The sequence below is a fragment of the Loxodonta africana genome, chromosome 3 (assembly GCF_030014295.1).
Source record: "Loxodonta africana isolate mLoxAfr1 chromosome 3, mLoxAfr1.hap2, whole genome shotgun sequence".
In the NCBI taxonomy this organism is placed as follows: domain Eukaryota; kingdom Metazoa; phylum Chordata; class Mammalia; order Proboscidea; family Elephantidae; genus Loxodonta; species Loxodonta africana.
The window spans coordinates 91,992,293-92,113,454 of record NC_087344.1 but is presented as its reverse complement, the minus strand read 5'-3'; the positions used below and the strand labels follow the sequence as shown (position 1 = coordinate 92,113,454).

The 121,162-nt window shown below is 40.3% G+C and overlaps 2 protein-coding genes across 8 annotated transcripts; both read left to right on the top strand.

Annotated features, from left to right (window-relative positions):
• Positions 1 to 5,864: 5,864 nt before the first annotated feature.
• YIPF1 (Yip1 domain family member 1) lies at positions 5,865 to 50,412 on the top strand. Of its 5 annotated transcripts, XR_002786078.2 has the most exons (12): positions 5,866 to 5,996; positions 6,281 to 6,352; positions 6,741 to 6,819; positions 14,570 to 14,733; positions 18,479 to 18,559; positions 18,806 to 18,893; positions 25,486 to 25,602; positions 29,421 to 29,587; positions 29,966 to 30,148; positions 31,326 to 31,469; positions 35,202 to 35,296; positions 46,448 to 46,578. XR_002786078.2 is itself a non-coding variant. In XM_010591250.3 (11 exons), the coding sequence occupies exons 3-10, from the start codon at positions 6,789 to 6,791 to the stop codon at positions 35,286 to 35,288; spliced, it is 918 nt and encodes a 305-aa protein (XP_010589552.2). In that variant the 5' UTR covers positions 5,866 to 5,996; positions 6,281 to 6,352; positions 6,741 to 6,788; the 3' UTR covers positions 35,289 to 35,296; positions 46,448 to 46,578. The 5 variants fall into 5 exon arrangements, 4 of the variants coding, with proteins under 4 accessions (XP_023405338.2, XP_010589552.2, XP_023405336.2 ...); XM_010591250.3 differs by lacking the exon at positions 31,326 to 31,469; XM_023549568.2 differs by lacking the exons at positions 31,326 to 31,469; positions 35,202 to 35,296 and having other exon boundaries at positions 46,448 to 50,412.
• Positions 50,413 to 54,047: 3,635 nt separating this feature from the next.
• On the top strand, positions 54,048 to 112,647 carry NDC1 (NDC1 transmembrane nucleoporin). 3 transcript variants are annotated; one of them, XM_003411070.4, is made up of 18 exons: positions 54,050 to 57,189; positions 59,282 to 59,402; positions 61,723 to 61,824; positions 63,634 to 63,808; positions 66,746 to 66,884; positions 70,775 to 70,883; positions 72,729 to 72,780; positions 75,254 to 75,386; positions 76,543 to 76,635; positions 78,484 to 78,565; positions 80,400 to 80,558; positions 83,845 to 84,090; positions 84,190 to 84,305; positions 86,845 to 86,895; positions 89,427 to 89,490; positions 91,144 to 91,244; positions 105,756 to 105,916; positions 109,023 to 112,646. In XM_003411070.4, the coding sequence occupies exons 1-18, from the start codon at positions 56,704 to 56,706 to the stop codon at positions 109,084 to 109,086; spliced, it is 2,454 nt and encodes an 817-aa protein (XP_003411118.2). In that variant the 5' UTR covers positions 54,050 to 56,703; the 3' UTR covers positions 109,087 to 112,646. The 3 variants fall into 3 exon arrangements, with proteins under 3 accessions (XP_023405339.1, XP_003411118.2, XP_023405340.1); XM_023549572.2 differs by lacking the exon at positions 54,050 to 57,189 and adding an exon at positions 57,385 to 57,630 and having other exon boundaries at positions 109,023 to 112,647; XM_023549571.2 differs by lacking the exons at positions 91,144 to 91,244; positions 109,023 to 112,646 and having other exon boundaries at positions 54,048 to 57,189; positions 105,756 to 105,866.
• The last annotated feature ends 8,515 nt before the right edge of the window (positions 112,648 to 121,162 follow it).

Sequence of the window (121,162 nt, the reverse complement as noted above, 5' to 3'; positions counted from 1 at the left end):
GGATAAAAAAAAATCTCTTCCCAGTATATTGACAGGGGTATAAGAATGCAACAAAGAAAAGCTGTAAATCTTCACTAGGACCAAGAGATATCAGAACAGGTTGCGGATGAATCAATCTTTGTTCCTGACTGATGATGACCTTTTGAGGTTTTAGTACTTTGAGGTAGGGGCTTTTGTAAACAGCTGGGGTTAATAGCGACAGGGTGGTTCCAGTGTCAATTAAAATTGGCAAGGTTCTCCATTAATAAATAAAGTAGCCTCTCCTCATGGATTAAGAGCAACAACTGGAAAAGTACCTGTTTTGTCCCCGGAGCCTCTTCATTCTCAATCAGATTGTAGGATTTTTTTTAAAGGAGGGGCTATGTCAATCATTTGTTTATTTATTTATTTTTTTAACTTATAGCCCTCTTTTTTCCAATGGCCAGGTTTTTTACAATAGTGACAAACACCTGCCTTTGTGCCATTGGAAAGTTTAGCATTTTTCTTTTGACTGGGAGATTGTAATTGTTGCAAATGAAGGGCCATTAATTTATTAGCCTTGGAAACCCTTTTGGCTTCAAGCATCTGGGAAATTTTGTAAGCTAAGTTGATTAGCTCAACAACAGGAGCTGTCTCCCAGTCTAACTGATATCTCTTTACTAAGGCTGAGCTCTCAGGTTTAAAGCCAGGTATGAAAACAGCACTGAAAGCGCTGGAGGCACAAGGCACAAAGTGAAGACAGAGTGTTCAGAAAACTTCTGGTGTAGCTGAGTCTGATAATCATAAACACTTTCATCATTATTTTGTTTACAGGAGTGAGTTTTAGTCCAGTCAATTACTGGAAGGAAGACCTTTGGGATAACCTCTAGCAATTGTTTACTCATGGCACGAGAGTCTTCCAACAGCTTGGTGGCCATTTTATCAATCTTTAAGGCTAAACTGTCCTTGGGGCCTTTCCTTTCTGCCTGTTCTAGCCGTAGTTGGGCTTCCCCTGGATCAGTAATCATGTGAACAAGCTGATAGAAGTTGGGGAGCCCACGGTGATGGGCTTCAACAAGAATTTAAAATTCTTAGAAAATCTATAGGGGTCCGCATGGAGTTCAGGAAAATCTTTCACGATGCTACAGAATTCTGAGCATGTTCACAGGGCAAAAGTGATATGAGGGGAATCTTTGGCATCACTGCTGAGAAAAATTTTAAAGGGCATTTTGAGTAAGGGTTTATGTTATGAATCAAATTGTGTCCCCCCAAAATGCGTATCAACTTGTCTAGGCCATGATTCCCAGTATTGTGTGGGTTGTCCACCATTTTCTGATCTGATGTGATTATCTTATGTGTTATAAATCCTAACCTTTATGATATTAATGAGGCAGGATTAGAGACAGTTATGTTAATGAGGTAGGATTCAATCTAAAGGATTAGGTTTTATCTTGAGTCAATCCCTTTTGAGATATAAAAGAGAGAATTGAGGAGAGAGAAGAGGGACCTCATTACCAACAAGCAAGGAGAGCCAGGAGCATAGTGTGTCCTTTGGATCCAGGGTCCCTGTGGTGAGAAGCTTCCAGACCAGGAGAAGATTGATGACAAGGACCTTTTCCCCCAGAACCAACAGAGAGAGAAAGTCTTCCCCTAGAGCTGGCACTCTGATATCGAACTTCTAGCCTCCTAAACTGTGAGATAGTAATTTTCTGTTTGCCAAAACCATCCACTTGTGATATTTCTGTTATAGTAGCACTGGATAACTAGAACAGTTTATTTGCTGGTTTTATAGGGGAAAAGGGAAGTTCAGATAAAATGTTATCAGAGGAGTAGGAAGACAAAGAAGGGTATAAAGTGGTAGCAGCTGGCAGGAGAAGAGAAGAGGTAGGAGCTGAAATTTGATATTGTAATTCTTTATTCTGCTTAGTTAATTTGGAGACGATGTCCTATAGGGAAGCAATTTTACTGTCTTGATGTCTTTTAAAGACCTCAATATACCAATCAAATTAGGCATCCCACTGGAACAGTTAATCTGGGGGCCTCAGTTCTCTAACTTACTGCCCAGAAAAGTTAATTTAGAGAGATCAAAAGAACTCCAAAGTGGCCACTGATTTTTCAAACTGCCTTGAGTGGTGTTAAACCAGACAGGCATGAACATGCATGATAAGGAACCATAATGCTTGTTCATGTACTGATCAGAAGTCCCATAAGTTGGCTTCAAGTCTCCTTTAAACACAGCATTCCCCATTTTATAATGACAGAAATAACAAACTTTTACTTGCAAGAACCAAACAAATCCAAAATAAAACTCAAAGAGCTATCACCACAATGGAGTGGAGCTTGAAACTGAGAAGTTTTTTACCTTAAATGATTGTTGAGAATTGGCAGAAATAACCCAAAATGGCTCAGCAGGTACCATCCTCATGTCCAATGCCCCAGGGAATCATCAAAGATAATGCACCTTCAAAATCCTGTTCCTGACACCAGAAATGTCAAAGAAGAAAATCTCATACTCTTTTGGAGTGAAAGAAAAGTTTTATTGAGGAATAATAGCTTGAGCTGGGCAGTGCTAAGTAAAATACAAAGCACTTGCAGTTCAAGTGGAGAGAAGGATCTATATACATAGAGAACGAAGGAAAAATGGAGGGTTAATGCTTTGATTATAGATAAGGTCAGCTTCAGCTTGAAGTCCTTTAGAATGTAAAATTCAGCCACTTGGCTAGGAGGGAGTGAGTTACCACCTACATGAGTGGCACCAGCCAGTTCGGTTATACGTGATTACAGCCATGAACACATTTTTCCCTGGAAAAAATTGTTTACATCTTGACACATTCTTCCCACAAACAAATGGTCTACATCCTAACGTTTTCATTCCTGAGAATGTACGTTGGCCCCCGTCATTCTTACATATGACATGAGTGCCTCCTGTTTGAAACTTTTCCGCTTATACCACTAAGCATTAACTCCCCATTTTCCCTTCCCTCCTGCCCATAGTAACTACTAATCTACTCTCTGTCTCTATGCATTTTCCTATTCTAGACATTTCATATAAGTGGGATCATGCAATATTTGTCCTTTTGTGTCTGATTTATTTCATTCAGCATAATGTCTTTAATGTTCATCCATGTCATAACATGTATCAGGATTTCATTTCTATTTATGGCTGAATAATACTCCTTTGGTATGTATGTACCACATCTTGTTTATCCATTCATCTGTTGATGGACACTTGGGCTTTTCCACCTTTTGGCTGTTGTGAATAATGCTGCAGTGAACATTGGTATATAAGTATTTGTTTGATTCTCTGCTTACAATTCTCTTGCCACATACATAGGAATGAAATTGCTGGATCATATGGTAATTCTGTGTTTAACTTTTTAAGGAATTGCCAAACCACACATTAACTTTTGTATTATAATTTTTAAGTTTTGTATTTATTTCAATTTATAATAATAAAAAAAAAACAACACATAAGAGCAGAGCCAAACTATGATTTTATAGATATGATCACTTAGGATAAGACCACAGTAGACAGGATAATAGTAAGCCATGTATGCAGAAAGAGGAACACAGCAGGCCTGAGACTGTGTTTTTTGAAAGGCTTGCTTGTAATGTTGACCTTTGGCTCGTGTCTGGGAACTTGGATTTCAGCAGGGTGCCCACCACCTTAACTGATAAGAGGGGCTTACTGCTCCTAAACTTTTTGCAGGTATGTACTAGGCAAAGGATGCAAGACCAGAATGGATGTTAGAAGAGCCTCTGAAACTTGCTCTTAAATCCTGAGTAGCTAAATCAAACAGAAGAAATGGTGAAGTAAAAGAACTGAAGAGAAGACTTCAAAGGATGGTTCAAGAAGACAAAGTAAAGTATTGAAATGTGCAAAGATCTGGAGATAGAAAATCAAAAGAGAAGAACACGCTCAGCATTTTTCAAGCTGAAAGAACTGAGGAAAAAATTCAAGCCTTAAGTTGCAACATTGAAGTATTCTGTGGGCAAAATACTGAATGATGCAGGAAGCATCAAAAAAGTCACTGTACCAAAATGAATTGGTCAACATTCAACCATTTCAGGTTGTAGCATATGGTCAAGAACCGATGGTACTGAAGGAAGATGTTCCAGCTTCACTGAAGATACTGGTGAAGGACAAGGCTCCAGGAATTGACAGAATACCAATTAAGATATTTCAACAAACGGATGCAGCACTGGAAGTGTTCACTCGTCATCTATGCCAAGAAATTTGGAAGACAGCTACCTGGCCTACCAACTGGAAGAGATCCATATTTATGCTTATTCCAAAGACAAGGTGATCCAACAGAATGTGGAAATTATTGAACAATATCAGTATCACACACAAGTAAAATTTTGCTGAAGATCTCTCAAGAGGAGTTGCAGCAGTACATCAACAAGGAACTGCCAGAATTTCAAGCCACATTCAGAAAAGGACGTGGGACCAGGGATATCATTGCTGATGTCGGAAGGATCCTGGCTAAAAGCAGAGAATACCAGAAAGATGTTTACCTGTGTTTTATGGATTATGTGAAGGCATTCAACTGTGTGGATCATAACAAATTATGGATAACATTGCGAAGAATGGGAATTTCAAAACACTTAATTGTGCTCGTGAGGAACGTGTACATAGACCAAGAGGCAATTGTTCAAACAGAACATGGGAGTGCTTTGTGGCTTAAAGTCAGAAAACGTGTGTGTTAAGCTCGTATTCTTTCACCATACTTATTCAGTCTGTATGCTGAGCAAATAATTTGATAAGCTAGACTGTATGAAGAAGCACTAGGCATCAGGATTGGAGGAAGACTCATTAACAACCTGTGTTATGCAGATGACACAACCTTGCTTGCTGAAAGTGAAGAGGACTTGAAGCACTTACTAATGAAGATCAAAGACCACAGGCTTCAGTATAGATTACACCTCAACATAAAGAAAACAAAAACCCTCACAACTGGACCAATAAGCAACATCATGATAAGATTGAAGTTGTCAAAGTGACAACAGCAACTGAAAAGATTAGATAGAAACCTTAGGGGGCAGTGAGTGTATGTTAACAGTGGAGGAACAACTCAAATAAGGAGGGTGAGGATGGTTGCACAACTTGAAGAATGTAATTAATGTCACTGAAATTGTACATGTAGAAACGGTTGAACTGGTGTATTTTTGCTGTGTATATTCTCAACAACAACAAAATTAAATTACAAAAACAAAAGAGAAAAGCCTGGAGGGTTGTACTGGTGTTAACCAGGTAAAAAACAGAAGGCACGGGCAAAACGTTTCTCATCAGGTGTACTCAGTGAAACGCCACTCTTGTTTATTGGGTGTCTTTTCTATTCGAAATGGCGGTCAGGTGCCCTGGGGAGGTACGTTGTGTCTATCCCTAAGGCGGACGCTCCCAGGACTGACATGAACTTACGTGCTGGGCCTGTTCTGACTCCTGAGGGTGCTCAGACGAACGGACGTTATCCTGCCCTCAATCATCCATTCACAAACTCGGGAAGTAATTGACTCATTCGCTCCCTCACTGGTTAAATAAATTCTTACGGCCAAAAAGGTGGTGATGACACTGGTGGCTTTTTTGTTTGTTTTGTTTTCACATTCGTCTTTAACTACGCTATTTATAAATTTCCATAAGAGGTATAAACAAACGATAAGAAAACCCAGCACTTTTGGAAAGAATTCTGCGCGCCAACCGGAGCGAAGCCTACAGAGCTGGACCCTCTTGAGAGACCTGCCTCTCCGCCTAAGCTGCTCCTGTCTCTTTAAGAACATGCACTTCCCCCCGGGAGAGGCGAAGGAGCGAGCGGGCTCTGAAGGCCTCTGCTCTCTGAAGCTCCCGAAGCTTCTGCTCTGGGTGCTACTGCCTCTTTAAGGAGGCGTGGCTCTGTCCGGAGGAGGTGGAGAAGCTCCGCTCCCCGGATCTCCGGGTTCCGGCAACTTGGTGGCACCGGAACTGGCGCCGAGCAACCGAGGCCCTAACCTTTCCCGGACCCACAGGACGCTGAGCCCCGCATGACGCTGAGCCCCGCAAGGTAAGGCGGCCGGGCCTGCGGGGCCGGCCTGGTACAGAGAGGACGCGGGAACACCTGGGCCGGGCAGCTGTGGCCCAGCTCGTCTCCCTAAACTATTGCCTTGGCTTCCGGGGGAGCTTTTTCCCAGACCTACCTGGGTTCGTGGTGCCCTAGGCTGCGTGGTCCCCAACACTTAACAGCGCAGACTAATTGCTTAGCTCTTCGCTCAGCGCCTTACATGCACTGTCTCATTTAATAGTCCCAACAGCCGTGTTAGTAGGTACCATTATGAACCCATTTTACAGATGAGAAAACTGAGGCCCCGAGGAGCCCACAGTCACGCAGCGAGAAGCAGCAGAATCGGGAGTCAAACCCAGGTCTGTCTGACCCCAGAGCCTGTGCCCTTAACCACTGGCTAGGCTGAACTGCCTTTGCTCTTTACTGTCGCTTTAGTCACCTTCTCCCAACTTCAGCCTTCCCATTCTTATCCTCCCGTCTCCTGACTGCATTTAGCCCCTGGTTTCTAAACACTCAGGCTGTGAGATTGGATGAAACTTTTAGCTGCCAGGGTTCCTTTTTTTTTTCTTTCTTTTCTAGAGTAGTTTTAATGATACCTGACGCTAAGTGATTGTTTATGTAAACCTGTCAAACCCCACTGAAAAAGGAGGCAAGGGAAAGCAGTACGTTTTCTAATGCTGAAATTAGATTTGTTTGCGGGTATTTTATCTTGTTATTATGTTAAGCTTATCTATTTTTTCTTTTTAGTTCCTACAAAGTTTCTTCTTAATAATTGGTCGAAGACCCACTGGCTAAATGGCAGCTGTAGATGACTTGCAGTTTGAAGGTACATCAGTTGCGTGCTCACCTTTATGTTTATGATTACTATTTCGACAATCATAGCAACAGATTTTCATTGCTATACTGGCTCATACAGTAAAGAAAATTATTTCAAAAATCTTGCTAAAAGAATGTTGGCCCTGCTCAAGTTTTTCTGTGCATGCCAGCTTTTCTTTTTTCAGGTTGGTGGTAGGTATGATCATAAATTTAGTACAGTGATTACATTACCGTTCTTGCTTTAGTTCAAAATTTATTAAGCATCTACTCTGCCCTTGAAATTGTACTAAATACTGGAGATAAAAAGATAAAGGAGAAGCTTATATATTGGTGGAGTAGATTAAAGTGTAAACAGATAAACCAAACCAAACCTGTTGCGCTTGAATCTATTCAGATTCATAGCAACCCTATAGGACATAGTAGAACTGCCCCATAGGATTTCCAAGGCTGTAAATCTTTACAGGAGCAGACTCAGACTGTCCCATCTTTCTTCTGGGGAGTGGCTGGTTGGCTTGAACCATCGATCTTTCCTTAGTAGCCAAGCGCTTAACCACTGCACCACCAGGGCTCCTTGTAAAGAAGTAGTTACAATAAAATATGATTGGGTCATTCTTTCATTGAGTCAACAAGAATCTCATGAATGTGACCATGAACCAGGCAATTGTTTTAGTTTTCAGGGATAGAAGAGAGAACAAAACGGTTTCTGCTCTTATGAAGCTCTTAGTCTAGTGAGGGAGACATTCATTTGTTCAGTGATCATTCAGATATATATCTACAGACTATGAAAGTGCTGGAGGAAGAGTTCAGGGGGATGTTAGAACTTATAACCCAGAACCTGACCTGGGCCAGGGATTGAGAAATGCTTATTTATCTTAAATAAAGATTTACATTTGTTGTTGTTGAGTTGGCTCCCACTTATGGGCAGCCCCATGTACAACAGAACAAAAAGTTGCCTGGTCCTGCTTCATCTTCAAGATCGTTTGTGTGCCTGACTCCACTGTCATGACCACTGTGTATTTTGAGTGCTTTCCAACCTAGGGGGCACATATTCCATCACTAGATCAGACAATACTCTGTTGTGATCCATGGGTTTTCGTTGGCTAATTTTTAGAAGCAGATTGGCAGGCCTTTCTTCCTACTCTGTCTAGTCTGGAAGCTCCACTGAAACCTTTCCATCATGGGTGACCCTGCTGGTATTTTAAATACCAGTGGTATAGCTTCACGCATCATAGCAACGCGCAGGCCGCCACAGGACAACAAAATGACAGGTGATGGAAACGTTTACACAGAACTTAGTGTATGTCGGGTACTGTGCTTTTTTTTTTTTTTAAATTTTTTAAATTTTTATTGTGCTTTAAGTGAAAGTTTACAAACCAAGTCAGTCTCTCATATAAAAACTTACATACACCTTGCTGTGTATTCCTAGTTTCTCTCCCTCTAATGAGACAGCACATTCCTTCCCTCCACTCTCTATTTTTGTGTCCGTTCAGCCAGCTTCTGACCCCCTGCCCTCTTTTCTCCTTTCCAGACAGGAGCTGCCCACATAGTCTCATGTGTCTACTTGATCCAAGAAGCTTACTCTTTACTAGTATCATTTTCTGTGCCATAGTCCAGTCCAATCCCTGTCTGAAGAGTTGGCTTTGGGAATGGTTCCTGTCTTGGGCTAACAGAAGGTCTGGGGACCATGACCTCCGGGGTCCTTCTAGTCTCAAACTAATAAGTCTGGTCTTTTTATGAGAATTTGAGGTCTGCATCCCACTGCTGTCCTGGTCCCTCGGGGATTCTCTGTCGTGTTCCCTATCAGGGCAGTCATCTGTTGTAGCCGGGCACTGTCTAGTTCTTCTGGTCTCAGGCTGATGTAGTCTCTAGTTTATGTGGCCCTTTCTGCCTGTTGGGTTCATAATATCCTTGTGACTTTGGTGTTCTTCATTCTCCTTTGCTCCAGGTGGGTTGAGACCAATCGATGCATTTTGAATGGCTGCTTGCTAGTGTTTAAGACTCCAGACACCACTCTCCAAAGTGGAATGCAGAATGTTTTCTTAATAGATTTTATTACGCCAATTGACCTAGATGTCCCCTGAAACCATGGTCCCCAAACCCACGCCCCTGCTACACTGGCCTTCAAAGTGTTCAGTTTATTCAGGGAACTTCTTTGCTTTTGGTTTAGTCCAGTTGTGCTGACCTCTCCTGTATTGTGTGTTGTCTTTCCTTTCACCTAAAATAGTTCGTATCTACTGTCGAATTAGTGAAAACCCATCTTCCTCCCTCCCTCTCCCCTCTTGTAACCATCAAAGAATATTTTCTTCTCTGTTTAAACCACTTTTCGAGTTCTTATAATAGTGGTCTCATACAATATTTGTCCTTTTGCAACTGACTAGTTTCACTCAGCATAATGCCTTCTAGATTCTTCCATGTTATGAAATGTTTCATAGATTCATCATTTTTCTTTATCTATGTGTAGTATTCCATTGTGTGAATATACCATAATTTATCCATTCATCCGTTGATGGGCACCGTGGTTGCTTCCATCTTTTTGCTATTGTGAACAGTGGTGCAGTGAACATGGGCGTGCATATATCTGTTCGTGTAAAGGCTCTTATTTCTCTAGGATATATTCTAAGGAGTGGGATTGCTGGATTGTATGGGAGTTCTATTTCTAGCTTTTTAAGGAAAAGCCAAATGGATTTCCAAAGTGGTTGTACCATTTTACATTCCCACCAGCAGTGTCTAAGTGTTCCAGTCTCTCCAACATTTATTATTTTGTGTTTTTTGGATTAATGCCAGCCTTGTTGGAGTGAGATAGAATCTCATTGTAGTTTTGATTTGCATTTCTCTAATGGCTAATGATTGTGAGCATTTCCTCATGTATCTGTTAGCTACCTGAATGTCTTCTTTAGTGAAGTGCCTGTTCATATCTTTTGCCCATTTTTTAAATGGGCTATTTGTCTTTTTGTAGTTGAGTTTTTGCAGTATCACGTAGACTTTAGAAATCAGACACTGGTCGGAAATGTCATAGCTAAAAAATTTTTCCTAGTTTGTAGGTAATCTTTTTACTCTTTTGGTGAAGTCTTTGGATAAGCATAGGTGTTTGATTTTTAGGAGCTGTCAGTTAATCTAGTTTCTCTTCTGCATTGTTAGTAATGTTTTGTATACTGTTTATGCCATGTGTTAGGGCTCCTAGCATTGTCCCTATTTTTTTTTCCATGATCTTTATCATTTTATATTTTATATTTAGGTCTTTGATCCATTTTGAGTTTGTTTTTGTGCATGGTGTGAGCTTTGGGTCTTGTTTCATTCTTTTGCAGATGGTTATTCAGTTATGCCAGCACCATTTGTTAAAGAGACTGTCTTTTCCCCATTTAACAGACTTTGGGCCCTTGTCAAATATCAGCTGCTCATATGTGGATGGATTTATGTCTGGATTCTCAATTCTGTTCCAGTGGTCTATGTGTCTGTTGTTGTACCAGGACCAGGCTGCTACTGTGCTTTTTAAGTATTAACTCATTTAATCCTCAGAGCAACTTTATGAAGTAGGTACTTTATTATCCTTGTTACCAACGAGGAAACTGGGACACAGAAAAATTAAGTAATTTTCCTAAAAGTCACTTTTAGTAAGTGGTAAAGCCAGGATTTAAACCCAGGCAGACCAGTTCCTCAGCCTGTGCTGCCCCTCTACTATCTGGAGATAGGAAGTGTAAAGAGAAATCATTGGTAAATGCTGTCAGCTCCATCTTCAAAACACACCTAGTATCTGACCACTTCCCACCGTCTCTACTACCTCCACGCTCAAGGTCACCATCACCTTTTGCCTGAATTATACTCGTATCCAACCTGTTGCCATAGAGTTGATTCTGACTCATAGCGACTCTATAGGGCAGAATAGAACTGCCCCATAGAATTTCCAAATCTTTATAGACGCAGACTGCCACATCTTTCTGCTGTGGAGTGGCTGGTGGATTCACATAGCCAGTCTTTTGGTTAGCAGCTGAGTGCTTTAACCACGGGTCCACCAGGGCTCCTTTTGTGTGAATTATAGCCCTCACCTTACTGGCCACCCTGCTTCCTCCCCTGCCCCACTACAGTCGATACTTTACTCCGCAGCTAGAGTAGTTCTTTTGAAACTAAGTGAGATCATATTATTCTTTCAAAAACTTTTCAGTGATTCCCATCTTGCTTGGAGTGAAAACCCTTTCTGTGACTTACAAGATCATATGTGATCTGGTTATCCATTGGCTGTGATTTCATTACCTCCTGCTCTCACCCTCACTCTTTCTGCCCCAGTCATAAACAGGCTTTGTCACTGTTGTTCCTATATAGCAAGTACACTCACAGCTTAGGGCTTTTATGCCAGCTTTCTGTCTGGAATGTTCTTCCTCCAGATAGCCATGACATGGCCTGCTCCCTTGTTCTATTCAAATCTTATTTCATTAGAGAGGCCTTCCTTGACCACCTTACCTAGGAGTACAGAATAAAAAACAGCACATGCAAAGTCCCGGAGGAAGGAGGAATTGTTTTTTTCCCCAAGAAATTGAAGGAAGGCCAGTCTACCAGGGCACAGATGATGGCGGCGGCTGGCATAAGATAAGGCTTGAGAGGAGGCAGGAGTCAGATCACATAGGACTTTATAAACTGTAAAGGACTTTTGCCTTTAGAAGTGAATGTAGTTGCTATGGTGGTCATGGAAGGCTTCTTCAAGGAGGAATGGTAGTGTTGGTCAGATGAAAAAGTGGAGGTCAGGACCCTTAGGTAGAAGAATGTTAGGGGAAGAACAGAGGCAAAAATGGCACCGGATGGAGAACCAGACTATGTTGATGGCAGAAATAAGAAACACACCAGCCTTGCCTTTAAGGAGCTGAGATGGACAAGAATCACTAATATAAAAAGCAGAATGTGTGGAGAGTCATCACGTTAGAGTTATATACACCCTGCACTCCGACCACCCTATGCCATCTGCTTTCCTTAGACACGAACACACTCACTGTCTTCTGGGACTTGCTCATCCCATTCCCCTTGCCTGAGATGTCATTCCCACCAAGCCAGTTCTTCTCAAATTGCATCTTCTCTGAGAAGCCTTTCTTGATCCTGTCACCTAGATGAGTTATCATCTTCCTTTGAACCCCTTTGGCCTTTGTACCTCTAATGTGGCACTCTCTCCTTTCACCTTGGTAAACTACTGCTTTTTAAATATGTAACTTAAGTATATTTTCTTTGGCCTGATTGCCTCAGGCAAAGTTGTAACCATCTTTTTAAATGTCAGTGCCCTGACTAGTTAATAAATAGTAGGTATAAAAAAATTTTTTTTTTATAACAATATTGGAAACCCTGGTGGTGTAGTGCTTAAGAGTTATAGCTGCTAATGAAAAGGTCGGCAGTTCAAATCCACCAGGTGCTCCTTGTAAACCCCATGGGGCACTTTTACTCTGTACTGTAGAGTCACTATGAGTTGGAATCAACTCAATGGCTATGGGTTTAGTTTTTTTTTTTTTGTAACAATATTACCTCATATTATTCTCAGAATATCTCTGTGTGGTAGGTGTTATCTATATTTTATATTCGAAGAAACAAACTCAGAGATAAGGAGTAATTTGCCCAATGTCACAGAGCTGCTAAGTGTTAGAGCCTCAACTTGAACAAAGGACCATACCACTCCAGAGCCTCATGCTGCTTCAACAGCCCAAACATTGGAGACAGAGGCTTGAGTAGTTGAGTAATTGTTATGTCTCAGCCACCTGATTAATTTCAGTCATTTTGGCTCTTTCTGGAAAGTTACTCATTTAGCTAGGAGGCAATAAGAGTGAGCTTAGTTATCCAAAAGCCCCATTCTAATGCCAGTTGTAGGATTTGTGCTGTGGTTGTAGTGTTATAATGGTGCCCTCCTGGTACCCTTGCTTAGTCCTTCCAAGGTTCAGAGATTCCCTGAATTTTATTCAAGAGCAGCTAAATGACATATATTAGGCTGCCCAGGGACAGCAAATACCAGTCGTTGCTGGTGGGTATAAATAGGTAAGGTTCTTTCGAAAAGCAGTTCAGTAATATGGCTCAATGGTTTGCTCCCTTTGACCTTTGCGTTGATAGGTGTTCATCCATCTCATTAGGAAAGACCAGTCACTAAAAAAGAACATTATGTTGGTAAAAGAGAGGCTCAGCAAAAATGAGAGAATCCCTCAATGAGATTGACACAATAGCCTCAACAATGGCCTCAAACATAGGAATGATGCACCATTTTATTATGTCATATGTGAGGTCACTGTGAGTCAGCTGACTTGACGGCAACTAACAACAACAATAAGGCTTTCACCCAAGAGGCTTTCTCTACCCAGACATTCTTCATGGTGTTATTGTATTAAAAAATTAGAAACAATTCAAATATCCAATAACAGTGGAATAATTGTGTAATTTATGCCCTCCGCCTCTGCCGGTGATCAGATATTATGAAGCCATGTAAATAAGCACTGCAGAGACTTACAATATGAAAGAATCGTTTTTATATAATCGCCAGTACACAATGCAGGATGCAAAGTTATATTACCACATCCTAGTTTAGTACTTGGCACATCGTAGGCATGCAGTGAAGGTTTGTTGAATGACGACCACTGGCATGAGTCTCCCTATGTAGAGAAAAGGAAATATACCGAAATGTTAGTGTTTGCCTTTGTGTGGTGGGACTAAGAGTGATTTTTATTTGTGGTTTGTACTTTCATTTTTGTCTCCATATTTTTTGTAGTGATTACATAAGACTTATTAGAAAAATAACTTTCATTAAAATGTTTTGAACTTGAGTCAAAGAAGAGCTTTAAATTGGGTACTGGCTGGGGACAGGCACTCTGCAGGGGAGTTTACCCAAACCAAACAAAACCCATTGCTGTCGAGTTGATTCCTACTCATAGCGACCCTATAGAGCAGAGCAGAACTGCCCCGTAGGGTTTCCAGGAAGCTGCTGGTGGATTCAAACTGCTGACCTTTTGGTTAGCAGTTGTAGCTCTTAACCACTATGCCACGAAGGCTCTGCAGGGGACTTTATGTAGGTAGTATTTCTAACTCTCCCAAGTCTTTAAATTTTATTCTCCCCATTGTACAGATGAGAAAATGAGGCTGATGGAGGTTAAGTTACTTATTCAGGCTCATAGTTAGTAAGTAGCTGAGCCAGCACTAAAACCCAGGTTTGACTCCAAGTTCTTTTGTTGTCTAATTATTTTTCTATGTCAGCTTGATTTCTAGACGAGACTTTTTTTCAGAGCCATTTGTCATTTATATCAGATAGGGTCTGTAGCAAAGCTGAGGTTGTAACAGCTTGTCTTTAGTTATTTTTTTTCTTCTTTTATTGTTGTAAAAATACCCATAATCCATTTGCCAGTTCAACCTTTTTTTTTACACATACAAGTCAGTGACACCAATTACATCAGTCATGTTGTGCAACCATCATCAATACCTGTTGCCAGTTTTTCCATCACCATGAGCAGAAACCCAGTGCTTCCTAACCAATGACTTGCTCTTTCCCCTCCCCACCCCAGCTCCTGGTTACGACTAACAAACTTTGATCTCTCTTGTATGGTCTGTTCTAGGTATTTCATGTAAGTGAGATCATACAATGTTTGTCCATTTATGGCTGACGTATTTGACTCAGCATGATGTTGTCAAGCTTCATCCATGCTGTGGCATGCATCAGGTCTTGATTTCGAACAGCTTGTCTTTAAATTAAAAGTATAGCATTTCCAGTGTGGGTAGAGTCTCTGATGCCCTTGTGCTCTAACTGATTTCAGAATTTGGTGATGCAGCCAATTCTCTAGCAGCAAACCCAGATGACACCACGATAAGCATTGAGGGTCCTGGTGAAACCCCAAAGCGTCAACCAGGACCACCAAGAGGGTCTGGGAGAGAAGAGGATGATGAGTTACTGGGGAACGATGACTCTGACAAAACTGAGGTTCGATTTGTCTTTCAAGTGTGTTGTTTCTTAATTTTTTTTTAAGTTTATTCATGCATGTATTCACTGTGTATTGTGTGCCAGGTTCAGTGCCAAGCAGTGACAACACAGAGGTAAATCAGACATGGCCTCTGCCTTGGTGGGAGAAACAGACTGCAAATAGACCACTAGTACAAGTTGGAAGTGCAGTGGTAGAGGGAAACACGGGGTTGTGGGAGCAAAAAGGAATTAGGGAAGGCTTCCTGGAGGCAATGACACTGAAATGAGTCCTTTTGCTTTAGGTGAAAGTTCTCAAGCACAAATTAGTTTCTCATTCAAGAATTTAGACAAAAATTGTTTTATGACATTGGTTGCAATCCCTGCAATATGTCAGCACTCTCTCCCTTTCTCTTTACACCCTGGGTTCTCTGTGTCCATTCGTCCAGTTTTCCTGTCCCTTTCTGCCTCCTCATCTTTGTTTTTGCTAAAACGAGTCTTGGTGAAAGAGTAGGAGTTAGCCAGGGGAAGAAGGTGAGGAAGGGTGATCTAGGCAAAAGGAATGGTTTGGGTAACATCACAGAGGCATGAAGGAATATGGTACAGACAGGAAACTAAGAACTTGGATATACTAGGAGCAAAGTATAGGTGAAAACAGGAGATGAGGCCAGATAGGCAAGAACTCAACCCAATGAGTACAAATTGTATTCTAAAAAACAGCAGGAGCTATTGATAGATTTTAAGCAGTATAGCCAGATATAGTTAAGATGTGGTGGGTGTACGGAATATGAATTGGAGAGAGATGGACTGGAGGCCAGAAGACCAGGTAGGAGACTGTTGAAATGGTCCAGACTAGAAGTGATGAAGCCTGAACTAGAGCTAGACACAGTCGTATAGGGGGTGGGCTTAGCAGGACTTGGTGGGAAAAGGGGGAATGGGGAAGAGGGGTCTAAGAAGACTTCTGGGTTTCTGAACTGGTTGCAATATCGGGTGGCTGTGTTTGATCACAGAGGTATATTTTCATGTACTTCTATTAATATTTTATAAATGAAATCATGCTGGCAGTGCATTAAAGGAGTGCTCAGCTTATAGCAGTGGCCCACAGTGTTAAAACAGTGTAGCTCTTGGATGCCAGATACTCTTTGTGAAACTCCATGAAATATCAAAATAATTAAATACTAAATTTTATGCTAAATTAGATACTATCATATACTAGATATTGTGGCAAAAGCTCAGACTTAGGTACCATACAGACCTGAGTTTGAATCCTTGTCCTGCCAGTACTAGTAGCTTTGTGGTCTCGGGTATGGTACTTCCCTAAGCCTGGGCTTCCTCATCTGAAAATATGAGAAAATGATACGTTGAATGTTGTCATCATTATCATCACAATAACTAATATTTATTCAGTGTTTTAATATCTACCAGCCACCATTTAATGTTCTTTACTTGGATTATCTCATTTAATCCTCAGCACAACCCTATGAACCAGGTACTGTTATTATCCTCATTTTACACATGAGAAGCCTGAGGCATAGAGTTTAAACACCTTGCTCCAGGACACACAGTGGGCAGGTAGCGGACTGGGACTTCAAGCTGAGGAGCCTGGAGCCTGTGATCATCACCTCTGTATTCCTTGGAGTTGATGTATGTTAAGTGCTTATTAAGTGCTGGTACCCTCAGGATGCAGGGGTGATTATTAGTATAGTGAGCAACAGCAGACATCAAAAGTTTAAGAAGAAATGTATAGGGGAAAAAGTCTTAAAATTGAAAAATTGTATCGATTATCTTAATTTTGTCTGTTAATTTTTTCTGGGTAATTGGGAAGAAGCTGCCAGTATTGCATGATGGTGATGGAATTCTGTGGCCTGTTATGGGATATGGGTCTCCGGTGCTCAGCATCTGTAATACTAGAGCTGGTAGGAACCTTTAGTGTCCTCTGTTTCATCCTCTTCCCTTCCAAGATAATAATGCTGTCCATGGGATGTCAGAAAGATGGCACTGGAATACTTCCAGGAAATGGTTGCCCACTGCTGTGTAAGGCAGCCCAAGCCATTATCGGGCAACTTTAATTGTAAAGATTTTTCCTTTACAATGAACAAAAAATATCTGCTCATAGCACCTGCACTTGTTCTGCAAAGCTACTCAGAGTCAGTCTGTACCTTTTGCTACATGAATCCTCTTCAGATATCTGAAAATGACAGGATTCCTGGTTCTGGGCCTGTTTTCTACCATTGAAGAGCCATGCTGTTGGGACAAGTGTGGCCCTTCTCATGTGCTTCTTCTAAATTGTAATTTTTGTTTTTATGTCACAGCAGTAATATTTTAAGTTTCTAGTAGTTTAGAGTGAATGAAAATACCAGATTTTTGGGAATTCAGGTGGTAATAGTGTTAAGGATCTTGCAGGGTTGGGGAGGGAAGGACGTTTATGCTGACTGCCTACTGTGTGTGTGTGTACATGATTGTACATAACAAGAAAAAAAAGTTGCTGTAAGTCAGTTCCAACTGACGGCAATTCCAAGTATAGCAGAGTAGAAGTGCTCCAAAGAGCTTCCAAGGCTGTGACCTTTCAGATGCAGATGCCCAGGCCTTTCTTCTGAGGTGCCTGAGCGGACTTGAACCTCCAGCCTTTCAGTCAGCAGCCAAGCACATGAGCTGTTTGCGCCACTCAGGGACCCCTTTGCACATAATACATATTATATAAGATATTTCATCTACCCCTCCCTATAGCCTTATAAGGTAGATCTTGTTCCTCCCTGGCAAATAAATGGTTGATGCCTGACCACACCTGTCTTAGTCATCTAGTGCTGCTGTAACAGAAATACCGCAAGTGGATGGCTTCAACAAAGAGAAATTTGTTCTCTCACAGTCTAGTAGTCTACAGTCCAAATTCAGAGCATCAGCTCCAGGGGAGGGCTTTCTGTCTTTGTTGGCTCTGGAGGAAGGTCCTTGTCATCAATCTTCTCCTGGTCTAGGAGCTTCTCCAAGTAGGAACCCTGAGTCTAAAGGATACGCTGTGCTCCCTCTGCTGCTTTCTTGGTGGTATGAGGTCTGCCAAGTCTATGCTGGCTTCCCTTGCCTTTTATCTATTGTAAAATAAAAGGTGGTGCTGGCACACTCCAGGGAAACTCCCTTTATATTGGATCAGGGATGTGACCTTAGCAAGGGTGTTACAACCCCACCCTAATTCTCTAACATAATCTAATCTTGCCTTGTTAACCACAGGCAGAGATTAGGATTTATAACACATAGGAAAATTACAGTCATAAAATGTAGGACAACCAGATAATGCTGGAAATCATGGCCTAGCCAAATTAACACACATATCTTGGGGGACACAATTGAATCCATGATAAAGCCTGACTACTAGCCAAAAGTTTGGTGGTCCGAACCTACCCAGAGGTACCTCAAAAGACAAGCCTGGCAATCTGCTTTCAAAAGGTCACAACCTTGAAAACCCTATTGAGAAGGTCTGCTCTGCACACATGGGGTCACTGTGAATCGCAATCAACTTGAAGGCAACTAACAACAACAAGGCTGAGAGAAGTCTAGTGATTTGCCAAAGCTGTTAAGTAGAAGAGATTTTTGGTGTGATTTCAGAAATGATACTTGTTTTATATGAAGCGTGATTATTGCACAATTGGTTTATGAAGGAAGAAGTCCTTCGTCTTTCCCACGTCTTGGTTTTCCATTGGATAGGTCAGCCCCCTCTTTCTCTGTGCAGCTGGAATTAGGAAATTGCTTCTGTGTTCGTTATGTTTATCTCCAATAGTTACTTGCTGGACAGAAGAAAAGCTCCCCCTTCTGGACATTTGAATACTATCAAACGTTCTTTGATGTGGACACTTACCAGGTTTGTAAACTGGTTTCACCTTTCCTTTTACATGTGATGGGGACTTGTTTCTTCTGTGTCATATAATAACATGAAAGCCTCTGTATCCTGGAAATGATCTTATAAAAGTAAAGGGCTATTAGCATTTGAAAAATACTATCGTTATGAAAGCGCTAATAACCGAGTTTCAATTTTACAATAATTGAATTTATTAAACTTAAAGAAAAAAAAAACCTTCAGTAGGCTTACTGCTATGTTGTTTTCCAGATCTTTGACAGAATAAAAGGGTCTCTCTTGCCGATACCAGGAAAAAACTTTGTGAGGTTATATATCCGCAGCAATCCAGATCTCTATGGTATGTGTCGTGCCATTTTGACTCTTTGCCATATACCACTAGAACTCAGGTGAGTGTGTGGGTGCCTGGAAAGTTGGAGGAGCACACTGTTAGCGAGGCATGCGAAGTTTTGTTTGATTCTTCTGAGCTTTGGTGATAAACCTTGTAGAGTCTTGGGGAAAATGCAATTACGTGCTATATTAATGCCATGATGAAAAGTAATAGCGTCCCCTTTGAAAGTCTTCGGATGACATTACAAACTTGAGACAAATTAAGTCACTTTGTTTAAGAGGAGATTTTAAAATTTTAATTTATGGAGGATTTGATGGCAGGGGGCAAGTGACAGTGCTGAATTCTGGCTCTGCCCTTAGACGGGCTGGCTCCCCTTGGGATGTGGAGCAGTAGGAACTTAGACATGGAACTGGTACACAAATGGAAACAGTTTGAAGATGCTCATACCCTGTGACTCAGCAGTTCTACTCCTGGGTAAATATTCCTAGCAACTCACGGATGTATGAGGAGATGTACAGAAGAATATTATTCACTGCAGCATTGCTTGTAAGAGCAAGCATTTGGAAACAGCTGAAATATCCATTAGCCGGAGATGGATAAATTGTGGTATATCCGTATGTGGAACTCTGTACGGTTTTTTACGATGAATGACATCTATAGGCATCAACATGGATAAGTCTCAGAACAATGTTAAGTGAAAAAAGGCAAGTTGCAAAAGGCTATGAATGACACCATTAAAAAGATTGGAAAAAGTGGCATGGGTACACCAGTGTTTCTTTTATCATTCTTTGTGCTTTTTTGTATGTTAGAAATATTTTATAATATAAAGATACATAGTATGAAAATTTAATTACAAGTATGAGACTATATGAAGGTTCCCTCCCACCCCCACCCCATAATAAAGGTAGGATTTTGGCAGAGAAGAGATGAGAAGAGGCAGTATGAAGTAGCATGGCAGGTCCTGGGACAAGTGGGTGGTTGTGTCTCTTTGGACTCTAAGCTTCCTGTGGGGGTGGCAAGAGAAGTTACAGAGCCCAGATCATGGTGGGCCTTTTATATCAGCCTGAGGAATTTCAACTTTGCCCTTAAGCACTGGGGAACTATTGAAGGGTTGCAGACAGGTCAGAGAGATGATAAAAGTGAAGGGTACAAGAATGCTGTCTTAGTCATCTAATACTGTTATAACAGAAATACCACAAGTGGATGGCTTTAACAAAGAGAAGATTATTTTCTTACAGTAAAGTAGACTAAAAGTCCAAATTCAGGGTGTTAGCTCCAGGGGAAGGCTTTCTCTCTGTGTCGGCCTTCTCATCCATCTTCCCCCGGACTAGGAGCTCCTTCACACAGGGACCCTGGGTCCAAAGGATGCGCTCTACTCCCAGCACTGCTTTTTTGGTGGCATGAGGTCCCCTTGTCTCTCTGCTCTCTTATTCTTTTATATCTCAAGAGATTGCCTGAAGACACAATCCAATCTTGTAGATTGAGTCCTGCCTCACTAACACAGCTGCCGCCCATCTGTCGGTAACATCATAGAGGCAGGATTTATAGCATATAGGAAAATCACACAATACCAGGAATCATGGCCCAGCCAAACTGGTACACACATTTTTGGGGGGACATAATTCAATCCATGACAAACACTAAGGGCTTGGAATGTTTTCTTGCTGGGAATTGTGGCCCACCCAAGGATGAGTTGTTGGGATTGGGCCAAATAGGGATGGTGGGTAGGCAGGTGGTGGTGACCTTGCAGGCCTCTTGAAAATATCCTCCCTCCAGCTGTTCCTGTGGTAGGGGTGTTAGGTAGCTTAGCATACAGGGGAGCCAGAGAATGCTGGTGGTTGTGTGTGTCGAGTTGATTTTGACTCAGAGCGACCCTACAAGACAGAGTAGAACTGCCACATAGGGATGCTAGACAAGTCTAACTCAGTACAAACACCCTTCCCTACAGGCTTCCTGTTGGCTTCAAAATAAATTCTAAACTTGCCGACAGAACTTCTCATACCCTTCATGATCTGGCCTTGGCCCATCTCTGCAATCTCTGGCTACTCCCAAATTTAAGCTTCCTTAACCTCAAACTGATCTCGCTGGCCTCTGGGTGTCTGCTTACGGTGTTCCTTCTTCGTAGGCTATCTTCTCTTCCCTCTTCACTTGGCAAACTTCTGCTCTTCTTTAGATTCCAGCTTGCATAACACTTCTTTAGGTTTGGTCTCCTCCCTGTGTGCTCCCATGAGCACCATGTGCTTCCCTTTGTCAAAACACTTGAGATTAGATGTTTTATTGTCTGTCTCCCCAGCATGATGGGGCGCACTAGAGGCAGCGACTTTGTGTCTGTTATATATCACTGTGTCCCTAACACCTAGCTCAGGGCCTCGAGGGTAGTGGGTGCTTTGTAAATAGTGGTTGGTAGAAGGATATGGTTTTCTTTGCTTTCTAGTTATGGGGGTACTCTAATATTTGTTCACTTGTGGTCATCTGCTTGGATGCTCTCAACTTATCTACAGCACACGGTCAGTTTTGTTCATTCAACAAAGCTTTTTATTCTTTCTTTTTTGGGGGGAGGTTATTTTGTTTTTTCATCTCTTATGTGCTGTACAGTTAGAATAATTCAGTGAATAAAATTTAATCCTTGGTGGCAGCAGAGAGCTTGCAATTAGTGAGTAAATAGGCAGTTTGTGGAAAGATGATATTGGTGGCTCTTTGGAGTCTCCCAGTTGGTTGGTTGTGTTCACTTTCCCACCCTCAGGAACCAAGGCTTGGCTCTGAAAAGTACTAGTCCATTTCTGCCAGTCATCTCCCCCAGTAAAGTCATTTTCTTAACTTTGTGATATGTCAGGGTGCCTGCAGTTATTCCAAGGAATATTGCAAAATATTAGTGAAACTGAAAAATGAAGTTCATAAAACTTATTACAATCTCTCCCTTTAAAAATTACATTTTTTCTACATAATACTTTCTGTAGAAGCCGTCAAATCGATTCCAACTCATAGAGACCCTATAGGACAGACTAGAACTGCCCCTTAGGGTTTCCCAGATGGGGAGAGCCAAATGAATGATGAAAGGGGTTTGCAAAGCATGTTGTAATCCTTCACTCAGTAGAATATTTTATAACCATTAAGAGAGAATAAACTGATTTTTTTTATTGTGCTTTAGAAGAAGGTTTACGGAGCAAATTGGTTTCTCATTAAACAATACACAATTGTTTTGTGACACTGGTTGCCAACCCTATGATGTGTTAACATTCTCCCCTTCTTGATCTTAGGTTCTCCATTACCAGCTTTCCTGTACCCTCCTGTCTTCTCATCCTTGCCCCTGGGCTGGTGTGCTCCTTTAGTCTCATTTTGTTTTATGGGCCTGCCTAATCATTGGCTGAAGGGTGAACCTCAGGAGTGACTTCAGTACTGAGTTAAAAGGATATTCAGGGGCCATAGTCTTGGGGTTTCTCCACTCTCTGTCAGACCAGTAAGTCTGGTCTTCCTTTGTGAGTTAGAATTTTGTTCTACATTTTTCTCCAACTCTGTCCGGGACCCTCTATTGTGATCCCTGTCAGAGCACCATCTAGTTCTGCTGGACTCAGTCTGGTGGACGCTGTGGTAGTTGTGCTCCATTAGTCCTTTGGACTGATCTTTCCATTGTGTTTTTGGTTTTCTTCATTCTTCCTTGCTCCAGATGGGTTGAGACCAATGGAGTATCTTAGATGGCTGTTCACAGGCTTTTAAGACCCCAGACAGTACTCACCCAAGTAGGATATAGAACATATTCTTTCTAAACTGTGTTATGCCAGTTGAGCTAGATGTCCCCTGAGACCATGGTCCCCAGCCCTCAGCCCAGTAATTCAGCCCCTCAGGAAGTTGCCATGTATCTGTGAAACTTCTGTGACTTTGCCTTGGTCAAGTTGTGTTGATTTCCTCAGTATTGTGCACTGTCTTACCCTTCACCAAAGTTACCACTTACCTATTATCTAGTTAGTGTTTTTCCTTCCCTACCACTCCCCTCCCTAGTAACCAACAAAGATTGTTTCTTTCTGTGTGTAAACCTTTTCATATAGTTTTTGTCCTTTTGTGATTGACTTATTTCACGCCGCATAATGCCCTCTGGATTCATCCATGTTGTGAGATGTTTTGCAGATTCATCATTGTTCTTTATCATTGCATAGTATCCCATTGGGTACGTGTACCCTAGTTTGTTTATCCATTCATTTGTTGGTGGGCACGTAGGTTGTTTACATCTTTTTGCTATTGTAAGTAATGCTGCAGTGAACATGGGTGTGCGTATGTCTTATGTCTCTAGGATATATTCCTAAGAGTGGGATAGCTGGATCAGATGGTATTTCTATTTCCAGCTTTTTAGGGAGACGCCACATTGTTTTCCAAAATGGCTGTACCATTTTGCATTCCAACCATCAGTGCTAAAGAGTTGCAGTCTCTCCACAGCCTTTCCAACATTTGTTATTTTTTGTTTTTTGATTTGTGCTAGTAATGTTGGGGTGAGATGATATCTCATTGTACTTTTGATTTGCATTTTTCTAAGGGCTAGTGATTGGGAACATTTCCTCATGTGTCTGTTAGCCACCTGAATGTCTTCTTCAGTGAAGGGTCTGTTCATATATCCTTTGCCCATTTTTTAATTGGATTATTTGTCTTTTTGTTGCAGAGATGTTGGATTTTCCTATAGATTTCAGAGATTAGACCTTTGTCAGATTTGTAATAGCCAAAATTTTTTTCCCACTCTGTAGGTTTTCCTTTTCCTCTTTTGGTGAAGTCTTTTGATGAGCATAAGTGTTTAATTTTTAGAAGATCCAGTTGTCTAGCTTATCTTCTGATGTTTGTGTATTGTTAGTTATGGTTTCTATCTTATTTATGTCGTGTATTAGGGCCTCTAGTGTTGATCCTGTTTTTTCTTCTATGATCTTTATAGTTTTTGGTTTTATATTTAGGTCTTTGATCCATTTTGAATTAGTTTTTGTGTATGGTGTGAGGTATGAGTTTTGTTTCTTTTTTTTAACAGATGGACAGCCAGTTTTGCCAGCACCATTTGTTAAAAAAAGACTGCCTTTTCCTCATTTAATGGACTTTGGGCCTTTGTCGAAGATCAGGTGACTGTAGGTGGGTGGATTTACATCTGGGTTCTCAATTCTGTTTCATTGGTCCATGTGTCTGTTGCTGTACCAGTACCAGGCTGTTTTGACTACCGTAGCTTGTACAGAAGGTTCTGAGGTCAGTCAGGTAGTGTGAGTCCTCCTACTTTATTCTTTTTCAGTAGTGCTCTGCTTATCCGGGGCCTCTTTCCTTTCCATATAAAGTTAATGATTAGTTTTTCCATCTTGTGAAAGAATGCTGTTGGTATTTGGATCAGAATTGCATTGTATTTGTAGATTGCTTTGAGTAGAATTGACATTTTCACAGTGTTGAGTCTATTCCTGAGCATGGTATGTTTTTTCATTCACATAGGTCTCTTTTGGTTTCCTGCAGTAGTGTTTTGTAGTTTTTTTTTGTAAAGGTCTTTTGCATCCCTGGTTAGATTTATTCCTAAGCATTTTATTTTTTTAGGGACTATTATAAATGGTATTGGTTTCCTGGTTTCCTTTTCATAGTTCTTTTCATTGGTGTATAGGAATCCAGCTGATTTTTGTATGTTTATCTTGTATCCTGCGACTCTGTTGAATCTTTCTATTAGTTCCAGTCGTTTTCTTGTGAAGCCTTTTGGGTTCCCTATGTATAGTATCACATCATTTGCAAATAGGGGCAGTTTTACTTCTTCCTTACCAACTTGGATGCCCTTGTTTCTTTTACTTGCCTGAGAATAAACTGATTTTTATGAACGACTATGGTAACTTCTCCAGGATATATGAAGGTAAAAATGGATAAGTACAGAGTAGGATACATATGTGTGTTATTGTTTATATAAAATACGTACATACACATACACACACACACATGCATTTGCTGTTATATATATAGACTATCTCTGGCAGGCCAGGAACTGGTTATGGCGATGAGCTCTGGGGAGGGGAAATGAATAGTTTGTACTTTTTGAACATTGAACTGTGTACATGTATTACTTTCTCATTAAAAAAAAAGAAGGAAAAAGCCCAAACAGACACCCCCACACACAGAGCCATGGTGAACTCATATATTAAATTAATTCTGCCCCAAAGTGTTCTGCGTGCCCCGGTCTTCATTTCTACTGCAGATGACCTCTGATTTGTTTTCTTCTGGCGTTAACATTTGGCACTTAGATAAGGAAAGTAATGTTTGCTTCCTGTATCCTGATGGTGAAGGGTTAACAAAATGTCCATGGGTTTTTTGATGATCCTCCAATAAAAGTAGCTATAAACAAATCAGTATCTTTATTCACCTAATTGTGGAAGGTGTTTTGGCCTTTGCATTTCAGGCCCTCCCGTCTTGAACTTAAGGCAGCTAATTACCAAATTGTGTTTTAACCTTTTAAAAGAGAAAAGTCCCGTTAAATAAGTGTTGACTGTGTCTAAAATTCATTTTCCCTTGCCTGCATGAATAGGGTGAGGGAGATAAGAAATTATTCTCTAAGAATTTAAAGGCTGGTGCTTCCTCTCCTTGTCTCTGAATTTTCTGGTTTCCGTTGCAGGCCCCTTTTGGATATGTGCCACATTGGTCTTTGCCATAGCAATTAGTGGGAATCTTTCCAACTTCTTAATCCATCTGGGGGAGAAGACTTACCATTATGTGCCCCAATTCCGAAAAGGTGGGTGAATAGTCTGATTCATTTGGAATGCTGTCGGTACAACCATGAATTCCTTTTACCCCCTGTGAATTCTCAGGCCCCTCTTTCTGGGTACTGCCGCCCCGGCTTTCTGTGTTTAAGGTTCCAACATTCCGTCGCAGAGTTTGCCACCCACCGGTATAAGTCCACATAATCTTTTGGAAAGCTTTAAGGCAGGGACCAATAGCAATTGGAATTTATCCTAAGAAAAATGCACAAAATGAGTAAAAAGCAATGTGCGTGAAGTGCTTCATGTAACATTATCAGCATTATCCAAATGTTGGAAACAGTAAGAGCGTTATCGTTTAAGTTGAGACGGCTCACCTAGCTGGGATAGTCTGTAGCCACTAATTATGAAGCATCTAGAGCAGCACTGAAAACTGATAATCCAAAATTATGCCTGTGCTATGGTAGCAACTTTGTTAAAGAGAAGACTGCAAATGACCAAGATCTGGAAGGGAACACGCAGAAACAAATGAATCCTGTTGATGGATGCGTCCTAGTGATGGATGCATGAATGACGTTCTTGTTTTAAAACTTTCTTTCTTGTATTAGCGTTAGGTAGTTAAAAAAACAGCTTTTAGGAACTTTCTGATGACTACCTCCCCAAAATGAGGAAGTTGACTTTGTAGAAAATTGACCTTCTGTGCCACTTTCTCAGCTCTCTCCCTCGCTCCCTCCCTGCCTTCCTATTGAGAGGTCACACAGCAGACTGGATGAGAGCGTGGGCTCTGGGACCAGAATGCTGGCTTCACATTTCAGCTGCATTACTTTTCACTTCAACTGTCTCAGCCTCAGATTCCTCATCAGTGAAATGAGAATAATAATAAACCCATATTATAGGGTTATGTTAAGAATATAAAAAGGGTACAAGAAATATTAACTGTTACTATTTATGGAAACCCTGGTGGTGTAGTGGTTAAGCACTATGGCTGCTAACCAAAAGGTCGGCAGTTTGAGTCCACCAGGCACTCCTTGAAAACTCTATGGGGCAGTTCTGCTCCGTCCTATAGGGTCACTATGAGTTGGAATTGACTCGACAGCAACAGGTTTTTTCCTTTTATTCCTGTTGATGGAGCTCTTGTGGTATAGTGATTAAGAGCTACAGCTGCTAACCAAAAGGTCGGCAGTTCGAATCCACCAGCTGCTCCTTGGAAACCCTATGAGGCAGTTCTACTCTGTCCTATAGGGTCAGCATGAGTCAGAATCGACTCGACAGCAATGAGTTATTGCTATTTATGTGTACATATATATGTATGTGTATGTATATATGTATTTAGTGTGTGTAAATAAGTAAATAAAATGTCTTTCCTTCTTTTTCTCTCCTCTTTTCATTCCGTGCCCACTTTTCTTCTGTTCTCTCCTTCTGCATTGTGGAGTCAGGACAAGTTTAGAAGTCAGACCTGGATTTAGTCCTAACTCCACTTATCAATGACCTTTGGCTTGAGTTTAGCTCAATGTTATTCATGAGATATAGACCCTGCCTTTAAGTAGCTTAATGGTTAAGTAAGGGAAGACAGGGAAATGAGTATTATAAACAATGTGTTTATATTGGAGGTGGTGTGTATTGGTACACCGATGGCGAAGAGTGACTTCTGCTGCCTGGGGGTCTGGGAGCTCAGAAGGATCTTTATCTGTTCTCTTGGTTGGGCATCCCAATATCGGGGAGTGATGAGATGTATGTACCAGTAAGGTAGTCATTGGTCCTGTCAGTAAACATGTTTCCATTTTACATAAAGAGTATGAGTCAATACTGGACTACAAGACATAAAATGATACTGGTGAGGAGTGAGTTTCTTGGCTCAAGTAGACACATGAAACTCTGTGGGCAGCTCCTGTCTGGAGGCAGGATGAGAAGGCAGAGGGGGACAGAAGCTGGCTGAACGGACATGGGAAATACAGGGTGGAGAGAAGGAGTGTGTTGTCACATTGTAGGAAGAGCAACTAGGGTCACGTAACAATGCGTGTATGCTTTTCTTTAAATTTTTATTTTGCTTTAAGTGAAAGTTCACAAATCGCATGTATAAGTTTTTGTATGAGAGACCGACTTGAATTGTAAACTTAAAGCACAATAAAAAAAAGAGTTACAGCTATTAACCACCCCCCACCAAAAAAAAGAGTATGAGTCAGATCTGGGGTCAGATCCTGCGTCTACCACTTATTAATTATGTGACCTTGAACAAACCAATTAACTTCTCTGATGCTGTTTCCTCATCTCTAAAATGGAGATACGGATTATATGAAAAAATATGTCTACATATTAGTAAAGAATATAAAAAACTAATTCTGGTTGAGCATTTATTTATCAGTCACTGTTGTAAGTGTACTTGTCTTTACTCATTTAATTCTCATAATCTTGCGCAGTAGTATACTATTATTCCCATTTTACAGATGAGGGGACTGAGGCAGGAAGGTTAAGTAACTTACCACCCAGAGTTGCACAGCTAATAAGTAGCAGAGCTAGGATGTGAGCCCATAGTCTGGGTAGTCTGTGCCCCTGACTACTAGCTACTTTGCCTCTCAGTAAAGCCCTCAATGCGATGCCTAGGTCCCAATAGCCGTAGTAGTCATTCCATTCCCCTTCTCTCAGTTCTCTGAGAAAAAGGCAATAAATATGTCAGCAAAATTACATTTGGCTAAACGAGGAGTTCCCAAAGTATAAAAACTGCTCTGGGAGCTCAAACTGTTGGGCAATCACATGTCTTGACCAGAGTCTGACTGTAATTGCTCAGTGTGCCTTTGTTCTTGCCAAGAGCATTAAGTGAATTACCTGCTGATTTCCATGTGGGAAAAGCTAGTGCTGTGGGATCAGCCACGTTTTATGATCCTCCACTCCAGAAGAGGAAAAACGAATCCTCTAGAGCGTGCTGCTACTGGAGGAGGAGGAGGACGGAGGGACAGTGATATACTGAACATTGCTGCTCTGAGGAGCCGCTAAATAGCATTTCCACCACAGAGACAGAATTATTTAAAGCAGAAAGCGAAACTGGAGAATATTTCCAGCAATTCATCAATGAGCTGGAACTCCCCATTTTGGAGACAGGAGGAACTCTAAATTGCATGCAGAGCAAGTTAATCTGTACCCAGGGCATTTTAATAAATTTGCTAAAGAAATCAATGTCAGCTCTTGTTATACTAGGAAAGAGGACGTGTTCTTCCTAGGGGATATTTGGCTTTTATTTGATTGAAATGCTCAGTATATTTAAACACTTGCAGTGTGGTCCTCCTCTGAAGCATTTCAGTTACCTAATTCTGTTGTTTAATAATATTAGTTGTTAGTTATTAAATGAATTATAAAAACCATTGGAGAGACTACTGGTCATCACCACAAAGACAAATGTTAAAGATTAATTAATTCAGCAAACATTTATAGGGCACCTTCTAGGCATCAGGCAGGGTACTAGGCTCAGGGACTGTGAAGACCAGTTAGAAACACATGATCCCTACATTCAAGGATCCCATGGTCCAAGGAAGTAGATGGACACATTAGGAAATAAGTACCGTACTGTGTTAGCAGAGGAGCCCTGATAGTGCAATGGCTAAGCACTTGGCTGCTAATTGAAAGATGGGTGATTTGAACCCACCCAGCGCCTCTACGGGAGAAAAGACCTGGTAATCTCTCCGGTAAAGATGACAGCCTTGGAAACCCTGTGGGGCAGTTCTACTCTGTCCTATAGGGTCGCTATGAGTTGGAATCGACCTGACAGCGAACAGCAACAACAACAGTGCAGTATTGGCGGTGCTCTAGTAGTGTATTAAAGGCTTGGTGGGGGTTAAAACTTGTGTCCTCTCCTCCTCAGTGTCCATAGCAGCTACAGTCATCTACGCCTACGCCTGGCTGGTTCCTCTTGCACTCTGGGGTTTTCTTGTGTGGAGAAACAGCAAAGTTATGAACATTGTTTCGTATTCGTTTTTGGAGATTGTGTGCGTCTATGGATATTCACTCTTCATTTATGTCCCCACGGCAGTAAGTACCATCACTTATCGAGCAGGTTCTGAGCGATGCCTTGCTTTTGGTTGAAAATTCAGCTACCATCATTATTTCCACCCTAACACCTAAGTCTCATGTGCTCCTGAAGAATCCCTTTGACTTTAGAGGTTGAGCATGGATGGGGTTGGGGAGCCAAGTGCCTTCACTAAATCTCAGGCCCTTCATTATGAAAGCATTCGTCTCAGTCTGCATGCTGGTGGTGTTTCCAGGCTGCACTGAAAAACCAGAATGGCAGCGGGGCCCAGCCGCTGATTGGCTCAGGGGCCGTTATAAACATATGTGCCTGGAATGAACAAATGCCTTTCTGAAATGCCGCCAAAGAGCCCCTCCTCCCCCCCTTTTCTCTTCTTTCAGATACTGTGGATTATCCCCCAGAAAGCTGTTCGTTGGATTCTAGTCATGGTTGCCCTGGGCATCTCAGGATCCGTCTTGGCAATGACATTTTGGCCAGCTGTTCGTGAAGATAACCGGCGCATTGCATTGGCCACAATTGTGACGATTGTGCTGCTTCATATGCTTCTCTCTGTGGGCTGTTTGGTATGATCCCGTTCCTGTATTCTTTTGGTGTGCTTTATATGCAAAAGCTAAATGACCTCAAACTGTTAGACATGATGCTGCTTTTAAGATGGCTCAGTGAAATAATTATCATTTAAAATAGACTCCCCTGGGTGGGGAGTGGTCGAGTTATGGGAATTTCATTGTAATATCTGGCTTTACCTAATTTCTGAAATTTGGTTAAGATTTGGTATCTGGCCAGAGGGAGGTATGGGTGGATAAGGGTCTAGAAATGGGGTTGGGTGGCAGGAATGGGGGGAGTCCTGCCTTTGGATGTCTTTGCTGGTTTTCTGTACATACGTACAAAGATTTTTGAAATTTAACATTTCATAGAAAGATTGGGAATGAAGTTAAATATAGGAATATGATTAAAGGTGAACATTTAAATCAGTTTTTTATTTCATGTGTTTAGGTGTCTTTAGGGAGAGCATGTGCCTTTTGAGTCAGATAGGTCTAGATTGAAGACCAGCCCTGTTACCCACTGGCTGTGTGAGCTTGGGCATGTTGCCCGACTTCTCTGAATCTTAATTTCTTAACCTGTAACATGGGTATAATACTTCTTGCAACAAAAGATTGTTCCCTTTCCTTTGATCCCAAGGAGACACGGTTTAATATCTTCTGTGTACATTGCTGTTTATGGACTTAGCAAGCCCTGATGCAACTTTTGAATAAAATCAGACCCCAAGAATGTTAAGGTGAAGATGTTAAGATGAAGGAAAGGACATGTCCCTGAGATGTCTTGAAGCACCTAGAACATGTCCACATAGCACATGTCTAGACCTATGGTCAACCTTTGCAGTTGAGGGAGTAGGTGTTTCTTTGATGCCATATGATCTTTCGTGTTTTTGCATAGACAACCATGACTCATTAGTGAGATCCCTGTATTTTATTAAACAAGCCTCATACAAAGTGCAGAGTTCTGAAACGTAGACCTGGTTTATGTGCATCTCACATGTGCCTTAGCATTAAGCTCTGGAGACAAAATTGTTGGTTTGACTCCTGGCAGAGTGACACTACCAGTTTCTGGCGCTTGGAGTCTCTGGGTCAACCCCTTGAAATGCTGCTATGACTCTTCTGCCTTCTGAAGAACATCCTTTTCATTGTAACTAATCGCCTCTCACTGGCATCTTCCCCTCTCTTCTGAATTTTTTCCTTCTAGCTGGCTGAGAAGTTGGGGAAAAGAAGGAGGAAGAAGAAAAGCCATTGCCCTGTTCAGTTCTGTGAGGGATAGAGAGGAGCAGGGCAGATTGGACGATGGAACAGGAAGTGTTACCTTCGCTATTATTGGGAGCCTATTTCAATGGTACCTGTGGCAGGATCTTTTATCTCCTATGCCCCCTACTCTCTTTTAGGGCAAATGGCACTAAAGATAGGATGTACTTGTTTGTCTTGCCTCAGGAACTTTCTGAAAGAGAGCGTTATAATAAGTAGAAAGAGTGCTAGACTGGGAGCTCTTAGTGTTATGAGCCTAGGCAAATGACATAACTCTCAGAGCCTTGGTTTCCTCACCTGTCATAGAGATTCTGTGAGATGTGGCAAGATGGCTGTGATAGCCCTTCTTATGCTGTAAGGAGCACTTTAGATGTAAGGAAGTTATTAAAAGAGCCCCATTTAATCAGAAACTGCCAAGGCTAGTCTGTTCTTTTCTTCTTTAGGGCCCAATAAGAGTTGTCCAAGGCTACACAACTATTGAGTGGACTAAAACTCAAGTCTCCCACTTTAAAGACAGTGCCCGTTTCCATTGTAACTACGTAACTGTCTCTCACTGGCATCTTACCATCTCCTGAACTTTTTTACCCGTTACATATCTGACTGAGAAGCTGGTGGAGAAAAGGAAGCAGGAGAAAAGATATTACCTTGTTCAGCTCTGTAAGGGAATCAGAGGAGCAGGGCAGATTGGATGATGGAGCGCTGCGGTAATTGCATGGTGCAGAGCGCCTACTATGTGTCAGCTACTTCCTGGAGGGAAAAGCGCAGTTTTCTACCCTAGTAAGGGAGCCAACCTGTGGTGACATAATTAGCCAGGGGCCCACCATGCCTGGGTTTTGTTCTCCACACTGGAGATTGCCTCCTTTCTCTTCAGAGGAGATGGACAGTGCAAGAGCGCTGACCCAGAACTTGGAAGGCCTGGGTTTTAATCCCAGCCCCACCACTCCCTGCTTTGGGTCTAATCCCTCTCTGGCTCCTCACTTAGAAAAAGGAGCTGATCAGGCTGTAGTAACATCTTTAGTGTTGTTGTAAAGATTGAGCGATATTGTATGCAACCTGAAAAATATGACAAGCCACATAAACGGAAGACATTATTATTATTGGAAGAGCAGAGAGAGGACTTGGCGGGGGAGTTACTTGAGCTGAGGGACCCCGGCTGAACCAGACAGCTTGGCTTTCTCACTGTCCCCTGGAGAATACAGGTTGGTGTTTTTGCCTTAGTGCAGTGAAGCGTGTGACAGTACCACATCTGCTGAGGGCCGTTGGGCACTCCACATGTAAACAGTCTCTAAGTTTGCTCTAGAACACACCTGGAGGGATGACCAAGGAAGCACCTAGAGCATGTGTCCTTGGCCCGTGTTTGGAGATGCATAAGCCCATGATTGAGGTGGTTACCGCTGATACTAGAGGGTCCTGTGCGCTAGCTTTCCGCTGGTTGGCACTCCTGCCCCAACAGCTAGAGAGCCTGCTCTGGTGTGATTTACCCTCAGGGCCTCCAGTACCTGGATCCACAGTGCCTGTGTCGTGTTATTAGCTGCCGTGGTATCAGCCCCTGACTCATGGCAACCCAGTATTACAGAGTAGACGTGCTCCATAGGATTTTCTTGGCTGTCATCTTTATGGAAGCAGATGGCTGGGCCTTTCTTCTGTGGAGCTGCTGGGTGGGTTTGAACCGCTGATCAGGCTAGTAGCTGATCCCAGACTAATTGTGCCACCCAGGCTCTCTCTGCATAAGTGGCAAATTGCAGGCTGCATTGGAGAATAGAAGAGCATAGACTTTGGAGCTGGACACAGCTGGATTCAAATCATAGCTAAGACACGTATTAGTTGTGTAGCCTTAGGGAAATCTCTATCTCTTTGAACCTCACTTTCTCATCTTTAAAATGAAGATAAGTTGCCTGTTACAGGGTTAAGGAGCAGAATGATAATGAGGTATATACCTGGCATACAATAGGCACTCCCCAAATGATAGCTGTGGTTGTTATTGAGTATTTTGGGGATTAATGAGTAAATGAATCATAGAATTATAGCTTGTTCAAGGACAGGTTCCTGGAGATCATCTTTTCCAATTCTTTCATTTTACAGATAAGCAAATGGAGGCCCAGAGGGTTGGAATGACTTGCCCAAAGTCACAGAGCAAGTTGGTAGCAGAGCCAGATTTAGAACCTGCGCCTCCTAGCTCAGTCAGCCTGATGAGGGTTTCCTCCAGTGGCTTGGAAGAAAGGCATGGTTCCTGCCTATGGGGCTTTGTGGCTCAGTGCACCTGCAAGAGAATGGAGGACCCAACACTGGCGTTACGGGCCCTGTTCCTACCTTGTTAGGACTGTTCTTTCTCTGCCTCAGAAAACAGCTGCAGGAAGGGGACTTTTTAAAAGTAACGGAGTTCCTCTGAGAATGGGGCAGGCTAGACAATCTGCAGAAAAAGGCATCAGAGGGAACCTTTTTGAAAAGGACTGTTGAAGAGTTAATATGGACTATGTTGTGGAAAGCTCTACCGTGTTGTGTTGGTGCCCCCTTGTGGCTAATAGGGAGCAGAGCTGGTGAAATCGTTCTTGACTTGGTGGCGTTCTGTCTTTTACTTTCATTAGGTACTGACTCCAGGGGGGAAGCATGAGTGTGCAGTGGTCCTTGGTATATTAACTGAGTCACTTTCTTGTGAGCAACCAGTATAAAGAGGCTGGTGAGCTAGGTGTTCTCCTGGGCTAAAGTTGGGATTCTCAGACCTTGAAACATAGGTGGAAAGGTTCTCCCTAATGTCTTTTCTCCTCCACCTCCTTCTGATTTGTGACAGTTAAAGTATAGGTGGTGAGTGGAAGCACTTATGAAACCTTTCATTTTCCAGCTGAAGAATTATGAGGTAAGCCATGCCTAGCACTTTGTTTTAAAGGTCTGCAGAGAGCTGACTGGTTTAGTAACAATCTGTCATGGTTCGGTTCATTAAATATTGATCATTTACATAGTGTGCTGTGCCCTGTGCAAGGTGCTGGTGACACAGAGATGAAGAAGGACATAGTCCTTGCCCCAGAGGAAAGTCCATAAAATGTAGTGATTAAGAGTTTTAGAAGGAGCCCTGATGGTGCAATGGTTAAGCCCTCAGCTGCTAACCAAAAGGTTGGCGGTTTGAACCCATCCAGCGGCTCTGCGGGAGGAAGGACCTGGCAATCTGCTCTGATAAAGATTACCACCTGGAAAACCCTATGGGGCAGTTCTGCTGTGTTACATGGGGTCACTATGAGTTGGAATCAACTCATAGTATCTTAACAAGAACAACAGGAGCTTGAGCTTTGGAGTCAGACAGACCTAATTTTGCATCCTGGCTCCACCCCGCATTAGCTATGTGTACTTGATCAAATGACAGTTTCTCTGATCCTCAGTTTCTTCATTTGTCAAATGAGGGTAATAATAACTGCCTCACAGGGTTATGAGGTTTCGGTCAGATGATGTAAATGGTAGCTAAGTTTAAGAAAGAGGAAGACCCTCAATAACACGAATTGACACAGTGGCTGCAACAATGAGCTCAAGCATAACAGTGATTGTGAGGATGGCACAGGACTGGGCAGCATTTTGTTCTGTTGTACCCAGGGTCGCTACGAGTCAGAACCAACTTGACGGCACCTAACGACAACAGCAAAGTTGAAAAAGGCACTCAGATTTGAGTAAGAGAGACAGACATAAACAGACGCTTGTAATTCAGTGTAGTGACAGATGTGGAAGAGGGAAATGGAGGGGCCGTGAGAGCCCAAAAGTGCTGTTGGCATGGAGTCTAGAAGAACACTCACCTGGGCCACTGTTTCTTCCCTGCCCTCGTTGTTTTCCTTTATTCCAGGCATACTTTTTTGATGCACCAGAGATGGATCATTTCCCGACTACAGGGACTCCAAACCAAACAGTTACAGCAGCCAAGTCCAGCTAAAGAGGAAAGTAAGAGATTATATTTTTATTTCTTGTTGTCCAGTACAGTAAAAAATGGGCATGTGCATCAGCGCCGTTACTGTTAACATCCAAACCCTTTATCTTTCTGCACAGTTGAGTGTGGTGTCTGTGTAATGTGTCCCTCTTGTCGAAGATTTCAACTTTGAAATTCCACATGGTGTTGGCCTCACAGGGTTAAGAAGTGTGAGCTTAGATTTTTCTGTAAGAGGTCTTGCCTTTTGGTCCCAGCATCCTCTCTGCTCTCCTTCTTTTACCTTTCCAACAGCACAGTGTAATCTGGGGTTGTTCCATTTGGCCCCATTCCTGGTGGTTTTTTCCAGTTTCTCTGTGACTTCTCAGATTAGATCCTGAGTGTGACCTCTCAAATTACTCGAGGGGTTCTTCTCAATACTTACAAATTTTCATGCCTGGTTTGTTCTTAAGACCTCTTTGATGACTCAACTAACTGTAGTTAGCAAAGTGAATTGGATCACAGGCAAAAGACTCAGCTCTTCTGTGGCCTGATCCTTGCATCCATGCTGAGCTGCTTGCCTTTGCACATGCTGTTCCAGTTGTCTGAAATGCTCTTCCCTTCCAACAGTCATTCCTTACCTTGTGATCCCATTACTGCTTGGATTACACATCAGTGCTTGAAACTGTCTGTGTGTCCATCTGCCCATCCATTTGTTTGTTCACTCATTTATTCATTCATTTGAGTGTATCTCCCCAGTTAGACTCAGCTCCATAAGAGCAAGAATGAATGTTACTCTGTGTCCTCATTGACTGCTATATGGCCAGGTATACAATTGGTCTCGGTATATGTTTACAGAATGAATGAATGAATGAAGCCATACTGATCTCCCTGTGGACCGAGAACCTCCACTGTGTTTTGTAATCATAGGCTGTCCTTCCCACCCAAGTTGCTGTCTCCTAGCAGGATGTGGTGTGAAGACCAGGGCCTTTAAAATCAAATAGAATTAAAATTAAATCCCAGCCCTACCATGTACTAGCAGTGTGTTTTGGGCAAAGGGCTTACTGTCTCTGAGCCTCAGCTTCCTTATCTACAAAATAAAGGTGATAAAATCTGTATTACCAGATTGTGGTGAAGATTAGAGATAATGTTTATAAAAGCTCTTCGCACACAGTTAAGGTGCTCAGCAAAATAATCAAAGCTACTGCTCTCTTCTTAGAGTGAGTCAGTAATTTGTTTTGAAATTTGGTGGTTCTTTGGAGTAAATCTAAGACATCCTATTTTTTCATCCATAAATACTTAGATTACATTTCTATAAAAGATAGCGACTTTAAAAAACATAATCACAGTACCACAATCACACCTAAAAAATTAACTCCTTAATATCAAACATACTTTAGTGTCGAATATCAAATTATACTGTAAGTATCATAACTTTTTTTTTTTTCAGTTTGTTTGAATCAGATTCAGGTAAGGTTCTCACTGACTTTCCCTTGACCCTTTATTTACTTTTTTAAAAACAACTATGGATTTTCCCTGTGAGTTGAGTTGCAGCCCTTGCAAGCTGACAAGTGTGATTGGTCAGAGGCCTCCCCAGTGGCCTTGTTAGTAAGACAATGGAATGACTAAGGAACTGTAAGATGTCACAGCCCACCTTCCCCACTGACTCTTCACATGAGCATGTGGTGTTAGCATCAAAGAAAGAGCCCTTGGAGATGGTATGGGCTTTCCTCTCCTTTTTATAGTTTGGAAGCCAAGGCCATGGGAGGACAGTGCCTTGCTCAAGGCCACCCCAGAGTTCAATGGCAAAGCTGAGCCTAGAGTCTTAACCAAAAAAAGCAAAACAAAACCCAGTGCCGTTGAGTCGATTCCAACTCGTAGAGACCCTATAGGACAGAGTAGAACTGCCCCATAGAGTTTCCAAGTAGCGCCTGGTGGATTCAAACTGCCGACCCTTTGGTTAGCAGCCATAGCACTTAACCACTACGCCACCAGGGTTTCCAGACTCTTAACAAACATGTGTATATCACATTCCATTTTATAAAACATTTTCCAGATCACTCTTTTCATTGGTTGCTTTTGCCAGCCCTGTCAAACCCATTGTATACATGAGAAGGCTGGGTGTAATAGGCCTGAGTTGGCTAAAATCACCTACTTCTTAGAGGCAGAGCTGGAACTAAAACCAAAGTCTGAGATTTTTTCACTTTCCCATTTCTTTGGGTGATTTTGTTTGTTTGTTTAACCACCGAAAGGTACAGGCTTCCATTGCCAGCGTTGCTGGCCTTTGGCTTCCCTCTGGAGTCCACATTTGCAGGTTTAGAAATGCTTTAGTTTTGAGGTCTCCATGTCTCTTTGATTGTACATCCTATCAATTAAAGGTTTGAATACTGTGTTACATACCTATTGCTGCCTAACAATATTGCCACAAACTTAGCAGATTAAAGAACACAAATTTATTACCTTATAGTTTCTGCGGGTTAGGAATCTGGGTGTAGCTTAACTTGGTCCTTTCCTCCAGGTTCTCTCGTAAGGCTGCAATCAAAGCATTGGCCAGGGCTGGGGTCTCATCTAAAAGCTAGAATGGAGAAGAGTTGTCTTCCAAGTTCACATCGTTGTTGGTAGGATTCAGTTCCTTGTGGCCTGTTGGACTGAGGTCCTCAGCTCCTTTTTGGATGTTGGCTGGAGGCCACCCTCAGATCTTTGCCATGTGGGCTTCTCCATATGGCAGTTTACTTCATGAAAGCCATCAAGGGGGGAGTCAATAGAGAGAGTCTGTTAGCAAGATAGAAGTTACAATCATATATAATGTAATTATGGAAGTGACGTCCATCACCTTTTGCTGTATTCTATTGAGTTAAAGCAAGTCACAGCTAGACTTTTCTGGAACCATTGGGGCTGGATGAATTCCCGAGAAACTATTGCCCTGAGATAATATTTAAACCTTAAACCAAAAATATCCCCTGAATTCTTTTTTAAACCAAACAAAGGTTTAGTTTAATTAGTAAAGAATGTCTGCCCTGAGCATCATGCTTAATGTAAAGAATTATCCACCTGGGATCAAACTGACAACAGTAACTCAAAGGTTAGATAAGATGCTTAGGGGGCAGTGAGTTTATGTCAATGGGGGAGGAAGTTTGAAAAGGAGAGTGAGGATGGTTATACAACATGAAGAATGTATTCAGTGTCACTGAATTGTACATTAGAAATTGTTGAATTGGTGTATATTTTCAGGAACAATTAAAAAAAAAAAAAAAGACAGCCACTAACAAAAATAATCAAGTTACAAATCTCACCCATACTCAAGGCAAGGGTTTTACACACAGGCATGAATACGTGAAGGCGTTGAGGCCATTTGAGTCTGTGATATGTGCATATTTGAAGTATTTGCATATACTGTTGACAGTCAAGGAGCTCTGATGGTGCAGCCCTTCAGCTTCTAAACTGAGGGTGGTGGTTCGGAGCTGCTGGAACCCACCCAGCAACTCTGTGGGAAAAAGGCCTGGTGAACTACTACTATAAAGATTACAGCCTAGAAGAAACTAGGGGCAGTTCTACTCTGTCACATGGATTGCTGTGAGTCAAAAATTAACTCAGTGGCACCCAACAACAACTTGTTAATCTGTCTATTAACTATTAAAGCTTAATTTCTTATTTTTTAATAGAAAATAAATATAGAGGTCCTAATATTTCCCTCCCACTACCCCAGTGGATTTTTTTGGTGGCTGTCTTAGTCATCTAGTGCTGCTATAACAGAAATAGCACAAGTGGATGGCTTTAACAAAGAGAAATTTACTCTTTCACAGTTCAGTAAGCTAGAAGTCCGAATTCAGGGCTCCAGCTCCAGGGAAGGCTTTCTGTCTCTGTTGGCTCTGGAGGAAGGTCCTTGTGATGCATCAGTCTTCCCTTGGTCTGGGAGCATCTCAGCACAGGAACCTCAGGTCCAAAGGTTGCGCTCTGCTCCCAGCACTGCTTTCTTGGCGGTATGAGGTCCCCCTGTCTCTCTACTCGCTTCTCTCTCTTATATCTCAAAAGAAATTGGCTTAAGATACCATCCAATCTTGTAGACCTCATCAATATAGCTGCTGTTAATCCATTCTATAACATCGTAGTGATAGGGTGTACAACATACAGGAAAATCACATAAAATGATGGGCAGTCACATAAAATGGTTGGACAGTCACACAATACTGGGCATCATGGCCCAGCCAAGTTGACAGATATTTTGGGGGGACACAGTTCATGACAGTGGCTACCACCTTAGGTTGAGCTTGTGGTAGCTTATTTGCATTACAGTGTGTCTACACACTTGTTCAGTTCATCCTGCAGATGGGCTCCATTAGCAGAGAAGGTCCTGGGGCATGGTGGATCTCTTCTTCAGACTGAGGCGCGTGGGGAAGGGACCGGGTCTAATTTGTCTCAGACTTCCTGGTACCTAGCCAGTGCCAGGCTGGCACAGACGGAGCAAGAATTCAGTTAATATTGGGTGAGCGCTTGTGACTCTTTGCAAGATTAAGGCAAGAGTTATAGGATATGAGCTTTTATCAGAGGTGCTGCAGCTCACTGCGTCCCAGAGAATGCCAGCCTTTATCAGTCACTCTCTTACTCACATGTTGAGGATAGTGTGTGGCCACTATGGACCAGAAAATCAAATACAGCCTCTGTCCTCAAGGAGCCTCAGTCTGAGGGGTAAAACAGCTAAACAAATAATGACCATGTTGTGTGAGATGTGCCATGGCCAAAGTTGTGAACTGTGCATTGTGGGAGCACAGAAAGGAGTGACCATTTGGCCTTAGGGGAGGCTTCACAGAGGGCCTTGTTTGAACTGGGTCCTGAAGGTGAACAGAAGCAATCAGCCATTTTTCTGAGAAGAGTGGTCAGCTTCCCCAGGCTTTTGTGAGGGTGAAGACATGGGTTATTCTGTGGGACACGATGACGTGATATGGGCTCGCTCCACTGAACCTAAGGACATCTGAGCCCAGTTGAAGAAGGACAGAGGTAGAGACCCCAGTGGTAGCAGTTGCCTAGGTCTTCCTTGTTCCAGAGTGCCCAACATCACTCTGATGAGACCTGGTAAGGAACTCTCATTACCTGTTCCTGAGCTGGGACTTCAGCTTGTTACTTCCATTGGTTGTGAAGGCTGCAGATGAAGTGCCCCAGATGCTATAACCCTTCGGAGAGTCAGAGGCTGGCATCTGAGGAGAGCCTAGCCCTCATAGCCCTTGCAGACCTTATGGTCTGATTTATATAGATTTGATACTTTTGGACTTTGCTCAGATCTGTAAACTTGGGTGTCAGTACCTCCATTTGGGTGTCAAGCCTCCAGATGAGATAGTGATGAACAGCTTCTTTGGAGCCTCCTTGGCAGAAGCATCAATTGCTTTGCCAGTGAGGGGGGCTGTCTAGAGCCTCGGGTACTGCAGATGTATGAGCTGGCTGTGCCTTCTACTGTAATCTCTGGACTCCCAGCTTTCACCGAAAAAGAATGGTTTCTAATCTCACTGATAACCTTCCCCATGTAAATCTGTGCATCTGGGGGCTTAGCCTGGAACAGATTACTGGGAGAGCATTAACCCTTCTCTCCTTGGAATCTCAGGGTCATAGGGAAGCCTCCAATTACTTGTAATCAGGGAAGCCATCCCTACATAAGTCATTGAAATATCATTATAAAGAACATCTGGTTTCTTTCTTCCTCTCTCCTGTCTTTATTAATTTATCACCTGAGGGCCAGGGCCATTTCTTCTGTGAGCCAAGACCCTGCTAAGGCCTGGAAACTGTCCCTAGCTTTAGCTTGAGGGATGCAGTATCTGAAGGGCTGCATCCAGATTAGAGCTGGCTTCCCAGGGGCGTTGACAAGTGGGCCTGTCCAGAGGAGGGCAGCCAACAGATAATTATATTGCAGTGTGATAAGGGCTTTAATAAGAGATGAACAAAGGGCTTCTAGAGGCTCTTTTGTAATTAAAACCCTCCTGATTTGATACACAGGGTTTATATGCAATTATTCTTTCACTTATGTCAAGAGCATTCATTTCATAAGCCAAAGTTACAAACCTTTTTACTAGGCTTATACACATCAGTTCTTTTATTCTGAAATCAACTTTAATTCAATGCTATGATCACTTATCATGTAGTATAATTCCTTTTAACACAGAGCACCCAAACAGCATAATTTCATGCCACTGCTAACTCTATTTTCTACCAGGACCCTTATTTCTTTCCACACCATGTCTGAAATGTCCCTGCCCAGAGATGTCATTTTCAGTTCCTGGGCTGTTTCTTTGTTCTTCCTTCTTTGAGGTAGGTCTTCAGGACAATAGAAGATAAGGGAACCTTTTTAAGCCTTTTTTAGTGGAAAATTTTAAACAGACAAAAGTAGGATGAATAATATAATGAATCCCCAGGTACCCATCATCTAGTTTCAATAAGTGCCAACTCTTGGTCAGTCTTACTTTAACCATACAGCTGTCAATTCCCCATCTCTTCTCCCATTTTATTTTGAAGTAAATCTAAGACATCCCATTAAAAACATTACCACAGTATCATAGTGACACCCTTAAGTGTTTGAATAGCAAATTGTGTTATAAATATCATAACTTTTTTTTTTTTCAGTTTGTTTGAATCAAATTCAAGTAAGATTCACTTACTGCAATTGGTTGATGTCTCTTAAGGGTCTTTTAAATTATAGATTACTACTTTATCTCCCTCCCTGTCTTTTTTTCCTTGCTGATTATTTTTTGAAGAATCATTATCCTATAGTTTCTCGCTGTCTGGATTTTGCTGATTGTATCTCCATGGTGTCATTAACATGTTGCCCTGCCCTCTGTTTTCCATGAATTGGTGGTTGGATCCAAAGGTTTGGTCGGATTCATGTTTGATTTTTTTTTTTTTTTGGCAATATATGTGGTGTTAAATTCTTCCATCCAGAAACTCATATTGTTTCTTTTTGACGTTAGTGACTGTTGATGATCAGTGCTGAGATTCATTCGTTCACTAGGGGTTTCAAGTGGTGATATTCTGTCCTTCTTTCTTTGTTTACTAACTAGAATGCTTCTTTAATGAGAATACTTCCTTCAACTATTATTTGGTTACCTAGTGGTACAGTTTGTTTAAGGAAGTCAGGATAAGTGATTCTTTCCCATTATTTGCCTGCTTTCAAAATAGTTGGGTTACTAGTATTCCCCAACAGTGTCCGTCCATTACAAGTATTATCCTTATCGATGCTCAAATTGCACTATCTTTGCCCAGTGGGAGCCTTCAAGTTGGCTCCTGACACAACCCTGGTACTCTCTGGTAGTTCCCTTGCTATCTATTAAGAGAGAATATTCTGGGCTCATTTTGAACATTTCCAATCCCAGACCCAGACTTAAGCCACTGCTCTAAGGAGTCCTGGTTCCTTTCAGTGAGGAAATAGTATTTCAAGATCACAGTGGATACACTAGTGGTGATTACTGCAACTGGTGTGGTCATTGTGTTCAGGCCTTTTCAGTGTTTATAGTCAGGAAATATGTTTTTGTTTGTTTGTTTTTTAAAGATAAGATACATCATGAGTTCATACTGCTACTTCCAATTCCTATTTAGTACTACAGGATTTTTACTAAATTTCCTTTATATCTATATGTCCTTTCTCCCACACTGAGGCTCTTTCTTCTCAGCAACACCAGGAAAACAGAGGGCAGGATTGGAATATCACATAAGTACTATTTGTTTTATCCCACCGTACACTCATGGCAGTCTAAGAGTAACAGTACCAACACTACCACTGACTATAGGAAATACTATCTTAAAATCTTTTAAGATTTTTTTTCCAGTCCTTTTAGTCCTTAGGGTATATCTTTCTAGGGATGTTTAGTCAAATTACTGTGTTTTTAAGTCAGTTGTCATAGTTTCTCTTACTAACTGGACTATACAGTTAGGTATGATTATAACTTATAAAAGTTTCTAGCAGCATTTACCTGTGATGTAACACTTCGGAGACACTATTGGAATGTCTTCATTTGAGAATAATGGCAAAACTTCTTGTTTTTAGGTGCTATTGAGTTGATTCCAACTCACAGCAACCTTATGTACAATAGAATGAACACTGCCCAGTCCTGTGCCATCCTCACATTTGTTGCTATGTTTGAGCCCGTTGTTACAGCCACTACCGTCCTAAAAACATATTCTCATGGTGTCACTTTTCTGCTTTAAAACGTCTTTGCTGCTCCCCACTGGCTGAGATCCAAGGCCCATGGCCTGGCACTCAAGGTTTTTTATAATCTGGCCTCCGCCAACCATTGCAGCCTCATGTTCTGACCTGTGCCACAGTCTCACTGAATTTCTCTTTGTTCTCTCAATTTTCTGCAGTCTGGAATGCCCTTCCCTGCCTTGTCTACTTAGTGACTCCTATTTTTTCTTCAGCACCCATTTCAGATACCCTCTCCTTGCTGAAGTTTTTGTTGAATTCTCCAGGTAGAACTACATCCTTCTTTCTCTCTACTCTCTCACGGCCCCTGTATGCTCCTCTGCTACTGCGATTATCTTGTTTACTGTTACTTCCTAGGCTGGGAGGTACTTGAGGGCAGAGATCTCTTTACCAGGATAGTCCTAGTACCCAGCAGGCACCCAGGGAAAGCTTGATTTGAATGCATGACAGTTAGTATACAGACCATGTGGCATCCAAAACTTTCCTGGGTTTATTTGCCAAATTGCTTGGGAACTTTTTACTTGTTCATTTATTAAAGGCCTACTGTGCACTATGTACCAGGGCTACTGAGGTGAATAGTAAAGATAGGTTCTTATCCTCTCAGATTTTACAGCCTAATTTTTTTTCTCATGCATTATACAGACTAGAAGGCCCTTCTAAATTAAAGAGAGAATCATGACACTGAGGTCTGTTAATTTGGAATACCCCAGATCAGGCAATGGTGACATTGGCCAGGCCTGGGGCAAGGACGGGAGCAGGGCATGCCTGTGCCACAGTGGGGTCACCCAAGGTGGGGAACCAAAAGTGGTCAGGAGTCAGGTCCTAGTCCAGGAAGAAGCAGAGGCAAACCCTGAGAGGCAAGGAAGTGTTGGCTGTTGGTGACATTATGGATCAAGGTTGGCACAAAGAGCAGTATTGCTTTACCTGCTACCCTGTGGCCTAAGTGCCAGGAATTCCCTACCTCTGTCCTCCAGGCCACCCATTAAAAGCTGGCAGCAGAAGGGAATTTTCTGTCTTCAAATCCTCCTGTAGTCTTGACATTAATTTGGAACAGACAGCTAGAAAGACAAGAGAAAAACAGAGTGTATGGTTATGAAAATAAAATATTTAGTGCCTGCCCTGCGGGCTGGTTTGTCTCTGCCTTTATTTAGCATTTCAGAAACCAGAGCTGATGTTTACTAGGAGATTGACTAGGGTTTAGGCTCTTTACCTCCAGCAAATTACATCTTCTACCCTTCTTTAGCCACTTTCACAGATACTTTGTTGGTAACTTTTCCCTTTTCTTGGGCCTTCTTAAAAAGTTTTTATTTTTGCCTCCTGTCATTTAAAGAACAAAATCCAAGCTCCTGGCTTACTGTGATCTATCCCTAATCTGTTTGTCCTGCCTCATATCCTGCCATTGTCCCTAGTATAACCTTATGTTTCAACTATCACAAACAGCTTTTGCATTTCCCAAATCTTTTTATGTCCCTCTGTATCCACTTTTGGATCCCTGGTGGTACAGTGGTTAAGAGTTTGGCAGCTAACCAAAAGGTCAGCAGTTCGAATCCACCAGCCACTCCTTGGAAACTCTATGGGGCTGTTCTGTTCTGTCCTATAGGGTCACTATAAGTCAGAATCGACTAGAAGGCAACAGGTTTGGTTTGATTTTTTGGTATATCCACTTTGGGAGGGCACTGGTGGTTCAGTGGTAGAATTCTAGCCTTCCATGTGGGAGACCCAGATTCGATTCCCACCCAGTGCGCCTCATGCGCAGCCATCACCTGTCTGTCACTGACGCTTGTGTGTTGCCATGATGCTGAACAGGTTTCAGCAGAACTTCTAGACTAAAATGGACTAGGAAGAAAGGTCTGGTGATCTGCTTCTGAAAATCAGCCAGTGAAAATCCTATGAATCACAACAGTCCAGTCTGCAACCATCATGGGGGCAGTCCAGGACTGGGCAGTGTTTCCACTGTACATGGGCTCATCATGAGTCAAGGGTCAGCTGGCCCACAGCTAACAACAACATATTCACTTTGTCTTTCCTCCTCTAGTACCTAAAATAATGCAATCATGGAGAAGAGAGAGAGAGAGAGAGAAGGATGGATGAGTGAGGGTAGTTTTGGGATCTTGGTAAGAGAAGGTCATGGGATTTCCAGGGAAATAGGAAAACTTTTTTTTTTTTTTTAATTTTTATTGTGCTTTAAGTGAAAGTTTACAAATCAAGTCAGTATCTGACACAAAAACTTATATACACCTTGCTACTTACTCCCAATTGCTCTACCCCTAATCAGACAGCCCGCTCCCTCCCTCCACTCTCTCTTTTCATGTCTATTTTATCAGCTTCTAGCCCCCTCTACCCTCTCATCTCCTCTCCAGGCAGGAGATGCCAACATAGTCTCAAGTGTCCACCTGATCCAAGAAGCTCACTCCTCACCAGCATCCCTCTCCAACCCATTGTCCAGTCCAATCCCTGTCTGAAGAGTTGGCTTTGGGAATGGTTTCTCTCCTGGGCCAACAGAAGGAATGGGAATCATGATCACCGGGGTCCTTCTAGTCTCAGTCAGACCGTTAAGTCTGGTCTTTGTCCAAGAATTTGGGGTCTGCATCCTACTGCTCTCCTGCTCCCTCAGGGGTTCTCTGTTGTGTTCCCTGTCGGGGCAGTCATGGGTTATAGCTGGGCACCATCTTGTTCTTCTGGTCTCAGGCTGATGTAGTCTCTGGTTCATGTGTCCCTTTCTGTCTCTTGGGCTTGTAATTACCTTGTGTCCTTGGTGTTCTTCATTCTCCTTTGATCCAGGTGGGTTGAGACCAAGGAAGACTTTTAAAAATGTCTTACTGCCCTCCAACAGTAAGTCTTCCTTTGAGCACATAAATTGGGGCTCACCATTCAAGATTTTAGGAGTTGGTAGCAAGGGCCTGGCCTGGTGCTAGAGTTAGACCTCTAAATATAAATACCTTTTTCTACAATTTAGCTCCTTTTTGTAGGAGAAATCTTAATCTTGAAAGCCGCTCTTTTTGTTTTTCAGTTTTCTGTTATGTTTTTTGGAATGTGGTTCTTTGGGACATGGCGTCCACCACAGGAATGCAGAATGACCAAAGCCAGCAAGAAAACTGATGGAATGGTACCAGTGTTGACATGGATGGTGCCAAACTGAAGCCCAGCCACCGATTTAACCATCAAAAAATTAAATGTTGTTCAGTACATGTATCTTTGAGCTCTTCTTTTTCACCCATTGGTTACCATGGCAACTCTGCACTAATTTTGAGTGAAATGCAAGAGAGTGGGTTAGGCATGCTCAAACATTATCCATCCTAACTTCTGATGTCTTTTCTTCAAATTATGTACAGATTATGGAGGTGATCCTCTTATCCTCAAATGTTTGCCATCCTAAAGTAGCCAAACAGTATGAACTTTGGTTGGTATTAAGTGGGAGCCTGAAAATTTGTCTTTGGGGATCAGATACTGGGAAACTAAACCTAATGGTTACAAAATAAATACCTCACATAATTCCTGTGTCTGTACTTCATGACTTTTACCTCAAGTTCTTCCTTGATTTTCGTCTTTGATGCTCAAATTTAGCATGCTGGAGGCTGCCGGGAATCTGAAGTAATGTGCCAGCTGATACGATGTTGGGTTATAGTGGGCATCGGAATCTTGCCTGTAAGTGGAACGTTAGGTGTAAAGCAGACGCTCATTTACAACCTATTCTGACATACAGATCTTAGAACATTCTCTTAGGTGGCATGGCTTCCTGGCTAGAGTGCACTGAAGAGAGAAACCAGTGACACATGTGTCTTTGAACTCATCTGGGAGGCTAAGCTTCTGGCAGGTCCGGATTGCTGATTCCCTACTGTTTCTGTTGTCATCTGCAGTTGACATCTGAGTTCCCTGTGTATTTCTGAGACAGCTAGAAAGACACATTTGGACTTAAAAGGCTGACTATGCAGGTAAAGGAAGATGCACACAGATTCAGGCTCCAGTGAGCGTAAGGTCACCTGGGTAAACCTCCCATAAAATGCTGAATATTCCTCCAGGAATTTCCTCAACAAATACATACTGAGGTCCTATTGTGTGCTGAGCACTATTCTAGGTACTGGGGACAGAGCAGTGAACAAAATCAACAAGGTCCCTGTTGGCACGGGTCTTTTGGTCCAGTGATCACTGCTAAGTGGTTGCGAGCTTCAGTCTCTCCAAAGGCAGCTGTTTCCTGCTCTGAACAACCCATTCTGTTAGAAGTGCCTCTGCAGCTTTCACTGGTTGGTTCTGGTTCTACCCCTGGGGCCTCACAGATCAAATCTGTGCCTTTTTTCCTTTGTTAAGTTCAGATGTTTCAAGACAGCTGTTCTGTGACCCCCGAGTCTCTTCCAGCTAAATATTTCTGTTGTCTTCAGTGGCTTTGCAGAGGACTTGGTGTGCATACCTCCTGGTCACACTCTGAACAGGTGCCCTGGCTCATTCTTTCTTTAATACTATTGTTGCCCCAAGGCAGTGATAAACATGTGAATTCCTCTGTACAAGCCATCTGCAACCTCCCCTTTCTCTCCCCTACAAAAAGTGGTAGAATTTTTCTTCTGTCGAATAGAAACATATAAATGTTTTTATCCACATTTGAGGAGGAATTTTGTTACTAATGAGTACTTTTAAGCTGTGTTATGACTAATAAAATTCCCCCAAAATATGTTGCCAACAAGTCAATTCCATCTCATGGCTACCTCATGTGCTTCAGAGTAGAACTTTACTCCATAGGGTTTCAATAGCTGTGACCTTCTGGAAGTAAAACCCCAGGATTTTCTTCTAAGGTGTCTCTGGGTGGACGCAAAATTCCAACCTTTTACTAGTAGCCAAGTGCTTAGCCATTTGTGCCACCCTAGAAATTCTATAATAAAGTAGTCAGCATTTAATTTTTAAGTAAGGATTTTATACAAAACCATCATCAGTTAGCACCATTATCTTATAGAGGACATTATAATATCAAGCCAGAAGGACATAATCTCAGTATTAAAAACTCAAATAAATTAGGGGAAAAAGCTGTTGACTCCAATTCATGGCATCTCCATGTGTGTCAGAGTATAGCTGTGTTCCATACGGTTTTCAGTGGCTGATTTTTGGAAGTAGATTGCCAGGCTTTTTTTCCAAGGTGCCTCTGGAAGAACCAGCCAGCATCACCATTTGGAAATCACTGCTCTTGGGACTCCCATGTAGCAGTTATCAATTGCATTCAGCTGTAACAGAACCCTGAAAAGTGTGGCTTAAATAAATAAGCAGTTTTATTTTTCTCATGTAAATAGAAGTCTAGAGATAGTCCAAGGTTGATATGGCTGCTCCATGATGCCATCAGGGACTCCAACTTCTATCAATATTTTTCTTTTGGCTCAGTATTCCTTAGCATGAATTTGTCATCATCTGATCCCAACATGCCTGCTCTATCACCAGCAAAGTCTAGGTAGGAGGAAAGAAAGGGCAAAAGAGAAGGCTAGTTGAACTGGCTTTTTAATTAGCTTTCTCCAAAACCCATCCAATGGCTTCTGCTTATATCTTATTGGTCAAACTGCATTACATGGTCACCCCTAGCTGCAAAAGAGGCGGGAAATGCTCTTCAGCTGGGTACACTGCCTCCCTGAATGAAAGCAGAGTACTGTTAGGAAGAAAAAGAGAATGAGTTTTAGATAGGTAACTACTACATCTTGGAACCCCTACTTTTATAAAAGTTAGTGGATGGTGGTTTGTTCATTGTCAATTTGATTTCACTGGTTGGCACTATATATAGAATTGAGAGAAAATTCTGAGAAGATGACAGTGGAAGTAACATAGTATTTTCATTTCCTTGAATTTCCCCATAAAAACAGAACAACTAGGAGAGCAAAATAAAAAAAAACACTATGGACATCTACAACAAACTGATACCTAGGTGACATCACTACAAACCCAAGAATTCAAGTAGGTGGAAACCACTGGGAGCTCTAAGCCTTGCATGGTATCGCCATTTTTACAGAAAGAAGCAGAGGGAACCAACAGGTTGTCTGAGAAATCTGAAAATAAGAGAACCCCAGAAGAGTCAGTAGTATAGTATTGTGGACCAATAGAAGAAGAGCTGGAAGTTTGTACAACACAGTTTTCAGTAAATGCGTGCAAATGGTCCGAAAAGTAGTATGTCTGAAAAAGCTGAAGCAGTCAGGCCCTAGAACTCCCAAAACCAGCCAAGTTTCTTTCCAGGAAACCGAAGAAGAAACTCGTGGGAATAGAAAACAAGGTAGGCTAGGGATATTTGGGGCAAAGGAAAGAAAGTGGGAGAGGGACACAGAGCCAGGAGATCTCAGAAAGAATGAGGCCATATTTTTAACACTTCATGAAAACATAGAAAAGGAAGCTATACAGCCTTGAATTTAGAAAAGCTATCCTGACATCCCTCCCTCCTAAATGTACAAGAAAACTAATTTCATGTAAAAATGAACAGCAAAAGGGACTGCAGTCAAATCTCACAATGAAGTTATTATAGGAAAAATTAGAATAAGGAGCAGCATTACATCCCTTATGATAATGAAAGCATTCCAGAAACACATGCCCACAAAAACAGGTAAGAACTATAATAATATTTCAAAATGAGCAGAAATTAAGAAAATGGGTACAAGATATGAAAGAAAAACACATAATTAGAAAACAGAAATTAGGTGACAGGACTCAGGAAAGAGATAAAAGAGAAAAGTCATTTCACAAATGAAGACTGAACTACAGGGAATATCAGAATGAATATGCACAGCAGATAATGCCTTAAGAGAATAAAAATTAAAAAAAGGAAACAATTTTAATTCCAGAATGAATAAAAAGAAATCAAAGAATTCAAGAGAAAGTGACAAATATAAGAGATGGACAAAAAAGATCTAAAAGTGTATTATAGGTATCCTTGGAGAAGAAACAAACAAAGCAATGGGAGGGAATAAGTACAAAAAAAAATAAAATTAAAAATTTTTTTTCCCTAAAAAAAAAAAAAAAGACTTGCAACTACAAATAGAAAGGCCACACCTCATACCTGGGGAAATCAATCCAGAAGATCAACACTGAGACATACTCTAGTAAAATCAGGGGATTTTAAATAAAAAGAAAAATATTTGGGGCATCCGGGCTAAAAGACAAATTATAAAGGAAAGAAAATCAGATTATCATCAGTCTTTTTGACAACAGCTTTTTATCTCAGAAAACTACTATGTAGCATATCTAAGATACCCAAGGAAAGAGAATGTGAGCTAAGGATTGGATTTTATACCCAGCCAAACTGACTTTCAGGAGTAAAGGCCCACAGACAAAATGTTATCAACATGGAATAACAGGAAATACTACTCCCATAAGAATCTTCTGAGGCATTGTAAAAACAGCTTGGGGGAGGTGTCTGACCTCCTCCTTCCCCACAAGGGGAAAGGAGAACCAAGATCAACAGCCCAAGGCTGATTCCTATGAGGTGGGGGTCAGACATGCCTCCTCTCTCTGCCATCTTATCAGTTCTGACACTAATCATCCCTCCCACAGCACTCTATTGGGTTTAATAATTAATTGCAATGGCCACAGAGAACCAAAGACCATGATCACGATCATGGGGTTTATTATAAGGGAAGTAACAGTTACAGTTCAGGTTCAGGAACACTCAGGAAACAGGTCTTTCATCAGGACAGCCTCTTCCCAGCTGTGCTTGCAGGCACGCCTCTCCCTGGTCCTCAGTCTCTGCCCAAAGGCACTCGGCTTTCTCTCTCTGTGGGCTGGGAAGCCCACTGTGCTGTCTCCTGCGGCCGGGTATCTGCTGCTGGGTCTCTCCTTCCTTGGTGGTGGTGGGCTCCTCTCCCCTCTGCTCTGGAATTAGCTCTTTTAAGGCAAAACTGACCAATCTCCTTGGTAGGCCACAACTGCCGTATCACACAATGACCTGGGTGGGAGTGACAAGACCATGGCTAGAAAGGCCACACAAAAAAGTAATTAACCCACCACAGACACCTTCTACGGAACATATTTCAGACAACCAAAATGATTAGGGAGACATGGATATAACCGGTGGTGAGCACCAAATAGGTAGGATGTATAAGTGAATGGTAGATTTATAGGATTTTTAAAAGAAGGATTAGCATGGGACAAAAAAATCTTAATGGAAGACATGGGATTTGAAAATGCAGAGACCAGCTTAAGCAGCGGCACAAAGGCAGGAAAACAGGATGTGCTGGTGAGGGGATGAAGGGTCTGTAAACAGATCAGTTCTGGTTTCTTAAGACTTATACTTCCTGTCTTCATCCTTTTTCCAAGAACTTGTAAACTAAAAACGAAACACCAGTTGTACCAGATGGATTGGTTGAGAGTACAGTTTAGGAGAGTGGGGCTTTGTACGCTGGACAGGAAGGTCCTGACAGCAGGGACTGTGCCCCTAAGTATCCCCTACAGGGCCTAGCAATGACTGGCTTATATTCATTGCTTAGTAAATGCTGGTAGAGTGAATTAATAAACAAATACAGTACATAAAACAAAGTTTTCCAACAAGTTTTCAAGCCCTCTTTTCAAGTATGTATTGACTTATTTGTAACACACAAGTCAGACTTGGTTATTCTAAAATAATAAACAACTCCAAAATAGCAGCAGCTTAAAACAACAAAGCCTTGTTTTTCACTCGTGTTACAAAACCATCACAGGTTGGCAGAGAGACGGTGTTCATTGTAGTCACTCTGGGAGTCAGGCAATGGAGCAGCCACCACCTCAAATATTGTCAGTCACTGTGCCAAGAGTAAAACGGAGTTTTGGAGGGTCTCACAATGGCAATGAAATCTTCCACCTGTAAGTGACACGTTACTTCTGCTCACAATTCATTGGCCAGAACTGTGGATGGTGGGGGGGAAGCAAGGAAAAAGGGGGAAGCATGAGGGGAAGGGAGAATGCACACTATTATTTGCCTTTTCACAGGTGAGGAAACTGATGGACTAACAGGTTGAGTTACTTGCCTAAGCTAACCTGCTCTTAAGAAAGGAACTAGAATTCAAATCTGCATTTGTTTGACACCAAACCCTTTATCTATTTCTTCCCAGGGCATCTTTGATCTTGTCTCTTCCTCACATACTTGGAGACAAGGAAGCACATGTATCTTCATCTTCACCCATAGATTTCATTTTACTGTCTCTGTGTCATAGGCAGAGGGTTAAATCAGCCTTTGTAAAAAACTCTTAAAAAAAAAAAACCAAAATGTTGCTGTCAAATGGATTCCAACTTAAGGCGACCCCATGTGTTATGGAGCAGAACTGCTCCATGGTGCTTTCCTGGCTATAATCTTTACAGAAGCAGATCACCAGGGCTTCTCCTGCAGCACTGCTGGATGGGTTTGTAGCCAAGAGCAAACCATTTGCACCATCCAGGGACCCGAACAACTCCTAGACAGTGTTTAAAATCGATAAAAAGCCATTTCTAAAGCCTAGACTACATCCTTTGCTTCTACTGTGTGGGTTTTCCCTCAAGCATTTCCCTCTGTCTTCACTATTCTTTCCTTTGTGATCTGGCCCTTAAGAAATAGGCAGCAGAGGCCAGTGTCACCAAGCAGCCAACTAGGACTGCAGCCTGGATCCAGCGAGAGGGCATCAAAGGAAGGGGAGGAACTTGAGCCTTCTTTTAATTTGCTGAACCTTTCAAATTCTTCTCCAAGGCTTGGAGTTTGGCAGAAGTAATGATTCAGGTTTGTCCTGGGCACATGTTCTGTCAGCCCCAAAAGGAAATACCATCCATGTGTTTTGAACTTATTTTTTCACTTGACTCATCAAAATACTGTTGCACAAGAGACTCTAAGTGTCCAAGGAGCTTACTTTCAAAATAAATGTCTTTCATTTTTGCCTTTGGAAATGGCTAATCACATTTTATCAAAAGTCAGCAGCCTTGTATCTTCAAAGACTGAATTTGAAACTTGGAACTCCTGTTTCATATACTGACGTAGGGAGAAAAGATTTTTTGGGGGGGGAGATGGGCGGTGGGGTGGCTACCACTACTTCCCAATATTTTTCAGGCTATAAAATGCCCAGGTCTATATGACAAGAGAAGGTTTTAAAATGAAAACTTTAGGAAAATGATGGCTCATTTTATAATTTTAGGGTAATTTTAAACAAAAGAGTAATTGCCACATCTGTATGATATGGGGGAGAGAGAGTTATAGGTGGCTTAAAAGAAGGAGCCCAGGGTCTTCAGAGACTCTTATTATTCATATGTTAGATCTTCTTTGCCTATCTTCTGTATTTGTGAATATTTTTTTTTTAATCCTCTTTTTCCTTCTTTTTTTGATTAAAAAATGTCCATCCTTTGTTATGGCATTACCTGTTGTATTTTTTTGGTCTTGAGTTCTTTCTAGTTCAGTCTTCATTTCTATAGTGATTTTTCTCCTTTTATTTCTGTTTATTCCCTGGATGCTATTCTAACACCTAATTTCTGAGTTTTGAAATACTTGGTAGAGGGTCAGTGAAAAATAGGAAAACCATCAACGAGATGGATTGACTCAGTGACTTCAACAATGGGCTCAAACATAACAATGATTGTGAGGATGGCACAGGACCGCGCAGTGTTTCGTTAATGTTGTACGTAACAGTTGCTGTGAGTTGGAACTGACTGACTCAGTGGCACCTAACAACAAAAAATACTAACTGGCACTGTTTTTTCATATATTGTATAATTTTATTTCTTTATTTTGAAGGATTAAGATATAGTTTTCATCTGTTTAGTGCCCATGTCTTTTTTGGCATATTTTCATTGTCTACAGGGATGTTTTTATCTTCTTTTTACATAAACATAGAAATATAAAGTGACTTTCTCAAGACCCTACAGCTACTAAGTGGCAGAGAAGGTTCACACCCATGTTTATCTGGCCCCAAAGCCTGTAATCTTTCTACTAATATTTATCATATACTGTAAGTCTACTCTGTACCAGATAATTTACAAACAAAATTTTATTTAATGTAGCATCCTGCAAGACAGTTTCATTATTAAGGCTCAGAGAGTGTTATGGATTGAACTATGCCCCCTAAAAATATGCCCCACGAAAACCCTACTATACCTGTGGTTACAATCCTCTTTGGTAGTAGGGTTTTCTTTGTTATGTTAATTATGCATTAGTGTAGGGTGTGTCTTAAGTCAATCTCTTTTGAGCTATAAAAGAGCAGATTAAGGAAGCAGCAGAAAACCAGAGATGGGGGAAGATAGATGCCAAGCCACATGAAGATTGCCAAGGAACAGAAGCTCAGAGGAGAAAAGGACCTTCCTCCAGAGCCGACAGACAGAAAGGCATTCCCTACAGCTTGCACTCTGAATTTGGACTTCTACCCATCTGTCTTAGTTTTCTAGTGCTGCTATAACAGAAATATCACCAGTGGATGGCTTTAACAAACAGAAGTTTATTCTCTCACATGCTAGAAGGCTAGAAACCCAAATTCAGGGCGCCAACTCTAGGGGAAGGCTTTCTCTCTCTGTCAGCTCTGGGGAAGGTCCCTGTCATCATTTTCCCCCTGGTCTAGAAGCTTCTCAGCTCAGGGACCCCGGGTCCAAAGGATATGCTCCCAGGGATTCTTCTTTGGTGGTATGAGGTCCCTATCACTCTGCTGGCTCCTCTCTCCTTTTGTCTCTTGTAAGATAAAAGGTAATGCAGGCCACTGTGTCAGGGAAACTCTCCTGAGTTCAGGGCTGTGACCTGCGAAAGGGTGTTGCATCCCACTCTGATCCTCTTTAACATAACCTAATCTTGTCTCATTAACCATAGGCTGAGATTAGGATTTACAACACAGTAAAATTACATCAGATCACAAAATATAGGACAACCATACAGTACTAGAAATCATGGCCTAGCCAAGTTGACACATATTTTGGGGGGGGGGACACGATTCAATCCATGACACCATCTGAGTAAATAAATTCCTGTCTGTTAAGGCCTAAAAATTGGGGGTCTATTACTAAGAAAGAAGGGGAAACTAGATGCTGGGGAAGACAACTAGTAGTATTTACCACAGGAACTAAACAAGGTGATCTGATTCGGAGTAACCTAAGGCGTGTATGTGAACACTCACTTAGACTGATTCTTTATAATCCTTCTCCACTATCAAATAGGTTTCTTCATAGCAAAAACTTGATTTACCTTTATAGTCCTGGTTTGTCCTGAAGTGCCTCAGGCATGATAAATATTAACATGTTTTTGGGAGAGAATATGATATAACCTTAAAGTAATTTGGGAAACTATTACTAACAAACGATACAGAACAGTATGATGTTATGGTCTCACATTCTCTCACTAGGCTGCAAGTTTCCTCAGAGTCAGTAAATCACTAAATCTACCTCTTTCTTTCTAGAGTATTGAATGTTGACTGTGGCATGTAATTGGTATTAAAAGACATTAGCAGTATTCATCCACGGAGCTCACTGAGGCCTAAAGCAATCAGAGAAGACTTCATTAAGTGGGACTTGGGATGGTGAAAAGCCCTTTTCCCCACTGACAGAAAATAATAATCAATATTTGTATAGCATTTTAATTACATCTTCACAGCATCACCAGGATGTTCTCTTTCATTAAATCCTCACATCACCGGGGTATTGTTTTTATCCTTATTTTACAGATGAAGAAATGGAGGCTCAAGACACTCCCCTTAGCAAGTGGCAGAACTGGAACTAGAAATAAGATCTTAAGAAAACCACGTGGACTGCTAGGGGAGGGAAATTTTTCAATTTCAGTAAAATTAGTGAGTACCTGTTATGGAGAGAGAGCTACAACATCCTTTAGTTTCACTTTCAGGAGATTAAGAAAGTAAAATCGGGCAAAATGAGGGCAAATCCTTTTGCCAGAACTTTCTAAATGCAGGATTAGGATCAAGCAATAAACCCACTGCTGTTGAGTGGATTCCAATTCATAGTGACTCTATAAAAACCCATTGCCGCTGAGTTGATTCCCACTCAAAGCGACCCAACAGGGCAGAGCAGAACTGCCCTATAGGTCTCCAAGGAGTGGCTGGTGGATTTGAACTGCCGATCTTTTGGTTAGCAGCTGAACACTTAACCATTGAGCCATCATGGCTCCTGTGACTCTATAGGACAGAGCAGAACTGCCCCACAGGGTTTCCAAGGCTAGGCTGTCTTTACCGAAGCAGACTGGCACATCATTCTCCTGCAGAGAAGCTGGTAGCCTCCAACAGCCAAGCTTTCCTTAGCAGATGATCGCTTAACAACTACATCACCTAGGACTCCTTCCATCAAGTAATACTGTGCTTGTTACCGGCTTTTTAAAAGACTACAATTCCCAGCATGCCAAAAGGCACCTCGGGAAGACGTCGACTCCCAGCATTCTGTACTTGGGAACTCCGTGTCCCAGAATGCAGCGCTCCTCCAACTCGTTCTCAGAGGGCCAACGAGACTACAGTTCCCAGCATGCAGCGCCGCCCCCTGTTTCTGGCGCCCCGCTGGGCCCTGCTTCGGAGAGACCTTCTAAATCCCAGAAGGCCGGTCCTGAAGTCAAAGCCCCATCTCGGGGATGTATCTGTAGAACGGTTCTGGCCCGTTGAGCCTGTCCAGAAGAAGCCTCGGAGGGATGGGTTGGGGCCTGGGCCGGGCTTCGCGCAGGCAGCGTTTGAGACAGCCCCATCGGGGCCCTCCTGGGGCCTACCTCCCTTTGAACCGCGGTGGCGGGCGGGCGCTCTGTCTCCTGCACTCCGTAGGGTAGGGGCCGCCATCTCCATGGCCACGGCCGCGAGTCGGCCTTGTGCCGGCGGGTCGCGGGACATCCTGTGGCGCGTGAGTACAGCGCACTGTGTGGCACGTGCTCGACCGCTGTTAGGGTCGGACTGGAAGGGCGGGCGCTGCCCGCGTGTGCGCGCTGGGCGGGGGAGGGGCCGATCCACGGGGAAGGCGCGTGGGGAGAGAGGGACCTGAGGAAATTAATTACAGAGTGTTTCTTTGGAGGTGGGGGGGCGCATCCCGAGTGGGTTCTCGGTACAGGGCGTGTGCTCGGAACGTCCTGAGTGGCAGCTAGTTATGGAGTGGGAGAGGAGCCCTGAGTGGAATCTGGTTACCGGGTGGAGGGGGAGTTGTTAGGGAATGTTCAACAGTTTTCTCTTCTGTGAGGAAGCTGGATTGGGTGGAAGAGTGTCCTTAGCGGAAGCTAAGAGAGGGGTGACCTGAATGGAAATTGCAGCAAGGAGTGCGGAGGAGTTTTATGCCAGGGCAGTGTACGTGGTAGGTGCGAAATAAATAACTTGTTGATGACTTGGGGTAAAAAGTGAAAAGGAATGTCCAGAATTGGGGGAGAGGGTAGGGTGGCACATTCAGCAGAGGCTGGGGTTGGGGACTGGTACACAGGGCAGGTATTCTGTGCAAGAAGTTAGATGTATGCACTGTGGGATCGAAGTCCTTCTTGAAGTTGTTTCCATTCTGTGCAGGGCAGAGAGAAGTAGGAAGATCCCTTTTGGAATAGTGCTTCTAACCCCGTAGCACTGTCATCTCTCTTGTATCCCACGCTGAGAACTTTTGGGTCCTCAATTCTTCGCTATTCTTTATGGGCTATATTATCAGTCACAAAATCCTGTAGATTCTACCCCAGAAATGTGGCTGGAATTTGTTCCATTTTTTCTATCTCATTGTTACAGCCCTCCTTCAGACATCAACTGTATAATCTTTGGCTTGAACTGTTACAGGTGACTGCCTCCAAACTCCTTTGTCTCCTTCTAGGTCTTGTCGCCCCCGCCCAACCACCTTCTTCACAGTAACTGTCCAAACAAGAGTGTTTTACCTTCCCAAACAAAGCTCTGACTGCCAAATTCATGCTTTAAAGCCTTTAGTATCTCCCCTTGTATTTATTTATTCAACCGTAAATCTTGTGCCTCTTGTTTGATAAGCACTGGGAATTTAAAAATGAATATGCTGCAGTAGCTGTCCAATAAGGAGCACATATAATTGTAAACACAATTATTATATATATAAAAAAATTGCCATGGAGTCAATTCTGACTCATGGCGACCCCATGTGTGTCAGAGTAGAACTGTGCTCCATAGGATTTCCAATGGCTGTGACCTCTTGGAAGTAGATCGCCAGGCCTTCTGCGGTGCCTCTGGGTAGATTTGAACCTCCAGCCTTTCAGTTAGCAGCTGAGTACGTTAAATGATTTATACTACCCAGGGTTGTCACGTAAAATTACACAGGTTTTCAGTATTAATGTAACTATAATTATCAAAGCTAAAGAGACAAGTAGAAGGTACTATAAAATCAAGTTGTAAAACTAAATAAAATAATCGCATCCTCCCCCAAAAGCGTGCTATTCGATGTAGCACTTGACTCGGGACTGATGCATGCATCAGTTTACCAGTAAATACATCATCCTGTAGTGGCATGTGAAGCCCTGGTGGCACAGTGGTTAAGAGCTCAGGCTGTTAACAAAAAGGTCTGCAGCTGGCATCCACCAGCTGCTCCTTGGAAACCCTATAATTCTGTGATTTTCAGAAACATTTAAGAGAATTATATGTTTCACTTTAGGAAAATCAACTGCTAGATTCTAGAGGTTTTTACTTAGTTTCTCTCTTTGGTATTCCTGCCTTTCTTGGATGGGTCCCACAGGTCACTGTGAGTTGGAACCAACTCGACGGCAGCGGGTTTGGGTGTTTTGGTTTTGGTAGTGGTATGTAATATGAGTAGTACTGACCGTTTGGGTTTATAGATAGCTACCATGAGTCGGAATCGACTCGACGTCAGTGGGTTGTTTTTTTACCTGCACTAAGATCTGGGTGTAAATATTAGCGATTAAATATAACCGTGTTTGCAAATTCAGTGTTTGCATAACTGAAATAATTTAACTGAGTTGATAACTGAGGGTTTTTGTTTTGTTTAATTATAGGTTTTAGGCTGGAGGATAGTTGCAAGTATTTTTTGGTCAGTGCTGCTTCTACCCATTTGTACCACAGTATTTATAATCTTTAGCAGTATTGATTTATTTCATCCTATACAGTGGCTGTCAGGTAAGTGATATTCAGTTTGGGGTAATCAAATTTATAGGACCTACTTGTCAAGATAAAAATTGCAGTATGATTCAAATAACTTATTTTTAATTATCTCCTATTGGCACACCAAAGCATTCACTCGAGATAATATTAAGGCATACTCTTTCATAACATAAACCACCTTTTTATTATATAAGAAGATGAACACACCTGGCAGAGGCCACATATGATCACAGGAGCCAAAAGATCATTTGAAGACCACATAAATGAAACCCTGACTTAATTTTTGTCTTTTCTTTTTGACAGCTTTATTGAAATTATTTGTCTTTTTAAGAAAGAGAGCTGTCTCTGTCACCCGTTTAAAAATTGTAGATAGAAAATGTGTTACACATCTCTTTAATAAATGTGTCTAAAATTAAGGATACTCCATTTCCATATTGTGGCTGATTAGGAAAAAAGATAAGAGGGAAAAGGAGGAAAGAAAGACTAGGAAAGATAAAGTAGTGTTAACACACAAAGGTTGATGAAGAGAAAAAGGCTGAAGCAGGCTAAAGTGTTTCTCAAAATCCTAGGGGACAAAAAATGACTAAATTCATTAAAATATAACTGCTGTTTCATAATGATAATAATAATAGTTACCAATTATTGTCCATCTACTGTGCGCCCGGCACCATGCTAAGCACCTCAAGTATTTTATCTCTTACCCTTCCTACAGCCCTGTATAATAGTGGTATCCCTACTTTAGAAATGAAGAAATTGAGGCTCAGATAGGTTAAATACTCTGTGCAGATAACACAGTGAGTAAGTGAACTAGGATCTGAACATTGGTCTCTGATTTCAAAGCCTGTGCTTTTCCACATGCCACAGTCTAGAATTGAAAAATAAAGGTAAATGTGGCCAGAACAGGTTTTCAAGTCTTTGAAAGTCTTGCCTAAGGCTAAGAAGCACAAATACTCTTGAAATCCCTTTTTCTTCCTCTCAACGACAATAACAACAAAAAATTCTCTTGCTTTGGAAAGTGGCAAGTATGTTTTTAATTTAATTTTTCAGAAGAAAATGCTAGTTTTCAAGGAGTAGAAGCTTTACCTTGTGGCCGTTGGATACGTTGCTGCTAAAGAATTAAAGTCATGTTTTTTGTGGACGTATATAAATTGCTTCTTGGATGGGTCCCGCAGGTCAGATGAAATTAAGCCTAAATCAGTGCACGGATGGCAAGGATTTCTATAGCCATCTTTTCTGAGCCTGTATCACTGACTGATTGTGGCTGTCTAGCCAATGCCTCGGAATACTCAATATTGTATTCTAGAATCACTCCCAATTGTACAGAATTGACACTTGGGATAAGAACTACTTGCTGTTCCGTGGTTATGGGTTTATTAATCCTAATAGCACGTTTTCTCCAGATTGGATTTGATTCACACCATTTTCCCCATCAAATGTTATTTGTTCTCTTCAACTTTTGCCTTACAGAGTCTTTTCAGAGAAATTGTGCTCTTTCTTTATTAACCTCCAGTCACAGGAATCATCTCATTCATTTGACTCTGTATATGCTTGGGTAGAGTCATTTAATTGTGGATGCTTAGGAAATACACTTCATTAATTTTGTTCAATGAGTTGCACTTTCAGAAATAATCGGTTTCATTGTTACTTCTTAGTCTGTTCAGCAAACGTATACCCTCATCATTTTATTTCTCTTGTTCATGTTTTTAGAAGATATATATACATATATATAAAATACACAGTATATATATAATCTTGAACTTTGGCATGATTTTGAAAAGGAATATTGATTGTTGAACTACTTTGAAGTGTGACTGTATTAGTATTTCACAGGGGTATCATGAAATATCAAGACTTAAAAAAATTTCAGCTCATTTGAGGATGTTTTATGCATTATACTATTTCCAAAAATGTGACTTTGGCTTTAGCTATAGGGGCTAATTTTGTTTATTAAGATGTGATCTGAGAAATATTGTTTATATTTTAAAAAGAAACTTCACTTGTTTTTTTTTTTACTAAATGTGATACCGTTCTCTTTCACATGATGCAGTGTGTTTGCATATGGTAGTATTTTGTTTGAGATTAACATCTGGGTCATCTATAAGAAATTCTGGTATAATTTTAAAGTACCCAGAGCCAGGTCAGAATAACTCAAACTGTAGTTCTTGAGTTGATGTCCTATTGGACCTGTCAACAGTGTATGATTAAATTCTCAAAGAAAAGATACTTTTTAAAATTAAAATTATAGCTGTGGTTTAAACCTCTTTTCTATTGCAGTATACTGAACATGACTACATAACTAAATAAACTTGACTAATTTGGCTGTCTTGTGTTTCAGATTCTTTCAATGATCTATATAGTTCATATGTAATCTTTTACCTCCTCCTTCTGTCAGTGGTAATAGTGATAATAAATATTTTCAATGTGGAGTTTTATACAGGTAAGTTTTTAGTGTTAACCATCTCAAAAATATCTGAATATATTTAATTAAGGGTGTTTTGTATATGGGTGTATATAACAGAGGCCGTGTTTTGTATCAAAAAAAATGTATATAGAATCATATACTTCGAATGCCTTACCCACCTTAGAATATATTTGAGTGCTAGTTTCTCTGCTTTAAAAAATATTTAGGCCTTTTAATAGTTGACAGCTCATGTTAAAGTTGTTATTCAGCGGGTATAATATCAAAAGAATTCCTTTTCAGGGTAGGATACCAGAACAGGTGACTTCTAACGTCTTTTTCAAATAAGAAAAAGCTATAATTCTGTGATTTTCAAAAACATTTAAGAGTATTATATGTTTCGCTTTAGAAAAATCAACTGCTCAATTCTAGAGCTTTTTCCTTTTCTCAGTTTCTCTCTTTTGTGTTCCTGCCTTTCCAGATTCCTTGAGTCTGTCTTGTGATACAGTAAGATGCTTTTTGCTGATACTTCTTTTTTTGACTATAACTTCAGTCCTCATCTAAGCGCTCCAGTAATTCCTTGCTAGACATAGTATAAAATATCAAATCCTCACTCTAGGTATTATATGCTCTTCCTTTGGTATCCTAATGTCTCACTGCTGGCTGGTGGGTCTCTTTTATTCAAGCCCTATACAGACCTCATTGGCTTGTGTTCTTTCACACTTCCACGTACCTGAATCATCTTCTATTCATGATATGCCAGGCTAGGGCTCCCCAGCCTGTCATCCTTAGAGCCTGACTAGTTATTTTGGCTCATTCTTTTATTAAATAAGCCTTGCTTATGCATTTATTATGTCCCGTGCATTGTATGGGGATAAGGGATAAATGATGTGATCCCAGCCCTCCCCAGAGGATCACAATTATGGGGAGACAGACAGGAAACATCAGGCATATTCAGTTAACACTGCATTGGATACCGTGGGATTATATAGGAGTGCTTATCTGGCAGTGGAAAGTTTGTGTAGGAGATGATGTTTAATCCAAGTCTTGAAGGATGAGTTGTATTGAGTAGACAAGGAAAATGATGTTCTGGGGGAAGGCATATGTAAAAAGACTTACTGACGTGAGTAGGCTTGGTACAGCCAGGTATAGTAAGTAGCACAGTCTGTAGGCCCTCAGGGCAGCCTCTTCCCCATAGTGTTCAGCACCTTCTTCCTTAACATTTATTTTTCCACCTCCCACGGTCTCTTTACTCTGAATATGTTGAAGGAGGAATGCCTATATAGATAGGTCAGGGAATGCCATGTTAGCTATTTTCAAAGGGCAGCAGTATCCCACCCATACTCACCTCCCCCAACTCACTTCCAGAAAACTTTTTTGAATTATCAGAGAAGTATTAAAAAATCCCTATACAAGCATTTATTTTAGGATTCATTGTTGTCAATATAGACTCAGTTTATGGTTTATTTTTCACAGATGGAGTATGTATTGACAATATCGGGTGCTGAAATAAAGATAACTTGCTGGAGGCGAGGATTTTATCTTCTGGGGCACTTAGGAGAGTATCAGGATAGCCACTATTTGTGCTTTCAGGAATAAAAATGTTAACCATGCTATCTTTAAGTTTCATCTCTCTAGATTCTTTTTTTTTTTTTGAGTGTATCTGTTCGTGTTCTATCTTTTTTCAAATCATTTGAACTGAGGCTATTTCTTTCCTACATTTTACATTGACTGTCAATTTCTCCCTGCCCTTTGGAATATTTATGCAGGGATTAGCGGGAATAGTTTAGGTTCTCTAACTTCATAGGCTGCAGATTATAAAGCCACAATAATGTGCTCTTTTTGCAGTTGTGCCTTGCATTCCCTGCTCCAGACTGGCGCTGATAGGGAAGATTGTTCATCCTCAGCAGGTCATGCACTCATTTGTTCATGCTTCTATGGGAATGGTGATGGCTTGGTGTGCTGCATTGATAACCAAGGGCCAGTACAGTTTTCTTGTGGTTCCCTGCACAGGTACCGAGAGGTAACAGCAAACACTTTTTTCCTAAAGAACCTTGTTTAGTTACTAAGCCAAAGGTGACCTATATAGGTTAATACTTTATGGACATTATTTACTTTCCAGACTCCTGCAGAAGTTGTTTTCTTACATATGTCAAGCATTTTGATGTTTTATGTTTATCGAATTCAGTGGTTTTTTTTTTAACCATTTATTATGTGCCAGGTACTATGCTAAGTGCTGTTGGATTTATGAGAGTGATTCATACACAGACTAGAAGCTCCTTGAGAGCTGGGACCAATAGGAAATTAAGACGTGGACACATATGGATGTTGTAGAAGGAAGAAAGTAGAGAGAATCCACAAATGGCTTTTTAGAGGAGGTGGCATTTAGTTTGAAGGAAGTGTAATATGAAAAGAATGAAGAAAAAATTTTTAAATAATCATAATTACCTTCTAGAGTGTACTTTCATAATGTTGAAACTTCTACAGTTCTTGAACTCATGGCATTGATATAAATTATACGTGGATATTCTGACTTCAGAAATCTGAAAAGATTACCATAATGGAGTAATCTTAGGGTCCCTATGTTCCACTGACTTTAGAGCAATGCTATATGATTAGTCCTGAATGTTTGATTTCACCATACCTATTCAGTCTGTATGCTGAGCAGATAATCTGAGAAGCCGGACTATATGAAGAAGAATGAGGCAGCAGGACTGGGGGAAGACCCATTAACAACCTGTGCTATGCAGATGACACAACCTTGCTTGCTGGTAGTGAAGAGGACTTGAAGCACTTGCTAATGAAGATCAGAGACCACAGCCTTCAGTATTGATTGCACGTCAACATAAAACAGAAATCCTCACAACTGGACCAATAAGCAACATTATGTTAAATGGAGACAATATTGAAGTTGTCAAGGATTTAATTTTACTTGGACCAATAATCAACAGCCATGGAAGCAGCAGTCAGGAAATCAAATGATGCATTGCATTGGGTAAATCTGCTGCAAAGGACCTCTTTAAAGTGTTAAAAAGCAAAGATGTCATCTTGAAGACTAAGGTGCGCCTGACCCAAGCCATGGTATTTTCAGTTGCATCATATGCATGTGAAAGCTGGACAGTGAATAAGGAAGACCAAAGAAGAATCAATACCTTTGAATTGTGGTGTTGGCGAAGAATAGTGAATATACCATGGACTGCCAAAAGAACGAATAAATCTGTCTTGGAAGAAGTGCAACCAGAATGCTCCTTAGAAGTAAGAATGGCGAGACTGTGTCTTACATACTTTGGACGTGTTGTCAGGAGGGATCGGTCCCTGGAGAAGGGCATCATGTTTGGCAAAGTACAGGGTCAGCGGAAAAGAGGAAGACCCTCAACAAGGTGGATTGACACAGTGGCTGCAACAATGAGCTCAAGCATAACAACAATTGTACGGATGGCACGGGATCGGGCAGTGTTTTATTCTGTTGTGCACTGGGTCGCTATGAGTCATAACCAACTCAGCGGCACCTAACAACAACAATTTGATTTTAGCCTCCAGCTATTGCTATGGGAGGCAGTTTTTTTCCTTATGTGGTAAGTTTTCTTTAGTGAAAACTCTTTGTTGTTAAACATTTAATGATAGCAGCCATCTCTGAATAAGGATTACTGTGAATCAGGAAACCCCACCTGGTCATCTGGCTTAATCTCGAAATCTCTTTGCACATCTCTGTCTCTTTAGCAGAGGGGGCAGTGGAAGTTTTAGTGAGCAGGAGGCAGAAGTAAACTATAAGTGGTAAAGAGATTAGTGTCTGTAATTAATATATTTACTGATGATTTTACAGTTAGAGTCTCTAGCAAAACTAATCTCTTTTCAGCATAACTCAGGGTCAGAAAACAATCAACCAGGAGTCTCACCTCTTAGGGAGAAAGAGGTGGGCAGGTCCACAATCTTTCCTTCTTTGTGAAAAATTGACTGCTACCAAATTATGATGTTGGCTTTATATACTCCAGATATTTGATGGATTATAGAGCTCCTCAGTTAAAATCTCAGAGGAATTGAAGAGCCTGATGTTCACCAAATAGTTAAGATCTTATGTTTATAAGTAAAAGCCTGACAAAAGATGATAGGGTCATGGCTTATGGCAGTGCCCACCAGGGACTCCTCTTGGGTTTAACTAGATATTCAGCATTTACAAGACAACCGTAGCTTGGCAGGTGGGAAGCATCAGGAATTCCTCTTTATCAGGAGTCCTTGTAGCAGTTCATATAGGTCATAGGTTCCATAGCCATCTGGGAGCTGTCTTCTTGCCTCCCCGCCCCTTCCCCCACCCCCCCCCCAACTCAGGTACAAGAAGTCCGCATCAGAGAGGTGTGAGGACCTTCCTGATTTAAAAGTCTCACATCCTGCAGGATCCAGTATCTCTTACAGCAACTTCCTAGGCATAGCATGTCAGAGTAGAACTGCGCTCCCTAGGGTTTTTTAATGGCTGTGATCTTTCGGAAGTAGCTCTCCAGACCAACCTTTTCAACCACCAACCTTTCAGTTAGTAGCCGAGCATTTTCAGGTATATGTATTTATAGTTCCTCCCTGTCCAGATGGAAATAATGGCGATGGCTTGGTGTACTGCAGTAATAACCAGGGGCTTATGCAATGTTCCAGATGGAATTTACCAACCAGGGACTTTTGTTTTGTTTTACCAGAAGCAATGTTACTTAGTATCATAATTGATATTCTTACCCATCTTGTATTTCCAGGGGAACAAAGCTAGAGAGTTAACTAAAGGTCAGTTCACATGTGTCAGGGGAAAGGGTTTTGTGAATCCTTTGCCCCCACTTAACCTAAAACAAACCATTCTCTTAGAATTTGGATCATTTCTTAAGTGATTATGTCAAAGCTTTGCCTTCAGTGAATATTGAGTTTTCAACAGTGATGTGCATTCCTGATGCTGTTGAATTAAAATAATTTTTTTTCCCTTCAGCTCAGATAGCCCTGCTGCACAGACCTGCTTAAATGAATATCACCTTTTTTTCCTACTGGCTGGAGCATTCATGGGCTATACCTATAGCCTTCTGTATTTTGTCAACAATATGAATTATCTTCCCTTTCCCATTATACAGGTAAGATATCATTTGATCATTACCTTATGTCTAGAATTTGGCAGAGTTAAAATTGCCTTGGTCTATACATATAAAACTGGCTACATCTGATTCATTTAAGATTTGATTAGCAAAAGTTAGGAGTGAGATTCTCAAATACCATCTAGAGAGGAGAGGTTTGTCTTCATGAGACTTTAGTGTATGTTAGGGAGCTGTAGCTGCCCTTCCTGCTGCCACTCTTAGAATATCGCCTTGCTCTACTCTTTCCCTCCTTGCTAGGTAGTGGCAGTTACTGTGACCTGGCAGGGCTGGGGGAGGATGATGATGACATTTATGCGAAGTACCTCTGTTTAGCTGTCAGCTTCTTTTTGAACTTAAGAACCTCATGAGCTTGGGGATTTACAAGTATAGAATATGTCGGTTACTGTCTCAAATCCCTTTGAGAACAAGGCAACCAAAACCCAAACCAAACTCATTGCCATCGAGCCAATTCCAATTCACAGCGACCCTATAGAACAGAATAGAGCTGCCCCATAGGGTTTTTAAGGAGTGACTGGTAGATTTGAACTGCTCACCTTTTGTTTAGCAACCGAGCTCTTAACCCCTGCACACCAGGGCCCTAGAACAAGGCAGGGTATGTATAAATAAATAAAAGTTGCAACTGGTTTGAGAGGGACAGTTTAAATTATCTTTCAGTTAGGTTTTTTAAAAATCTGCTAATCTGGCTGATACTGTCTCTGGAACTCAGGGCTATCTATTTAGCATCACAAACGTAGGGTAACATAGGAGCAGTCCAGTAGTTGCTGTTGTTTCTGTCATGTAATGTCAAATTTGTAAAATTTGACTATTGAATTTTTTTTCTTTTTAATTTTAAATTTATCCTTGTATCACAGAAGTTTGTTCTGTGATGGCAATGTTTAACTTTGGCTTCAGTTTCAGCTTCGGCAAAAGGTTGATTTTTAACATTTGGGCATTCAGTATTTGGTTAAAATATGTATTTGGGGCCATCTTTTGTATTTATGGGTTACCCATTCTGCCCAGTTGGGTGCTATTCGCCAGCCTGGGTAGAGTTGCAGCAGAGATTTTGTTGAGTGGGTACAGTGGTAGGGAGGTGAGGATTTTGGCTAGAGTAGTTGAAATGATGGCTCTTGGTTGCCAGGACCATAGTTTCCCATCCATCAGGTTTGTAACTGTCTTTGTTTGCCTAGCTGAATAGCTTTGCCTCCCCAGAAGCCCGAGGGGGCACACTGTAGATTAGCCTTCTCATCAGCCTTAGGAACATGGTGCACAGTGTATGTTGTATGTTGCTAAGGGAAGTAGGACTGAGAGTCAGGAAGCTGCAAACTTGGTGTTATATCTCAGGCCTGTTCTTCCCTCTGTGAGCTTCCATAGAGTGATGTGATGGTGATAGTTGCTTAATTTATTTTTTAAACAGCCAAGCTGATCAGAGAATGTTAGTCCTTAAAATTTTTTTATGAGCAGTAACAACCATTATCATCATTATTATTTTTGGTGCTATCTATCATACAGTTTCCCAGTAGTATAATGGTAACCTTCTTATAAAATGTTCAAATACTATAGATGAAATGAAAGCCTCCCCCTTGACTTTTTCACAGCCAATCTCAACCTTGCCCCAGAGATAACCATTGTTACCAGCTTAGTGAATGTTATTCCACACCCTTAACTGGGTATTTACACACATACACACACACAAACACACATATATACATATATATATGGAAACCCTGGTGGCGTAGTGGTTAAGTGCTGCAGCTGTTAACCAAGAGATGGGCAATTCGAATCTGCCAGGCGCTCCTTGGAAACTCTATAGGGCAGTTGTACTCTGTCCTATAGGGTCGCTATGAGTTGGAATTGACTCAAAGGCAGTGAGGTTGGGTTTTATATATATATGTATATATGCGTATACATGTATATGTGTGTGTGGAGTGTTTACATAGTTTACATATATAAAAATCATATTGTATATATGATTGAATAATTACTTTTTCATAAAGCTCTGAAAAAAAATTTTTTTAAATCTAATTTTAGCTAATTTGCTATTAGCCCCCCCCCTTTTTTTTTTAAACTTCCTACTCTAAAACCCATTTCATTGCTCTTACCAAATTCTTAATGAGAGCCTAGTAGAGAGAAAGCAGAATATTACCTTGGAGAAGAGGAGAAAAAAATGGATGCACGCTAAGACAGGACTTGGCAAGCTGTAGGCAAACAAGGTTATTGAAAGTATTAAATGAGATAAGATATATAGAGCTCATAGCACAGTGCCTGGCACATAGTTAGTACTCAGTAAAAGGTAGCACGTGGCCAAATCATGGAAGAAATTCCACAGGGAGTTGAAAAACATTTAAGCTTGGGAACAGAAGGTGAGTTTATTAGCTGTTTTCTGCACAGCTACTGAAATGTCCACCTTCTGCCTTAGCCTTCTCTCTGTACCTTTGTGAGTGATGTTTGAGGTGAAAACTTCAGTAGGAGTAGTACAGGAACTATGCTTTTTTAACTGGGGTGGTAGTGTGGTGGTAGCACCCAGTGACTGCGTGGAATAGTGCATTTCCATACCTTATCACATGTTGAAAATATTTGAAGAAATCAGTATAATTGAAGCTGTATGGTTAGTGATGAAGCATTCACATGGGCTGCCCTTTATAAGATGTTACAGACATCTGTAGATGCTGGGTGGTGCAGATGGTCAAGCCCTGAGCTGCTAACCAAAAGGTTGGTCTTTGAAACCCATCCAGAGGTGCCTTGGGAAGAAAGGTCTGACGATTTGGTTTTGAAAGATCCAGCCATGAAAACCCTAAGGAGCACAGTTCTACTTTGACGTAAATGGGGTCACCATGAGTTGGAATTGACAGCATCTAGTTTGGTTTTTATAGACATCTGCAGACATGGTTTGAAGTTACAACCTACACCTAAATACTGTAATCTTTTTCTGTTCCTTGGTTTCTGAAGTTCCTTAAGGATCAGTCCTAGTATAAGCACAAAGAAGACTTGAATTTGGGAAGTTCATCTTTTTTTCACCAGGTTTCCTCAAATACTTTCTACTAATTTTTCATGTTTTTTCCATTGGCATTTTTGGGATGGGGAGGGGAGAAGAACGAACTACTCTTGTTTTATAAAAAGTGTAGTTTTTTTAGGGAAGAACAGTTTATATTTCTTCTTATTTGATTCTTTTAGGTCTTTAGAGTTGAAAGGTACCCACTAAGGCACTAGTTAGCTGGTTCAACCTTATTATACAGATAAGAAAATAGAGAGGAAACATGACTCGCTCAAGGCTGCACAGAAAGTGGAAGTGCTAGAACTAAGGCCTCATTCCTAATGTTTTCTGCACTGTGTCCCATTCTTAAAATTGAGTTTACAGGCAGTATGCATTATCCTTAAGATTGCAGGCTCTGAAGCCAACCCACTAGGATTCATTTCTCAGATTCTCCTATTGCTAGATGGTCACATTGGCTAAGTTACTTAACTTTTCTGTGCCTCATTTTCTTCATCTGTAACATTGGGAGAATAATAGAAAATCTTTCATAGGGTTGTGATGTTTAGATGGAGTAATGTGTGTAAAGTGCTTAGAACAGTACCTGGTACGTGGTAAGCACCCAATGGATGTTAGCTGCTGTTCTTATTATTACTATCTTTTTTGTACTTTCTCCATAGTTCTGAGTATCAAGTATTGATTGATGATAATTTTTATATTTCTGATCTTTTATCAGTGAGATATTGTATAATTTAAATATTTTAGCATCAGAAATAGTTGATTATTTTGACTCTGGAATAAACTTTTTAGACAATAATTAATGTTTCATATGTTGACTGTTGTAGTTAAGTGCTTGCTTTAGAATGAAGTAGAACCTCTGTCCAAATGTATCATTTGATTCTGTTTCTCTTTCTTTCCACAGCAATACAAATTCTTACGCTTTAGGAGGTCTCTGCTCTTACTAGTTAAACATAGTTGCGTGGAATCGCTATTCCTGGTTAGAAATTTCTGCATCTTGTATTATTTTCTGGGTAAGAATTTTTGCTTTTTCATGTCATATATGTATTAACTCAAATGTGAGAATATGGCAGTTACAAAATCATTCTTGATTGTATTTGTGTGTTTCCTACAATTGTAGGTATGTGATTAGCCCAATATTCATTGTTTAATTTTTCAAGTAGGACTTGCTTAAGGGAAAATATTGTATGTCATTTGTTCATTTTTCTGTTTAGAAAGAAAATACTCTTTTTCATAAGTTTGTGACTTTGTACTAATAGAGTAGAAACATCCTGTTCCTAAGGGGACCTTGTAGAATTTATTAGCATGAATTTTAGGCACAGGTATACAGTTTTTTATTTAATGTAATGAACAGTACAAGTTGAATGGAAAACTTAATCTTAGTAACAATATATAATATATAAACAAAATCCAAGATTCTGAAATAGACTGTTTCAAACTATAACTTTTTTAATCCTACTTTTTTCTGTGGGTATAACTTTACAAAATTGTCCTCACTGTGTGTAGGCCACTCTGTTGTCTAATTTTTTCTGCTTATAATTTATATAATCCATTTTTCTATGTAGTTCTTATAATTGTCGTTCTAATGGTAACACTTCATTGTGTTGTGTAAGCCTACTACAATCAGCTGGGTTGTACATTTGGGCTATCATAGTGGCGGGGTTAACATTCCCATTGTCAACTATTTTCTTCTGTAACTGCGTTTATGTTTGATTCACATTTCTAGCATTACCACTTTTCGTTTTTCTGTTGCACTTTGATCTTTTCTGGCCAATTTTGTTTCTTGACTTCATTTTTATAAAATATCACGTGGGTTTATCACTGGGAAACAGGGAGGCAACACAGCTATATACTTTGCTGTGTGTGTCTGGACTAAATAAAAGATATGCAGCAACCAATCACTAACAGACTTTGAAAGAAATAATGTGGTTGGTCACAGATGATGGTGTGCATTTGATTGTTACATAGTGATTTTTGGACTGAAAAAGGAGAAGGTACTATGTGCAGTTGCTCACAGTTAATACACCCCGTCTAATTTAGAATTTGTTGGGGGACTGGTATAATTCATATATATTGGAACTGTGCGAAGTGAGGACTGCGTGTATTCAGAAATCTTTCAAAGTGTCAGCAGGGCTGTGTTACTTCTGGAAGCTGAAGGAAGAATCTGATTTCTTGCCATTTCCAGCTTCTAGAAGCTGCCTGCATTTCTCCATTTTCAAGGCCAGCAGTATAGCATTTTCAAACCTCTTTCTCTTTCTCTGACTTCTTCTGTTGTCACGTCTCATTTTCCACCTCTGACCCTCCTGTCCTCCTGTTATAATGACTCTGAATCGACTCAGTGGCAGTGGGTTTGGTTTTTTTGGTTTTGTGATCTACTTGAGTAATCCAGAATATTCTCTCCTTAATCAGTTTTCAAAATTCCTTTGAACATGTAATACATTCACGGGTTAGGATGTGGACATTATTCCAAAACCAAACCAAACTCATTGCTATCGAGTCAATTTCTACTTACAGTGACCCTATGGGACAGAGTAGAACTGCCCTCTAGGATTTCCAGGGAGCTGTTGGTGGATTCCAACTGCCTACCTTTTGGTTAGCAGCCGAGCTCTTACCCACTGGGCCACCAGGGCTTCATTGCCCCTTGCCGTTGAGTCGATTCCAAATCATGGTTATTCTGTCTACCACAGATTCCAAAATTTATGGGTAGATGGATAATAGGATATTTACATAGCTGAAACTCTAGCATTTTTACTAAGGTTTTAGTTTCTGTACTTGGCCATCTCATCGACTTCAAATCTTAAAGCATGATTAAGATTTGTTAACTTTCTATTGTCCTAGTATGTTATTTTTGCCCTCAGGCCATATTCCCAAAGCTTGGATTAGCACTGCTATGGACCTTCGGAAAGATAAGTAAGTGATATATGAAAAAATTCTAATTCTAACTCTTTTCATCCTTTTAGGTGTTTGCTACTTTCCAGATGTTTTGTTTTTAAAATAAAAAAAATTCTATTCATTTTTTAATAGGTAAAATATTCATATAGTTTAATATTCCAATGAAAAAGACTCCTCCTACCCCTGCTTCCAGTCATTCAGTTCCTCTTTCCAGAAGTAAGCAATGACAATCTGTTTTTTTGTTAGATACAGCTTTTATGTTACACAAAATTGGACTTCCTGAGTTACATGGGCCATGTATTGTTTTTCTCCTCAATAATCATTCATTGTTTGCTGTGTTGTAGTAGACAACCACAATAGGGTGGTATTATTCTAATTTTACATATGAGGGAATCAGAGTTGAGCAATGTCAAGTGAACAGTTGAAGGTCACAAGTGGCAATTGAGCTGCAGCACTGGGGTGTATTGCTCTGCCTATACCCCCACACGCCTTGCACATAGTTAATGCTTTAACATACACTGTGTAAATTTCTCTTCTTTATTAGTGTTTGTTCTTTTGATTATTGGTGATTTCATTATAAGACTTTTTTTTTTTATTATGGTGCAAATATACACAGCAGAACATTTGCCAATTCAACTCCTTCTGTATGTACAATTCAGTGACAGTGATTACACACTTCGTGTTACAAAACCCTTGTCCCTATATTTTTCCTGATTATTCTGCCACCATGAATGTAAACACAGGGCCCACCACTGGGAGACTTTGTATTACATGTGGAGTTCACTAATACCAGTTTTTGAGAGTAGGAATATTAGCATATATGGGTGTTTACTTGCTAAGAGGTATGGTTTCTACAGTGTAGATTTCAATGCCTAACTTTTATAAAAAGTTCCTAGGTAAAATTGAGTTTTGTCTTCTGTTTAATTGTTAGATATAAAACCAAACTCATGGGTCATTTATTATGTTATCCCAGATTTTAAAGTGGGTCAAATGGAAAGGGAAAAACAATAATGATATTTGATAGAAATTTCACGTAATACCTTTTTCCCCTTTCATTTTAAAAATGTTTGTGTGGTACAGTGCCTGATACTCTGTCCATCATGTATGCCAGGCCCTCAGTAAATACTTACTTAAAAACGAAAAGTAAATCCAGCATTTATTAACACCCCCCACCCCACAGTGAGTGTCAGGCATTATGCTGGGCACTCCTAATTTGAAAGCTGTTTTAAATCTTATGAAAACCGTAAGAGATGGAATGAAGAGATTACACCACCATTATGTGAATGAGAAGGGCTCTGGGTGGTACAAATGGTTTGCACTCAACTGCTAACCCAGAGATTGGCAGTTCAAACCCATGCAGCCTCCTTATGGAAAGCCTTGTAACACATGGGGTTGCCATGAGTCGGCAATATGTTGGTATATGGATGAGGAAACTGAGCGTTGGAGAGATCATGTGATTTACCTAATTATCCATTAAAAAAAAAAAAAGATTCAGAGCCATAGTGACCCTGTAGGACAGTAGAACTGCCCCATAGGGTTTCTAAGGCTATAATCTTTACAGAAGCAGGCTGTCACATCTTTTTCCTGCAGAGTGGCTGGTAGTTTTGAACCACTGACCTTTTGGTTAACAGCCAAGTGCTTAACCACTGTGCCACGAGTGCTCCTTACTTAATTACAGTCCTCATAAATGGCAGGGTCAGAGGTTCAAATCCTAGTTTTCACAGTTGCCAGTTGTGTGACTGTAGGATTATGATGACTTTTCTAATTGGTGTATTCAAGGTTTTGGTAAGATTAGCTTTAGTTAGCATTCTAATGAAGTTTCTTAAAATGCTTTAAATATAAAGAATTGCTATTTTTAGGTAATAGTATGTGCTTTTGGAGCCCTGGTGACTCAGTGGTAAGAGCGCTGCTGCTAACCAAAAGATTGGCAGTTTGAATCTACCAGCTGCTCCTCGGAAACCTTATGGGGCAGTTCTACTCTGTCCTATAGGATTGCTATGAGTTGAAATTGAGTCCACAGCAACAGGTTTGTTTTTTTGTTTTGTTTTTAGTGTGTTCTTTTAACCACTGTGAAACTGTTCACAAGGTATACAGATAGAACTGAAATCTGATCCAAGAGAGCTGGTAGTCATGTTGAATGGTTTTTAAATATCAAATTAAAAAGTAACAATAATTAAATTTCACCCAGCTTCTAGTAGTTGGCTCATAGACTTGGGTCATTCTTCCTCCATAGCTCCACAGTAAATGCCTGTGAATATTTTGAGCACAGGAAACTGCAGTGTCAGTTTAGGTCCATTCCTCTCTTCAGGCTGCCTTATTTACCTCATAAGAAAGTATCAGGAAAAGAACTACAGGGTACAAAAGGAGAAGAGTACCACTATCATTATTTAGAAATAGGATTTCTTTGTTTCTAAGAGTGTTGCTTCAACTCTGTAAATTATTTAGATTGCTTCTTTTCCATAGGACTAAATAGTAATTTCTGTTTTCATAGGCAGTTACATCCTCTTGACACTGTGAGTGGTCTCTTGAATCTCTCATTGCTCTACCATGTCTGGTTGTGTGGTGTCTTTCTTCTAACAACTTGGTACATCTCATGGATACTCTTCAAAATCTATGCTACAGAGGTTAGTATTGAGTCTTTGATTCATACTTCTTTGTTTTAGAGTACGCAGATTGATTTTTTAGTAGAGTACTAATCAGCACGCTATGCTGAAGCCATTTTGATAAAGAGGTTTTGGTCTCATTTGTTAGGGACATATCATTTATAATTGTCATTTGCTTTGTATTTTTTTCCCGAGTAACAGTGTTAATATTCACTTAATTTTTGGTAACTAAACAGATTGGGCTGATAATTGTTCTTACTTACTATCCTTTATCTATAGTCTAGCTCTCTGGAGGCTTCTGTTTCTCTGTTGAGTACATACTAAATGGGCCTGAATCTTAAATTAATTTTACATGCAATTGATATCCCCCAAAAAAAAAAAAAACAACAAACTCATTGCCATTGAACACGTTTCAACTCATAGTGACCCTATAGGGCAGAGTAGAACTGCCCCATAGGGTTTCCAAGAAACAGCTGGTGGATTTGAATGGCCAGCCTTTTTGGCTAGCAGCCATTTGGAGCCCTGGTGCCATGGTACAGTGGTTAAGAGCTTGGTTGCTAACCAAAAGGTCAGCCGTTCAAATCCACCAGCTGCTCCTTGGAAACCCTGTGGTGGAGCAGTTCCCCTCTGTCCTATAGCTTTGCTATGAGTCAGAATTGACTCGATGGCAACGGGACGCTATTGATATAGATATTATTAAAATACTTAGATCTAAGGCAATAAAATATTTGTTCTTTGAAGGAAAGTTTTGAAATTTATTTTAAAGAAATGGTTTTGAAAATTGAGGCAATCATCTGGGTAATTCAGACAAAAATCTTTTTAAGTAAATGGGAATTATTTTTATTATTATTTTTCCTAGAAAATGAATGTTTCAGATTCATTTTACCATCTCTGTAGGTTTGTATCCTTTAGTGGCTTCAAAGAATCTTTATTTCTGAAATTTGTTTCTGTTATTGGAAACCAGAGGTCTGATAAAATCGGAACAGTAACATTTTAGAAAGTGGTGTGTTTAGGTATATGTAGCTTTAGTGCAACCTGTTTTTGCAAGGAGCAGTAAAGATGTTAATTTGGTTGTATTATCTCCTTTCATAATATATTTCAATTAGTGCTTACTTAATGTAATAAAGTCATAAAAATAATCATTTTCATAGTCTTTATATTTGATTATATTTGATAGGCTCATCTGTTCCCTGTTCAACCATCATTTGCTGAAGAGTCAGATGAATGCCTCCCTAAAGTTTTAAACAGCAATCCTCCCCTCATCATAAAGGTACCAGAATTGTGCATTTTGCACCTTTACACAACCATTCCTAACTTGTCTTGCAGAATGGACTAAATATTTACCACATTTAGGTATATTTTTAAGACCTACCATATTCTGATACTAAACCTGTTACCATCAAGTCAATTCCAACTCATAGCAACCGTATAGGTCAGAGTAGACCTTCCCTGTAGGATTTTCAAGGAGCGGCTGGTGGATTTCAACTGCCGACCTTTTGGTTAGCATCCAAGCTCTTAACCACTGTGCCACCAGGGCTCCACTCCGATACTAGTATTATAAAATTCACCTACTTGCTGCACTGAGTGTTGTTTACATTTTCAGTTTTCATTCCAAGTGAGTAAAATGCAAGTATATGCCTCAGTGTTATATGTATAAGCTAGCTAACAGGGCGTGTTTTCAGAATAAATACAATAGTATTTCCAAGCATAAAAAATAGATGATGTCTAACTATATGCATTAGCTTTTCACAAATTTTGCCTGGTGACAAAAGAAGCACTGTTGATTTTTTGTATCAGTGAGTCAACATGTATTTTTATACTAACGTGGTATTTGTTCCCCTTTTGTGACCAAAGGACGTGCTTGGTAGTGTGCAGATATTCAGTGGGTTCTCTTTAAATATGAATTACTGATAATGATCCTAAAAAATGTATGTTCAAAAGAATTTGCAGTAAGTTTACAAATCAAGTAAGTGAGAATAAACTATTTTGATTCAAATTGCATTTTGAAACTACAATATATGTGGTTCTATTAAAAGGTCATACTATTTTAAAAAGAATTGAAAGAAAATAGTTAGAAGCCATAGTTTTGATCATACTCTTAGGGAGGTTATAAACTAATAAGAAAATGAACCATTGAGGTTCTTATTACCTTTAAATATCAATTATGACTGATTTATTAAGTACGCTTTAAAATATCAGTTATTCATTTGATTATTTAACAAATATTTATTAATGATCAGGTTGTCAGTCACTGCTGCTTGCTTAGGGTATAGTGATGAATATAACATCACACAGCCTAGTGGAATAGGAAGTTACACACAATATTTAGAAGTTACTGTGGCAGTTGTAGTGGGAACCCCTTATTCTGCTCGGAACCAATAGAAGAAAGCTTCACAGAGGGCTTGATATCTTGCAGGATGAGGAGAGATTTGCCAAGAAAAAATTTTTTTCAATAAAAACCTTCAGCAGATGTTGCATGTCTACATTGTGCCAGCCATTGTCTTTGCATGTGGTAATAAGCTAAATACTGTTCCTGCCAGAGGTGTAGCAAGGGTAACGAGCACCCAGGGACAGTCTCTTCAGTTGTGTGCCCCAGCCCCCTGCCCCAGTCTCGTGGGAGAGGATTTGCTGGCCTCATCCATCACCCTCTTGGTCTTGCACCTGGGGGCAAATGCACCCCTCTGACTTCCCCTCACTATGCCTCTGGTTCCTGCTGTCTTGGGCCTCAACGGTTTGGTGGGTGGACTCAGACAAGAAAAGTAAATGGGTGATTATAACACAGTATATTAATTGCCACAGTTGAGAGCTATGTGAGTGTATGTTTGTAGGGGGAGGCCAGGGAGGGTTCCAGGAGGAAATGATGTTTGTTTCCCATCACAGAAGTGGGAAAGAACAGAGAGAATTATAATTTCTTGTAGCTAAAACATAAAGTGGATGGGGAGGATAGAGGCAGGAAAATTCTGGAAGCCTAGAAAGGAAGGTTATGGTTTTGAAATATTTTCTTCATGAAGAATTCTAGCTGATTTCTCTTGGAACATATAATGTTGGACCCAGTTCATAAGTAAGATTTTAAATAGGGGTTAAAAAATTGAAGATGTTTATTTTTTTTCCCCTTTAGTATTTGGCCTTGCAGGACCTGATGTTGCTTTCTCAGTATTCTCCTTCACGAAGACAAGAAGTTTTTAGTCTTAGCCAACCAGGTATTGCTAAAAGTAATAGACCTGAATAGGCATGTTTATGGGGAAAGTGTTCCACTTCAGTTTTTGTTTGTTTCAGATTTAAATTTTCTAAAAAAAATTTTACTGGGTTTAGGTGAAATTTTACAACCCAAATTAGTCCGCTTAAAAGTTTTTGATGAGTGAGTCTGTTAAATGAAGTATTGATTTAAATCTTCAACAGCTAAGTGTTTTCATTGCTGTAGGTGAAATTGATGTGTGTCACCGGAAAAGTCTTAAGATTTTCATCTTACTTCCTTCAGCCCCCTCATTCCCTTTACCTCTAGAAATTATGAAGAAGATTGACAGTCTTAGAGAAGAAAAGCACAGTGTAAGAATCCTAAAAGTTTAAATGCTCTTAAAAATTAGGTGGTCTAATCCCTAGATGGGGGATCTAAGTCTCAGAGAGATTAAATGGCTTTTGACTCCAAATGCAGAGCTCCTTCCCCTGCTATGCTTACTTTGCCTCCCTTCAAAAAAAAAAAAAAAAGTTCTGAAACACTTCTCCACTGTTACTTGCCAAGCTCCTCAAGACTGCAACTTTGCCAGGTCCCTGCCTTATCCCTAGAAGGAATGCAGTCTAGCCCCAGCCACCAGTGGAGAACAAACAAAGACCCTGAGCAACTTTTCATCTTGTCTAATCAGCTATTCATTATTTTTCCAAGCTTGCCAATTTTCAGATTGTACGATAAATCATCTAGAGGTAATGGTACATGGAAGTGAGAAAGTTATGTAAAATTAGAAATGATTGGAGCCACTTTCATTTTAGTGACATGAAAAATCCAGAACTGATGCTGTGGGAAATAAACTACAGCAGTGCTTTTCTGTCAGATGTAGGTTTACTTAGGAATTCTCAGTACATTAAATATTTTTCTCAGAGATTCAAGTAAACTGTAACAGGGTGATATGCTGTCTGCCAGAGAACTTGCATTCTAGGACATAGTATTATAATTTAACTCCACTGTTACATAGCTCATTAGTGGTCTTGAGTTACAGTAGCATAAGGCCTCATGGGGCTTACTGATGGAGGTTTTTTGTTGCTGTTAAGTGGTAATCATCTTGAGTTGCAAATAGAGGGGCATGTTTAAGGAGGGATCTATGTGGAAAGAAAATGATTGATTGGCACCCAGCATGGGTAGACCAGTTTTCAATGTGCTCCTCTGCCGTTCTCAATAGATAATGAAGCCCAGTTGATTTTTATGTGACAGCTCTGGAAGGCGAAGGTCTTAGAAAATCCTAAGATGGTGAGAAGTAAGGGAATTTTAAAAACAGTATGGACCATAGTAGTTTAAATTATTAGATAACAGGCATGTATATAAACTATGCAAGTTATTAAGTAATGGGTCACTTTTACAGATGTAATAGTAAATAGGGCTGTTATACAAATGAAAATGTAAGAAAGCACAGTGGGTCAGACACAACAGTGTAGAGGTCACAGGGAACCGTGGTTACGTCACACGAGACATGCTACTGTTTATTGTTTTAGTCTTCACCCTCTTCAGTACTGCTAGTGAAGTAACCGTGGTCTTTATTTAAACGAAGCTCTGGTATTTGGCTTTATTTTAGTGACCATTTGAGAGTTTTTTAATGGTGAAGCAGCAAGTTTTTGCTTGTAGGCTTTTGGGAAAATTAATTCATTCCATAAATATTTATTGAGCTGGTGCATATGAGATGACATGAGTATAAATAGTAGCTTAACTAAGAAATGTGGGCCCTGATGCAAAATGTAATATAGCATTTCTTCTTGATTTTTTTTTCTACTTTGAGAGGAGAATATAAGATTGTCTGCATTTTCAAGGCTGGTGTTTGGGCCTTCTAGGTGGACATCCCCACAATTGGACAGCCATTTCAAGGGAGTGTTTGAGTCTTTTAAATGATATGACTCAGAAATTGATTCTCTACCAAGAAGCTGCTGCTACTAATGGGAGAGTGATACCTTCATCATACCCAATGGAACCTAAGAAATTGAACTCTCCAGGTAACTCCTAGTACTGCTAAGAGAAGAGAATACATTTACATTTTTTTGTAAGAAAGAAGATAGTAGTTAATCTGAGGATATATATATGAGTGTAAAGTAGTATATATACTTAGGAAATATTGATACAACCTACGGGAACTTAGAAAAAGACCTGTGTGTCATTGTAGATTGAAAAAATTAAGTCCAGTGTGGTGACGATGTTAAATAAAAAGGCTGACAAAATGTTGGTCATCAAATAGAAGACTTCAGCTTGCAAAGCCAGGTGAATCTTTACAGATAATTTTGGATGTTGTTCTAGTTGCAGTACCCCAGAGACAAAAAGTTGCTGGACAGTGTCCAGAGAAGGGTAAGGCATTACACTCAACTGTTTCAAGATAACCTAATAAAATGTTAGTTCCCCTTCAGTTTGAACAAGGAAGGCCAAGAGAAAGAAGTACAGATGGAGGAGCCTGTGCTGTTTCACCAGATCCCTTAAGTAGAAGATGTCTATGAATGTACGACTGATGTCTTAGTCATCTAGTGCTCCTATAACAGAAATACCACAAGTGGATGGCTTTAACAAAGAGCAGTGTATTCCCTCACAGTCTAGTAGGCTACAAGTCCAAATTCAGGGCATCAGCTCCAGGGGAAGGCTTTCTCTCTCTCTTGGCTCTGGAGGAGGGTCCTTGTCATCAGTCTTGCCTTGGTCTGGGGGCATCACAGTGCAGGAACCTCAGGTCCAAAGGATGTACTCTGCTCCCAGCGCTGCTTTCTTGGTGGTGTGAGGTTGCCAGCTCTGCTTGCTTCCCTTTCCCTTTTATCTCTTAAGAGAGAAAAGATGGTGCAGGCCACACTCCAGGGAAACTGCCTTTACATTGGATCAGGGATGTGACCTGGTAAGGGTGTTAGAATCCCACCCTAATCCTCTTTAACATAAAATTACAATCACAAAATAGAGGACAACCACAGAATACTGGGAATCATGGCCTAACCAAGTTGATACACACATTTTCAAGGCAGAGGGGCGGGGGCATAATTCAATCCATGATAACTGGTAAAGGACTTAATGTTCAGTTGCCTTTTGGAGCCACATAATTTAATGAAGAGTGAAACTGGCTAAGTGAGGACTGGGATGGTAAACTGAAAAGCAAAGGCTCCATCTAGAGGGGAAGCTGTGGGTGAGCTTCAGGCATATGGGAATTTGGACCCAGTACCTGAACTTCCAGTTTTTTTTTTTTTTAAGAGAAACCTGAAATCTAAAAATTTTAGGTGAAATTGTCCACTTTTTGCTTGTTGGCAACTACTTCTGATATTTAAAAATCACTGTATGAATCAAAGCAAATGCATCTGCGTGTTTGAAGTCATTTACTCTGGAGGGGTCGTGGACCAAAAACATAGATTACAAGTGAAAAGTGATTTAAATAAGTTCACTAATGTCAGATTTTAAAAGATCCTAGGATGTTTCAGATGTTACCAACTTTCGACATTCATTTCTACTGTGTATGAAACAGTATGGTAGAAGCCAGGGAAAAGTCGCTCCTGGAACTGACCTCTTAGTGGGAGGCACACAGGTAATGGAAGACAATATGAGTGCTAAAAGGAAATCTGTAAAGTGTCACGGAAGTACAGAGGCAAGGGGAATCAGCCTGATTTCAGTAGCTGTTTGCAACTCCGTAATCTCTCCCACAGCAGTCTGTTCTTTCAAAACATCCTTCGTACTTGGGACTGCGTGTTCATTTTATCTTCCCCACTGGTCTGTAAGCTCCAGGAGGGTAATCAGAGGTCTTCAATAAACACTTGCTGATTAAAGAGGAATAGGCTAGGTTTTATGGTTGGTAACGAATGAGCAAAGACTTAAGCAAAGTGGACTGGAGGTTTGCACGGAATGGGTAGGTGTTAGACCCTCCGCAAGAAAAACAGTGTGATTAGAGGTATAGAAAGTCAGAAAACCTACTTTGTTCTTGAAACAACTAGTAGTTTAGTATTACTGAAGTAGAAAATGCGAGGGAGAGAATGTGGAAAGAAGAGTCTGAGCAGGTAAGAAGATGTTTAAGAATGAAATGCTACAAAAAGCAGTTTAGATTTTATTCTGTAGGGTGTGACTCGGAGCCATTGAAGAATTTTGAATAGGCTGATGACATCAAATTAGCACATTAGAAAGATCTTTGTCATCCTGGGTTCTGCGGGTTATGGGCCTGACCAAGTATGGAGTGTTTATTATTCTGAATTGTTGTAGTATCCAGTCACTTAGCCAAAATTTGTCTCTAATTTTGAGGAATAATTATAAAATTTTTAAAAACCTGAGTCTTAATTTTTAAATTGGTTCTCTAAAGATTTCTAATTTCACTTAACCTCAAAAAGTCGTGTCATAAAATTTTGGTACTTTAAATGCTTAATGTTCTGTAGTGGTTTTATTAAGATAGAATCGTTATTAATTGGCCTTTGTGCCTTGTGCTGTAGTGACAGGAAAAATGTTCCTTTGCTTTTGTCCAATAAACTTGATAACTAAATTGGTAGAGAGTTATAAGTTAATTTTTAAAGAAGTTCTTTATAGATCAGATATATCAAGTTGGTTTTATAGATCTCCTGGGCAAAGTAGCCTTTGGTGTGACTTTTGTTGACTTGGAAGAACTTCAGGTAAAATGAGATTATTAGCACTTTTTGTACCTTTTCGCAATATAGGTTTGGTTTGGTTAGCTAAGTAGGAACATACCATAAAACTGGCCAGATTCTAATGTAATGTTTAAAATTGTTGCCATTTAAAAATGGAAATTGACAAGTTAATTAAAAAACAGCCCAGAGTTAGAGAAACTGACCTTGAAGATGAGAATATTCATGGAGGGGGAAGACCACGAGAGGGTACCCTAGTCTAACAGAAAAAACAAACAAAAAAACAAACCTACTACTGCCGAGTCGATTCCGACTCAGTGACTCTGTAGGACAGAGTAGAACTGCCCCATAGGGCTTCCAAGGCTGTAAATCTTTTTGGAAGCAGACTGCCACATCTTTCTTCCATGGAGTGGCTGATGGGTTCGAACCGCGGACCTTTCAGGTAGCAGCAGAGTACTTAACAACTGCTCTACCAGAGCTCCTTCAGCCTGACAGAAAAAGATATATAAAGCTCCTTGATTTTTGTCAACTCCTAAATCCGCATATGAACAGTCATTGACTTGCAGTGGTAAAATATAGATCTTAGGAATGTAAACCTAAATGGAAACAGCCTGCTGAGCCCTAGATAAGTGCATTAAACAAAAAGTTGAGATGTATAAAATCTGAGAACCTACTCACTGGCTCTGTTCTTTTACAGAAGAAGCTACTTTTCAGACGCCAAAATCTGGCCAGATGACTCGGCCTTCAGTGCCACTGTTAGTTAAAGCGTCACTGTTTTCTCCAAAATTATCTACACCTGATGTTGCAAGTCCCCTTGGGACCCCTTTTGGCTCTAGTGTAATGAACCGGATGGCTGGAATTTTTGATGTAAACACCTGCTGTGGGTCACCTCAAAGTCCTCAACTAGTAAGAAGAGGGCCAAGATTATGGACTTCTGCCTCTGGTGAGGACTGTTTCCTAAAATTTGAAATGTCAGAGTTAACAGAGATCAGACAGGCTAAGCTCTTACCTTACTGGGTGTTTTTGTTTTTGTTTTTAATAGATCAGCAAATGACTGAATTTTCTAATCCATCTCTATCTACCTCTGTTAATGCTGAGGCTAAGACAGTGGGACAGCCCAGTATAATTTATTCATGGATACAGAATAAACGTGAACAGGTAGGATGATGTGGCTTTAGGACTTCTGTTTGAAGTAATATTGAGAGCATTAATGATCTCATATGAGTAAGCCCTAGGGATAAATAGGTGGGTTTTTTTTTTTGTTTTTTTACAGTTGAAACTATGAAATTGCCAACACTCAGCTGGTATGGAGCGATACGAGTGGCTATTTCATTTGGCTTAACCTAATACAATGCCTATGATATGTGAATTCTTTCACTCAAGGAGTAATTATTGAATTCTTTATATATGTGGGATGGGGTTTTAGGCACTGGGAAAATAGCAGCAAACAAAACAAAATCCTTGCCCATGTAATGTTTACATTCTAGTGAGGGGAAATAGACAAGCAAATGTATTATACCATATTTCTTTGAATATAAAATGCATTAATTGTAAGGGTATTATTTTATGTACTATTAAGAAAAAAAGTTGTCAGTTGAACTATAACAGCATGTAACAGCATGCAACTGTAAGATGCGTCCAGTGTGTGATGTTAAAATGTAAAAAATACAGGTCAAAAAAGGAAAGGAATTTGCTGTCTTATGTAAAAAACATAAACCAGGTATGGGAGATAGAGGATACCTAGGGGAGGGAGTACCATTTTATGTTAGGTGATCAGGGGACGTTTCGTTGATAAAATGACTTGATCAGAGAATGAAGGGGAGGCAAGGAATAGCAGAATGCGAAAGTCCTGAGGTGGGAGTGTTCCCTGTGTGAGGAACAACTGGACACCAGTGTGGCTGGAGCAGAGTGAGTGAGGGGAGAGTCGTAGGTGGGTGACAAAGTCGGAGAGCTAGCCAGTGCTCAGAGCACATCAGGCTGTTAGGCTGTAAAGACTTTGGCTTTTCCCTCAAGTGAGATGGAAAACCACTGGATGGTTCTGCACACAAGAGCGACATGATGTCACTTAATGTTTGAAAGTGCTGCTCTGGCTGCTTTGTTGAGAATAAGATGTAGGAGGGGAGGAGTGGAAGCAGAGAGACACTGGCGAGGCTCTTGCAGTGATCTAGGGGGAGATGGTGATATCTTTGACCACAGTGGTTGTGGTGGGAGTTGTAAAATGTGAATCAGGGTCTGGATCTATTTTGAAGCTAGAGGTAGCAGGGTTTACTCATGGTTTGGCTGTGGCCTATTAGGGAACGTGTCAATGTTGACTTTGAGGTTTTGGGCTGAGGATCTGGATGATATAGTTGCAATTTATTGGAGGAGATTTGATAGAGGTGAGGTAGGGAAATCAGGAGTTTGATTGTGGACATGTCAATTTAGAGATACCTGTATGAGTCAGAATTGACGCAACGGGTATTAGACCACCAAGTGAAAATACTGAGTAAGAGATTGGACATAAATCTGGAGTGTAGGGGAAAGTTCTGGGCTAGAAATGTAAATTTGGAATTATCAGAGTATAGACAGTATTTAAAGCCATGAGACTATGTGAAAACTCAGAGACAGAAGAAAACCATTTCTGGGGCCCCTCCCATGGCTAAAGGCAGGGAGATGAGAGGAACAGCAAAGGAGACTGAGGTATGGTCATTGAGGTGACAGGACAATCAACAAAATGCCCCCAGAAGAAGGAGGGTGTGTCCGATGCTGAGTGTCAGGTGCCTGAGATGCAAACTAAGAGTGCATTAGAAATGCGGAGGTCTTTGAGTCCTTGGCAGGAGCTATTGGATGGAATGGTGGGGACAAAAGCCTGAGTGGAATGGGCTCAGGAGCAATGGGAGAGGAATTGGAGACTGCAGGAAAAGCCAGATCTTTCAAATTTTCTGTAAGGGAAGCAGAGAAATGGGATAAGAGCTGGAGGGAATTGAGGAATCACGAAGGGTTGTGTTTTTTAAGATGGTAGAAATTACAACATGTTTGCTAATGGAATGATCGATTGTAGAGAAGGAGTAACTGAAGGCACTTTATGAACTTCAGGACCCCATGTGGTTTTATGCGGCACAAGTACCGCTGTGTCACTTTTTGTGCAGCAACTAGACGTGTTCTGTCTGCTGCACCTCTCTGGCTTTTGGATAAGAATGTAATAGGAGCAAATTCCCTTTCAAGTCTGTTGGAATAATATAGTTTGCAGCTAGATACTAAGAAATTTTTTCCGCTGTTAAATGTCAACTAGTAGAAAACCACTTTGAGTCTTAAGATTCTTTTTTTTTTTGGTAAGGGAAACATACTCTTTTGGTATTAAGAAGTTAAAAGGCAAGACAGCTGTAGAGAATTGATAAAAAATATGGTCTTAGAGAATATCACCAGAACCACTTAGAATTCCTTTTATTATGACAGGGTTGTAATTTGGTGGTTAGATGTGTGTGTATGGGCATGCCGTTTAGGTTAGGTAGCCCATCTTGTTTATCTAATATATAGTACAAAGGTATTTACTTAAGTGGTTTATTGTAAATATCATTGTTCTTTCTCTGCAAGATGTGAGGTGTTTCATTATTTGCATTCAAGTTAGTGTCAGGAAGAACCTGGGCATGTGTAATATTATACTTGAGTAGAATTGAAAACTGAATAGTGCTAATTTTTTTTTTTTTTCCCAACTCAGATTAAGAACTTCTTGTCAAAACGGGTGCTGATAATGTATTTTTTCAGTAAGGTAAGAATATGTAATTGTAGCATTGGGAATGGGAGAGAGAAAATGAAATAGCAGATAGGCTGTGACTTCTAAGTATTTTATAGCTTGATCCTAGCAAGCCAGACAGCTGCCTTCGTGTACTGCTTCACTGAACCTCTATTTAAACAATAGTTGCCTTAGACACACATCTCACCTCCGTGATTTCCTGAGGCTTGACTCAGTGGTTGGCCTCCTGAGTCTCTTGACTGTAGGCAGCTTTGTGCTGATACGCAGCGTCTCCCTGCGTCCTGCTATCTGGGTGTTCCCAAAGTGAGCGCATCTATGGCAGTCTGATGCTTCATGGCTTGTTATTCTGCTAAAATCTTTGTGGCCAATTTGGTGTTAAAAAGAGAGTTGACTGAGTTAGATTGCAGATGCTAAACTTGTGATGGGTTAAAAAGTTGTAATTCAGGCCACAAACTAAATGACTTACCAATTTGTCTGTCAGCTGCTGTAGCTGCCACAAGAGAGTAAATCGTAGTTGCAGAGGTTAAAGATGCATTCTGTTTCACTGGCTACAGCTGTTGTGTGTTAATTAATCCTTTGACGAGCAAAACCTTTGCCCACATGTAGGGGAAATAGTTTCTGGTTTTAGTTTTCTGTCTTTCTGCAGATATGGCAGTATTAGCTAATATTACACTCACTCTATTAATGCCTTCAAGTGGAAGTTTATGTTGGCATCATTATTAATTTTTATTCTTCGGCAGTTCATCTGTTTGTGGCAAAGAGATCTGAGCAACCGTGAAAGAAATACAGATAAAGAAATATAGATACACATAACAAAGAATTATTTCCAGCTCTTGAAACAATTTTCACTATGGTGAAGGGAAAATCCATCTAACTAACAGTTACTTTTCGCCAAAAAATAATCTACCTTGGGCTATGCATTAGAGCTTGGGGAGAGCTGTCAGACCTCTAGATCCACCCAACTAGCATTTACCTTCACCAGAAAATAACCTACCTTAGAGTATCCCTCAGAGCTTTGGGAAAGCTATCAGACCTCTCTAAAGAGGAAGAGGGGCGGTCTGAAGTTGTACTTCAATGTTCTGTTACAGAAGGATAGGAAGAGAACTCATCCTGAGTATCTTCTGTATCCCCTGCTCTTTTCACTTAAGTTTCCTGATTTAACTCTTAATAGCAATCTTGTGAGATATGTCTTGTTCTTAATTTACAAATGAGGAAACCTGAGGCTCTGAGGGGTCAAGTGGCTAGCCTAAGGGCATATAGCCATGTAACTGACAGCAGACCCTGAATAAGATCTCCCTTTTCCTTGGAAGGAAACCTTGGTGGCCTAGTGGTTAAGAGTTCACCTGCTAATCAAAAGATCGGCAGTTTGAATCAACCAGTGCTCCTTGGAAACCCTGTGGGGCAGTTCTGTTCTGTCCTGTAGGGTCGCTATGAGTCGGAATTGATTCAGTGGCAATGGATTTGGGTTTTTGGTTTTTCCTTGGAAGTAAATGACTACTTTTGATTCTTACTTTGCAAGTGAATCTATTGTATGATAAGAGTTCTAGGCACTGCTGTTGAGCTCAATAGGCTTCATTGGATGCATAATAAAAACCAGCATTTGTTTAAATGGGCCAATTCTTACTCCATGCTATTCAACCTTGATATATGAAAGAGATTGGGGTGGTTTTTCTTTGGAGTGGGATTAAGGGTTAAAGGGAGGTAGTATGTATTTGGAGCCCCTGGGTGGTACAAACAGTTAATTTGCCTGGCTCCTAACAGAAACAATACTACTGTGACACACATGGGGTGTCCATGAATCAGAATCAACTCTATAGCACTTGGTTTAAAAAAAATGTATTTAGGCACTTCTTAACGTTTTGGGGGAAAAAAAAAGCTTTCTTAGCTATTCTCTTAAATTATCTCTACTGTAAACTTCTGAGGTGGGTTGAACATATATAACTCTTATTTAAAATGAGAAACTGAGTCAGAGAGATTTAGAGACTTGACAAAGGTCACACAGTAGGTTGGTGGCAGAATGCAGTTGAGTCATATCGTAAGAGAATTTATTTCAGATTTTAATTCCTAGGGGGTAGAATATGGATTTTTTTTTGTTATAATCTACATAGTTGATATACACATACACACCTATTCTTCACTTATGTAGTATCTCGTTATCTGATGTTTTGCATTCACGACAATATCAAAAAATCTATCTGAGCGTTTGGTGCATTAACGACATACATCTGGCAGTAATGAATGCTAAGGTGGGAGGCGAGAGTAATGCTGGCTCTGATGGTTAAGGTTATGTATCACCTTGGCTGGGCCATGCTTCTCAGTGGTTTGGCAGTTATTAATGTAACTGGGCAGTTATACAATGATGTAGTCATCCTCCATTTTGTGATTTGCCATCGTCATCCACCATTTTGGCATAATGCCGATTTTCGCATAATGACCTAGTCTTTGGAACCTAACCATGTCAGTAAGTGAAGAGTGTTTGTGTATGTGTGTGTAGAAATAGAGTTTTTGCCCAGAGGAGCTTGCTTAATGTTTTGTTTTATTTTTAGCACCCAGAGGCCTCCATTCAGGCTGTTTTTTCAGATGCCCAAATGCATATTTGGGCATTAGAAGGTAAGCAATCTCATTAAACTGTAAATATGATTTTAATTATAGTTAAACATTGAAGTAAATATTTGCCAGATCAGTTCTGGACTTTGATCTCAATCTGAATTTTCAGATGCATTTTTGTATCTTTTGTTTTTATCAGATATTTGTATTTTAATTTGAGCAGAAATCTTTATTGTATATAAGCAAAGAAATTGAGCCCGAGATTCTTCTTTATCTTTCTCTCTTTAAAAAAAAGGCAGTGAATAGATTTTTTGTTTTTAATAGAGGCTCTAATATTTTTTTTCTTGTGCTTTAAGTGAAAGTTTACAAGTCAAATCAGTCTCTCAAACAAAAAGTTATATATACCTTGCTATGTACTCCTAGCTGCTCCCCCTTTAATAAGACAGCGCTTTCCTTCCTTTCCACCCTGTATCCCCCATGTCCTTTCACCCAGCTCCTGTCCCCTCTTCCTTCTCATCTCACCTCCAGACAGGAGTTGCCCACATAGTCTCATGTGTCAACTTGAGCCAAAAAGCTCACTCCTCACCAGTATCATTTTCTGTCTTATAGTCCAGTCTAATCCCTCTCTGAAGAGTTGGCTTTGGGAATGGTTCCAGTCTTGGGCTAACAAAGGGTCCAGGGACCATGACCTCCAGGGTCCCTCTAGTCTCAGTCAGACCATTAAGTCTGGTCTTTTTATGAGAATTTGAGAACTGCATCTCACTGTTCTGCTCCATGAGGGATTCTCTGTTGTGTTCCGTCAGGGCAGGGATGGATGGTGGCTGGACACCATCTAGTTCATCGGTCTCAGGCTGATGTAGTCTCTGGTTTATGTGGCCCTTTCTGTCTCTTGGGCTCATCATTATCATATGTCTTTGGTGTTCTTCATTCTCCTTTGCTCCAGCTGGGTTGAGACCAACTGATGCATCTTAGATGGCTGTTTGCTAGCATTTAAGACCCCAGACGCCTCTGACTGAAGGGGTGCAGAACATTTTCTTAATACATTTTCTTATGCCAGTTGACCTAGATGTCCCCTGAAACCATGGTTCCCGAAAGGCCAACCCCGCTACTCTGGCCTTCAAAGTGTTCTGTTGTATTCAGGAAATTTCTTTGCTTTTGGTTTAGCCCAGTTGTGCTGACCTCTCCTGTATTGTGTGTTGTCTTTCCCTTCATTTAAAATGGCTCTTGTCTACTGTTGAATAGATTTTTTTTAACTGCCAACTTTCATTAAACACAAACTGTTTCTTTTCATCTTATAGACACTGCCTTCTCAGTGCTTGAATGGTACTTCCTCAGAGAGGCCTTTCCAGACCACCCTGGGAAAGTATCCTCCTCACCACCTTCACTCTGCTCCCTTACCATGCTTTATTTTGTCTCCTAGCACTTATCATTATCCCACACTGTTTTTTTTTTTTTTTTTTAGTATTTTCTCTACTAGAATGTAAAGCAGAGACTTTGCCATCTTATTCATGACTAATGCGGTTGAGCACCTTTTCAGTGCCTATGCAGATCATTTACCCATTTTTCTATTTGCATTACCTTTCCTTTTTTTTTTGGTAGGAGTTCTTTATATATGCAGGATATTAACCCTTTGTCAACTAGATGTATTGCAGATAGTTTTGCTTAATTTTGATTGATGTTTAACTTCCGTGTTTGTTTGTTTCTTTTCGCCTTGAGGTCTGTCTCACTTAGTAGCAGCATCATTTACAGAAGATAGATTTGGAGTTGTCCAGACTACACTACCGGCTATTATTAATAGTTTGCTGACACTGCAAGAGGTGAGCAATCTGTAGGTCGGCTTTAGGCAGAGGTTTGCCCCTGCTTTTAAAATTTTTTTTTTATATATTGCATTTATTAATAACAAAACATGTTGGAGGTTAACATAAAAATACTATTCTTACTCTCAGGAAATTACAATCTAAAGAAGAAAGATTGGGAAGGTAAAACTTGTATTCTTAACTACTACAAATTGTATAGAAACAGAAAGCCTGTAGGATACACTTCTGATATTAAACAGATTATTTTGAATATTGGAATCCTGTTAAGTAATTTATTTAAGTTTGGATCCTTACACGATTTGTATCTGCTGAAAGTGACCTGTAGTTCAATTTTATGTGGATAGATGATGGGGCTCTTGACCAGTGGCACAAGAAGATAGAACTAAGGTCAGTGGTTTCCCAGCACCAGGCTGGATGGCAAGTTTTAACTAATAGGTCTGTTTAGTTCTAGACTCAGTAGAGGTAGGAAAGTAAAACATATGCTTTCTGCTTTAGTAGGCTTCCATTTCTAACTTCATATTGGATGATGTTTTGTAATGCCTTTTAATACTAGTTTCATGTCAGATGAGAGGTATAACCACTTGGTGCTAGAGGCATTTAGAGGTGGGGTTATCACACACTGTAGGTTTTATAGAGGAAGAGGTATTGAACTAGTCCTGAAAGGATAACAATTGGTGCATATTTTGGTCTTAGAAGGCCATTAAAGATGTGAAGGGAAAACATGCTTCATTTTCTTCACAATTCAATTCATTTTATGTCTTAGAAAATCTTGCCTATCAGAACCAGTGACTTTTTTGTTTGTTTGTTTTTTTGCTTTGGGGTGTCTTTGTTCCCCCTGTGTCATTTATGGCACTTGAGACATGTATGTCCACACTTTATTGTTGTTAGTTGCTGTTGAGTGGATTCCGACTCATGACAACACCATGTTTATGTAGAGTAAAACTGCTCCATTGGATTTTCAACATTGTGACCTTTCAGAAGCAGAGCACCAGGCCTGTCTTCCTAGGTGTTCCTGGGTGGGCTTGAACCACCAACCTTTTGGCAAGTAGTCCGGCACTTAACTGTTTCCACTACCCAGGGACTCCTACGTCCACATAGATAGTTTTACTATTTGAACTCTTCTCCCAGCTACCTTTCTCTAAAGATATAATTTCCTAGCATTTCCCCATAGCTTCTGATCTTTGGCTTGCGTAACTACACAAGGGGTAACTGTGATTTGGTGATGTTTTTGGTACTCATAATATAGATCGTTTTTTATCAGTCTGGCTATGTGTGTAAAATAACAGTAATAAAAACAACTCATCATCTTCGTATAAGGCTTTATAGTCTTCAGAGTGATATTATATCGTTATTTCATTTAATGCTTGTAGCTATCTCGTAAGGTAAGCACGATGGACGTATCGTAGCTCTATTTTAAAGGTGAGGCAGTCTTAGAAGTGCAGTGACCTACCTCAGGTCTCATAAGTCATGTAGGAGGCAAAGCTGAGACTTGAACCCAGTCTGATTACAGGCTTTTAACAGTGTAGCCAGCCTCAAAAAAAGCTACAGATCTGCATCCCTTTTTCTTTCTGAACTTTTCTACCATCTTGTCTTCACACACACACCCCTCCCCTCTCCCCTCTTCCATGTAGGGCTCTCTCTTTAGAGTACCCTTAGATTCCTGGTTTTCAGACTTTTTGGACCATGATCTGCAGTTGTTAGGTGCCATCAAGTTGGTTCCAACCCATAGCAACCCTATGTGCAACAGAATGAAACTGCCGGGTTCTGCGCCATCCTCACAGTCCTTGCTGTATTTCAGTCCATTGTTGCAGCCACTGTGTCAGTCCATCTCGCTGAGGGTCTTCCTCTTTTTAGCTGACCCTCCACCTTACCAAGTGTGATGTCTTTATTGAGGAACTGGTCCTCCCTGATAACGTGACCAAAGCACATGGGATAAAGTCTCGCTATTCTTGCTTCCAAGGAGCACTCTGGCTGTACTTCTAAGGCAGACTTATTTGTTCTTCTGGCAGTCCATGGTATAGTATTCGTTGCCAACACCGTAATTCAAAGGCATCAATTCTTCTTCGGTCTTCCTTATTCATTATCCAGCTTTCGTATGCACATGAGGAGATTGAAAGAATCATGGCTTGGGTCAAGCACACCTTAATCCTCAAACTGACATCTTTGCTTTTCAATACTTTAAAGAGGTCTTGTTGCAGCAGATTTGCCCAGTGCAATATGTCGTTTGATCTCTTGGGTCTTGCTTTCATGTTGGGTGTTGATTGTGGATTCAAGTAAGATGAAATCCTTGACAACTTCAGTCTTTTCTCCATTTATCATGATACTGAATATTGATCCAATTGTGAAGATTTTTGTTTTCTTCCTGTTAAGGTGTAATCCACACTGAAGCCTATAGCCTCTCATCTTCATTAGCAAGTGTGTCAAATGCTCTTCACTTTCAGCAAGTAAAGTTTTGTCATCTACATATCACAAGTTGTTAATGAGTCTTCTGCCAATCTTGATCCACATTCTTCTTCATATAGTCCAGCTTCTCCCATTATTTGCTCAGCATACAGATCGAATAAGAATGGTGAAAGAATACATCCCTGATGCATACCTTTCCTGATTTGAAACCATGCAGTATCCCCTTGTTCTGTTCAGACGACTGCCTCTTGGTCTATGTACAGGTTCTGCATGAGCACAATTAAGTGTTTTAGAATTCCCATTCCTCCCAGTGTTATCCATAATTTGTTACAATCCACACGGCTGAATCCACACAAAGGCTTGCATAGCCAGTAAAACACAGGTAAGTATCTTTCCGATAGTCTCTGCTTTCACTCAATATCCATCTGACATCAGGAATAATACCCCTCGTTTCATGTCCTCTTCTGAATCTGGGTGAATTTTTGGCAGTTTCTTGTCAGTGTACTGCTGCAACCATTTTTGAATTATGTTCAGCAGAGTTTTACTTGCGTATGATCTTAATGATACTTTCCAATAATTTCCGCATTCTGTTGGATCACCTTTCTTTGGAATGAGCTCAAATATGGATCTCTTCCAGTCAGCTGGCCAGGTAGCTGTCTTCCAAATTTTTTGGCATAGATGAGTGAGCACTTCCAGTGCTATGTTTGTTTGTTGAAACATCTCAGTTGGTATTCTACCTGATACCGCATGATACAACTTTGGAAGACCAGTGACTTCTTCCTTGTGAACACCTTTTTTCACCAACATAAAACGGCAACTACACACGTGGACCCTGCCTGATGGAATACACAGGAATCAAATCGACTACATCTGTGGAAAGGGACGATGGAAAAACTCAGTATCATCAGTCACAAGGCCAGGGGCTGACTACAGAACAAACCATCAATTGCTCATATGCAAGTTCAAGTTGAAACTAAAGAAAATTAGAGCAAGTCCACAAAAGCCAAAGTACATTAAGCATAGCCCACCTGAATTTAGAGGTCATCTTAAGAAAAGATTTGACACATTGAACACTAATGACCGAAGACGAGACGTATTGTGGAATGACATTCAGGACATCATACATGAAGAAAGCAAGAGGTGGTTAAAAAGACATGAAAGAAAAAAAGACCAAAATGGATGCCTGAAGAGACTCTGAAACTTGTCCTTGAACATCGAGTAGCTAAAGTGAATGAAAAAATGTTGAAGTGAAAGAGCTGAACAGAAGATTTCAAAGGGCAGGTCAAGAAGACAAAGTGTTATAAGTGACATGTACGAAGACCTGAAGTTAGAAAAAAAGAAGGGCAGAATGCACTCGGCATTTCTCCAGCTGTAAGAACTGAAGAAAAAAATTCAAGCCTCAAGTTGCAACACTGAAGGCTTCTACAGGAAAAATATTTAACAATGCAGGAACCATCAAAAGATGGAAGGAATACACAGAGTCACTATACCCAATAGAATTGGTCATCTATTTCAGGAGGTAATACACGAACAGGGACCGATGGTATTGAAGGAAGAAGTCCAAGCTGCACTGAAGGCGTTGGCAAAAAACAAGGCTCCAGGAATTGACAGAACACTAGTTGAAATGTTTCAGCAAATGGACACAGCACTGAAAGTGCTTATTCATCTATGCTGGAAAATTTGGAAGACAGCTACCTGGCCAACTGACTGGAAGAGATCCATGTTTATGCCTATCCCCAAGAAAGGTGATCCAACCAGATGGGGAAATTATCGAACAATATCATTAATATCACACACAAGTAACGTTCTGCTGAAGATCATTCAAAAGCAGCTGTAGCAGTACATAGACAGGGAACTGCCAGAAATTCAAGCTAGATTCAGAAGAGGACGTGGAAGCAGGGATATCATTGCTGATGTCAGATGGATCCTGGCTGAAAGTAGAGAATACCAGAAAATGTTTACGTGTGTTTTATTGACTATGCAAAGGCATTCGACTGTGTGGTCATAACAAATTATGGATAACATTGCGAAGGATGGGAATTCCAGAATACTTAATTGTGCTCATGAGAAACCTATACATAGACCAAGAGGCAGTCGTTGGAACAAAATAAAGAGATACCGCATGATTTAAAGTCAGGAAAGGTGTGTGTCAGGGTTGTATCCTTTCACCATACCTATTCAATCTGTATGCTGAGCAAATAATCCAAGAAGCTGGACTACATGAAGAAGAGTGGGGCATCAGGATTGGAGGAAAACTCATTAAAAACCTGTGTTATGCACATGATGTAACCTTGCTTGCTGAAAGTGAAGACGATTTGAAGAACTTAACTGATGAAGATCAAAAACCACAGCCTTCAGTGTGGATTGCACCTCAACATAAAGAAGACAAAAATCCTCACAACTGGACTGATAAGCAACATCATGATAAATGGAGAAAAGATTAAAGTTGTCCAGGATTTTATTTTACTTGGATCCACAATCAACAGCCATGGAAGCAGCAGTCAAGAAATCAAAAGACTCATTGCATTGGGCAAATCTGCTGCAAAAGACTTCTTTAAAGTGTTGAAAAGCAAAGATGTCACCTTGAAGACTAAGTTGCACCTGACCTAAAGCCATGGTGTTTTCAGTTGCCTCATATGCGTGTGAAAACTGGACAACGAATAAGGAAGGCCAAAGAAGAATTGATGCCTTTGAATTGTGGTGTTGGCGAAGAATATTGAATATACCACGGACTGCCAAAAGAACAAATAAATCTGTCTTGGAAGAAGTACAACCAGCATGCTCCTTAGAAGGAAGGATGGTGATACTTCATCTCACATACTTTGGACATGTTCTCAGGAGGGACCAGTCCCTGGAGAAGGACATCATGCTTGTTAGAGGGCCAGCGAAAAACAGGAAGACCCTCAACAAGATGGATTCACACAGCGGCTGCAACAGTGGGCTCAAGCATAACAACGGTTGTGAGGATGATGCAGGACCAGGCAGTGTTTCATTCTGTTATACGTTGGGTAGCTATGAGTCGGAACTGACTGGACGGCACCTAACAACAACAACAAATTTGATAACATGTTTGATCAGTTTCAGACTGCAGAAGTTGCTAAAAAATCCTGTTTCCTCACCTTTGGCGTTAGTGGTTGATACGTAAATTTGAATAATAGTCGGATTAACAGGTCCTCATTGTAGGCATGTGGATATTATCCTATCCCATTGTACTTGAGGATAAATCTTGAAGTGTTCTTTTTGACGTTGAATGTGACGTCATTCCTCTTCAATTTGTTGTTCCAGCATAGTAGACCATGGGATTATCTGATTCAAAATGGCCAATACCAGTCCATTTTAGCTCACTAATGCTTAGAGTATCGATTTTTATGCATTCCATTTCATTTTTGATTAATTCTACTTTTCCTAGAGTCATACTTCACACATTCCACGTTCCTATTATTAATGAATGTTTGCAGCTTTTCTCATTTTGGGTCCTGCCACATGAGCAAACCGACGAAGGTGCCGAAAGCTTGAGTCCATCCATTTCATTAAGATATCTTCTACTTTGAGGAGGCAGCTCTTCCCCAGGCATATTTTGAGTGCCTTCCAACCTGACGGGCCCATCTTCTGGCCCTCCATCAGGTAGTGTTCTGCTATTCATAAGGTTTACACTGGCTGATTTTTTTCAGAAGTAGACTGCCAGGTCCTTCTTCCTAGTCTTTCTTAGTCTAGAAGCTCTGATGAAACCTGTCCACCATGGGTAACCCTGCTGGTATTTGAAATACCGGTGGCATCGCTTCCAGCATCACAGCGACATGAAAGCCACCACAGTAGGAGAAACTGACAGACTCGTGGTAAGAAATACATTTACACATAATGCATATGTGAGTATGTACGTGTATATATAAGAGAAACAAAAGACTCTTAGGGTAGTATGTACTTTTCCTATGTGCTTTGCATTTCAGTATTTTCCCTATTTCATTAAAAGGTAGTGCTCCTTGAGACCCTCTAGATTGATTTCACAAAAATCACACTACCGTAGAGGTATTCTGTACATCAAAATTACTTTTTCTTACTTTCCCTACCATCAGAATTCCTAGTTCTTAGTACTGCACCATAGTTGGTTAGAGCTGAGTGTTAGAAGGAAGGCAACCTGTTTATTTGATTATAGTCATTATTAACAGGGAGGTAAGAATAACAACTGTGTCAAGAGCTCTGGTCCTCTTTACTTTGAAACAGGGGAGTTGGAATGGAGGGCCAGGGTAGAAAGAGACGAAGAGGTCTGTTTTAGAGAGTGGGGAAAGGTAAAAAGAACAAAGAACAGGGCCAGTGACTTGGCACTTGACTTCTGAGTATTACCCCACCACCTCTTAGGTGAGGTTTATGGCATCCATTCTCCCCTAAGCCATGTTGCTGTCAGCCTTTTGGTTGAATCCTGTAGTCAGCAGATTTTGCAAACTGCCTCACAGTCTCTCTTTTTCAACTCCATATACTGAAATTGATTGTAATGAGTAACTCAGTGTCCACATGGGTCATCTGTCCCACACCCTGCCTCACAGTTCTTTGACTTCTTCCACTTCACTACCCACGTGTATACTCTTCAGTCTCAAAGCCCACCCTCACCCCTGGGGTTCATTATTACTTGAATTGCTCTACCTCTGAAGTCTAAAATTCTAGTATTCTACCAACTCATAGCTACCCAGTGTACAACAGAGTGAAACACTGCCTGGTCCTGCATCATCCTCACAACCGTTATGCTTGAGCCCATTGTTGCAGCCGCTGTGTGAATCCATCTTGTTGAGGGTCTTCCTGTTTTTCGCTGGCCCTCTAACAAGCATGATGTCCTTCTCCAGGGACTGGTCCCTCCTGAGAACATGTCCAAAGTATGTGAGATGAAGTATCACCATCCTTCCTTCTAAGGAGCATGCTGGTTGTACTTCTTCCAAGACAGATTTATTTGTTCTTTTGGCAGTCCGTGGTATATTCAATATTCTTCGCCAACACCACAATTCAAAGGCATCAATTCTTCTTTGGCCTTCCTTATTCGTTGTCCGGTTTTCACACGCATATGAGGCAACTGAAAACACCATGGCTTGGGTCAGGTGCAACTTAGTCTTCAAGGTGACACCTTTGCTTTTCAACACTTTAAAGAAGTCTTTTGCAGCAGATTTGCCCAATGCAATGAGTCTTTTTATTTCTTGATTGCTGCTTCCATGGCTGTTGATTGTGGATCCAAGTAAAATAAAAATCCTGGACAACTTTAATCTTTTCTCCATTTGTCATGATGTTGCTTATCAGTCCAGTTGTGAGGATTTTTGTCTTCTTTATGTTGAGGTGCAATCCACACTGAAGGCTGTGGTTTTTGATCTTCATCAGTTAAGTTCTTCAAATCGTCTTCACCTTCAGCAAGCAAGGTTATGTTATGTGCATAATGCAGGTTTTTAATGAGTTTCCCTCCAATTCTGATGCCCCACTCTTCTTCATGTAGTCCAGCTATTATATTGTTTGGTTTTATGTTCCATCTAGAAGGAATACTTGCTCTTACTAAAGAGAGTAAGTTCTGTGTATCTGTGTAATTTAAAGCAAGTTGTACACTACAGGCTTCTGGGTGTTACTAAGAAACAATTCTGTGGAACTGTTCTGTTCTTTTGTTTTGCTTTTCAGTATCAGTAACATCAGCCCTGTCACTGAATCATTAAAGGCAAAGTGTGAAAGGAAAGGGGAGCCTTTCACTCTTCAGAGCATTCAGAGGGTGAGGAGTGGAGTGATGGATATGTTAGAGCAGTGGATCCCACAGTGGGCCATGCCATACTGGAGAGATCACAGCTCTCTTAACGGGTTCAGGAGTCCACACATACATCTCTGTCATTGGAATAGTTAATGTGTGTCTAACATATTTGCAGCTATTTTCCAGCAGGTTCTAAATGCTATTTTGGTTAGTTAAAGACAAATTCACATGAAAGCATTACCAACTTAATGGTAGTTTTTTGTTACTGGAGAGCTACTACTATCCTTTGGAAGTTCGCTACATATATATTTTTTGTCCTTAAATAGGGTCCTTATATACAAAAGTTTGGTGACCAAAATGCTAGAGTAATTTTTGAAATTTTAGAATGCCTTCTTTTCTTTGAAAAGGCACTGTCACCCTGATATAAGTCAGCTTTAGAAAAATGCTAATGTATTTTTGCGTCTATGGTAAAATATATATAGCAAAAAGTTTGCCATTTTAAGTCAATTGATTTTTAACTTAAATTTATTTAAAAGGAAACTTTATATTAATATTGTAAAAGGGGAACTAGTTTGGCTTGCTATAAATAGAAACAGGTCTGTAGTCCCTTATCTTAAACTCTGGGATGTTTTTCAGAATTCAGATTTTTTTGGATTTAAACACTGTAGTATTTTTTTTTTAGTATAGTATACATGTCATCTATTACATGACCTTCTATTGGTATCTGCGGTAGAATTGCTTTAACCAAATACATTAATATTTTTCTCCAGTGAAATATCTGAATATTCATGTTAAGTGGAATAAAGAACAAACATAGCCTTGTGTCAGTTCAGGTTACGTTTTACTGCTAGATGTGTTTAGGTCAGTTTAGATTTTTCCTCTAAAAGTATTATAAAAGCGTTTTGTTTTTCAGGGCTTTTTGAATTTCAGAATTGAGGGTAAGGCAGTTAAGGTGAAAAAAGGCAATAATTTTAAATTCCAGTTAGATACTATTGTTTGCTGAAGTACTTGAACCTAGTGCCTGCACATCCTTTGTTGCAAAGGGAGATTAGTGAGGATCGGAAAGGAGTTAGGGCACATTAGCTCCAAATTGAGACCTTCCTTCTTGATCTAACCCTTATACTGTTAGGATCTGTTGGATCTGATTTATTTTCTTGAGCAGTTCCAGCTGTTTGTAAGGATTAACATTTTATAGCTTTTATTCCTTTTTAGAGGCCTTTAAAAAATGCCAGTAAAACTCATTTTCTTGGCAATTACCCGTATAGATCAACTGGACCTTTTTTAAGTGTGAGGTATATTATGGCATCTTAGTGATTTTACTGTTCCAGTATCTTGAAATAATTTGTTGTTTGATCATCCTAGGAATTATTTTATCATTACTTATCAATTATTCCCAATTATGGTTTTAAAAAAAAAAAAAGACCAATAAGAAATCAGAAGAATGATAGAATTGTCTAACATTGCTACATTGTCTTTCAAGAAAAGGTATAAAGGACACACATCTATGTATTCTTTTTTTTCTTTTAGCTTTCATTGAATACAGCTGATAATGTAGAATTTTTGTATTTTTCACCCACAGTGGTAAAGAGAAGAAAATTGCCAGTACGTTAAACAATTATTTAGACAAATTAGAAGATGAATGCAAAGAGACAGATAACAACGCTCTAGACTAGCTCTATCCAACAGAAATATAATGCAGTTAACGCGTTATCGTTGTTAGGTGCTGTCACATTGGTTCAGACTCAAAGCAACCCTGTGTACACCAGAATGAAACATTGCCCAGTCCTGCGCCATCCTCACAATTGTTGCACTTGAGCTCATGGTTGCAGCCACTGTGTCAGTCCATCTCGTTGAAGGCCTTCCTCTTTTTCGCTGACCCTCTACTTTACCAAGCAATCATCATGTGTGACTTTAAATTTGGTAGTACCCACATTAAAAAAAAAACAGGTGAATTTAATGGTAATAATATATTTTATTTAACCTGCTGTTGATGTTAGGTGCCGTCGAGTCGGTTCTGACTCATAGTGACCTTATGTACAATAGAATGAAACACTGCCGGGTCCTGACGTCCCCACAGTCTTTTTTTTTTTTTTTTTAAATAATTTTTATTGTGCTTTAAGTGAAAATTTACAAATCAAGTCAGTCTCTCACACAAAAACCCATATACACCTTGCTACACACTCCCAGTTTCTCTCCCCCTAATGAGACAACCTGCTGTCTCCTTCCACTCTCTCTTTCCGTGTCCTTTTCGCCAGCTTCTAACCCCCTCCACCCTCTCATCTCCCCTCCAGGCAGGAGATGCCAGCATAATCTCAAGTGTCCACCTGATCCAAGAAGCTCACTCCTCACCAGCATCCCTCTCCAACCCATTGTCCAGTCCAATCCCGGTCTGAAGAGTTGGCTTTGGGAATGGTTTCTCTCCTGGGCCAACAGAAGGAATGGGAATCATGATCACCGGGGTCCTTCTAGTCTCAGTCAGACCATTAAGTCTGGTCTTATGAGAATTTGGGGTCTGCATCCCACTGCTCTCCTGCTCCCTCAGGGGTTCTCTGTTGTGTTCCCTGTCAGGGCAGTCATCCGTTATAGCCGGGCACCATCTAGTTCTTCTGGCCTCAGGCTGATGTAGTCTCTGGTTCATGTGGCCCTTTCTGTCTCTTGGGCTTGTAATCCCCACAGTCGTTCTTATGATTGAGCCCATTGTTGGCAGCCACTGTGTCAGTCCATCTCATTGAGGGTCTTCCTCTTTCTTGCTGACCCTGTACTTTACCAAGCATGATATTCTTCTCCAGGGACTGATCCCCTCCGATAACATGTCCAAAGTATGTAAGACGTAGTCTCATAATCCTTGCTTCTAAGGAGCGTTCTGGTTGTACTTCTTCCAAGACAGATTTTTTCGTTCTTTTGACAGTCCATGGTATATTCAATATCCTTTGCCAACACCACGATTCAAAGGCGTCAGTTCTTCTTCGGTCTTCTTTATTCACTGTCCCGCTTTCGCATGCATATGAAGTGACTGAAAACACCTTGGCTTGGGTCAAGTTGCATCTTAGTCTTCAAGGTGACATTTAAAGAGGTCTTTTGCAGTAGATTTGCCCAATGCAATGTGTCTTTTGATTTCTTTGACTGCTGTTTCCATAGGTATTGATTGTGGATCCAAGTAAAACGAAATTCTTGACAACTTCAGTCTTTCTCCATTTATCATGATGTTGCTTATCGGTCCAGTTGTGAGGATTTCTGTTTTCTTTATGTTGAAGTGTAATGCATACTGAAGGCTGTGGTCTTTCATCTTCATCAGTAAATACTTCAAGTTCTCTTCATTTTCAGCAAGGAAGGTTGTTATCTGCATACTGCAGGTTGTTAATGAGTCTTCCTCAAATCCTGATGCCCCATTTTTCTTCATATAGTCTAGCTTTTCTGATTATTTGCTCAGCATACAGATTGAATACGTATGATGAAAGGATACAACTTTGATGCACACTGTTTCTGATGTTAAACCACACAGTATCCCCTTTTTCTATTTGAATGATTGCCTTTTTTTTGGTCTATGCACACGTTCCTCATGAGCACAATTAAGTGTTCTGAAATTCCCATTCTTCACAATGTTATCCATATCTAATATATCTAAATATATTATTATGTAATCAATATAAAATTATTAATGAGATACTTTGCATTCTGTTTTTCATACTATGTCTTCAAAATATGGTACTTATTTTTCACTTAAAGCATATCTCAGTTCAGACCTGCCACATTGCAAGTGCTCAGTAGCTGCATATGGCTAGTGGTTACCATATTAGCATAAGTCTAGACTCCAAAGCTGATGGTGAAATTGATCCTATAACAGAAGTTTCAGGCTATGAATCTTCAGATGATAATATTCTAGATTAAATTTCTCAAACTCAAGAATCGATAAGCGAATGATATATTTTTAAGGAGAAAAAAATAATATGGGGTGTTCTCATCAAGTAAGTCATTCAACAGGAAGGACTTCGTCCCATAATTTATAATCACGTGAATCATCCATTTAGCCAAAATGACACGTGACAGTATTCTTTCATTTTCTGTGATATTTGTGTACCAAAGTTTATTAAATTCATAAGTGGGTAAGTGCTGACGGTAGTATATACAAGGTGATTAGAAGGAAATAGATGATGTTGAAGTAAAAAAAAAAATCACTGGATTGATCATTTGAATTTTTGTTTATAAACTTATGGATAAAAATGTTTTACAATTATGGTGCAAAGAAAATAGCAGTACTCTCTTCATCCCAGGTATGAGCTATCAAGTTTTTAAAAAATACTGCTTTAATGGTGCAAATGCAAGAAAGAACCAGAAGTAATGAATGATAAGCTGGAAACTATTAGAGATGTATTTTCAGTTTGAAATCAGTATTTACAGGATGGATATGTTCTGGGTTCATGTGTGACAGCTGATGAGCAGCCAGTTTCAGCCAAAGGGCAGTGCCTATTTCAGCTGTATATAGATAGCTTCAAACGGCACTGGGTTTTTTTTATAGCTTCAAAACCTAGAAAATATGGACTAACAATTTGTGTTTGTTATGTGTATATTCTTAAATTTCTATAAAGTTGTTTCACATTATCCTGTTACTTTGTAAATTTTTCATAAAATGACTTAAAACTAAATATTATAAAGGGTCCTTTGGACCTAGGTAGTAAATGAGGTTGACTGTTTTTCCTGGTATGCTGAGGATTAATCAGAATGTTTCTAAGAAAATTGGAAAGGAAATAACTTCTCCATTGTGATTCATGATTATTTATTAATGCATAAATATGTCACTGAATATCACCTCGCATACTGCCTAAAATTATCTCAAGTATGTTTCAGTCTAGGGAAACACTTGTAAATGGTTGAAAGAATAACCGATTGGATTTGAAGTTACCATAGCAGACTGAACACATGTATTAAGTCTTGTTCCTTCCCCAGAACCTCACTCAACTATGGTAAAGGGACTTTTAGAAAAAGATATAAATCCATAAACAGGAGAGGAGACAACAGTAACAAATTTTCAAAGCTGGAAAACAGATGTTTGAGATAACTAAGCAGATTCCAGGCATGAATCCCAGTTGGCAGTGAGAAAAGCACTGGGTACCTCTGGAACCAAAGGTGAAGGGACAGGTACAAAATAAAGAGGTTTGAGTGAGAGCTGTTTGAAAACCAGTTAGATCCCTAAATCCTCTGCCCCTGGGTAACTGCCCTCCCCTACTCCAGCAGAAGTCTGAGGCTTATCATCTAGATAGGGTTGAACACGGGATCTCTGGACTGGGAAGGTCCAGACACGGTTGTGGGTACTGTACTTAAAGCATGGGGATACTAAATGGTGAGCTCAAAAGTCCTCTTCCCAACTTGGCTCCCAGAAGAGCAATAGGGGCTAGGCCCGCCAGACAGGATACTGGAAGAATCTTCTCTGGGAACTCTGACCAGTCCATGAAGAAAGACCTAAAGTGACTAAGTTGGATGTTCCTCCTAAAATGTCCATGCAGATCACCTGTGGTAAAGCCTGTTGTCAATAATCTCCAACCATGCACTCGGCTTTTTAGGGGGCCCCACTCTTGGTCATGAGCCAAGGATCACCAGATTTCTCAGGAAAATCTCTAATGCAGAAGGTAAAGATCAAAAGGAACATAGAGGAAAAAGCAGCTTAGAGGAAACTACAAAAAAACAAAAACAAAGAAGCTATCATCAAAATCCTCAGAAATGAGAGGATACTGTGATCTTGGAACAAAAATAAGATGCTAAGATCAAAAGGAACACTCAGATGACATAAAAGAGCTCTGGAAATTAAAAGCATGATGGCAGAAATTATTTTAACTTTGTTTTTAGTTCTTTTGGTGGTTACATTCATAATTAAATAATATACTGTTATTTCTTGATTGACACTTTAGATGTTATCTTGCCATAAAAGATTAACACATATTTTATCTTCTTTCAATACAGTTATATCACTTGTAAAATGTATTATTTACTTTTGTCCTTTAAAAGGCATATTTAAATTTCTGTTTTTTGTTCTATCAACTATAAATAGGATCAGTTTCACTTATCAACACTTACTCTCACCCAACCCACTCCTGCTACAGATGTTCTGTCATCTGGAATCAAAAGGAAGATGTACTAGTAAATAACTTTATTTACAAGGCTGTTGAATTACAGCTTCTTTTTAGAGGGCAGGTCTGGACTTTTGCTGGGCCCTGGTAACTGCTGAAGTAGCTGAGCCTCTCTCCTACATTGTTTTTCAAACCTCTGTGATTGTGACCCCCAATAAGAAGTATATTTTACTGTATGTGTGTTTACATATAAGTGTGTGTGTATAAAATCTTACTCCTTTGGACTAAGTTGGCTTCTTGATAATCTGAACTAATGTGTTTTCTTTCTTGGTCCAGGCAGTTGACAAGTACTTCAAGCTTCCTCATGTTTCCAGTAAACCACCTCGAATTTCAGGAAGCCTTGTGGACACTTCTTACAAAACCTTAAGATTTGCATTTAGAGCGTCACTAAAAACTGCCATCTATCGAATAACGACTACTTTTGGTGAACATCTGAAGTAAGTTTCCGTCTTTTGCTCCGTGACAGTAGTCCATTTTTAGGAGTTCCCCTTGAAATAGGCGTGAGAATTAGAAAGGCTCCCATGTTGAATGTGTCTTTTGGGGATCTTCATGATTCCTACTGTGAATTAACAGTTTGGATTTAGACATAATATTTATATTTTAAAATTTGACCTATCATATAAGCTTCCGGACTTTGAGATGGACAAAAGAGAGGATAGAAGGTTTTGAAAGCAGCAAATGTACTTATATATATTTTTTAATTACCAAAACATCCTTAAAAAAGAAAAAAAAAAGGGGAGGGGGGAGTACTTTTCCAGAAAAACATACTAGAAATAATTCTGCCATTACATGTTGGTTAGCAAACTAAGACTTGGGGTAAGAATAAAAAAAAAAAAAAAAGAAACCCAGTGCCGTCATATCATCATGTAAGTGAGTCCTTGATGCTTTTGTGAATCATGCTAGAAAAACACTGACAGATCACAACACCTTTAGAAACAACCACAGAGAAAACCACAAATGCCAAACCTGTTTATATTTAGTTTTACTGATGTTTCCTGCTTTTCCTTCATGAAATGGTCCAGCTAGGCAGGATGAGGGAAACTAGATTATTAACTAGTGTTTATTGTAATTATAAGTGAACTTTAGAAGACATGAGAGAGTGCTCTCTCTTTACTGTATACAATCAGTGAACAGTTTAGAACTTCTTCATACCACCTGCTTTGAGAAACAGTTGTGTAGATACCCTGCAGAAGAGCTGTGGGTGATCCTCTGTCCTTAAGAGGTTTATAAGCTTGTTTAGAAACAGACACACAAACCTGCTATTTATTGAGTGCCTTCTGGACATGCACAGGCCAGTATATCAGCCATGTGTGACTATTTTAATTTAAGTTGATTGAAGTTAAGTAAGATTAGAAAATTTCTTTTGTCCATCATACTAGCTGTATTTCAAGGGCTCAGTGGCCACATTTGGCTAGTGACTGCCATATTGAGCAGCACAGATAGAGAATATTTCCAATATAGCATAAAGTTCTATTGGACAGTGTTCTAGACAGTAAGTTAAGCACTTTACATATGTTTTTCATTTATATTTCTCAAAGAGCCTGTGAGGTGTAGAGATGACCATAATTGTGCCTATGTAGAAACCAAGGCTTAAAGAGGCTAAGAATTTGCCTAATAGCACAGTCTAGGAAATGATAGAACATAAACTAGAAATTGAGTCTTTCTTGCTCTTAAAAATCCACCTTCATTTCTTCTACAACACTAGACTGCCTCTAAGATATAAAATGGACCCTGGATGCTCTCAGACAGCACTCATTGATGAATTTAAAGAATGGAATAGATATGATGTTACATTGATGATAGAGCGAAAGCAGGGAGAAAAGAGGAAAATAGGGATTTTTTAGGTAAGAGAGAGAACTACATGACTGTTAAATTCTGCCTTCGTTTCTTTCCTCTGAGAAGGACCATATTTATATGCATTAAAATTAACAAGGTTAGTAGAACCTAGTTTGTGCAAATAAAGGACAAAATGGCATGGTGGAGAAAATGTTATATTTGGACTTAAAATATCTGGATTTAAGTGTAGTTACATGATTGACTATCTGTGATTGTAGGCAAGTTACCTAATGATTTTAAATAACTTGCCTGAAATTATGTAGCTAGTAAGTTGCAGAACCAAAGTGCAGATCCAAATCTTTCTAACCCTGGAATCCTATCTGTAGTGCCTCTACTCTTAACCCAGAGGTTGTGTTGTCTCCCTAACCTCTGAACCTTTCTGATACTGTTTACTCTTCTGTGAAAAGGGGATATTATTAACCCTGCTTTGCTTCATTTGAAGTTAGTAGAGATAAAATGGGATGATACTTATGTAAAACCCATTGCACATGATATAATATCGTGAAACAGCTGTTATTATATAACACCTTTGTTCCATACCTAAAGCATGACCCCCAAGAACCAGGTATAAGTAAGCCCTGAGCCGTGAAAATTAACACAGGTCAGTTATTCTTCAGAGACACTTAATTCAGCACTCTTATTTTAGGCAAATTTGATTAATTGGTTTTCTAGTCTACAACATATTAAAATTTACTTGAGGGGAAGAGATTGCTGCTAGAGTCAGGAGTACTAACTATAGGATGGGATAGTTCACTGCCTGCTAGCAGAGGGCAGAGTCATGGAAAAAGTAGCAGACCGAAGTTTAAGAGAGTTCGGTGCCATTAAGTTAGAGACAGCCAGCCTCACTAGTACCTAGAGGGCATCTTTGTACACTAAAATACTTGAAATGGTTCAGTTAGAGGCAGCTATGTGGTTTAAGAAAGCAGAGATGCGTGTATAAACCATTTTAGGATGATTTCTAGCAAAACTATTAAAACTTGGTGCTTTTAAATGTGGTGACCTTTAGTTATCTGGAATTTTATTATTCAGTAATGATATATTGGTAGTCAAGAACCAGAAAACCAAAATATTTTATTGGATTCAATTTTTCCCCAGAGTTTGAAAGGAAGTTTTATATTAGCTTCAATGTATATTTGCCCTAATTCTGTCAAGGTGATGTATTTTTGTAGGGGCAAGGGTAGGGAGAGAACTGAATTTCCTCCTCCAAGACATAACTTATGTTCAAAGGGAAAAGTAAATCTAAACCACCAAGCTGTTACCTTTGCAAACGATTAGTGGAGTCTATTGTATTTTAACCAAACATTTTAGTTTAAAGGATTTTATATTAAAGGCAATTCAAATACTCCACAACTCAAAGATAATGTTGGGATCTGGTTTAAATAAAATAATAAAATCCAGAAAATCTAGTGCAGGGGCTGGAACTCTGTACAGCAGGTTCCACAGCAGAACAGGTTAGAGCTGATGCCCTCACTTGTTGGTCTGAACTTTCTTTGGTCTTTCAGAAGGTAGAAAACAGGGTATTACCGCGTGCAAGCCTTCCTCATTAGGTTAAGGAGGGTTTTCATCCAACTTTTTTCATAAGTACTAAATAAGTGAAGATTTCTATTCATTTTTAATTGTTTTGAAAAATATTGACTCTGCTCCGTGGTTCACTTAATATGCTTAATGTAAAATAAAGCTTATGCTTTGAATTTATGTTTCATTTAGTGCTGTGCAAACATCTGCAGAACATCAGAAAAGACTTCAACAGTTCTTGGAGTTCAAAGAATAGTTAAGTAATATAAACTGTGTTCATTACACTGCTGATACAACTACAGATGGGACAGTAAATGTTCAGCATTCTTGGATCAGAAGAAAATGGACTAATTAGATGCTTCCTTTGTCGTGGTCGTTCCTTTGAAAACTATACTTTAATGGGAGAAATCATGGGAAGAAATTCGCAACAGAATAACCAAGAACTGCCTTTTCTGTACCGATTGCTTTTTGTGTGTGTGGTGTAATAAAGTCTTTATTCAATTTTACGGAAGCATCTATGGCAGTAGAAGTGTCTCTAGCTCGTATAACTTAATAACTTGAAATTTTTTAGAATTTACTTTCGAGAGGAGTGGAGCCAGTCAGTGTGTAAAATAGTTTGACTTGATGCAGTCTTCCGTTCTAATCATTGTTAAGAGTTCAGCTCTCTCTAAACACGAAATACATAAAGTTTTAGTAGTTTCTGTTTACTGAAGGATAAAAATGGTAACAGTGGAGAAAAATTCACAGAAAAAATATTGTCTAAAGAACATATTTTGTTAATCTGTTAGGTTGTGTTTTTGTTTCCAGGGACAAATTAAATTTGCATGATTGTCCAAAAAGAGTCTCAATTTACAGATGCTAACTCTATATAAAGGAATGTGGAAAAATTCAGTTCTTGAGTTACAAGATTAAACATGCACATTTGGTTTTTGAAAAAGAATTGACCGACATCTATGAATTTATTTTGTATCCTGCTAGTAAACATTAAGTGTATGGATATTTTCCCAACTAGTTTTGCTTTCTTTTTCTGGAACAAAATATTAAGTGATTGCAGAGTTTTTCAAGTGAGAGAAAAAGTTTTGCAAGAAAAGCCAGGAAACTTTCCTTTTCCCTTCCTGCTCTTCATCTTCTTTAGATCAGATTATTTTGCAGATCTTGCCTGGCTTCACAAAGGGAGCAGCCTCTGCTACATTAACTGGCTCATTAAAATATATTAGGAAAATCTTTACACCCAGAAACAACTTAGTCATCAAATAGCAAGTGAAACGAAAACATCAGAGGGATTACTGTACTTGGGAGTATGTTCCGTGTCCAAAATGTGAGCAAGGTAATTTTATAAATTGTTAGATTAGCTTCTTTGGAGATGAAAGATTAGAAATCCTACTGGTAGCTGTTCATTGGACTAGCTTTAGACTGAACACTCCCTTGTAATTCTTTTCTTCTTATTTTTTCTCTCTACCCAGACCCAGCCTATTTTCTCTCTAGTGCCCCCAATTTTTTTCTTTAAAGTCAGCACAGTATTATATATGAATCTTTAATATGGTATGTATGTCTACCATTTGTCTTATTCCTTGATGTATTATGTATTCAGAATAGAATATTTCAGCTCTAGGTCCTATTGCCCCTTCAGCCAGCACATCCCATATTGTAAATGAATCCTGCTGGCCTTTCAAGTGTCTTTATCAGTTTCCCAATCGTCAAGTGTTTTCGGGTTATTGCCATTTGCCTTTTTTTTTTTTTTGCTTTCTGTCTGAAGTTATCTCTTTCTTGAATGTGAAAATTGAATTTCATATGTGATATAGTCTCTTACAGATGACCAGAAAATTGTGACTAGGTTGACTGACAGCTGTTGTGTTCCATGTTTAAAAGCCATTAAGCGTTTTATATTTCATTTTCTCTGCTGCCCCTGGCTGAGGCATTTTGGGAGACAAAGACCCTTAGCCTTCTGTTTCCATTAAAGAAGGTTTGTGGTATTTAACCCGTTGCATTCCTGGGGTTGAAGATGGGATGATTCCTTTAAACTTGGATATACTTGGATAAAATATCTGGCTAGGTTTAAGTTCTTGCCATTTCCCAGATAATTTTGGACAAAGTATGTTTAGTGAACAACGTGAATGTTTCTGAGGTGTTCATCCCTGTTTTTTCTCAAGAGAATGTGCTGTGGACAAAATGCAGGCCACATAAGTCCTGCCTGTTGGAAATTTAGGAACTGCCTTCTCAAATCTATTTTGTACTTAGTAGGTAAAGGAAACAGTTCTTTTCCACCATTTTGTATTAATAGCCTAGCCACCATCTTTTTGGTCTAGAGTATGACTCAGTCACCTGTTATGAAATGAAGCTCCTTCTGTGTGGAAGGAGAAGGACTTAGGGAGACCAAGAGGAGAGAACCATTTCCTTTGATGAGGTCTCAACCTCCCTCTGAGCCTGCTGTTGCTGTAACATTGGCCAGAAAATTAGAGATTGTTCTTCAAAAGCCTGTCTCTGGCTGTCAGCATAACACATGATTCCATCAGCTCTCATAATGTTTGCTTGGCCCTTATGGAAGGTATAAGTCCACGAACCCTCTCTTCAGAGAACTGGGACACTCCTAGAATATACCCTGAACAGTTGAGTGAATATTGAAGAGCAACAACTTGTTACTCTGCTGGATTTGTCTCTTGGTAATTGTTTTGTGTGTCTTCCTGTAAATATTTATGGGAACATGTTTACATCCTTCAGTATCATTAGTACTGAATTGGATAGAAAAATAAATTGATAGTTTTTAAAAATGGGACTACTAATTGAAATTTGTGTGTCTACAAATTCAGTTATTTAATTTCTGGGATGTGTGTATATGTTTCCTTACCCATTTCAATTCAGTCTCAAACTCTTTGCTTGTAAAAGCTAAAAAGGTTTAACTTCTTGAGAAATTAGCTTTTGCTTTTAGCTGGACTAATTTGGTGGGTAATCTGTGTTTAATGGTAACTTTAAAGAGCCTGAATTCTGAGTTTCTTTCTTCATTGTCTTGGTTGTCTTTCTTCATTGTCTTGGTTCTAAAATTAAAAAGGGTGCCGGTGCAGAAACCCATCTCTTAACTGACACTCTTTTCTTGCCGAAATAGTGTTTCTAAATGGATCGCATTCCCTCAGGCTGACAGTTACGTCTGTCAACTTTACTTAAATTAGTCTGAACTCCACCTCTGGTAGGTACTAAGGCCGTCAGTTCTCTCTCTTTCTCTCCCAACCCCATAGTCATCTTTTTTTTAAAACAAAATAGCTTAATTAAAACAAAGATAGCTTTCATTCATCAGTTAACAATCTAATTATTCTTAGCAAGCTGCTGACCACCATTTTTTTTTGTATTAACTTTTATTGAGCTTCAAGTGAACGTTTACAAATCAAGTCAGACTGTCACATATAAGTTTATATACATCTTACTCCGTACACCCACTTGCTCTCCCCCTAATGAGTCAGCCCTTCCAGTCTCTCCTTTCGTGACATTTTTGCCAGCTCCCAACACTCTCTATCTTCCTATCCCCCCTCCAGACAGGAGATGCCAACACAGTCTCAAGTGTCCGCCTGATAAAATTAGCTCGCTCTTCATCAGCATCTCTCTCCTACCAACTGTCCAGTCCCTTTCATGTCTGATGAGTTGTCTTCGGGGGTGATTCCTGTCCTGTGCCAACAGAAGGTTTGGGGACCATGACCGCCAGGATTTCTCTAGTCTCAGTCAGACCATTAAGTATGGTCTTTTTATGAGAATTTGGGGTCTGTATCCCACTGATCTTGTGCTCCCTCAGGGGTCCTCTGTTGTGCTCCCTGTCAAGGCAGTCATCGATTGTGGCCGGGCACCAACTAGTTTTTCTGGTCTCAGGATGATGTAAGTCTCTGGTTCATGTGGCCCTTTCTGTCTCTTGGGCTCTTAGTTGTCGTGTGACCTTGGTGTTCTTCATTTTCCTTTGCTCCAGGTGGGTTGAAACCAATTGATGCATCTTAGATGGCCGCTTGTTAGCATTTAAGACCCCAGATGCCACATTTCAAAGTGGGATGCAGAATGTTTTCATAATACAATTATTTTGCCAATTGACTTAGGAGTCCCCTTAAACCATGGTCCCCAAACCCCTGCCCTTGCTCCGCTGACCTTTGAAGCATTCATTTTATCCCAGAAACTTCTTTGCTTTTGGTCCAGTCCAATTGAGCTGACCTTCCATGTATTGAGTGTTGTCCTTCCCTTCACCTAAAGCAGTTCCTATCTACTAATTCATCAGTAAAAAACCCTCTCCCTCCCTCCCTCCCTCCCCTCTTTGTAACCACAAAAGTATGTGTTCTTCTCAGTTTATACTGTTTCTCAAGATCTTATAATAGTGGTCTTATACAATATTTGTCCTTTTGCCTCTGGCTAATTTCGCTCAGCATAATGCCTTCCAGGTTCCTCCACGTTATGAAATGTTTCACAGATTCGTCACTGTTCTTTATCGATGCGTAGTATTCCATTGTGTGAATATACCACAATTTATTTACGCATTCATCCATTGATGGACACCTTGGTTGCCTCCAGCTTTTTGCTATTGTAAACAGGGCTGCAATAAACATGGGTGTGCATATATCTGTTCGTGTGAAGGCTCTTGTTTCTCTAGGGTATATTCCGAGGAGTGGGATTTCTGGGTTGTATGGTGGTTCTATTTCTAACTGTTTAAGAAAACGCCAGATAGATTTCCAAAGTGGTTGTACCATTTTACATTCCCACCAGCAGTGTATAAGAGTTCCAATCTCTCCGCAGCCTCTCCAACATTTATTATTTTGTGTTTTTTGGATTAATGCCAGCCTTGTTGGAGTGAGATGGAATCTCATCGTGGTTTTAATTTGCATTTCTCTAATGGCTAATGATCGAGAGCATTTTCTCATGTATCTGTTAGCTGCCTGAATATCTTCTTTAGTGAAGTGTGTGTTCATATCCTTTGCCCACTTCTTGATTAGGTTGTTTGTCTTTTTGTGGTTGAGTTTTGACAGAATCATATAGATTTTAGAGATCAGGCGCTGGTCGGAGATGTCATAGCTGAAAATTCTTCCCCAGTCTGTAGGTTGACCACCATTTTTAAATAATCAAAATCTTCATTGTTTTTGAGGGCAAGAAGGGGAATGAACAAGCACATACCCCTATCATTCTCAGTCCTGGTCCTAAGTAGCCTTGGCAGTTGTTGTGTAAGCTGATGTGGAGCTAAATGAACCATTCGCTAGGTGTCTGTTTTGGCCTAGCTATTATGAGTAGGGAGCCCTGGTGGCACAGTGTTTAAGAGCTAGGCTGCTAACAAAAAAGTCAGCAGTTTGAATCCACCAGCCACTCCTTGGAAACCCTATGGGATAGTTCTACTTTGTTCTATAGGGTCGCTACGAATAGGAATCAACTCGATGGCGATGGGTGGATTAAGCTGTGAACAAGATGCACTCCCTGCCCTCAAAATGTTCATGATCTAATACATTGGCATGTGAAACTTGGTGTGCATTGGAGTCACCAGGGGTGCTTATTAGATGTGCAGACTCTGGGCTGTACTTCAGGTTCTGATTCAGGAGGTCTGGGCAGACTCCCAAGGGATGTAGTTTTTAACGAAGTGTACCAGATGATTCTCAGCAGGGTCTGAGGAACACACCCTGAGAAGGGTTTATTCTAGGTCAGTGATTATCAGAATCACTTGGAGAGTTTGTGAAACACAGATTGTTGAGCGCAATCTCCAGAGTTTCTGATTCTGTAAGCCTGGGTTTGAGCCCAAGAGTTTGCGTTTCTAACAAGTGTCCGGGTGATGCATATGCGGCAGGTGTGTCCTTGGACCACACTGTGAGAACCGCTGTCCTAGTGGATTTTCTCACACATGGTGTTCTCTTAGATGTGTGTCTGAAGCATACATACTATTTTTATTGTAGAATATATGAAATACTCTTTTTTTCCCTAAATTTCGTTGTTGAGAATATTCACAGCAGGACACCAATTCAGCAGTTTCTACATGTACAGTTCAGTGACACTGATTACATTCTTCGAGTTGTGCAACCATTCTCACCCTCCTTTTCTGAGTTTTTCTTCCCCCATAAACAGACTCACTGCCCGCTGAAATTCCTGTCTAATCTTTCGAGTTGCTGTTGTCAATTTGATCCCGTATAGATAATCCTTAAAAGAACATAATGCTTTAGGTAGGCCTTGTTTTACTAGTTAAGCTGCTATTCAGTTTTAGTAAGACTTCAGGGGATATTTTTGGTTTAAGGTTTAAAGATTATCTCGGGGCAATAGTTTTGAAGCATATGTACTATTAGGTGTAAAGTAGGGTTCTTCCTTCTGATGCGTTTGTTGGAAAGCTTGAAGAATACGGTTAGATCTCATGGGTAATGCAGGAATTCTGACAAATATCGTGGACTTGTTTTTGTAAAACCTGCTTCAGAAATGCGGACAAGTTTCCGTCATCTTCTTGGCAAACTTCTCTTTCTTCAGAATGAGCTTAGTCTTCCCGCATACTCCCAGCTAGATTTTTATGTGTTTTCTCAGTGCTTGGTCATTCCTTCTTTTTTAGCCTCATCATACTGAACTGTAGTTTAACTGATTATAAATCTGCTTCCTCTCCTGTGAGCTCCCGTAACGGTAGTTTTCTAATAAATAAGTGAAAATTAGCAGTCCTTTTCAGGGTTACTTTAGTTTTTCATTTTTAGCAGACACAGGTCCACAATCCCTTGTCTGCAATTCAGAAATCCAGAGTTTTTTTTTAAGAACAAAATTTATTTGGCAGCAAAACCTGACCTGAACTGATTTGAGGCTATTTATAGACTTAATTCATCCCGCTTAATATGAATTTTTTTTTTTAATATGAATATGCTTACATTTCACTCTAGAATGTTTGATTATGAGGTCCTGTCCCAGATCCCACTTGGAGTGTTATGTATTATGCATCATTATTACCTTTCTAAAATATGAAGCACTATTATGAAGCATCTGGCATCAGGAGTATAAGAGGAGAAATTTTAGACCTGTTTTTGTAAAATCTGTTAATTCTTTCATTTACTCATTCAACGTTCGCTCACTGCCTGCTATGTATCAAGCACTGTGATAGTTAAACTAGTGGTACAAAGTCACAGAGCCTGCCCTCAGAGAGCTCACTGTCCTCTATGAGAGAAGTAAGGTGGAGGCAACCCTTGTTTGCAAAGAATCTTTTTTCTGTTTATTTACAAAATTGATGTTTTTGCCATTGCTATGTCATTTCTTGAACAGCTACTCTGTTCCTCACCTGTTCTAAGCGGTAGCTGTTGCTTGCATTTGTGCTTTAAGCTATAGAATATTTTTTATCCAACTCCTTTATGAACCCTTTTCAGCACTTAGCAGAGCATGCCCTTGGTGTCCTGGTGTAGCCCTCTTTGTCACTTGGTTATTTTGCAGAGCTATGTGGCTGCATCTTGTCCTCAAGTGCTCATGTTCTTCCTGCACACACATATGTTATCAGATACTGTTGAGTGTGTCTTGCAAGGGATCTTGGTGGTAAAGTAGTTCTGGAAGGCCTATGGGACGTCTCTGGCAAAGAAATATTGGAAGGTGACCTCTAAGCCACAGATCTTTACCTTGCTAGTCTTTTGAAGATATGTTGACTCTTGATTGGTTTATCCTTTGTATCTTTCAACGCATTAGCAAGAGTGGTCTGCGGTCTGGTGGCGCGCACGGTTAAGTGCTTGGCAGCTAACTGAAAGGTAGGCAATTTGAACCCACCCAGTGGCTCCACAGGAGAAAGACCTGGTGATCTGGTTTTGTAAAGAGTATAGCCAAGAAAGCCCTATAACGCAATTCTGCTCTGTCATATGGGGTTGCTATGCGTCAAAATCGACTCCACGGCACCTAACAACATGAAGTTCCTTGTGGCGCAATCCCCACCTCAAGTTACCTTAAGGATACAAGGGGAGCTGTCCTAAAAGCACAGGGATGTCTTGGTGAGCACTAGGATAGATCTGTGTCTAGGCCGCATGAAAAACCTGGAAAGCTGTCAGGGTCTCTAAAGTTCTTCTTTCTGCATTGTTTTAATCTCTCTGTTAACTGGCTTTCTACCATTCCCTCTAGCTGCCTTCTACTCCTGAGTTTATGTGTCATAAGTAGAGAGTGATCAGCTATTTCTAAATGCCAACAAAACCCCTGATTGAAAGAAATTAGCCCAACTGAATCCATTGTCCAAAGCTTTAATTAGGCTTGAGGGACAGGGTCATGCAGTACCAACATAGCCTTCAGGAGCCTACCTTTGTTGATGAGAATGGAGTGGAGTGAAGACGCAGTTCCCAGCCCTTCCTAGGCCCTAGGATTTAAAAAAAAAAAAAAAAAGCGTTGCCGTCGAGTCAATTCCGGTGCATAGCAACCCGGTAGGACAGAGTAGAACTGCCCCATAGGGTTTCTAAGAAACAGCTGGTGGATTCAAACTCCCAGTCTTTTGGTTAGTAGCTGAATGCTTAACTACTGTGCCACCAGGGGCAAAATTTGGGGTTCAGGACCTGCAAGAAGAGGGCTGGTAAATCTTGCTTTAGATTGAGATCTCATAGGGCTGAACACTAGGAAGAACTCAACTGTCTCAGGAATTTCAGCCTAGTTAGAATCTTCATTAAATTGGATTGAGATGATGTGTTTGCCTGTGTTTCCAGGTCCTGACAGAAGCTATCATAAATCTTACCTGGAGAGAAATAACACCATAGGCCTCAATTTTCTGCAAACACGTTTTCAAATACAATGTCTGCACACAGTTTAAAAATAACCAGGCACAGGAAGAAACAAGGTAACATAAATGAGAACTAACAAAAGCAACAGGGAATAGAATAGACTCATAGGAACTCCAGATATTTGTGTTATCTGGCAGATTTTTAAATAACTAAGATCCCTGTGGTCAGTGAGGAGCTCTGGTGGTGTAATCGTTAAGCACTCACTGCTAACTGAAAGGTTGACAGTTTGAACCTACTAGCTGCTGTGTGGGAGAAAAGACCTGGCTATCTACTCCCCTAAAGATTAAAAAAAAAAAAAAAATTTTTTTTTTTTTTTTTTTACAACCGTGGAAATTCTATGGGGCAGTTCTACTCTGTCCTTTAGGGTCACTATGAGTCAGAATCAACTCTATGGCACACAAAAATGATACGGTCAATGAGATTAAAATAATAAAATTTCAATTTATCAGAGAACTGGAAATTAGATACAGATACACTTATAGCATATTTTGAAAAATAACAGAAATTCTACAATAGAAAAACTAAAATTAAGAAGTCATTGAATAGGTAGGCACAGCTGAAGAAAATGACATGGAAGATAGGCCAGAAGAACCTATCCAGAATTCAGCATGGAAAGTAAAACATGACAATACAGAAGACAGGTTAAGACACAAATAATTATGAGAAAGTTTATCATAGTGTAATTGAAATCCTGAAAAAGAGGGAGAACTAAAGGGACAGAAGCAACTTTTGAAGATTTAATATCAGAGAACTTTACAAAATTGATGAGACATCAAGCCACAGATTCAAAAAGCTATGTGAATCCTAAACAGATAAATAAAAAGAAGTCCACAGTGAGCCACATCATAGTAAAAGTGCTAAAAACCAAAAACAGCATTAAAAATAGCCAAAACCAACAAACCAAACCTGTTGCCATCAAGTGGATTCTGACTCATAGCGACTCTATAGGACACAGTGGAATTGCCCCATAGGGTTTCCAAGGAGTGGCTGGTGGATTTGAGCTGCATATGTTTTGGTTGGAAACCCTGGTGGCATAGTGGTTAAGTGCTACAGCTGCTAACCAAAGGGTCGGCAGTTTGAACCCGCCAGGCCCTCCTTGGAAACTGTATGGGGCAGTTCTATTCTGTCCTACAGGGTTGTTATGAGTTGGAATCGACTCGACGACACTGGGTTTGGTTTGGTTTTTGGATGTTTTGGTTAGCAGCCAGACACTTCACCACTGCAGCCCACCTTCAAATGAGCAACGCATAGCTAACTTCTCAACAAAAACAACTGAAGTCAAAAGACAATGGAATGATTATTTTAAAGTGGTTAAACTGCAGAGGACCCCTGGTGGTGCAGTCCTTAAAAGTGTTCATCTGCAAACGGAAAGATTAGCAGTTTGACCCCACCAGCTGCTCTTCTGGAGGAAGATGTGGTAGTCTGCTTCCATAAAGATTTACAGCCTTGGAAACTCTATGGGGCAGTCCTACCTTGTCCTGTAGAGCCACTATGAGTTGGAATTGAATTGACGGCAATGGGGTTATTTGTTTATTTTCAAGTAAACTACTAAGAATTTTTTACCCAGCATTAATCTCCTTCAATAATGGTGGAGAAATAAAGACATTTTCAGACAAACGAAAGCTGTGAGATTAACAGGCGGCACTTAAACTACCTTTGTAAAGGTAGTTTTCTTTTTAGCGAAAAATGATCAGGGAAGCAGGAAGGAATTAAGAACAACAAAAATGGTAAATATGAATGTTGACTTAAAAAATAATATTTTATGGTATTTAAAAACCATACATAGAATTAAAATTCACCACATAATGATACAAAAGTCAGCATATTTGGGAGTTTTAAGTAAGGTTGTTACATTGTCTGGGAAAAGATTTAAGAGTACAAATTAATAGTATACTTTGATATATTAAAATTGTGCATTGTAATTTAAGAATAACCACTAAAGGAATAGTAAAAATTACAAACTAAAGCAGGGGGAAAAAGTGGAATAATAAAAAATAATATGAAGGTAAGAAGGAAAAAGAAATCTAGAGCAGACAGGACAAATTGCACATAGTAAGATGTAGATTTAAACCCAAATGTATCAGCAACTACATTAAACATAAATGGACTAAATGTTCCAATTAAAAAGCAAAGATCATCAAACTGAATAACAAAAATTCAACTATTTGCTGTTAAGAAACACATCTAAAGCATAAGGATAGATATGTTGAAAATAAAAGGATGGGAAAAGATTGCCACACTAAAAGAAAGCTGAACTTGTATCAGGTGGACACTTGAGACTGTGTTGGCATCTCCTGTCTGGAGGGGAGATGGGAGGGTAGAGAGGGTTAGAAATTGGCAAAATTGTCATGAAAGGAGAGACTGGAAGGGCTGACTCATTAGGGGGAGAGTAAGTGGGAGTATGGAGTAAGGTGTATATAAGCTTGTATGTGACAGACTGACTTGATTTGTAAACGTTCACTTAAAGCTCATTAAAAATTATTAAAAAAAAAAGCTGGTATAATTAATTGTATTGATTTTTGAGAAAGTATACTTTAAGCCAAAAGGTCTTAATAAATATAAGGAGACATCAAAACAAACTCGTTGCCATCGAGTTGATTCCGACTCATAGTGACCTTATAGGACAGGCTAGAACTGCCCCATAGAGTTTCCAAGGAGCACCTGGTGGATTCAAACTGCTTACCTTTTGGTTAGCAGCCATAGCTCTTAACTACTACAGCACTAGGGAAATACAAAGAGAGGCACTTCAAAATAATAAGAAAGATATAATTCTAAAAGTTAATGTACATAATAACATAGCCTTAAAGCACGTAAAACAATATGGGCTATAGATGTGAACAACCACTTCAAAAAGTGGGCAGGGATCCAAGTGGCCAATAAGAGAAAGTAGGTCAATAAGAGAAGAAACATTTATTAGAAAAATGAAAATTAAAAATATGATGAACTACCACTACGGACCCATTAGAATGGTAAAAAATAAAAAGACTGACAATACAGTTTTGAGGATGTGGAGCAACTGAAACTTTCATACATTGCTGCAAGGAGTGAAAAAATTGCCAGCATCTGTTAAAGCTCAACATATGCCTCCCCTAAACCAAAAAAAAAACCAAACCAGTTCCTGTGGAGTTAATTCCAACGCATACGCAGAATAGAACTGCTCCACAGGGGGTTTACAGTTGTGACTTTTTGGAAGCAGATCACCAGGGCTTTCTGGGGCCGCTGGGTGGGTTCACACCACCACCCTTTCAGTTAGTAGCCACGTGCTTAACCATTTGTGCCACCCAGGGATCGTATACCTTCTTTACCAAAAAAACCCCAAACGTGTTGCCATCGAGTCTATTCCGACTCGTAGCGACCCTATAGGACGGAGTAGAACTCCCTTATAGAGTTTCCAAGTATAGCCTAGTGGAGTCGAACTACTGACCTTTTGGTTTGCAGCCGTAGCACTTAACCACTGTGCCACCAGGGTTTCCCATTCCTTCCCTAAAAAAAAAAAAAAAAAATCCCTAGAGCAGATCAATTCCACTAATTTGTATATATCCAAAAGAAATTAGTGCATATGCCTACCAAACGTCATGTTTATAAGGATGGTTATAGCAGAATTTTTCAAAATAGCTCCCATTTAGA

Excerpts from the sequence above, each read along its gene's own strand:
- YIPF1 (XM_023549568.2), top strand. The coding sequence starts at position 6,789 with ATGGCAGCTGTAGATGACTTGCAGTTTGAAG. Across the intron at positions 14,734-18,478 it reads ATGACTCTGACAAAACTGAG|TTACTTGCTGGACAGAAGAA; the intron begins GTTCGATTTGTC and ends TATCTCCAATAG. Across the intron at positions 30,149-46,447 it reads TTCTCTCTGTGGGCTGTTTG|TTTTCTGTTATGTTTTTTGG; the intron begins GTATGATCCCGT and ends TTTGTTTTTCAG.
- NDC1 (XM_003411070.4), top strand. The coding sequence starts at position 56,704 with ATGCCAAAAGGCACCTCGGGAAGACGTCGACTCCCAGCATTCTGTACT. Across the intron at positions 84,091-84,189 it reads ATTATGGACTTCTGCCTCTG|ATCAGCAAATGACTGAATTT; the intron begins GTGAGGACTGTT and ends TGTTTTTAATAG. Across the intron at positions 89,491-91,143 it reads GCATATTTGGGCATTAGAAG|GTCTGTCTCACTTAGTAGCA; the intron begins GTAAGCAATCTC and ends TTTCGCCTTGAG.